This window comes from Anticarsia gemmatalis, chromosome 11 (genome assembly GCF_050436995.1).
Source record: "Anticarsia gemmatalis isolate Benzon Research Colony breed Stoneville strain chromosome 11, ilAntGemm2 primary, whole genome shotgun sequence".
NCBI classification, from domain to species: Eukaryota; Metazoa; Arthropoda; class Insecta; order Lepidoptera; family Erebidae; genus Anticarsia; species Anticarsia gemmatalis.
Genome location: NC_134755.1, coordinates 9,564,476 through 9,702,301, shown reverse-complemented (window position 1 = coordinate 9,702,301; position 137,826 = coordinate 9,564,476). Strand labels below are relative to the sequence as shown.

Here is a 137,826-nt window from a genome sequence, read left to right as displayed (position 1 = left end):
GGGCAACAGGGACGTGAGCGGCTGAAGGACGGAGAGGCCTCGCTGGACGTTAAACTCAGCTCACGCGCCTTTGCTAGGCTCAGGCATCACTGGCCCACTAGCCATCTTACGCTCAGCATCCGTCCTCCGAACAGAGTGGGAGCTATTATTATTATTATTATTATTTTGGGTAAAGGTTTTTTAATCTCAGCTCATGAGCTGGTATAACCTGCATTCACGGGTGTACACCAAGTGAATGCAGGGTGTGTGAGTTTATGTTTGTGTTGTCGTGTGATGTGGTGTGATGTCGTTTTCTTCTATTTGCAGGAACTTTCTGACTATTCTACAGGTGTTTAAGATTGCGGCTTTTTGGATGATTATGTAAGTAGATGGTTTAAGGTCAATAATTTTCAGGCATTGATGGAGGTATTTAGGGATGACGCCAGTGGTAGACACAACTATGGGAACAACATAAACTTTATTTTGTTTCCAGATCCTCGCGACTTCGTCTTTGAGTTCTGCGTATTTACTGATTTTTTCAGTGATGGTCTTCTGGATATTGTGAGTGTTGGGGACTGCTACATCTATCAGGTAAGTGGTTTTTGTTATTTTATCTTGTAGTGTTATATCGGGCCTGTTAAAGTGTATGGTTCTGTCGGTAAGTATTGCTCTGTCGTAGTATAGTTTGTATGATGCATTTTCTAGAACAGTTTCAGGTGTGTATTTGTAGTATGGTGTTTTTGTGTTTTGTATGAGGTTATATTTGAGTGCGAGGTTTTGATGTATGATGTTGACTATTTGGTTGTGTCTGTGTGTGTAGTCTGTTTGTGTGAGTGTTGTGCAAGCTCCTGTTATGTGTTGTATAGTTTCTGGTTGGCTGTGACATCTCCGACATTTATCGTTTGTAACTGTGGGGTCTTTTATTATATATTTCCTATAATTCTTTGTATTTATTATTTGGTCTTGTATGGCTATCATGAAGCCCTCTGTTTCAGGGAAAAGGTTGCCGGTTTGGAGCCATTTATTGGATGCTATAGTGTCTATGTGTGCCTGTTCCAGATCGTGTGGGTGGCGTCCGTGGAGTGCTTTCCTTTTCCAGGTTTCCTGTTTCTGTGTTTGTGGATTTGTATTGTTAGGATCTTGTGTGTCTGAGTGGTCTATTATTATATTATTATTATTATTAAATTTATCAAATAAAATAAAATAATAAAATATTTATATTTTCTTTAACATTTCCTAGTTGTATCTGAAGCGCCTTACGCGCGTGGGTACAAATCTACGCAGAACAAATATTTGAACCAACAGATCTTTGCTTTTAGTCTGAGTATTTGAGGTTCAGACACTACACGTGATTGTGACAGAAAATAAGACATATTACTTTTAGTTTCACTTGTATTGACAACGGGAAATCCTACGTACTTTAAGAAAAATTTCGTATGTGCTGTAATTTTTCAAGAGGAGAGCGATATTAGGAAGTTCAAGAAAAACGGTGTTGGCTAAATAGGTCGATAATATTTGATGATTTGCAATCGAGATGATGGTAGGTTCGTATCCCAACTATTACACTAAAAGATTCACCTGACTAACTAGGTACACCTCACAATTTGACTTAACCTTACCGAATTGCACACAAAGATCACCATAAACCCAACAACCGTAAGACAGCTTCATTATTTAATAACTAAACGAAGGCAATTTAGTATTCGTTGACCTATATAATTAGCCGGAACCCTCAGGCACACTTGGTGTTGGACAAAGCCTCGCGACACCAGCCAAGGGCCCTTGTACTGCGGCTGAAAATGGTTGCCACTTAACCTCTTTCGCAGTAAGCGTCTTATGCTGCCTTCTTAAATAGGTTGCTTTGTAGATGCCGCTTTGATGTTGTGTCAAGGTAAAATTTATATTTGTTTTTTTTTTGACGTTTTTTAATCGGTGGAAATTAAATATATTTTTATTAGGTGGAAGCATTTTCTGAGAGCATGGCACATCCTAATTGGCCAGTGTAGTGGACTCAAGGCCTTACCCCTCCCTCATTCAGGAGGAGACCCTTATCCAGCAGTCGGAAAGTCATAGGTAAACAAGAAAGCATTAGTAATAGTAATAGTATTAAATAATAATACAATCTATACTAATATTATAAAGCTGAAGAGTTTGTTTGTTTGTTTGTTTGTTTGTTTGTTTGAACGCGCTAATCTCAGGAACTACTGGTCCGATTTGAAAAATTCTTTCAGTGTTAGATAGTCCATTTATCGAGGAAGGTTATAGGCTATATATCATCACGCTACTACCAATAGGAGCAGAGTACGGGTGAAAAATGTTACAAAAACGGGGAAAATTTTGACCCATTCTCTCTTATGTGACGCAAGCGAAGTTGCGCGGGTCAGCTAGTTAAGTATAATATTGATGTTTCGGTGCAAATTATACAATTTATTGTTAAAGCTGTGAATGAAATTTATTTACCGAAAATATTTTTGTTAACGTCTCAGTAAAAGGAGGATTCTATTAATAATAGTCACTAAAGTCTATTATATATTCAGCTTTTCTATCTTATACATATAAATGTATTATTTTTGGCTGAGCTGACTCCGAATAGATACAGAGAATGTACCTAGTGTTCTGCCAACTCACATTTGGCTTTCGTCCACTTTACTTAAAAATTATGTACAGTATCATGTTAGTACAGGTACCTACGTAAGTTCGTTTTCTTTAAATTGCACTTCGCTAAGTGTATCGCTATGAATTGAAATCAATGTGTTTTTTGAGCTGTGGTCAGCTTAAACAATTCACTAACAATTTTTGCAAATGTCAATTCGTATATTTCGTATAAACCTTTCACATTTTGAGAAACATTAAAATGATTTAGCTTATTTATTTTCGCGTTTTAGCACTTTGTATCTTAAGTCTTTGTGTCTTAGGTCAAGACTTGATACAAAATTGGTTCTATAGAAAAACCATACCAAATAAGGCCAGTGGCGCTGATCAATAATCCAAGTAGAATTTCCTGACGACTAATTGATAGCAGTACAATATACAATACAATATTGTCAGAAAATCGTCTGTTCCAACTACCGAAGTATCGTTCATCACAGTTTAAAACGAAAGACAAATTACAGCTCTTTAACCAAAGCGGTCAAACCAAAACCTTTCTAAGCAATTAGATGATTAGACTCATTTCTCAAATTGTCTTCCGGTTTTCCATCACGACGTCCAATCAGTCGCCTATATCTTAACGGTGATCTCGACTCAATTTACCCACTTTTTCGGGTAAAATTTTCGCAATTTTCTTGAGACATATTTTCCAAAGTTGTTGAAAAGGTCTGGTGTGCAATGTGCGGAAAAGATAAATGAAATATTACTGAAGGAAAGAAAATCTTTGAGGGAGGAGAAGGCCTGCATGTGAAGTATTTGGAACTGTCAAAAAGTTGTTTTATAAAAATCTATTTATCAACGAGTTGATACGTGATATATAATCAATTTTAGAGCCAGTTTCCCAGTCATAGCTTAGGATTAAATGTCAGATAATTTATCTGCTAAATATAGTGACAACAAATAAAAAAACAACAAATGCATCTATGAAAAAAAACTTTTGATAAGTCTATCTGATAATCTTCTAGTAGTTTTGGATCCGGGGCTTTACACTTACCTATATTTTTTTAGTGAAGGCTTAGTATTACTTTGAAGGGATTAAAAAAAAATTGTCGACATTTTTTATATACGTATCGTGACGTGATAAATTTACCAAGGAAAAGAAAAACGTCTTAGAACAGCCAGAAATCTTACCATCATTATAACTCCACTTAGCAGGTGCTAACATCTGTCACAATATTAATTCAAAGATCGTAACATAACAAGGTGAGTTAGTAAACTTGGCGGTTAGTTCAATTTGTCTAATACTTAGTAACGTGTGTGTGCATGTAGAAACTTTGACATTACCGACCGTGGATGTTTCCGCCGCTGATTCCCGTAGTGCTTTGTTACACCAATCTACGGTGAAACAAGCTCTGAGCTACATTTGTATGTTGCTGTTCTGAATAAGATGTATGTATCTGTGTAGTGGGAAGTAGAGTACTAAGTTAGAGTTTAGATATTGATATGTTTCTTATTGAATTTGTTATGATGTTTGTAGTATTATTATAATTACAAGTAGGCTTTAAATGATGACGTTAAACGTATATTTTAAGCACTGTGAGAGACATACAGATCTTTATTAAAAAAATGGCGGACAGGCTCGGTTTCGTTTGGATGTAGTAGAATTATATCCTGTTGATTCCATTTCCATGGAAATTTTGATTGCATCAATCCCAACCAAAGTATTTCCCGGCAGACATTTTTAAGAAATAATTATCCTTCTTGGTTAAGTTGTTCAAAAGTTATGCGCGTCATATCAGTCATTCATTTTTATTGATATAGATAGATAGATAAAATCCACAGCTACCTTACTAATGTAGTCGTCTCCTATCACGGAAAATGAGCTTAGATTTATCACTTAAATACATGTTTAAGAATTTCCAAAGATATTCTTGTTCATCAAAAAAACAAATCTCATATTCATATCTGTACACAAGTTTTGACGAGCTAGCACAACACAAAACCTCAACAAAAAGTAGATTAACCAGACATCGCAACCCGTCGACAGTGTATTAAATTTTCTATTTTTATTTATAGAATATTAAAGTGTCTACGTGAGTTACTCGAATAGCCTGAAAAGCAAACAAACGTTGAGCATTTTCAAGGACTTTTCTCATGAAATCTGATATGAAATATGCAAAAAGCGTTTCTGGCTACCTTCGCTTGGTACGAGTATATTACACAACTCGACGCGTACTAAGGTGACTTTATTGAATTAAGTTGGTAGCGATTTGTGTTAGTACCTCTGCGATAAACGTTACAACATTTATCGAGGGTTAGTATAGAACTATTTTATTGTATACCTGTAGTTCTTGTTTTAACTACGGTCGGATATGAACGATGTTCTTCTTTATTACATGTAGTTTTGTATTAATTAAATGAATTTGCGAGTTATGATGCTGGTGGTATAGAGGACGTTTTGCTTATCAAAGGGTTTATGTTAGGAACTGGTATCTGGAATTATATAGAATAGAATTTGTAAAGTAAACTAGATAAAACCATTATATTGTCGATGTAAAACGGCAACTCTTTGATCGTTTGCAATCAAAGAGTCATTTGTAAATGTATCACAAACATAAATTATAATGCGACTCATTTCTATTGCTTAATTTATATACAATAAACTAAACAGAAAAAAGACTAAGAATGATGTAAAGCACACGGTATGCCAACAAACCCGTAAAATTACTTTAATTAAATTACACAAATATTTGCATAAACATAAGAAAAACTTTATGTAAGCACATTATCATTCTCAAAGGAAATTCTCAGCACATTTTTTCGTGTATCTAACCGGTCTTTTTAAGCAAAGCGTTTGTAACAAAGTACCTTTTCACGTTTATATTCTAGACACGGATGAGACCTAGGTATGCATTATTAGCCTGGACTCGCTGGTCAGTTTATTATGCATGGTGTGTCTTATAAAGGGGGTTGTACAACGCCGTGTGCGTGACAATTAAGTTTGTTTTATTAAAAAGTAAATTGAGGACTGTTGTGTTGTGTAGATATTTTTATGGTTAAATAAAGCTTAGATATATTGTAATGCTGCTGTGGTTTAAAATTTAAGCTCACAAACATTTATAAATAAAGAATATTATTAGGTATTGGTCTGCTTTTATTCCAATCTGGATTGTTGAAGTCTTTAAGTACCTACCTACCCTTAAGGCGATTCTAAAACTTCGGGCTCATCAGACACTGGTTTTAATAAAGATATCTCATCGATAAAGGCAACTATAGCATTGCAGGGCAAGTTCAGAAAAACCTCATTATTCCATATAAATAGGACAACACTTAACAATGAAATAAATCTTCATCCTTTTCCTAAGCCACAGAAAATCTGCTAACGATCTCAATTGCAACTAAAACAATAAATTAATGGCAATATAATCTCGGCAACAAATTAACGTGCCCCCGGATCTTTCCACTGGATCAAGTGTCGCTTGGGAAAATGAACGATGGCCATCGTTTAAAATATTTTCTCTAATGGTTGCCCATTATATTTATACTTTTAATAATAAATTGCTCAACGGATCCTAACCGCGATGAAAATTTTAAAGGTTATGGTACCTTATTTGTTACCCGACGTTTCGGAAGACTTACTGTCATCAGTCTTGGTTGCGGACGATAGATGAAATTTTCGTTGCATTTAGACAAAAGTCTAGAAGGGGCGGAGTCGCCGCGAATTTATTTACGCGTTACTAAGATACTAGGCGCCAATATATCACTTCTACAAGGTTTGCACGAGTTCAAAATACGCACGAAGGTCAAGCTCTTTTTGGACAGTTCTTTCTAAAAGAATCGCGATGTCGTACGAAAAGATCGCGGCGAATTCGCCTCTTCTATTCAGTGCCTCGATTCTCTACTACTATCGACTACCGACAACCGGCTTGTCATCGAGAAATGTTGTATGAAAATCTGATCAGCGCCTCTGACGGGCGTCGTAGGAACTATTTTAGCAGTACATTCTGAATGTCAAACTTTCGATACTCGACAGTACCGATTGTACAGAATCGCGCTAAAGACCAGTAGCTCAATTCTCTATAACTATCGACTACCGACAACTGGCTTGTTATCGAGAAATTTTGTATGGAAATCTGATCAGCGCTTCTGACAGGCGTCGTAGGAACTATTTTGGCAGTACATTCTGAATGCCAAACTTTCGATAATCGACAGTACCGACTGTACAAAATTGCGCTACAGACTAATTTAGCACTTAAGTATAATGTGTACAAACCGCGTTAGTTACAAAGCTTTAATGTTTCTACTCTGTTGAGATAAATATCCCGTCTGTGATCGCGACGCTTCGGGGAATTGTTCTACTTTTAGGTTTTATTTTATTAGAGGTCTAGACAACCTTGGTAATTATTATTTGTATTAAAAGTTGACAATTGTAAAGGTCTGTAGGTTGGGATACGTGATATTTCGAAGTTTGCCAGCTGTGTTGGTGAAAAATATAATTGTTTGAAATTAAAATAATAATAGCTGACCAATTCCGAAATGTGAAGACTGTTAGGAAAAAAAATAGCTTATGTTTTAATATAGGCCGAATTGATAGGAGAAATAAATATATGGATTTTACTTATTTTTGCGTTGATATTTTTTTTACTAGACATAAATGATATATTATAAGGTAATGCTACTAGGATTAATGAATGAATGCTACTAGATGGCAGCACATTGATTTCTCATAGAAGCAGTGCTACCGATTCATTATTGCTCCATGTTCGCTTTCAAACTTGCATTTGATATGGATAAACTTATCAAAATCACTACCTTTATAAAGCAGAAATAAAAATCAACAAGCGTGTGTCCATATGAGCACATTTTAGCCTAAGGCAGCATATTCATAAGTTGTAATAAACTTGTTAGTTGCATGAGATCCAGTTAATCATATTAAAAGTTTGCGGCCGAGTGGAGACGGTCCGGTACAACTTTGGAACAACTTTCAGAAGCAAACATCGGAGTTTTTAACTAACGCATTTTCATAATTTTATGAGAGAAGTTGTATTTACGAATTTGGATTAAGTTTATTTTTGGTTTTTAGTTTTTAAACACCACTGAAAGGGTTAAAATGTATGTGTAGGTACTTATGTAAATTTCATTTGGTTATACATATAGTCCGGTAACAGAGTGGCGGAGGTATACCAAATTAAGAATTTAGAACGTCATTCACACATAGACTAAGTGGAGAGTAAACTGTTTGCAACGGCTACTTTTTTGAAGATGCTTTAAAATCTTTATTATATTCTGGAAAAATCATGCACTCCAAGAGTTCTTCTAAGTTGCCAGAATACAGCTGTAAAGTAAAACTAAGTGGCGAAAGACAAAACAATATTCTCGCCTTTTATTTTGTTGACTTTTTCGCCTTTCTTATTAAATACAAAATTTATTATTCCATAAATATTCTGTCGATTTTTTATATTGTACGTTTCTTTTCAAAAGTCTCAAATGTATGCACATAATATCGACATCTGAATTCGGCGTGTGATACTGAATGTCTAAAACTTTCTTTTTAAACTATTTTCGGATTCGTATCAGATGCATTATATTTAACAAAAGAAGATCATTTACGTGCGAATATCAGTTTTGTAAGCGAAATGGATTTTAAATTTTAGATTTCTTTTCATAACTTTTAAGGGCAGGTCTGACCAGTGGTGACATTTTTTCTTTTAACACTAACTTCGGCTAGATTTGCAAAGAAACATTCAAAATATTAACTATCTACAACTAGGAAACTTCTCTATCTATTGTGAGAACTATAAAAATAGATTAATTATTATTAATTAAAATTTTGAATTTATTATGGAACTAAAGAAACAACCCTTGAGCTTTTTGGAAGAGAGTTGCCTGTTTTTCTCAGCCATATCATATTTTTTATTTCCAACTCATTATAATCACTACAAAAGTTCAAAGAATTACACATCCTTTAGAAGTACAAAAGCCAGCAAACCAACACTACAAAAGGCGTATAACGATCCAATTATTCATAAGATCTGCATTCAATTATATCCATAATTCAATTCACTTAAGTCGAAAAGGTACAACGACCATTTGTAGATCAAAAGAATGTCATTGGACCGTGAATGGGTTAAGTCATGACTACGGCTAGTCTCATTGAAATTCAGTGAAAAGTGTTCACTTGCGCCACAGAATTGCCTGTCTATCATTTACGTCTAAGAATTCAAAGTAATATCTCGCAAATGTATAATAGAATGTTCTAGAATAATGTTTTAAACATGGAGAAAATAACGTATTTGTATAATAGGATTTTTGTCGGAACTTGATGTGGGAATGACAGAAGGCTCTTTGTATTCACGAGCTGAAATTTTGTTGTATGTAGTTTTAGTAAACCATTATTGTAATGTACGTCCTATGTACCTAAAAAAAACTAGGTAAACTTACATTTTATGTATTTTTTTATACACTGCCTCTGTGGCGCGGTCGGCAGTGTATCGGACTGCTGCTCAGGTCTCATGTTCGATTCCCGGTCGGGCAGGTATTGGTATTTTCTAATCTTATTTATATTTACTGTAGCCCGAAGTTTCGTATCACGTCCGGTAAATAGCAATTGGCTCGCCCCCTATTTAATTACGGGACTTACAATGTTACGGGCGAAACGAGGCTGTATTTCAAATACCTCTGTCTTCACCTTCGGGTATAACAGGCGTGATATTATGTATTTTTGACACATAGTTGTTGAATACAATTTTAAGCCAGCTGAATAAGAGCGAGTTTAAGGTTTTAAGATTGGTTATTATATGAACTGAGACACACAATAAAATGAGTACTAATATTCAAATATTTCACATGTTTATGAAAGCAATATCCAGTAAAATATTCCAAGGTACTTGATTACCAAAGAAAATATTTTCGCAAACATCTCTTTCAAAAATTCTTCGCAGTATTTTTAAAATTCCTCCCACGTGAACTCAAAGGCTTTTATTACATGCCTTCTACAATTTACTCGTCTATTTCATAGTTCGTTATTAGTAAAATACGCTCTCATATGAATTCCTTGCATAATTTGAATTCGGTTGTGACTCGAGTTGACAATTGTGTTCAATTTGCGAGAGTATTGCATCACGATTAATTGATACACTGTTGTATTGGGTTACACTGGAACAAAGGTTGGGCAGCATTGTGTGTGGACAAAAACTTGTTTATTGAAATCAAGTCGATTGTATTCGTTATTTGATTGATTAATGAAATCTGTTGCGAGAACGTCAGTCGCGTTTTTTAAGGCTTTGTCTTCATTTTGAGATCTTGTCATCGTCATTTTAATTAAAGCCTTTTCGTGATGCACCTTCTTTGCCATGATTGATGTGCAGATGGAAAAAATGTCAAGCAATCTCGCTGTGGCGCGACCTCGTCTAATGTTATCAAGTCAGTAATGTGGTAGTTTTGTCTCGGAAACACAGGGTTCTTAAACTAATATTATAGCATCAGTCAATCAATCAACATAAGTACAGGACAATATATAAAAAATCCTACAACAAGACTTTTGTACGAAAACGGCAATCCTTTGCTCTCGTAGCATTAAAACCTATTCACTCGATTTCGCTTGACAAATAAAATCCCAGTACGTGTTGTCTAATAATACAACCCGTGAAATGCAGTGTATTATTATTCAGCTCCTGTATTTAATTAACAGAAGATCTAACAGACGAGTGTAGACAAATTACTGTTTATCCACAGGCTTTGTTCGCAAGCTCTTGCGGTTAACCAAATATGTATGAAGATAACTTTGCCCCTACTTGCACAGGTTAATGCATTTGGCTTAGTATATTTTGAGGAGTTTTAATGCTAAAAGTTGTTGTTCGTGGGAGAATTGAAAGCATTTAAGCAGTGGTTTGTTTTATTTTAAGACAGCCTGAGAGGCTTGTTGTGTTATTACTGCATTTATATGCTATAGACATATATGCTTTCAACCTAATTTATATTAACAAACTAGGTTAGAAAAGTATGTCATGGTAGGTGTGTGTAAAATACTCTTCAAAATATCTCACCAAAAAAAATACAACAAAAAGGCATTGTACCCAAAAACCACGTTCCCGAAAACAAAAAACATTTTCTTAAAAAATCACGCGAACGGTTATTGTTCTTCAAATAACGAAACACAGACACACCCCCGACTTTCGTTGTAGATATTACCGCCATCGCACTCAATCCAATTCATAGTTTCTATGCCATTTGAATAAAAATAGGGCATATATAATCTCCACACGTTCGCACGGTACAGCTTAAATGTGTAAGTAAGGCTCTCGCTACAGTAGCGACATTGTTCTATCAAACCATTGTATTTTCGATGAAATCTACAATTGTTTTGGGAAATTGGAAACGATATTAATTTGTTCTAAAATATTTTGGAGATAGGCTTTGTATGGCTTAGAATACCAATGTTAGAACCCAGTTTTAGGAAACATTTTTTTTAGACTGGATACATTGCTGACCGAACATAGACTATTTGTTAAGTAAATAAACAGTAGTACCAAGTAGCATGTTAACTCCATCGTTCCACGCTAGTGCATGTCAAAGTTCGTTATCCTCTTACTAAAACAGTGCAGCAACTACACAAATCTGGCCGCAGTCTTACAGTGTTTCACGGTGGCTAGTCGCGAGCAAGTCCCTCGCGAGCCAGCGACATCTGCCCAGATTCTATGTGCTCCTCGCTACCCCTTCTGCATATTTCATTGCAACTTCCCTGGCTTTGGGACACGTCACCACGCGCTCTACCCATTTATGCTTTGTTGAATTTATGCTTCACAGATTTTATTCCACCATTTGCTACTAAAACACTCCTCAAACGTAAGCTACATTTTTCCTATGACCTCGTTGAGTTACGCTGAGATTGGAATCTTAAATCGAGCGCGGCCGACCACCTATTTCGAGTTATTTATTCGAGTTCATTTTTTTGCCTACAATCGGTGCTCGGCTACTGGAATATGTTATTGAAAGTAAAAGTTATTACATTAGTTATGGGTCTAATACATTTTCTGCAAGAACGACTTTAAGGTTAGCTTATCGATATTCTGTGAACCAATTTAGTAGGACTCATTCTCTTGATTCCTTATCCCTAATAGCCAATTTGAATTTTTGGTAACAAATTTTCGATCAGATTTTTGCCTTCGCAAAATAAGGTAACCAGAATTACGCTTAACGAAGACCAATTCTGGCTAATGATGGCCGTAAAAATGGGATTAATTTTTAATCTCATTGATATTCTACGCAGTGCGCGGTTGCTAAACAGGGGCTTGTATAGATATCGTAAACAGAATTGGCCGCACTAATTGCCAATTAGGTTGACGGGAATAAAGGTACCATTTGGTCCTTTTAGGGCACGTCGACCACAAGCCGAGATTGTTCTAAGAAAATGGTTAAGTGGATACTGAAAGATGTTTATTTTTAATTAGGAAATGAAAGGAAACCGCTGATATTTTTTTACGAGGGTCTTATCTCTGAGGTAACTGTAATTGTCTGTTTTCTTTGTGATCTTTTCTTTAAGTAGGTCTTGGGTTAGGTACGTTTGTAATTATGTTTTGTGTTGTGTTTACTTTCGATGTGTGCCCATGTCTCATGTAACAACGTAGAGGAAATGTTGCTTAGATTTCGTTCCAGGTATTTTGTAATGAACGTAATTAAATAAGAAGGGAATTATATTTACGAACAATAACATTTAATGTACTTATATTTGCAAAACATGTGAAATATGTTAAGTAACACAAAATGTAGTCAAAGCAACATTCAAAACGATACATAGACCTAAAACATTCCCAAATATTGTTATGGAACGACAATAACAAAGTAAGCCGCACATTTCCCACAAAACATCATCACATTACTCCACAAGTAACATAACAAATAACACAATCTATTTATATTTTGAACGTCACAATCGTCTAACACGATATAAGATTTTTATCCGTATGCCTTTTGAAGGCGGCACTAAACCCATTACGGGACAAAGGAGTTCCGTATAAAAGATAAGACAAGTTAGGGCGGATCGTCATCTGCGACTAATGATAATAGCTCACATAATTCCGGACAAAGGCGAGACGTGCCGAAAACAGACGGCCTCGTCGAGATATTGGTTCAATTCACGATAAGGAATTGTCTCTATTGTGTGTGTGATATTTGGACGAAAGTATGTGCTATAGAGGCTGTGTTGGATACTATATATAAAGTTAAACCATGGTTTAACTGAAGTTAGTTACATAAGTTACATAACATAGACGCAGTTTGTTAAAGTTTTCTTAGGTGTCTGCCCATTGGAATATTTGGTTGGTTTAGAAGTTAATATTCAGTTACTATTTGAAGATTACTCTTTACGTCACTACTTTTATGGTTTTGCATTTAGTAGTATTTTCTGTTTAGTAAAATTAGGATCTGCTGTTCTATATGAATGTCAATCATGAAACTAATTCAAAAACTTGTCAGTAACTATACATTATAATAATAGACATTATAAGGACGAGCAATAATAATAAAGTTAAAAGCTATATAAGTATATAAGTCATTACCTACGTTATATTCAAGCAGTTACATATTGTAATATTCGTACATAGGATATGCATATACCATATAACAAAGTACCTACTGGAATAAATTAATATCGCAATTTTAACAAATTAATACATAAGTGACGGTTGGGGCTTTATATTAATAATGAAACTAAAACAACGCAAAGCTTTATTCAATTAAACAAATAAAATTAAAATCAATATTGTATGACATTTGGAAATTGCTAAAAACAATTTACAAACATATTGCAATTTTGCTAAATTATTATTGCATCACAATTATATAGGGATGATCATTTTACTTTGATAAAAGTATTATACATTTTTTATGATGATGACATGATATACCTATTTTTTTAATTTGATAAAAGTAATCGTTCTTTTTTATTATTTTAGTATCTATATATCATATATCTGAGGTTATGCATATATTATCTTTTAGGCACTGAAATGCATGTGAGTACTAGATAAATCTAAAATAAGTTTTTCCTTTATTAAAGTCTTAAAATCATTTGTCAAGGTTTACCTATTTGACTCACATACAGATTTAAAATGAGTTTTGATTGGCTTCTGCCATAAAAATAACTGCAGTGTAATATCGCGTCGTAGACTGACCCATAACAATATATTTAATTATATCAATGCATTAATTTTATCATCTACAAATATAAACCCATCGCAAAATCAAATGATTAATCAAACATATATCTAATCCATTGATTACATAGCCTTTTCGTACATTCGCCAAAGTACCTTACTCTAAAGAATTCAGTGGCGTATTTCCATAATTTATGTGTATGCATAGCCAATTACTCGCACAAACAATGCTCATGGCAATCGTTACGAACCCCGCTCGGGTTTTGTACTTTTACGTTTTATTAGCTAGTAAAGGGTTAAGCAGACTGGTCAAATGTTATTGTTTTAAAACACAAATAAGTATACCAAGAATTTTAACTTGTCGTTCGGCAGAATAAGAAGAAAATATTTTGTATGGGTGATAATTGCCTTTTGTAAATATTACTTATTTTAAACAAATTTCTTTAAAAATGAACAATTTGAGCAGCCGCTATCAAGAAACGAGAGTTTGATATTTTAAATAGGTACTACAAATAAAATCCCTACAGCGCCCGCTAGAGGCGCTGATCAGATTTTCATACAAAATTTCTCGACAGCTAGTCAGTTGTCGATAGTTGATAGGGATAGAGATTCGTGTTACAGTAATTATCGATAATTTTAACAAAAGACAATCAGTGTAAAAGTTCCTTTACAATACGTTTTTTACAAGACAGGGGTTGCACGTATTCGAATATGTCTTTATGGTTAAACCTTTGATATTTATAAGGTAATAAACGTTATTCCTTTTAATCTTGTGTTTGTATTGTAAAATGTATTCTTTGTTTTATACAGTCGTGTAATAAACTTAAAATGTAAAGTTAAAAGAGATTTTTTTTTATAAAAAGTTAAGCTATTTAAATAAAGTGGCCTTAGTACTGAAATGCACAATAGGTCTTATCCGTGGTGAAAATGTTAAAGGTAAAGGATACCATTTTTATTACCTGACTTTTCGATCAAGTTGCATAGATACTGGTCATGGGCAGACTAAAAAAAAATAGGATAGAACTTGTGATATTTATTCACTTTTCTGATAATAAGCTAAAAAAATATGCAGCATATAATAATAAAAATTGTAAGTGTGATATTTTGATATTTTTTTACATTTAACAAAAATATGAAATCAGAGCTCGTCATCTAAAAAATAACACAACAACAATAACTCAGATACATGTTTTGAACACAGCGCTTCAAATATGCCACCAGGGTCGCAGTACCCTAATAAAAAGGTTAAATAATATTTTGTTGTTACCCAAAAACCCCTTCAACGTTCAAGTTACCCACTCTTGGAGATAAAAAAGTCTCCGGGGCCATTTACGTCAGTCCTGAATTCTGGCGTAGACGGACGGCGGGCAATAAAGCTGAATGTTATCTCGCTAATTTTTTCCTTTGCCTCAAAATCCCGAGACTCGACTACTCTCGCCCGCCAACGATTATGACGCAAGTTAACGAAAACTCGTAGAGGCAAATCGAAATTTCGCCAAGTCACATTTTCATCAACCGAACGAGATGAGATAGAAAAACGATTTCGATAGCTGATCACCTATTACTATGTCACTTACCTATTCGTATAAGCGTCTGCGTCTTAAATTTTTATAGGTATTCATCCATTTTCGTTAGTTTTCAGTGTAAAGGTTTCAACTGTATTGATACGTAATTTAATTTTATTAGAATTCCGAGCCCCTCCTCTTGTGAAAGTTAATCAAGAGGGAACGTGTTTCGTGCAATTTGTAGGCCTATTTGACCCTTCATAACAGTCAACAGGGTCTCTAATGACATTTTCGTTTTAAAAACGAGCGCGGCCGAACTAAATATTTGACGCAAACATGCGCCAAGTGACATTCAAACTAATTGCTGTGAAGATATTAAGTAAGGAACTGTGGTGAATAGTGGTGATACTACTGAAAGTTGGTTTAAATATTATTCTTTATAGCTACAACAAACCAAATATCAAAAAAATTAAAGTGTGCTTTGTATTTTTCACTGAAAGCTATGTAAAACATGCTGCAATTTATTCCATAAAATTAAGTTAACTTTTAACATACATAAGTACAATAATATAATATTCTATTAAAACATTCAATTTCACTCCCATTTATTTTAAATGCATATCGTGTATAACAATTGATTTTAATTAAACTGAATCAAATTTAATATTATAATTAAAATACATACATAAAATCACTCATTTTTCCAATAAGGGTGGGTCAAGACCGTCAAACGTTGCTACGATTTAAACAGACTTCTCTTGTTTCATTCACATCCATATATCCGAGAGTTATGTCATTAGAGTTATAAATAAATGGAAATATTTTAAAATATAACAAAACTGGACACTGTCTAGAGCAAAAGCGATTCTAACATAGATCTAAATAAAGTTAAGCCTAAAATCACTTCGCCGATAAAACGAAACTTTCTGCCGAGTCACTCTCCGTAAGATCCGAAGTTTATACATAGGCCTAGCTCCTATCCTTTGAACTTAAGTCTCGAAGCCCTGAACCTAGGAAATTAGACGTCATATTTATAAAGGTACTGCTTGCCAAGTTAGAGACTTAGAAGTTGAAAGTTAAGTCATTTGTTTTATATTATGTGATACAGTAGCTATTACGATATTGTTCCTTGTATTGAATTGATATTAATGATATTTGCAGTCGATTTATAGTACATGGCTTAAAAATTCCCCCCTTGATTACAATGGTCAAATTTCTAGTTATGAAAATGTATTTATGTCTGTGTGTGTTGAAAGTAACATAATGCATTATCAGAATTACTTCCTAACTACTGAATTGCTTGTTTAGGAAATACCTATATTTCTTATTCAATATATTTAATTTTTATTTTACGCTTTATTTAACAGAATAATGGATAAAAAACAGGTCAGAAATATGAGACTTTAATGTGATACCTTTCAAAATAGCACAAAAAAATTAAAAACGCTTGTAGCTTAAACATTTATCCAAACAAAGAACCTGAATATTTCACAGTGAAACTTAAATCTACAATCACTTATCCTAATCTACAATACAACTTAATCGAAAAACTTAGAGAACTGTATAGATATAACAAGATAAGTGGTACAAAGACTCATATAACTCAGCGGTAGAGACATGTTGAGTCGGACCACTCCGCCCAGTGCGTACACGAACTCGTTCTCTCGAGTCAGCTGGAAGAAGGCTTTCACTTTACGACGCTCGATCTTATCTGGAATAAGATAGGATGTTGATATTCGCAGGTATATAAAGCGATTTAAATAGCTCCTTATTTTACCTAAATGTATAATTTTTCATTAATAGTGGTAGTACCAAAAGACTATTACAAATATGTATCTTACTGCGACATTACCACCGTGAGTAGGTTTTACGGAATGTAGTATACATCTTTTGAATTTCTCTATCTTCTGTTTTAAACAAAATTAAAAACAGACGCTAATGTATGTGCATAGCATGTTGAAAACCTAACCAAACAAAGTTTTTTAAAAACATACACTGCATATTACCAAATCATAAATCTACAATATGCAGCTTCTAATATGAAGCAATTTACAACACTAAAGATACTTACCTAAAGGAAAAGAATGCACAGCATCATGCAACAAAGTCCTGATAGCCGTGACCTGAGTTGACGTCACACTCGAGTAGTAACACGACATGACGACCATCACAGTGTACTTCATACTACGACTAAACAGATACAAAATCGTTGATCTACCGAACTGAAACAAAATAATATACGTAAATAAAATCACATATTTTTACCCATGAAGTTTGGCAGAGACCAAAAGCGTGAATCTCTAGCATTATCGACTATCGACAACCTAGCTATCAAAAACTGTTGTGTGAAAATCTCATCAGCGCCTCTAGCGGGCGTGGAAGGAACTATTTCTGCAGTACATTTTAAATGTCAAATTCTCGATATTCGATAGTAGGCTGTAGAGAATTGCGCTACAGGTCCCTATTTGCTACAATCTCTACAAACTTCTTTTGCTTCATTAACATTCATACATTTTGTCACACACGACTGCCAGTTAAAAGCACAATACACGTGTACGCGTCTTTTTGTGGCGACCTCTCTTTGCCTTTCCGTCCATAAAATACCTACGTATGTAAATCCTTTATTTATTTAGAGAGCATTTTAGTAAAAATCGACAAATTTGCAATTATTTCCACATGTGAGCTAGAATAATTGACCTAAATATTTTCAATATATAGAGTTTGTCATCCAGTACTCTAATTAATTTAAAAATGAATCCGTTCCAACTATTTGTCACATAAATGCGCGAATAAAATATTTTTGTAATACGTTCATATTTTTACTTTTGAATCATAATTTAGCCATTAGTAAATTGCCATTTTCATCGCTATATATCAATCTGTTTGAATAATTGAAATTTTGATATTTTATACATTTTGCTAAAAGATAAAGTGAATTCTCGAATAAAATTAATTTACTGTGCTAAGCAATAATCCATCACTTAGAATTTTTCGTCACGTTTTCAGTATGGAAAACCTGTATATTTTATTTATGCTAATCAGTTGAGGTAAAATAGTTACATCACATTTGTAATAAGGAAATGATAGATAATACTTACTGAATTGCTAGTGGTAACTGTTTGTATAACTTTAACCATCATTTTCAACAACATTGTAGTCGATAATCCAGCAGTCAGCAGTATTATCGTCATCTGCAAAATGATATCATTCCGTTTCATGAGGATAATCCCACATTATTTACGATCAAGCTCCAAGCCAAATGGCTATATTAATACGGGTCATGAAAACACTACTGGAATAAAAATTAATTCACAATACTCTATCGAAGTTGGGACTTCGTATTGCGAATTTAATTTACAAATAATTTATTCGAAAAACTTACTGGTAAACTCATTGCGGAGTTTAGTTGGTCGGCACACTTGTGAAGCAAATCGTAGACCCGGTGCAAAGAAGTAATATCGAGGCGAGCATTGTTCGACAGCGCTTCAACTTTACTCAACTTCCCCCTATAATTACCGGTTCTACCTTCCGCGCTAAACATCTTTGAAACGTGCGCTTTCAGAACACGAAGTCTCAGATAAATATTCCTGAGGAGAACGAAGAACAGTATCTGTTCATAGTCGTGGGTCAACATCATCACGTAGAAGCTGTAAGTAGTGTCGTCGAGAAATAAATAAAGAAAGAAATATAAGAGAGTGTACTCAACGACACTGTATATTAAACAGCCAGACACCCAAAAGAAACAAACATAGCCGGCGTCAATGACCTTTAGGTCCTTACTCAAGTTCAAAGTTTCATCGAACTTGTTAAGATCGCGGAAGAATGTGATCAACTTCTTTTTGCTGGAGAGAAAAGACATCAAGAAGATAAAGAAGTATTCGATTAACAACGTGTATTTGAAGACGAAATGAGCGGCACTTATGGTTTCGGACCTGTACATGTTAAACACAACGAGGGATATCACTGTAAGACTGTAAACGTAACTAAGAATCAGAAGCGGTCTGTTTTTCTGGAGCAGGTAATATCTGTTGATTCCTAATAGAAGCACAGCGTATATTTGACTCGTCACACATCGCAAAGCACAAGCACTCTTCTTAATAACATTTTGTTTAGCAGGTCTCACGGTAACTGGAGTAACTTTGGTCGGCCTTTTCAAGGCACCGACTGGCGTCCAAATCGGCCCGTTCACTGGTATTTTTGTTCTATAAAATTCGTTATACATCATGACTGTGGTAAGGTTGTAAAACGAATGAACCGTAACATTTATAAAATGAAATAATTTCGGTATCATGTTGATGATGTGGAATTGTTTTGATGACATCGATAAAATCTTTCATTAGTATTGATTGTCGTGAACCAAATTGTAGGCACTCGAACAATTTGTAAGGTATTAGTGAGAATTAGAGTTCAATCTTTATGATTGATTGTTGTTTGTTAAACGTTTGATAGATTAGTGCATGAGTAATATCGATACATTATTGAACTAGTATTATGGCTACCTTTCGAAAACAATTTCAGATTAATTGTATTTTTCATGAATAAAACTTCTAAATACATTTTCAGTGACTACTACAAAAAAATCAGTCTAAGTATTCTATTATACAATAACTACTTAACTGGAAAAATACTTATTTGTTTTAGTTTCAACATCAATAAAGCTTTACCTTTCATTTTCCAATTTCAGAATTATAATTGTGCACTTAAATATTCCGAATACACTTCAATAATATTTTACTTGTTTATTTTTCTCTGAAAAAAACTAATCGTATTATTCATACTTAGTTTTTTGTCGTCGATTTATTTTACAAACAAAAAGTTTGAAGATTTGCTTTCGTAACGCTAAGTAAATGTTTTACATTTTGATTTATGACCCAATTTCTTTGAATAGAAAAATAAACATCATCACCTTTGGGAAATGTGACGTCATCAAGAGGATTGTTCTCATCTATCATCACTGGGGGAGTCATAGCTTAATATTACATTATTTATTATAATGATGTAGACCTATTTTTTACTCCACCGAAATTATTTTTCATTTTAGTTTTGTTAGTTGCTTGTGATTCAAAAGTTAATATTTGTATTTCATTGTCGAACAACTTTGAATTTCTAAACGTAGACAAATTCAAAATTATTTAAATTATTTTCGCTGTACAATGAATTACACCAAACTTTACCAGATTCTAATTAAATAAATACAATGAACTCGTTTTCTAAAGAAAAATATTGTGTACGTTTTTTTATTAAACAACGGGGCGAGCGTCATATTTCATGAACGTTAAACAAGCCATGATTGATGGAAGCTATTTTGAGGGAGACCCACACATAGAATAGAGTAACCTTGACACCTGTGACGTCACAATGGCTGAGATTGATCGCCCAGAGGCCAGCAAAGATCTTAAAGAGGTTATATGTTACGCGGCTTTGTTGGGGCTTACAAAGGGATTCGGGATTATGGTCCGTAAGGTGCCGGGACAAAACTATCTCACGACTTGTCCAAAAGCCTTAAATGTGTTATTACTTTAGGCCATACGCCACGTGGAGGGTTAACGTTTAATTTCGCAACAACGTTACTAAGTGGATTACAGTTTTTGTGAGTTTTTCATTTTTATATTGTAGCGCGAAACTCTGTAAATTACTCCAAGCTTTCAATATATTATTATAATCTTGTGGATAGGCATTTATATTCCCGTGGTACGTTCTTGAATGTTATTATTGAAGACAAACCTGTGTAGTAGTACTCCGTTGTGTTTTAATCATATTTTATAGCAAGTTTAATGATTTACTCAGATAAACATAATATGACTTAATTAGGTAAAGATTCAAATTTACCCCAAGTACCACTATCTAAATTTTTCAAGTGACTCTACTACCGAAGCTCTATTCCGAAATTGTATATGCAACCTGCAGTAACCGTATGCGTTTTACACTACATACAATAGGTACTTACAGGATATTGTACCTATATTGTATTGTAATTTGTAACTGTATTATATCGGTAAAATTATGTATTTTCAATAATATATCGTATCATTTCAGACTACCAGCTATTATTTAAACAGTCTGCGAATCCTTCGAACAGTAAACAAAAGTCTATTTACGAAACATACCCACTCCGTTTCACATGAATTATACGTAAGTGTCTAGCTGTATCGATTAATCTCATTATTGTTTCCATACAATATAATATTATCTTTGAATACCTAGAAATAGCAATGCTCTACGTCAATGACCTAAGTTATGGCAACAATAGGCGATCTGAAGGTCGTAAGTTCAAATTCGCGTTGTAGAACATTAAGCTAATGAGATTGAACAGAAAATATACCCGATATTTAAATACATTACAGTTAATTAGTTATATTACACACTAATAATATGTAGTAATTAATATTCTCAGTTTCTAAACAATTTGGTTCCAAAAACAAGTCCTATGGAGCCTATCGTAACTTGAGTGATATCTGAAAAAGTACTTTTTTTTAGTCAGCTGTAACCGATCGCACGTAGTTACTCATGGTGTGCGACTCACTGTGACCTATCTGCGATTATAACTCTTCAATAGATACTATAGTCATCTATATATGTACTATTCTTCACTTCATATAAAATTATTCTAAAAAAGTCACAACGGTATGGTTTTTAGACGTATTTCGAGAATAAAAATATCTACTACGAAACACAACACAATACGGGCCGGTAAAAGCTGTCTTTTACAAAAGAAACGTACGGATACAGTTCATGACAGTGTAGAATTTTCTCACAAAATAATTTTGCAGCCGAGCTCTGCTTTTCGTCAAACCGTCTCCAAATAAGAATGAGAAGGCAAGTTATTCTTCGGTCGAAATACACAATTTTTGCATTAAACTTGAAAAGATTTATCTACCGACGCATTCGTGAACAATAATGGTCAGGAAAAAGCGATTCCTTGTAGCGGAAAGTCTTCGTAGGATGAATAATAAAGGATGTTGAATACATTTAAATATGAATGTAGTTTGTTCGCCGTATCGACGCTAAGTGGTTGACGGACTGACGGTTACCACTTCCATTCGATTTTAGCGAAAAATATTTTATGTGGTTGCTAGAACCGAGACTGTTACTATGAAAGCGAAAGTTTGTGAGAAATCTTGGTTCCTATAAAAGGTTAGGAACAAAACTAATAAGTTAATACGCTTTTAGTTCGGCGAAGAAATTTATATCTTTCTGTAGCACTATCATCAAGTTTTCTCCGATTTTGAGAAAATGAGGGGTGAAAATATAAGTCACAAAAAAGTAGTCTCTCATTGCTTGGCTAACGTCAATTCTTAAAAGACGAGACTCGATTTGCTGGTAATTAAATGAAACATGTTAAATCATAGTTATGTGACATTTAGACGACAAAGTGATAGTAGTTCGATGCGATAATATAGAAAGTTATCAATCTAAATAGCAATATGTTACTTTGAATTTCTTTGATTCTGATATTTTGAAACAACTATTTAAATACACGTAGATTAGAGCAAATAAAGCAACTGTAAATTGTAATAATATTATTACTGATTGCAGGTACTTTAACTTAAGTTTATAATAGTCATCATCATAAAAAAGCGGGTAAGCTAATGAAAGCTAATGCACCTCGAATAAAGTTCGCCAAACCACGACATTACAGAGATTCGTAAAACACAAATGATTTATTAGAACAAAATTTCCTTCCACGAGGAAATTATTATCTTAACGAGCTCTCATTAGCAGTGGTTAGCTTTTGTTTTGCCCGGACTATATTCGCTTTGGATATCTTTTTTGCCTCTTTTCCCCGTGTTTTTCTTAATTAAATAATTACGTTATGCTAATTTTAGTTCGTCCTTCTCAAAATTATTTCCCTTTGTCCAACTTCGTCCACGTAACTTACCAGTGCGCGCATGAATTTAAAAAAGTAGCCCCTTATTAAAATTAGGTTGATGTCAAAACTCCCGGCAGTACTCCATTCTGTCCAATTATATCCCAGGAAAGCTTTCAAAGGTAATTGAAATAATATTCTTTCGGGGTTTTCCTTATTTAACTTTTTGCCAAGCTGCTGTCAAGTAAGCCGTTCTCATCCGCGCATTATCCTGCATTTCCATTTTAAAGCGAAACACGAAGCGGAGATTTAAGTGGGGATTCTATGTAATTCCCTTCAAAAGGTGGCTTGAACACCAGCCGCCATATAAACACATCGTGCCCTTTGTAATTATTATGGTTTTTTCATAGACACCATTAGCTTCCGAGAAAAGATTTTCCTTGTTGCTAACCAAAAAACAAAAAGTGTGTAACGTGCAAATACCAATGGGAAGGGTTTACTGTGCCGAGCACAATTCCTGAAATTCTTTTCGTCTGAAAACGTTGCGTGGTTGTATTTTTTCAGAGAAGCCGGATATTACCTACTATACACAGAAAAAATACTAACATGTTACTAGATATTTTTTGAGTCTGCTTTGCGTATTTCCTTTCGTCATTTTATTTACTGTCGGATCTAGGTCTTACACGACGGCTGCTCAACATTTATACACATAAATATATCTTAAAAAATCTCACTCATATTCTCCGTATTTCTCTAAAAATATATACGTTCAAAATATTAATACACAATGCAAGTTGTCTACAAAATTAGGAAATAACAAGTTTATTCCTAGATTGAATTAAACCTCGATGAAATAAATAAATCAGTTACAAACCATTATTTATCACCTCTAACATTATTATCAGGAGGACACTTGTCTCTCAATGATCTACAACCTTAGCAAAAACCCTCGGGATTTTCACAATTTCTCACCATAACTTTGTCGATACACCATTAAGTTATCTATTACCACATCTCGGCATAAACCATGTGTATTGAGGTCACTTTTTACGAAGCAAGCAGTAAATCAAACTGTCCTGGTTTTATCTAAAAAAATATATATTATCTCGACATGGAAGGAAATAAAGAAAGAATTCTCTCAGCAAATTCAGTTTCTAAGATAAACTCGAGTTTATGGACGGTATATGTCCATTATTTTGTATTTATTACGTATCATTCTCGCAAGGGTGGGTATAAAAGTCCGAGTTTTGTAATTCGTTCGTATGGAGTTAGAATAAACTAGTTTAGTTGTTTTGCTCGAGTTTTAATGAATCTAGGATTTCATTTATGTCCTGAATTAAAACAGTTGGTGAACACAAGTTGGTCTGGTAACAAAAATACGGTTATTGGCTGCTATTCCAAACTTTCAACACTGAAATATTGACGGTTCAAGTAAGCGAGACTTTGTTAATGCTTTTTTCATAGATATATCGCTTGATAAGTCTGAACCTCAGTTTTAAAAGGTTTGTAGATTTGATTTCACTAGCTGTTAACAACAGCAGTTTTGACAAGACCAAGTTATCCCGGTAGTTTTCATAACTTTGACATTCGGTTGCCCACAAAGAAAGAAGTAACTTTAACTAATACACGAAATCTTTAGCAAAACTTAAACAGCATACATTTTCACACAAACATTACTTTTAAAGACCCCCACTTACACCACCGTGTCTCTAGCGTAATAAAGAATTCTTAGAACAAAAAGAAAAGTCTGGGGCAAACTAGATGCGGTGTGAAATGTGCTTCCAAGTTACGTGAATATAGGCCCCGGGGGGGATGTGTCGAGCCTAATTGTCTAGATAACCGCCACTTTTCAAACACTAAGCCTTAAGTCTGAGAATGAGAGAATTCCTTGCGTTCTTGCTAAGTTTTTGTACAGTATTGCTTTATTTTGCGTATAAATTGGGTGCTAGAACGTTGTGGTGGAATTTTAGGCTGCGAGAATAAAAATAACCGTTTTCGTGGAATGTTCTGGGTTTTTAAGACACGCGTGAGCGTTGTAATTATGGTTACTAGGGAGAGGACAATTCTTCTAAATGTATCATTACTTTGGCCAAAAAATATAAATGTATTTCAAGTTTTTAGAGTTGCTATTTTTGTAAAACTTACGAACGAACCAAATGCTATGTTTAGTTTATACTTGTCTTTCTTAATCTCTCGAAATTTTCACGATTACTACAGTAGTGCAATTAACTTTTCTACAGCAGTACTATCGAGTACCGAGGGTTTGACATTTAAAATGTATGATTCTCTACTACTATGCAGCTAAGCTGCAGTACTAACAATCTCAAGTAAGACAGGACCATGACTGTTACAGATATGATCTAAGCATCCTACAGAATAGGTATCTTGAAGTATACTTCTACTTTTTTCATCATAGAATAAACGAAGATAAATAAATTTGAAATTAAACTTTATGTTCAAAGAATATATTTAAAACTGAAAGTGATTCAACCGCATCCCTTCCGACTGATACAAAGCGTTGAGAATATACGAAAATATTTACTTTCAACTTGAAATTCTTCAACTCCGTGACCCTGAACTGTACAGTATCGTGATTAACCCTCCGGGTAATTAATTAAAAACAACGAGCCCGTTTGTTTGTGTAGTTTGTATTCAGAACGCGCTCGAATTAATTACCTTATGCCGTTTCATTGTGTGGGTAATGCTTAGGCGATGTATGTGCTACTATGTTTGTATATCTTGTATATGGTTTGAAGCCTTTTAATTTCGTAAAGGCAGGATGAGTGGGCTGCTTGCGTTATTTTTTATTCATGTTTGGTTGTACTTCAACCAGTTTACTTACTATTTACGGTGATTTTAAATGAAATATTTTATGTCAGACAGATTTGGAAAGAAAGGAATATGATTTCTGAATTTGACTGTCTCAAAAAAACATACAGTCGAATTGAGAACCTCCTACTTTTTTGAAGTCGGTTAATAAAACAGCCTTATTATTGAGGGGTGATGTGGAACTGATACACTATTCATTACTAAAGATTTCAATAGGGGTTACCCGCAGAATTCTCTTATCTACTTTTCAAGGAAAATGTTGGAATCTAAATCTTACATAACATTTACAAAATATTTAATGACGCTTTTAATATCAACATTGGGCTGTTTATTTCATTTGACGATAACATTAGGGAACTAGACTCTGAAATGTTAATACCAACAAGTGTTTAAAGCCCAAGTGATCTATAACAGGTTAAACCACTATTTTACGATACGATATTCCAGTATTTTCCCTCATACTTACATGAACCAAAACACCACACATACTTAAAGGAAATAACATCCCCCTCGAAACAACAATGATTATTTGAGCCGCAACACGTGGCGCTAATCAAACATGGACGTGGTACTTAAGTGGCACTCACGGCTACAATGATCTGCACTTAGACTGCCCACTAATACCTGGACTAACGGGAAAACGTAACAAAACTATTTGTGACAGTCTCCATTAGGGTTTATTAATGCTTGATTTATTGATTAAAATTGACGTTTTGGTAGAAAAATAGATAAGGTTTGATGGCACGTATGATGTTTTGCCACTGATTGATTGTGATTAATTATTAATGACAGGAAATAAGTATCTGCATCTACTAACTGATTGTACATTATGTATGAAAGTATTTATACATAGGTGTAAAACAAACAGTGGTTTTCTTATGACAAATCGAATGTTTAAACTCTACTTATCGCACAATCCCTTTACGCTAAGTTGAGTATAAAATGTTTAAGAAATAATATTGTGTTGCTTAATTCTACACACTAATTAATTTATTTATATCTTAAAGTAAACAATGAGTGCATTGTTTATCATAACATTCAGAGTTTGAATAATACACTCTCTCGACTCTCATGGGAAATTGATTTACCACATCTTGTTAAGGATAGTCACGAGATAGTACTGTTCGCAGATGACACTTCATTATTGTTTAAACTTAAACGACAACAAACCACTCTTGACGACGTGAACATTGCTATCTCAAAGGTGGTACACTGGTTTGATGTTAACAATTTGCTTTTAAACGAGCAAAAAACTAAATGTATAAAATTTGTAACACCTAATGTCAAACCAGTGAAAACAGCAGTAAAGATGAAGGAAGATGTGTTGGACCTTGTGGATAATGCTAAATTTTTAGGCATTACAATAGATTGTAAGTTACAGTGGGGATCTCATATATCACAATTGGCGAATAGACTTAGTTCTGCAGCCTACGCGGTCAGAAAAAATCGTCAACTTACTGACATTGAAACAGCTAGGTTAGTCTACTTCAGTTACTTCCATAGTGTCATGTCTTATGGAATTCTACTCTGGGGTAATGCTGCCGACACCCAAACCATCTTTGTGCTGCAGAAAAGGGCTATTCGTGCAATTTATAATTTAGGAAGTAGACATTCACTAAGGGAAAAATTCCAGGAAATAAATATAATGACAGTGGCAAGTCAATATATTTATGAAAACTTAATTTATGTACATAAAAATATCGCCCTTTTTAAAAAAAAGAGTGACATGCACAATATAAATACACGCAATAAAGACAAATTTGTTATCCCAGTCACTAGGCTCCAAAAAATAAATAAATCCTTCAGAGGTCAGTGTGTGCGATTCTACAATAAAATCCCGAGTGAAATTCAAAATTTAAGTCTCAATAAATTTAAGTTATTAGTTAAAAGTAATTTATGTCGTAAGGGATATTATACTATTAAAGATTATTTAGATGATAACAAAGCTTGGGACTGTGCTGCTTCTACCAAGTCTATTTCAAAATAATGTATTACAATTTGATATTTTGACATTGTTATTAATTATTATGACATTGTTATTAATTTGTTATATTTCATTATTATGACATTGTTATTAATTTGGAAATACTGACATTTAAAAAGAGCAAGCCGTGAGTTTCTTGCCGTTTCTTCTCACGAGCAACAGCTTTTCCGAAACGGTGGTAGATAAAAAAATATTTTGACGATTTCAAATACTTGTTAAAGTTTATGAAATAAAGAATATTTGACTTTGACTTTGACTTTAAAAGAGCACCGAATTCTTTATCGTCATGGAACTTTTATGTTTACCATTCTAAAATATGCATGGTGCAGAGAAACACGTTGTCAGATTACATTGCTATAGATTTATTATAATGTACAACTTTTATACATAAATTATACTACGTGTTAGACCAACTTTGCATTTTGAAGAAAGAAAACTTAAATAAAAGAAAATCATTTCAGATTTAAATGAAGCAAATTATTTCCTCCACCAATTTCTCTACTCATACTAACACAGTGATTTTATTTAACCCATTACTGTCCCATTGCAGGGCAAGGGGATAGGGGATAGGGCAGGGGGAGGGGATCCCAAGCGAGGGGGAGGGATAAAGATTAATCGCCATATTCATAAAAACATATGAAGTTATGATAGGTTTATAATAGTTTTGTTTCTTGAAAAAGAGAAATCATATTAAAGTAGTTTTTTTTTACTAAAATAGGTTTACAGCATTTTTGTGAATAAGGGGGAAATAATATAATTAATTACTATACATAAGTAAGTTTAAATAAAAAAATCCAAAAAGTATTTGTTTGCCCTCCGATGTCAATTTAGGACCCGCCTTAGGGATAGAGATGATAAATATACTAATATTACCTTACTTAGTTCTTAGAAGGAAAGCGCTCCACGTTCCTTAGTATTCGCAGGTATTTCAAATGTAGGAAGAGTGTCTTTGAAGTTAAGTTGTTCTTGGTACAGTTATTTGAGAATAACCTTGAGTTTTATAAACTTTATTGAGATTTATATGAATGCTTAGAATATCTATACTAATATTATAAAGCTGAAGAGTTTGTTTGTTTGTTTGAACGCGCTAATCTCGGGAACTGCTGGTCCGATTTGAAAAGTTCTTTCAGTGTTAGATAGCCCATTTATCGAGGAAGGCTATAGGCTATATATCATCACGCTACGACCAATAGGAGCAGAGTACCAGTGAAAAATGTAACAAAAACGGGGAAAATTATGATTCTCTTATGTGACGCAAGCGAAGTTGCGCGGGTCAGCTAGTTGATTTATAATTTGCTTTTTTTGTGGGAAGTCATATAAGATGTTAAAGATTGGTTTAGGTAAATCATTTACTAATGAAAATGTTAGAAATTTTGTGTTCTCGTATTTTTCTTAGTATTCTGAGGACGTGTATGCTGCTGAGTTCATTTTGTTTCAGAAGAGTGTTTTACAATGGATTCGAAACTAGTTGATTTTTATACATTGATGCAGCTTATTTCTAGGCGATTTAATATGACAGAGTTCAAGCACTAATTGTGTCAACGCGGGCCAGAAATAAAATTAAATCAATACTAAACATTGTAAACTGGAAAGTCTATATTATTAACCTATTTGTTTTGATTTAAGCCCAAAGCACAAAATATATTTAGTTGAAATTTTGCATAGAGATAGTTAAAATCCCCACGTCACTTACATACATTTTTTTCAAAAAATCTGCCCTTAACTTATACGTGAGCCGAGCCGTAGCCTTCTAAAGCAAATAAACTCCCGTATTCAGCACTAAAGCACTACAAACAAAAACAACGATCATCTTCATTATCTATCTAGCACTATTGCGCTTATTCTGGCATACAAGGCTGTTGGCATGCTGCCGAGATAGTCCAACGAGTCGGGTGCATATCAGCACTGCTCGGAGATTTATAAACCCTTTTTAACGTCTGTTCTGCAGTCTGTTTGGCCAAGAGGGAATAAATACTGCTTGAAACCTTTAGGTTGTAGGTAGGAGGAGGTCATTTTTATTCACCGTGTAAGATAAAAGGTATTTTTTGAAATGGATTAATTCGCATATTACTATAAATTGTGATAGTTTAAAAACTATAGATATCTAGTCTATTCAGTAATGCAATGGAAAAGAAATACTTTGAGCAGTGTTTTACTGAAGCTTACCAAAAAGCAAAGTATTTCAGACGCTATAAATAAGAATACAGTTAATTGACAAAAAAAAATCTTGGAAAATACCAAAACAAAACTTAAGGCCTTTCTTACATTAATGGTGAAAACCCATGCCCAGCAGTGGAATAACATAAGATAAAGTATAACTACATATATGTTAGCTCAAAAAATACAAAAACTAAAGACATAGTAGGTCTTGCTATGACATTTTCCTTCGTACAAAATAAAGCCTTAAAGGAAGGCAAAAACAGGATGTCTCAACATATTTATGTTAGGCTTTGAATTCAAACAAAAAGGTATTTCGCAACGCCTAACCGCTTATTACACGGACAATAATGTATGTTATTAATTGTGAACAGAGCTCTTAGGTATAAAACAGACGGATGGGTTAACGATTTGTCGGACGGCAAGATCATTGAAGATATTTTTGGAAATGACACTTCTGAATTCGTACAAAAAACCGGCTACTTGGTTAGCAATCGTATATTTGCTTAAAAAACTGATCAGCTGATATGTAAAAACCAATTTCTTTTAAACCACGTTACTGGTTACGAGTTTCTTTCGAAAAATCTAAAGAGTTAAGCTTAAGATTTAAATGTTATTAGTTAGAAGCAATCCTAAAAACTACTTAATATTCCTGAAAACCTATCTCAAAGTAGTAGTATTGCTACATGACATCTACAAGAATATCTAGAATATTTTCCACCCACGTAAACGACAGCAAGATTGACTTAAAATTGGTAACATGAATGTTCATTCGTTCCGACCGATAGGCGGTCTAGTCGCACATCCGTACTCACCCTTATTTGAAGTCAATCGTAAATCAGTGTGAAATATTGTGGTATACAGTTTATCACGTAATTAAGTCGGGACTGGTTTCACTGTATATCAATGTAAATTGTGTGAAAACGCCCTTTAAATCCTCGGTAAGCCAACAATAAACGTTTAAACGAACGACAATGCAATTAAGGTAATGTAATTGAAACAAGTGATAAATATTTGCGAGCAATTTTTTGTAGGTCATTTCCATATTTAGGTACAAAATTGTGAATATTATTATTCAGCATTTTTTAAACCAAAATGTACAGTGATATGAAAATTGTGTGGGATTAACATTCGCACAAAATTTACAAACTAAGATCAGTTTAGAAAAGCATTCCTACTATAAAAAATCAAACAAACACATTCCTCTAGCAATCGCTATTAACCATCAAAAATATTTTTTTTTTTTTTTTTTTAAGACAACTCCCGCACTAAGAATTGCTCTTGTGTCGCGGGGACTTTTACAAACATACAAACAACGGACACAAAGCACAACCAGACCCGAAACAATTATTTGTGGATCGCACAAATAATTGTCCCATGTGGGAATCGAACCCACGACCTCCCGTTGCAGTGGTATCGGCGTGGCGACCTAAACCACTGCGCCACAGAGGCAGTTATCCAAATTCTATACAAAATTCTATATAATTTTCATTGCCAATCGTATAGACGGCATAAGCAGTATTCAAAACCAAAATTACTTAACAATTTGCTTCAAATTAGTCAGACGCTAAACTTAACCTAACAAGATAATTTTCCAACCATATTTCACAAGTCTTACGAGAGTACCGTCGAAGCTCACGTAAGCATTATTAATTCTCATCGATGCCCTAAAAATGAGTGGCTTGCTTGAGTAAATTCCTGCAGTGGTTCCGCGCGATAAGCCGTTGCTTCCCGAGCTTCCCTCATTTGATTTACCGCCCCTCCCGACAAACAATCTGAGCCCTACTCTTGTGAGAAACACGAATGAGATGAAACTTAGTTTACTTTAAATTGTTTCTGAAGCTATTTTTTTATAAGATCATGTTATATCAGAAGTAACAAGCGTGATCTTATAAAATACCTGTTATACCCGAATATCTAAACATGAGAGTACGAAAGACAAATACGTTTCGCTGTTTATAACGCTAGTCCCATGTAAAAAGGCAAGGATATTGCTATATGACACATGTCACTAAACTCAGGGCTTATATTATGACTATTCCATCAGATCATGACAAGACACTAAAAGCATTTTGCCTAAGACCTGATCAACTATCGTGTTTACTACCAAACACAACACGCGTGGACCAAAAAGATGGATTTTGTAAGCCATTTTCTAGATATTTATTTTATTTCGGAACATAATGTCATTCAATATAATATCGTGGTAACGCAATAGGTAGCGATCACGTTGCCCAAGTACTGTCACTGTACAAGAGTATGAAGCTTCCAAATAATCATACGTTTATTCCGTAATACTAGTAGTTCGCTTGACATAATATACCAGAAAATCAGCAATACAATAGCTGCTCACATTTAATTGACATTTATTCGTTGTACCTACGCCTGACGATCCTGTATACAATACAAAGTAGTATATTATAACAATAATTGCTCTATTCCAAAAGATGTTTCCACAGTATACATTTAGAAAAACAGGTTAATTAGGCCCGATTTTTTTGACTTTACTTATTTTTTTTTTCAAAGAATCTATTTTCATGTTTTTCGCGAATAATGTATTTGTAGAATATTTAATTTATTTATATTAGTATACAAAAAATATTTTTTTTTAAGTTCGTAAAGTCCATTCGTAGTCAAAACAATGTTTGTTCTGAATAATTAACTTCAAACAAAAATGACATGTTCAGCGAAAAAAATTATGAAGTCCGTATTTTAATAACCGGCAGCTTTTTTCATAATATTGGGGTGACTGACCTTGAACACGTGCCTAGTTACGTAACGTTTCTTTTGCAAAATAAACTTTGAATATAAAACTGTGATTCTTCTTAAAGCGACAATTTGTGTGACTGTCGATCAAGAGGTCCTGGGTTGGATACTTGCGTTGAGCAAAGTACTATAGGTATTGTAAGTGAACCTGTAGACAAAAATGGCTCATCCATATTTTTAAACGGAATCAAAATTATTATAAAACAAAGGAATGTTATTGTATTTTGATACATCTCTCTCTACATTTTTAACGGCTGTAAAGTTAATAAAAATGTTTATATAAAACCTCTAATTACAATATCCTTCTTTATTATTATTTTTTCAACCACGTATCATGTGACACTTTTATGACTTGTCATTTTTACTCTTTTATTTTTTGACTTTACACTTTTTTCTTTACATTTTTTTATATTTTTACACATTTTTATATAAAAATATGGAAGAAGAGAGTATATTACTGATTGCTAAGATCCCGGAGGCGAGATCGTGTTGCTTTTGTGTGAATATCCACTGCGGGAAGAAGCTTATAGCTATTTTGGGAATTGTAAGACATCTATCCTAGTTTGATAATTCTGTTTTATCTAGAGCACTATGTCGTTAGCATCGAACAAAAGCGTCGGTTTAGTGCGTCCTTAGGGCTGAAAATCTAGGATGACGGCGTAACTAAATAGTATAAAGTTAAGGCACAACGGGGAGCGTTTTGCAATCTCCTGTCAACTTTAGGGCTATAAAACTTTTGGTTGTTTGCTATTTGTTGCTTTATTTATTGAGCTATTATTATTATCTTATTTTGACTATAACTGCTGAGAAAGAAAACGATAACGTTGTTACCTAGCTAAACTAGAGTATACAGTAGATAGCTTTACAACTGGGCATTGATATCTTTGAGGGACATCACTGACCAAAACGAAGTATGTAGGTTTGACCAAGGCACGCATTTTTTTTCGTAGTCACATGTAGTTGTAGCTTTTCCATACTGTTTAAACTATAGCTCTTCTCAATTAATAATCAGTATATTAAGTACTTTGTTTGACTAATGTCCGGTTTCTGAGACAAATTTAGCGGTAGTATATCTATTCAAACTGTTTTTTCTTTTATGTGAGTTTAAACGGTATTGAATCAACAAACTACCGCTGAATGTACCTCAGAAACCAGGGGTTAGTCAAAACTCTTATAATTCATATTTTTTACGTAAATATTTTACGAAAAACTTTAACCTTTAGTATACAAAGTCAATACATAATTAGCACATGTATTGAATTATTTAAATCCAAAGTTTAATAGCTCTAATTCTAATTATTACCTAATCACCGCTTTTCGCTTACAATTTAGACTAAATGCTTATCCACATGGATAGATCGCCGATCTGATATGCAGTGCGCGTAAAATATTAATTGGATTGTAGCCTGACTAGTTTATACTCGCTCCAGAGTAAATAAATTATAGGTGACCTGATACTGATTTTATGATCGTGTTTGTTCGACTGGCTTGTTTAGGATTTAGTTCATGATTCTGTTGTTAATAATGTTGATTAGAATTTCTATTGTATCCGTAGATTATTTTAGATATTATATTTTTTTACAATTTGGTGTAGGGAAAAGTTTTCGCTCTGAATTATAGGGATAAGATGTTTGTTTTAGGATATGTTTAGTTAATTTGGAGTGTTAATTATAGCTTAAACAATTTTTTTTGCGTGACTTATGATTCTACTAACCGCTATAGCTAAAACATTTTTTTTTGCGTGACCCTTATGATTTTACTAACATTTTCTTGAAGTTTCGGTCACATAGTTGTTAGTACTGAAAAAGTTCTCTCATCGACCAAGGTTCTCAGTTTTGTTCAGTGCTTAAGTCGTATAAAGATAAGACACGAGATGTATGTAACATTATTTCAACAAAATAACTTACTACCTAAATAACATATCAGTTGTGACCTATATGAGAATGTAAAAGAAATAAATTATATAACCCCTTTTTGTCTTTCTAAACTTTACAGTAATTTACGCAACGCTCAAATTATATTCTTCACAAGCATCCACGCTTGTCACTACTAAAAGTTATGACATGAGCAAACTATAAAACTGCACTGATATTTAAGTCTGTAGATTTTTAAAACACACAACTTTTAGTTCTCGAAGTTCAAAAACAATGAACACACGTTCCTGACTTCTCTCATACCGACAAATTGTTTTTAACTTTCTTCAAACATATTTCGGTTTCGAGTGGTTCAAAGGATTTCTATTGAACACGTTGCATTGTTTTCTTTGCTCTCTTTTTATACATACACGAAGTTTTTCTTTATTATTATAAGAATAAGTGAAACTGTAGATGTTTGAAATGTTGCCTTGTTATTTTGACCTCAATTTTTACTGTGGTTTTCTGCAAAGTTCGTTTTATTTTCTACAGTCAGTTTTTTATTGGGTTAGTTGAGAATAGTTGAGATATATTTATGTCCTCGACTTTTTTTGCATGGATATAGGAAAATTAAGTATGATTTAGTTAGTTTTCAGTATATCTATTCATATTTAATCAAAATTTGTTAAACAGTTTAGCCGTGAAGACTCAGACAGACGGTCTGATTTTCGCATTTCCAATAACCGAAGCGCGTCGTGGGCGGGATCCACCCAGGACAAATATTTGTGTGATGATGATTGTTCTGAGCCTGGTTGTAAATTTAGGTGTATAAATATGTAATTAGAGAATATAAGTATGTTTATCAGTTATTTTGTTTCGATAGTACAAGCTCTGCTTAGTTTATTTTTTTTTTTACTAACTAAATGTATCTTTTTTGTTTCAGTTATGTGCGTTCACATGTGCGAATATATTATTAACGAAAGACAGAAAGTACTTATCACCGTCGACGATACTGCTCATAGTGTTATTATCTATATTTATAATAGTTACAGTCTTGTTTGTGGTCACGTCTGTACTGTTGTTACTGGCGGCTTTGGATGTGAGTATATTGATTTTATTTTATTTTTATTACATTAGGTGATTCTAAAGAAATAACACATTGAAACCCTTAAAAGTCATACTATATATTGGTGAGAACCGCATGAGAATTGGTTTAGTAGCTTTTGAGTTGATGGCGAACGGACAGACAGACACAGTGTGTCACTTTGTTTTAGAATACGAGTGTGTTGTTGTATTTTAGCGGTAAAAAGAATACCACTGCTTATTAAACTGTTGACTATCAATAAGAAACACATTATATTAATCCTGTTTAATCATTTATACGATAAAACCTTGCCTGCCTAAAATTTGCGTTTATTGAGGGCATGCTAAGTCCCCAACCCGCATTTGGCCAGCTAGGCCAAAAATATGCGTTCATTTAGGGCATGCAAAGTCCCCAACCCGCATTTGGCCAAAATATGATTAGTATTGCGTAGTATATCCTAAAGAACACCGTAACCTTCTTTCGTAATCTGACTTTGCATTTGACTTATATTCATTCCTTATATCTCTTCTTTATTACAGGAGAATCCAGACCTAATGTCGTACTACATATACCTTAGTCTAGTATACCTGTGTATACAGCTAGTGTTGTCTATAGCAATACCGCTGGCTCTCATCGTAGAGGGAAGGTACCCCGTCACGATAGCGTTGATGTGGATGGTCATAGTACTGATTGTTGGGCTCGGTAAGGCGTTTTAAATTGACTTTGATCTATTGGTAGATGAATTTTAGTAGTTAAGAATGTGAGAAGTAGTTTCATATGCTATTTTGAAAAGGACGTATCTCATACAATAAGATATACTATATGTGCCTTTTTTAAAATTGAATTTGAATTGTAAGTGAACCACATGCGTTCTATGATAATGAGAAATTATATATTATAGATAGAACACATTGGTTTGTGTTATTTTTGAATTTGTATCTTAGATGTATTGTTTCTATTTCGTATATATATATCTCTAAAACTACGCATGTTGTATGCAAAAGAAAATATACGTTCAAGAAAGACAAATTTTCGGCTCGATCCATACATTGTATTACACGAAATATTTAATTTTCCCATTACCGAACTCAATTTTCTACCAAGATTCATATTTTTTGTGAACTTCATTACAAAAACGTCTGATTTATAAGCAAAGTATTACTTTATTCTCAAGGAAGTCTGTTAATAAAACAGGAACATAATAATAGTCATTGTTTATTCTAAAAGAACCTTGAGTTGTTTCTTTCTAACAAAATTCAGAGCGTTTTTATGTTAATTTACCAAGTTTTTTTAACGTGGAAAGTTTTCAAATTGTACGAGACTTACGGGTCGCGCCAAAGCAGTAATAATAATTCTTATATTCAGCTGCAGATATCCAAATTTTGAAACCATCTGAGTAATACTCGATTCTACGAAATCTTACCTTTTAAAATACATTTTACTATTAAAATGCAAGACTTAAATATAATTTCCATCGGTCTTAATACAACCCCTTTTGATCTCAATCTAAAAATGGCTGATCAAAGAGTATTTTAATTAAAAATGTAATCCCCTTTATTGGGTTATAATTTTAATGGCATCATAAAATGTTTTAATGGCTTTTTTGCAGGGTGGACACACTTCATCTCCGTGGTCAGCACTTATAAAAACAGTCTTCTCTCGTAAACGATGGTAAATTAATAAACAACATCGTTTATTTTCTGAATGTTTTGCTTTTTATTTCTGTACGTAATGTTTGGTTAATGGCCGCTATAACTCGTGCGGTAAAAGTTTGCCGATGGTTTTATGATGTCTCGCGCTCTGCAGTGGTGCAAAACGGGCAAGTGTGAGCTACAGGCTAGTTTAATTGAACCGGCAAACGTTTCGTGCACTGGATTCCTTTAATGATTTGATAAGTTTGGTAGTATTTCAATTTCTTCCATTTTGGGGTTGAATACTGGATCAAAATACATATAATACTTTAGGATTGAAATTTGCACCATTAAGTTAGTTTACCAATGGTTTAATTGGAATTGAAACCTCTTACTTATACTGTGAAAATCTTACTATAATTGTAAACCTAAAGTTACACAGTATACCAATTTTGACCAAAAAAAATATTTATCCACTAGCCAAAAAGCTTCCGTGTATTTTACGATAAAAATGCCCGATAACATAACGGTTGGCCACAAACTCAACACTGTCCTTTATAATCACTTAACAAGGCGCTATATACTTACATCTCATACATGTTGTGATAAGATATCGGAGAGGCGTCGGATTCCGCCCTGACAGATACCTTCGTCAAGTGTTTATTGGCCTGAGCTGAGATACGAGCTACCGATGCCCCAAAGTGAAAAAAAGCCTGTATTTGCTTAGGATTTTAGTACCCTTTAGATATATTTTTTGATGAACTGTAGTAGATGTGTCAAAGTGTTACTTGAAGGTTTTGTCAGTGATATAGGTGAAGCATATCGCTATGATAATGAGGTTTTTATGTACTATTTAGGTTTTCTTTTTTTGTAACAGTAGCTGTTTCTATGAATATAGTTAGCTGCTTTCAAAATTAAGTACTAAGTGCAATTTCCATTAAAAATGTGAAAAATAAAATCTTTAAATTACAAGCAATATTCTAGTGCTTTTAAAGATCTGTTAAGTAGTAGTTGTAATTATTCAATGATTTTTAATTTTCAAGTCGTAATAGGAGTTAATATTCCTCGTTTGGAAGGAGACTCTTGCCCAGCAGTGGGACAGTAATAGGTCAAAAAAATAGAAGTAATGTAATCATAACATATAGCTTAGCGATGTTAATGTCATTTAGAATGTGAGCAACGCCCAAAACTATCATCATTTTGAATAGAACAATATGGAGTAGTAAGACAAAAATAAAAATGGCTACTATAACTCCTTGCAAACAAACATCAAAACTATGTTAGTCTTTCTCAGCTCTTACTGCACTCAAATCTTTCTGCAGTCAAATATACAAAGTTCCATCTCATAGAGTTGGAAACAAAAATATGTCACTGTCATCTACTAAAACAAAATCTTGTACCACACGTTAAACCAAAGTCCACTAGCGTGTGTGGATTTTCAAGAATCTCGCGGGAGTTAGCCTCGGGCTTATTACTCTACTGATTAAGGGTGACTTTCCACCAGAGATGTGCTATACAGCTATGCTGCGATGTAATAGCTAAGCTGTGAAATAACCGTTTCTACCAATACTAAGCTATGTAGCGGTGCAAGTAAGATGTGCAATGAAGAGGAGGTCCGCGAGGAAGGCTGGAGCTATGCCATGTATTGATAGAAGGGAAGCGGCGACGGTGGCGCGGTGCGTCACCCAAAGCAGGTATTCATAGCATTTTCATTTAAAAAAAACTTGTCTTAGCTGAATTCGGTTTCACCAGCTATATCTTATATTTTTATATAAAAATGAATAGCCAAATGTGTTGCAAAGTGTTAAACTCAAAACCGGCGGAACCGATTTCACTAGATTTTTTTTATAATATTTCTTAAAGGATGTTTCTTACAGAAAGAGAATAGAAAAATATATATAAAATTAAAGAATTAATTAAGGCGGTAAACTATTAGACGGTACAAAGTTCGCCGGATCAGCTAGTGCAACAATAAATATGATTGGTGGATATCAAACGCATCCATAGCAACGTAGCATAGCGCATCTCTGTTGGACATCCACCCTTATATTCCACTGATTAAAGAGGAACTGTGTTACAGCGAGAGTGTATGGTAAACACTAGGTATTTTATTTTGCTCTTTATCTAGTTAAATGTAACGAGAATGGGATATGTTTTAGAGACGTGTTGGATTGTACTGGATTTTGAGACTGGTTGTAAAAGAATTTGTGGTGTTTGCGAATAGTGAATGGATAGTAATATTTTTGGACTGTGTTTTCGTCTTTATGAGATTCTTTATGATATTGTTTCTGCGTTGCTTATTAGGTACGTTGCGTTGATAATTGGTAGAATGATATGATTAAAAAAAAAGTATTAATAACATATATAAGTTTGGTTTGAGTTATTTGTATGATATACATTATTATTTTAGTGGCTACAATTATGTTCAATCGCTTTAATACTTTTATTGCGCTGTAAAGTTGTAGTCGTCAATTATTGGATTGTTACATACAGCTATTATAATTTTCATTGAAATTGCTACATAAAAATACTAAAGACTTCAATATTAATATTTACTTACTCGTAAATTGATTACCAATACACCAAAAGCTCAAGGAGATAAAAACCTAAGAACGAATTTAAAAAATCTACGATTTCAAATACTGAACTACTTTTTCAGTTATCGTAAGGACCTCTCAATAATATTAACTCGAGTACCTCTCTACAATCGAATCATATTGAAGCACTTTAATTCAATTTGCCAATAAGTTTTTTTTATACAAAAAACTAAATTTCGAAAGATTAAAAAGTCTAATGTAATTTTTCTAAGAGTCCAGTCTAATTTCAAAACATTTGGAATTTATACATTTTAAATTTTCTCATGTTTATAATTTAGTATTTATGACTTTATTTAGATAGAATAATTATTCTTTGTGAGTTGGAATTATAAACTACAGTACGAGTTCTTGGAAAATATATTTTTTATTGCGTATAAATAGAAAACAGCGATGGTCGAATGCTACAAACATTCACCTCCCACGTAATTGTTTAAGGGTCAAACAAAGCTTATATACTACTGATTTTTTGTTATGACGTGTGTATTGAAGCAAATAATCTGAATTTTAGAAAGAGTCGTCTATCGATTATAAACGTAATAATTATATTAAAACATTTGATAGATAAGTTAGTAGGTATTTCGTATTTTAAGGTTTTGTAACAGTTACAAACCTTGGCCAATATCTAGCCACCATGCGTAGATAACTATATATAAATTAAATGGCTTAGAAACTAATTTATTGCCCACATTCCTTGCGTCAATGTGTCTTTCCAAACCGTTTACTTTCGTAATAATATTATCTACACGTCCACTGCTTGTAAGATAACCAAGAACAGTCACAATAAAGAAAATTCTATGTAATAAGTTAGTATTCTAAAATAAATTTTAATTCAGACAAAAAAGTGTGTAAAGAGCATTGTTATTCAATGAGTCGCATTTTCTTGATTTCATGACAATATGAAACTGCAAATTTAGCTTTATATTTTCTCAGTTTTGTATATGAAATAAGTATATTGACCTAAGGCCCATGACCCCTAGCCTTTAATAATAATTAATTAGTTGCCACGTAGCACGTACGTTTTACTTATATCTATGAAATACTCCATTTTTATTTTGAAGAGTTGGCTCCAAATGTAGCGTCGTCCTTGTTGCCCTCGTTACAACATAATATGTCAAGAAAATCATGTAAAGCATAACGATATAACTTTTGACCAAAAAACTATTACAACTTAACAAATTAATATAAAAATACCATTCTTGTTCACGTCTGAAAAATTAATTCAACATTACTTCATGACACCTACTTAATTTACTGCTAAACTCACGGAATTTTAATTTACCGATCCCATACTTGGTAGGGTGATTTATGTACAACATGGAACGTAAATTCGTGCTCCTTAATAATAATTAGGGAAGTTGTTAGCTAAATGAGTTGTCAGTGATATCAGTCCCATTCGGCTTTACGATAACGATCTGTTGGGCTCGCGTGCCGATAAATCCAGGGCTGGCAGCCGAGAAATGTAGGACATTAATTCATTCCACAAAAGAAAATAAACTATCATTTTACTGTTAGTATTAGGAACAATGTTTTTAAAACTGTAAGAATGACACTTGTTACTAGTAGACCGATTTTCTACTGCCAGGACTTATCGAACACTAACATTTAGAGTGTACCTAATTAAAAAATCGCTCCGAAGGTACTTGTATTTTCATACAGCAATGAATAATAACAATAAACATCGTGATGCAACCTTGCATGCCTGAGAGATCTTTAGAACAGTTCTTGAAGGTATGCAAAGTCTCCAAACCGTACTTTACCAACGTGGTGGACTCAAGACCTAATCCCTCCCTCATTACGGGAGGAGACTCTTGCCCAGCAGTGGGACATTAATGAGTTAAATTTATTATATTTATTACAATTTTCATTAGTCAACTAGTTGCCGATTGTCCAGAGTGGTAGACTATTACAGTTAGACTTTGTTGAATACTACAACCTTGAATTTTTCGTGCAAAAACATCAATAGTTTCTTGAAACGCGATAGTTTCGATAGTGATACAGATAAAATGTTAATATGGATAACGCAAAAAAAAAATTAAAAGGACGTACTTAATGCCGTTCTGTTATTATTATTTTAATTCAGTGCTTTAATTTTTAATCTAAAGCTATTTTCTCCAGTGTATTTTGTAGTTTCATAGTATGCAGTCTGCTTACTAATTTCAACTCAGTTTAATTTTGAAGCAATTTTGTACTTACGTATTTTTAGTTTCATCTTTAATATTGCATACAAAATTAGGAAAAATATCATGTTTAATATTATTTAAGCCACGTCTGAAGCAAGTAAAGATTCATATTAAATTTTAAACAAAATCCGGTCTTAGTTGAAATTAATTTGACTATCTTAATACTAGCGTATTCATAAAGAGATTTTAAGTTATTATACTTTTAATAAGACTGCAGGTTTTAGTAGACGAGGCCAGAAGGTGCGAGAGTGAGCTACGAAGTGGACACTAATGAATACTGAGAAACCAGCTTGAAAAGTACGTGAGATATATTGCATCTTATGAGTAAAATCTTGAAGAATAATGGCGCACTTTACTTTAAAATAGAATCTATTACTGTACATTGTGTAACACTACACAGTACTTTGGTCATTTATAAAACCAGCTTTGCTTGGGTAAGATTAGAAAACCAACGTCGCGACATTATTTATATCGCTTTGTGGAGTTTTATTTAAATCCATCGTCGTTTTGGTCGTGATGGAGCGTCATAGTAAACAGACGAGAAATCCTATACTCTTTTACGTGTAACTGTTGATGTTTGGCACTAAAATAGTGTTAGATAGTATTAACTTCAAGGAATCTTGACGTGGGTGAAGTTATGACGGAAATTACTATCTTGAGCGCATATAAATATACATCATATTGTTACACAACACACAAAGTGCACCCAGTCTGTTGACTGGGTGCACTTTGTGTCCGTTTTATGTATGTTTGTAAAAGTCCCCGCGGCGCAAGGCCAATTCTTAGTGCCGGTGTAGTCTTTTTATTACAGAAAAAAAAATAATAATAGATGAAATGACAACTTCATTGAATCTTTCCACGTGGGCGTTCCACATATTAAGTATGCATCATTGACTCTATAGTATGTATTACCCAACTTACGGCAGAGTCTTAATATTATTATGTAATCAATATTACCAATATTTTCCTTCGTATCAACCCTGGATAGCAAATGTGTAGTAACGCGACGTTTATAGTTATTTGTTTTCATTGATATTAATTAAGCAGTATCATCAATGAAATTGAGACATTTGCATGTAGGAAGCAATGGCTGAGTTAGTGAAATTACACATATACCTAACTATCTCTTATTGATATTGGTGATATTAAACCCAGAATTGCTTAGTAACAATAATATAGAAGAATGTGTTTTTGTTGCTCTAGGTGAGACAGTATTAATAGTTGTAGTGAATTTAAGATTCATGGTAGATTTTTCATGTTAGACGCAGGTAGTAATAAAAATATGTGGATAAAAAATGTACTGTATGTGGAACGAGTGGTTGTATCAGTGTTTTAAGTTAGAAGAATGTGCATGTAATACCTACGCATGTCTATAAAATGATAAGTAAGAAAAAAAAGAAAACCTATTGATTACGTATGCCAATAGGCTCGCCCCCTTTTACCTGGGACTAACATTGCAAATAGCAAAACGCGATTACATTTACTCTAATATCTATGTGTAAAAAAAATGGAAACCTATTCCTTTTTTTCCAACCCTTGAGGCATAAACTTTCCATAATAGAGATGCAACATTAATCCATGATTTCTCCTACAAATAATCCTATATTTTACTAAACCATTAAACCGTTCAGTGTACATATTATTTTACGCTCAATACTGAGCGGAAAGCGTAAACTAACATTGTTTGTTAATATGTAACTAAATCATACAGTTAACTGCAAACGTTTACTTTGCACTAATATCCGCTTTATACCGGTTTATGGTGTTTAAGTTACTTCCTGACTCGCTTGTTTGTTGCTATAAAAACTATAATGTTGTTGAAGTACGCTATTTCATTTTATATTATAACTTTGTAGTAAAAAGTGTGTTTGAGTGGAATAGGAGCCTTAGTAGGCAGTGTCCAAAACTTATATAAAGTAGCTAGTAGCAGGAGTAAGGGACTTTTCAGGGTTAAGCATGAATTTGCATAACTGTCTTTTATTTGTCGTGAAATAGAAACATCGCGATGAAACTATGAATACTTCAGGATTTTTCTGTTCCTAAAGGAAATCAAGGTTAATAAGTCCTACAATATTGCTTATTTGGTGGCCTCAAAGACCTGACAATTCTCTCATTCCGGAAGTAGAATCTTGTAGTGTTTTGTTACTACATACTAAATATGGACGTCAGTATGTGATACACACTATTTGTCGCCTACAATCCTTTGTAATAAGGATCTGTATGCGTGAATTTACGAATACAAACGTCTGTTCTTGTCTAACGTCGCGATGCTTTAGCACTTTCAAAGTAGCGCGTCTTCATCGATGCTAAAATTCGCAGTATTTAAAAGGCCTATCTCATAAACTTAACTTAATCTATACAAACAATTAGTAGCTCAGTACACAAGTACCACGCGCTAAGCCGTCAATCCTTCCCCATACTAACACCTGGCTGTCATTGCGTTGAGGCTTGAATGACGAGCTTTGAAGCAGATTATAAACAACACCGCGTGCATTTGTTAACATTGTAATAAGGACTTTGTTTAGAGCGCTTTTACTACTGAGATACAAGATAAGTCATGTTTTAACCGATTGCGTGACGCAAATACAACCGAGTAGTTTCGAGTTTATATATAGAACAACTAGCTGACCCAGCACACGTTGTTTTGCCAGATTTTTTTTTAATGCTGGGATTGACAATCCTTGTCGGTTAAGGGTATGAAAAATAGATGTTAGCCGATTCACAGACCTATTCAATATGCTCACAAAATTTCATGAGAATCTGTCTAGCCGATTTGGAGGAGTACGGGAACAAACGTTGTGACATAGGTAGTTAAAAGAGTTATGTGTCAGAATCAAAATTACATTGTAAATACCTACGTAACATAGTAAATAACCGCAAGTAATGATTTACTATAGCTTGTGAAGTATACGTGAAATATAGATGCAAATTGCAAGCAATTACACCGCATGACGCGTTACTTTTGCAAGAGGAAAATCTATAGTTATCCATCGCTCGAATACGGAAGGACGGGGAAAGAATGAAGGATGAAACCCTGTTACAGAATTTCACTAAGTAGTAGCATTTTTACACTGTTGGGAAAATACTTCTTAACCAGTTTGCATCATATTAGATCGTTGAAATACTATGCTGAAAAACATACATTTGAATTTTACTTAGTAATAGCTACAGATTTTGTCTTTTTCATTCACAGAATTATTTTCAATTTCATTAAAAGTGATAAAACATAGATAAAATAATCCGTTACAGTGTATATAAGCGAGGAAGTTTTCCAAAAGTGAAGTGTACCAAAGTAATCTCAAATACTTGTTTAAGTTGTCGAACAAACAACCTAATAACGTAGATCTTACAATCCTCTTATTTTCTGTTTTACTGTTTAATTCTATATATAATTTAGCTACCCTTATTTATGACGTCATTCAAATCCACCCGGTATTACGGCTTAACATTACTAGTAGACGTATCACTCACATTGTATTGTATTTTACAGTAATTCCGTACAGGTAAGCTTTGAAATGTGGAGCGAAGTTGTATGACTGTTTGCTTGTTTGTTTGTTTGTGTTGATTGAAATTCAAGAGCTTTGGTCACACAATGAGTTTAGATGTCGTAGATGTTGTCTGTCGTTGACAAAATTATGATATGGTTATAAATATTTGATGTACTGGGAATTTTATAACGTACATTTTTTGTAATTAGCTGCTAAGTCTTTCCTGAAACTATAATTAGGTTTATTTTTATTGCATTACGAAAACTAAACAAACGTTTTTATTTTGTAATATCCATGGATTGATTACGCGTGGTAAAAAATATTCTCTCTTTATATCTTGTTTCTTAACTAGCAATAATAAACCCATCAGTAGTGTTTTGCATGTTAGATTAAATTACAGATTAAAATATTTTACGAAACTTGGTTTACATAACTTATTGGATAAATTTAAGAATATACTTTATTTCGGTGTAAATTATTTGTCATTAACCAAATCACGTTTTTGACAGCCTCAAACAGCAATTACAGTAAAATACTAACATAATTACTACTACCACATTCCTAAATCCAACTTCTTGAAACGAAAACCGAGTAAAGTCAGCTCTCTGAACTAGTTTCACCATAAAAGCGTCTACATCAACTCAAAGACGACGTGTGTTTGCGAATAATTAAATTGTGGTGTGTAAACCATGTAAAGGGGAAACGACCACCCCACGAGAAGGGAAAACCCTAAGATTATGTGTAAATTGTCTTTGACGTAATAATGTTATTTCGTTATTAAATTAATTATTGGATCGTGATGATGTGTTTGATGTTATGTGCTTACTAGTTTATTGTTGTCTGTGGATTGTAAACTATTAAAATAGAAGTCTTATTTAATGAATAAAGTGTCCTTAAATTCTTAGTAAAGACATACATATATTATTAATAACAATAGCGCTGGTATTTTCTATTTAATTTTATGAATAACAAAAACTATAAACGTTTAATTTATCATAGGTCTCTAAACGAGCTATTACGTCACAAGAAAGGTTCAAATCAGATCAATCCATTATAAAAGATTAAACTTAGTTTGCTTGTTAAAGTAAAGTTGTTTTACGAAAAATTTAAATTTCCCAAAGATATCGAACATTTTAAAATTTGTTTATCCTTTTATGACAATATTTTGCTAGCAAATAAATATTAAGTTTTTGCACCAAAATTTCATAAAGGTTATGAAATGTTAGTAAACGCATCGAACATTTAACTTCAAAACTAACAGCAGCCTGCGGCGATGTCGCTCGATACATGAACTGACTACAGATTTATTGACTTTCAAGTTCACTACACTCCCGATACAAACTGCTGAACTAGCTAATATTTACACTCTGGATTTTATACGTTGTATAACCTAAGTTGTAAAATACACCGTTATTCCTAAAAGGCCAATTTTAACAGCTTTTGGATTTGTACCGAACAAGCTAACTGCTAGATTAAGGGGACGCCAGATCATATCAAGGAGTGGTGAAATTGGGTATCAATATTTTATTTTATAAGAGCACAATGCATTAGACAGGTAGCCTTATATGGTATGAAGATTCTGGCTGTACTTAGCTTGTCCTTAGAGCTGGTATGACGCTGAAACATAAAAATTACACTAAAGTTGTTTTAGCGTGACCTCTTTCGTACTTGGTGCTTGTGCTATTTTCAGTTCGGTATAAAAAAAACATCAAATTTCTGGCCATAGCAATTTAAAAACAGTTTTAATACCATGATAGAAATCTATAAAACATCGTGATAAGACAGATTCAATAAAATTTGTATTGTAAATGAAAACTTCGAAGACTTAGGCCTATTTTGAATATAGCAAATATTTTACGATCGAACAAAGAAATAATGAGATTCGTTCAAAGAGATTTCGAATTACTTTACATTTTTCTTTCTTTAATAATATTGAAACTTTTATACATGATATTATCGTTTTTCTAGTACAATTCATTTCAGGTATTCGGTATAAAAGGTCGTAAACTTACAAGCTGATAGTATTTTATGAAAGACTATCGTTTAGAATGAATAACTGTGAAATTGCTATGAAGTAGCGATTCTTGCCGAATTTTATCGTAAAATTATAATATTATGATATTGTTTTTTAAGCTTTATAAAAATGGGTGTCGCGCGAGAATAATGGTAATATAATGTGACTGTTAACCACTTTCGCATTGCGTAACTAACCTACGCTAACTAAAATATGATAAATCAAAAAGTCCGTTTGTCTGTATTTTACTGTTTCACTGGAGAACCGTTATACCGGTTAGTGTGGAGTTAGAGATATGTAGCTCGATTCATTTCATTCGAGTCGATTCAAGTCATCGAAAAATTTTGTATGAAAATCTGATCAGCGCCTCTAACGGGTATCGTAGGAACTATTTTGACAGCACATTTTAAATGTCAAACTTTCGGTACGCGTCTGTATCGATTGTAGAGAATCACGTTATTGGATTCAAACATAGACGATGTCTAAACTTTACTTTTAAATGACTGACGAATTAGATAGAAACTGGCCGTCCTGCGTAGCATAGTATAACGTTAAATAATAGCTACAAAATAAACGAGGTCTGCAAGCAAAATGAAATAAAATCAGCATCAACAAATACATTATATCAGACTTCTCTCTATAATTCCCGACAGACGTAAACAGTAAAATCACTATAATTGTTTCAGTTGAAGTACTCGTTTGAATTGAAATCAATCATGAATGATAATTAAGCAATAATCCGTTTTAACTGCATGTTTTAACTCATTGCCGAGTAATCGTTTACACAAACACATTTGCCGGTTCATTGCTTTATTTATTCCGTTTCAATAATAACAAGCCTTTACTACCGCTGACGTGGATGTATAAACAATCACGAACTAAAATATGAATATGTAAGCTGTGATACAATCACTGGTAAATGTATATACTTTTCATCTTAACAATAATGCAGTGACTTATATTTGAACCCAGGATTTCAGACAAACGCTACTTTAAATTTATTATCATAATCGGATCTGCTATCTAAGAAATCGTCCTTATCAGGAGTTTTCGTGTAGGTCTTTTCAAACTTATATTCAAGTATTTTTCAATATTAATCCAGAGTTTAGTAAAGTGCACGGTATATAGCAATAGGTTCGCCCACATAAAACTAAAATTGCAAACGGCAAAACGTGGGCGTATTTTATTCACCTCTGCCTACGCCTTCGGGTATTACAGGCATGATATTTTGTATGCGTGTCATTTTAATAACTAGGGATTATAATTTAAGTCTAAACTAAAAGAAAGACAATAAACAGTAGCAGAACATACGTATTAATTAGGTCGGGGAAAAAGTCTTTTCGCATTATAGTATGTATGAACTTGTAATAAAATCTCTTTGACTTCAAGAATCACAAATGAGTACACGGTTCATTAGGTTTCTTTCAGTGAGCTCGTGAGGTACCCAAATATCGAGCTTTTTTGTGAAGAGAAAAGATTTTATTACAAGTTCATACGATAATGCGAAACCACTTTTTCTGCGACCTAATATTATGTATGCATGTAGTTCTAATAAGTAGGGAATACAGTTTATAAATTAAAATAAAGACAGTAAACAGTAGCAGAACATACGTATTTAATTTTTAACAGTTCATGAACGTGGACAGTATACATTTTTCGAGTACGACCGTCCCAATGTCATACCCTCTTAAGCCGGGAGTTTTAACAAAGGATACCACTTTCCACTACGAATGTATATTTTCACGCATTTATTTAATAAACCGCTTCGTTGGGCTAATGTTACGGGAATAGAATTTCATGGTAAGTTTCATGTCTTATACGTTAGGTGATACAAATGTTAATTAAACGTTTTGTCGTCCTTTTCTGTTAATTTTTGTTACACGTGTTATAATATGTAATAAAGTTATTATTTGAATAGTTAGGAGTAGTTAACCAAAGGTGGGTTTTTAACAATACGCTTTTCACGCAGACGTTTTATATATATAGCATGGTTGCGTCGTAATTTTGCCTTTTAGAAATTCAAGATAGACTTAACAATTTTATTTTACTTTCAATTAATTTTTTTTGCTTGCTATGTATGAAGAAAGGATCCCTGAATGCTCTTTTGGTGCCTGTTTCTGAAATAAATGTTGGAGAAATTTTAAGTCTTTCAAATCGCACTTTGCGTAAAAAAGTAAGTTTTCGCTACCCCAAGCCCAAACGCTGAACTGTAAAATAAAACCTTTGAAAAGACACATTCAGTAACACAGAAATTCGTAAAATATTTTCATTTTAATAAAATATAATCCTTCTTTCGCCTTTTGTCTTCTCATTCTAACGATTCAAGACAAAAAGAGACAGAGATATATTCAATTATTACCACATACGAAGCAGTTAATTTTCAGTAAAGGCTTTACGAGCTCAACGGCAGGCTTAACCAGCTAATTACTGACTGCAGATAATATTATGCATTTCGTAGGTATGCGGTATTATTAGCTAAGGTTATTACGAAAACTGTTAGTATATGGATTTTACGAGCTAACTACTAAAATAGCAGCTGCTGCAAAATATCTATGTATTATTTTTTAATATACCTATGGTTAGTTAGTTTATTAGGTCGGGGAAAAAGTCTTTTCGCATTATAGTATGTATGAACTGTAATAAAATCTTTTCTCTATACAGAAAAGCTCGATATTTGGGTACCTCACGAGCTCACTGAAGGAAACCTAATTAACCGTGTACTCATTTGTGATTCTTGAAGCCAAAGAGATTTTATTACAAATTCATACAAACTATAATGCGAAAAGACTTTTTCCCGGACCTAATATTATTATACCCGTATTTTTACTAACACTTTTCCTCCCAATGAATAAAGCAGTCAGTTTTCAAACCAAAACCCTCAATAAACCAGGTTAATTTCACCTTTAAAACTGCTTACCCACTTAAAATACATCGAATAAACCGAACGAGCTCCGTACAAATTTTATTAGGCTGTAAAATGTTGAATTAAATCAAATAATTTTCGATATAACGCCTACGTAGCGGCCATAAAGTGAGATATGCAGGCAAAGCTGACAAAGATTTAATTTACAAAATATGCAAGCTTTACACGTGTACGCTTTTTCGTAAACGAGGTAGTTTGTAGGCTTTTTGCTGTATTGATTGGTGATTGGAAAATGAAGGTCTGACATTCTTTTGACCTGTAGCGTGTATGCGTATGCGTATTCTCTACAGTCGGTACTTAACGTATCGAGAGTTTGACATTTAAAAAGTACTGTGGAAATAGTTCCTACGGTGTCCACTTGAGGCGCTTATTAGATTTTCATTCAAAGCTTGTCGATAGATGATAGTGACGTAGTTAACGAATCTTTTTGAGGGTTTGTAGAGCTTTGTAGTTCTGTTTGCTTCAGCTTTGCACTTCTTTGTTTCAATATTTGAATGTCAGTTTTCAATGCAGTATTAGTTTTGAAAATAAGTAAAGTTTATTAAGGAGTAATTGAGTGTTATTTTTATGCACTAAAATCACGATGTAAATCATATTTTAAATACTCAGAGCAAACATGAAACAATAATTAAAAAAAAAACACTAAATTGTTTTAACGAAACCGAGCATTCAAATGCAACACAAAACAAATAAACATCGAATTATATATTCGCGGGAACAGAAACGTACTTAAACGTAGCAACATTAATTTGTAACATTACGCATTCACTGTTTACTTAAACATAATTTTGATAAACATACTACGTGATTCAACACAAACTCAAAACTACACCTATTCAAGTGTAGACAACATCGCAAACACAAAGCCTCTAAAATAATTATGAGCGCACAAAGATAAAACAACGACCGACTCGTTTAAGGACCTAAGCATTACACACTATTTTATCCTTCATCCACCGCCCGCGTTTAATTTAAAACTTTGTATGTGGGACTAATCTTGCCTCTCGTGTCAAGGGACCCCTGTCTCCGGATGTCCCATTTCCAGGGTCACTGCATGGATAATGACCACGTTTTAGAATTACAATTTTACACGCACACATGTACACAAGCCGACCACTCGAATTTGACCCCTCACACCCAGGATTTCTATTTGTATTTTGATTTGGAAACTTAAACAAGCGATTGAGCAGACAGCTCACCGATGACTGGGCATTTCACAATTTTAAAGGGCCACGGGTCAGCTTTACTTATTGTCTTCACAGGCGAATTAACGGCAGTGTTTAATCCCCACGGCTAGCGTAATGAACTGGAGGACAATAGCTTTATGATGCTCTAATTTTGTTATGAATTTATTAAGAATATAATGGCCTTGTTGAGGATTTAGGAGCTGACTCTGAACTGGTAAATAGCTGGAGCATTATTTGTTCGGCTAACATTTTCAACTAATTTTGTGCTTAAATAAACACTAATTAGTCTATTGTTTTTAAAACGCCTAAATGAACTACCTAAAATAAAGTTACAAACAAACTGACTCAAACAACACGGAGTCTATAAAACCCTAAGATTATTAAGATCAAGAATCTTTTTGCCTTATAAAGAAAATCAATTCCGGTCGGATAGATCGCAACTGCGCAACTAATAGAAAAAGGCAGATACGTCAAGATGAAATAAAATTTATTACGTTCTATAAGCCCTCGGGGAAACTATTAGTTTGATTTCCACAAAAAGAAAATGGTACCGTTATCAGTGGCGGCGCACTAGGCTTCACTTAGAAAAGTCAGCAGAAATTCTCTGGACAGATAACCTTGTGCTCACCTACGACGGGTACGACTCTATTACTGAGCTATTAAGGGAAAAAGTCCCTTAAATTGAGCCGGGAAAGGAAAATGGGTGACCAAATGGTGCTGTAGAGTCGACTTGAAGGCAGCTGCCGCTGGGAGTTCCATCGTTGCACGGGTAAATGTTTCAATAGCCTATAGTTCCAAATCTGCCTGTCTGCACATTTTGTAAGGCTACGGTATTGAATGTAAAGCGATGCTCAAATTACGTAAAAGTTTTTATTAAATCAAAGGATTCCAATTAAATATCTCCATCTTGAAATTTTTAATAAAGTTTCATGTTTCTAAGAGTTAATTTAAATAATCATTGACCTGATTAAATTCTTTCGCCGAAGGAGGCCAATTATTTCAAACGAGTAAACATTAGGCAATCATATTACTTTGATAAGGCTAATGGAAGTAACATTTCAAAGTAACAATCTTAAGTAAATAGGTTCTGTTTTACTTTGTTGAGAGTAGTCTGAGATCTTTGAGAACTAGCACTTTTAGGGTACCGTTACATTGGCGAGCTATAAACTATATAAAATATATATTTACTTATTAACAAGCTAAATATAAGTACATTGCAATTTACAACCAATTTACAACAGTTGCGAGCTTTGATGTTTACAATTACTCGAAAGAAGAAATAGTAGTTCTTTCAGAGTACGCGGGTTTATTTCATTTTTATTTATATTTTCGAGGCTAATCAACGTGATGATATGCGTGTATATTATTTAACTGATAGTTTGGGATATAACTCTAATTTAATTTTGATAGTACCTATAATTCGTCATGTTTACGTTACAATTTTAAACTTGTTCCTTTCCCATTCAACTTATAACCATACCATTTCAAATTACAGTTTCACAATTCTTAAGCTATAAAATATATTCAAGCCTGTAGTTATCTTTGCTCTAACGGACGAAGTTGAAATATGACAGGAGCTGGACTTTGGCCTAGTTCAGTGTTTGAACAAGACTAGATATTATAATCAGTCTTAAAGTTTTGTAATATTAAAATATTTACTTAGGCTCTCTAACTGACTTCATTATTTTCTTCTAGATATTGTTTTTTTACTAAGAGGATAATGAAAAGAATACTATGAGATGAGTCGCAAAATTCTTTACAGTCAGTGCTATCGAGTATCGAGAGTTTGTCATTATAATTGTATTAAAAAGTAGTTCCGACGGTTCCCGCTAGAGGCGTTAGTCAGTCTATAATTATTTTTTCTCGAAATTAAAGCGGGTAGGTATTGATCAGTATCAAAAGGAAGAGTAAATAAATAAAAAACACTCTGTTGGCTATGCAGTAACCAGGAAATGGAAATTCGTTTTTAAATTGAAAAATGGATTTGTAAAAGGGGTTGAAGATGAAAAAACAGCAATTTTTCGTTATTGAATATTGTATAAACTTCGTACTACAACAACATGGGAAATTTTATTCTTTTATTTTTAATGCTATTATTTATGGCCGACCAGTGCAACTCGGTATCAGTTCCTTTTTTCTGATGGGTTTTTGATCCTGGGTCTTCAAATATGTCCATTACAAAATTTATTTTGTGGTTTTGGCGAAAGTGTGTGAGGCAGATAGTCTTAAACATTCATAATATAATATTAGAATGAACATCACTTTATCTAAATCGACGAAAAAAGAACATAAGAGCACCTAGTAGAATGCTTTTGTGCCCTTACATTCCAGTCTCCTTACAATCAGGCTTTATCGAAGCAAAATAACTTAGAAACCTACCTCAATATCGTACCTCGCCTTACAATATTATGTTCGTAAGTAATAATTTATTAAAGTTATATCGTTTGTTCCCGGTACCGGGAGGGAATGCCGGCAGGTAGCAGCAACGTCGTCATATCTCTTCACTTCTTCATAATAAATACATGAACACGAATTTATATAGGCTTAACTGATTATAACGTGCAAGAGATGGTGTTTAAAACTTGGTTGTTTTTTTATAAATAATATTTATAGTTAAATTAAATTTTTTTTTAAGTACCAAGTGGCTATCTTTGCTACGCCTACCTTTATGGGAAAAAGACTATAATATGATGTATGTATGTATAAATTTCCCTCTAAATGCGATTTAAAACTGTTAAATTCAGCTACTCTTTTAAATGGTTAAGTTCATCAGCATCCATCGTTAAACGATACTTCAAAAAATGTAAATTAATGTATCCTAAACAAATGCGTCTCAAAATGAACGAAAGTGTTTGTCGTGATGAACTGTACCCCATATAATTTGTATGAAACGCAACATAAAACACGAAGGTATAACAAAATAAAAGTTGTAAAGGAGTAAAAGCGTAAACATTATAGCCAGCAGTTTGTGCACATGTCGGAATCGAAAAGCGTGCGTCAACCCATTTAAATATCCCTTTTGTCGGCGATTATACGTTCCAAACAGAATTTTTCAACAAAAAACGTTACAAACCACAGCACACGTCGTGTTTAAACGTATCCGAAACTCTTTCAGCCGATTCTACCCAAGTGATGTTTTAATTATACGGCCCGCCGGTTACACATTTCGGTGTGAATATGTGTTTTATTTCTCCTTGTTTCGCATTAATTACTGAGTTCACGTGTGCCCTCCTACCCGACCCTCCCCTTTCGTGTACAAAAACGAAAAGTTCCCCTCGCATTTTAGTCGGATTTAACAAGCCCCGAAGATATTGGAATTCGACGGAATTCGAATTTCAGGCTACAATCGAAGCGGCGTTTGGCGCAGATAGTTTCTACCTTATAAAAGTAGGATGCTTAAACATGCTTAGGCTACGTTTTTCTTCGAGTGTTTTAGAAAAATAGCAAGACTAAACTATCGTGAGTGGAATGAGGCTTCGATTCGTAAAAGCGACGACCGAACTGTGATAAGAAGGGCTTATAAAGATAAACTTTTGATCTTACTTTGTGATACAGTCGCACGAGATATCGATTTGCAGTTAGTGAGCCAAACTTGATAATATTGGCTTCAGGATTATGTTTTACTAACGATGGGCTTAGTCCAGTTTTCTTGGTTAGCAACAATCTTTGGGTACTGTTTAATGATCTGAATATACGAAGAGCTGTAGGTATTATTTCGTCAGTGTATTTATTATACAAGGTAGCAACGTTACAGAGTCGGTTTTTCGTCCATAAGTGGCTTAATACCCTGTTGCTTTATTATGTATTTAATAAAATCCCTGGGCTTCGGCGGATTGGGTTTACGCTTAAATCATGTAACAATAACATTATTCATTTATTTTCATGGACATTATCGTCATCATGCCATACAACTCTTAACGCTAAATTTTATGAACTATGAACTAAATCTACCAAATAATCATAAGAGAAATTTACTCATGCATGTATCTCACTGTAAGTTGTTTCTAAATACCTAAACATACTATTAATCATACTTTAGAGAGAGCAACATGAAAATAGCTACAAAACCCAAACACATTATACTGCAATCCACCCTTCAAAGGGCCCCGCCCTGTGTTTTACCCTTAGGACTGTTTTTGTGTGGGTCCACGCGTCTGCCCAGTTAATCGTCTGAGCACGCTACTAAGTTAATTTTTAAACGTTTAGATATTTTTGCATTTGTTTTTTGAGAGCATTCTCTACTTAATGAGTGTAATTATAATATGAATTGCTTTCTATCTTTTATAATAGAGAACTATAACAAGGCTTTGGTCAACTCATCCCGCTTGATCTCATCCCGCGGGCTGAGTTGTCCTAGGACAATTTTTGAATCGGACAACTCATCCCGCTGATATATTTTACGATTTGTACAGACTTGAAAAAAAGTGGTTCACGCGCATTAGGGCTAATTCTCAGTGTGGCAACCGACTCGCTAATGAACTATTACTCATTATGGCCACTGCCCCTTTTGGCTTCTTCTGAATAGAGCTACTTCTTAAAATTCGTAATTGATTACGGAAGTAAGTACTACTACTAAGTCTAGTCAACAAGTTTAAAAAAAAATTATGTTTTATTTCTTAATAAGTGTCCCAACATATATAATAGTCCCCGCGACACAAGAGCAATTCTTAGAGCGGGAGTTGTCATTTCGAATCCCACCCGGGACAAATCTTTGTGTGATGAGCACGAGTATTATTTGTTCTGAGCCTGGATGTCAATGTATCTATTTAAGTATGTATTTAGAAGTATATAAGTATGTTTATCAGTCATTTAGTTACCATAATACAAGCTCTGCTTAGTTTGGAATCAAATGACCGTGTGTGGTTATTTACATATTTCAAAAGAAAGGAAATAAAATATATCGATAAATAAGTGAGTAATAATATTCATCAGACATTTTTGAATATACAGCTTATAACACAAAAAGAATTTAATTTAACCTCATCTCCTACTGTAATAAACTTAAGACCACATTTATAGCAACACTTTTGTTCACGAATGTACAAATATTTCAAATAATACAGTACATTTTTACCTTTTCTTTAAAGCGGGATGAGTTGACTAAAGAAAAATAATAAAAATGTTAATGTGGACAACTTATCCCGCGGGATAAGTTTTAAGTGGGATGAAATGACCAAAGCCTCAACAAGAATTCGTCATACAATACACGAGGCTTTAAACTTTTTATCCATTTATCTAATTTCTTACAGCAAAGTACGTGATAATATATGTATATCAATCCAAAATTGCTATTTACGAAAGTCTAAAATATTTCATTCGCTTGGGAATTGAATAACTTTGCATTAAAGTGTAATGTAGCTGCTTCTTATTTTGTTAATTAAACAATTATTCCATAGTAATATTGATCCAATACTCAAATAAAATTGTTTTACAATTTTTACTTTTGAGTACCACGTTTATTCAGATAATTACGTTTATTGTACAACGTTTCACGTTTGTTCACAATAATGAACGTTTAACTGCCCAACTTCACATAAAACAGTCGTTTTTAACGTTGTATGATCCGTTAAAAAAAATGATGACTTGATGAAACATTGTAGGTAAGTACTAATGTTCTACAAGCAAGCAGAGCATCATTTATTATGAGTACATTCCGTTCTTGGAGAAATGCAAAGTTTCGTACTTAGCCAGCGTGGTGGACGAGGCTTAACTCCTTTTTCAACACGTTAAGAGATCCTTGCCCAGTGGTGGAACAGTCACAGGTTAAAAAAAACATAAGTAGTCTGTAGTACAATTTATTCAATCGACAGAACCAAAGCTTTTCACAAAAGTCGGTTACACATAGAACTGCAAAACAGCTCGACCCTAATCTCGTTCTAAGTCGGACCTCGACATCGGCCCAACCCCTTACAAGAACAACAACCGACATAAAACAACGTTAATATTTTAGATAAACACTTCGCCGTGATTCAGTGCCGTGTAAAATAAAAGCCCAATTTCAACGGTTCTCTCGTAAATCAGTACAATCTCAACTGGGGGGCCTTCTGTCATGATTCTGTCGCAACAACAAAAGGTAAGTGTTCCAACAAAAGCTATTGAATGCGGCGACGAAGCGAAACCCCGCGGTGTTAGGGCTGCCATAAGCGACGCGCCATAAAACTAATTGGCTATTACAGAGGATACAGCCAATCCACTTGTCGTAAAGCCGTGATAGAAAGTCATGCGATACTCAGATAACACGCTTGACTTGCATGAATTTCCAAAATGTATGTAGAATTTAGCGTCTAGATATAACTACAGGGGTGGCACAAAGCAAACGACGAGACCCTTTTGATCTCACTTTGTAAACGAAAAGCCAGCGATTCCGGGAATTGGTAATTCAACAAGTAATGTTACTATATTAACATTTGATAACAGCAGACGGCTAGATAAAGTTTATTTCCTCGAAATTTGCCAAATATATGTACTTCAGTCACCCATATAGTATGTTATAAATGAAGCCACGTTATCTTCACAGTCTATTCAAACAAACTTATCTACAACACGGTAGAGTAAACGTACTTATTAATATCTCAATATTCACACGATTTATTGACATTTGAACGTCAAAAGCACAAATAAATATGTTACTATATTAACTACAAACTTGTACATACAGTTTGACTCAGTGAATCTAAAGCTGGGTACTCACACACGGTATTACTCGATAGTATTACTCGAATTCAAGTAAAAATCAATGTGTGGACCGCAAAACTCACAGCTCGAAGGCTCGCATCGAGCCGGCTCGATGGAATTAAATAAAACTAATTTCCTTCGCACTTACTCGAAGCGAGCCGTCGAGCTTGACTCAAGCGTGTGTACGTAACCGCGAGTGGCGCGATTCGAGCGTCAGTCCGCCATTGATGATCGTCGTGATCAGAGTGGCGATCTAACCAATCCTTAACCCAGTACCTCCTTATGTGTTTTTTCTTCTTCCTTTCATTTTCTTTAATTCTTTTATAATTAAGAACTGCGAGACTTGCTAAATACAGCCACCGTTTCCTTTGTAGCACAGACATCCTTTGGCTCGAACGGACCGGTGAATACTGAACGGTGCGCCTCACTCGATAGATAAATGCTGAATGTGTGGACGAAAGCCCATGCCATGGGTTTTACTCGACAGTTTAGCTCGATCGAGTAAAACCCTGTGTGAGTACGGAGCTTAATATTAGTCTTCAGACTAGCGAAGTTTAGTGACAATTTGATACTAGAACTCCATGTAGGAACAGCTTAAATACATACACAGACTTATAGACATACCACTTTTAGATATATAATTTTATTTAAGTAATAACTTAGTTTGTAAACGCGTTATAATGAAACAATCTTCTTACGAAAATTAAATTATCTAGAAAATCTGCAGAGCGGTTTAATAATTTAAAGATAAATACTAACATACAAAAAAAAATATACAAATGAAATAGAGTAAATTCCTTGTTTTAAAGTTGGTTTACGTCGGTCAGCTTATGAAAAAATGTACCTACATATAAGCTACATTGCGTTGTAAACTTATGTAAAACCCTAACGAAATAAAAATCAAGTATTTAGGTCACCCACTTATTAAATTGACGGTTTAACGATACATAATAATGACAGTAATCACACAACATCAAATAAAATAAACTGATTTCAATTACCATTAAAAAATACAGTGAAAACACGAGGAAATTCTTACAAATTTGTTCGATAACTCTATCGGAGGGTGTAAAATAAAGTGCTTAATAAAAAACGTATCGCGTGATCATTACAGTGGCAGCCCTGGAGCAAATCGAGCGTAGATGGTATCGCTCGGCCGGCGAGGTCATTAAAATGAAATTTGCTTGTATATTAGCTTGGTAGCGTTGCTTTCGTTGTCGTGCAGGTATTAGGAGACTGCTTCGTGTTCAGTTCAAAGTGTGATACTCTACTTAGTGACATTTTGTTTTGCTTTTTTACCGTTTGTTATTTTCATTATCTGTCTAAATAAAACCATAATAAGTGTGTTTGTTTTTGCGCAATGATTCTATCATAATTAGTTTTCCAAATGTAGAGTGTAGACCTTTGCAAATATTTATCGCATACAATTGTCTGTGATATTGAAACAAACATTGTAAAGAGGCAAACGATTTCCGGGAAAAAACTTTTACTTCAAAATGGTGTGCAACTAGCAATATAAGATCAAAAAGCAATTATTTTCATCCCTTAGTTACCTAACATAGCTGTTAAAAACTAAATAATCAATTAACACACTCGTTTTCCAACACATTTACAATCCTATATAACACTTTAACTATTCTCAATAGATAGACCAATACTCAAGCAAAAGTAAGCAAAAAATCGGTAAGTGGCAAACTGTGTAGGGAAATTCTCAAGAGTGTTCCCGTTAATGAGAACATTTTCGAGTTTCGCCACTACTCTCACAGTAAAATATACGAGAATTCTACGGAAAGTATCTCAACGGTTATTTGGAAGTATTGATTTGTATCGTAATTAGGTATCTATTTGTGCTGTTACGTAAATGAGGTCTGACATCGCGAAATACTTTGTAGTTTCAAAAAAATCTTTAGTGAAAAAATCATTGTTTTTTGAGAGAGTCGTGCGTTTTTGGTGTTTTGGCACTTTAAGGGTATATTTTAAACTTTGACTAATTCTTTATCTGTTACTATTGTCGTCTTCAGGCCACTTGAAATATTCTTAGGATAGGAAATGGAAACCAAAATGTGTGTAATGCTTATATATACTTAGGTTGGTTTTGGCTGCGAATGATGGTATAAAAATATTATTGAATACCTGTATTATTACTCTGTGGTTCATTTTAGATTTTACACCAAGTCCTTTCAGTGATTATTGAAGCTTAAATTCCTAACATCAATTCAATACAAATGACCCATTTTCGTAGCCGTAACTCATTAATCTTACATACCAAAATATGACAATACAGTTAATCTTTTACCTTAGTTCTTGCCTTGCTAATCGGGTAACAGATGACGTCACCAGAACCCAGATTACAGGGTCTTATCGGTCTCTTACAAGACTTAACAGAGGCCTGGCTCATTTGTACACGTTGCTTGATAGTAAGGCGGTGTTTACAACGGATTAAATCACCGTTGTTGTAAATAAGGACCGTTTTATCTTTAGGCTTTGATAAGAAGTTGCCTTTGATGAGGTTTGGTCGGATTACCTCATATTGTAGGTGTATTTTTGGGTTATTTATAGAAATTAATGTGAGTGTCAGAAGACTGGATGCCGAATTATACATCGTTTGGTAGGCTGAATTATCCATCGGTAAATTTATATAAAGAAAAGGTTTTTTGACATGCTTTATTAGATGGTATTTTAAAATGTAGGACAAAGAGTATCGTAGTCTGCGTATATAATTATTGTGATCCACAGTTTGAACTTTGCTATAGAGGTATGTATAATATGTATTATATTCATTTGGTTATGAATATATTTATTCAATTTAAAAGTCTGTCTGAATGCAACAGGCATAAAACTGAATGAGAGGGCTTGAGAGAGGTGCAGTAAAAAATGGAAGCGTAAAAGTTGAATGCTTCGCGCCTATCCCGCCGTAATTATTTTTATAAAAACCATTCACCTCTATTTTTTATTCATAATAACATACGATACTAAAAATTAAGGCTCGTTTCCCACAGATTCCCAGGTAGGCAGAAAACCATATTTTATAACGCCACTAGTTATGTGTACGATCCTTGAAACCTTATTTTACATTCATACAATATTTAGGTAAACATATATCTTAAAGTTTAGGACACACAAATCACAGTTAGTTGTCGCTATATATTTTCACTACAGAGATTTCTCTCCATCGACATATTCCGTTGAAATATTCCACAAATAAAACTGCGACGGAATATTTAAAATGAAACCCGAAACTTGCAGTTCGTAGTTTAGAGTTTGATACTTTTATTCACACATTTATGTAGATTTTTTTCGTTGCTCTATCCCATTGACGCGGCCACAAAACACGACAGGATTTTCCGCAGGCTTCCGTGGAATATTGAAAAATATTCGCTGTTGTGTGATAAAAGTGAGGGAACATGTTGAGCTATTGGTGTTACTTTTGCTTCGTTTTGATTGGCTTGCAGTTTTGTTCCATGTATTATTTTAGTCGTAGTATTATCTAGATAGAGAAATGGCTTATTATTTTAAGTGACTTATTCAACTCAACAAAATATCAACTTACATTGCCTCCTTAACTTTTTTTTTGTTGAATTTTGCTATTTGAAGATCATTTTAAGACAATTATTTTACTGACCTTTTCCAACTTGTTTGGTCAGTCTAAAGATTTATGCCTGGGTAATACGATTAAAATTTCATTTTCTTCAATGTTATTTATAAACAGTTTTGATAATACTTTACAATAACTGAATTTTGATCCTTAAAACTCCCATAGATATCTATAACACGCTACAAACCACCCTTATTCCAAACCCAACTATCATTTCCTATAATCAACCCTATACTTAAGGTACGTCATTACATCCCTTCAAGCAACACATAAGGAACTCGGGCGCCTTCATTTTCTAACCAAACATGATGGATGAGGTGGCTATCGCATCAAATTATCGGGCCCTGCCTAAACAACGTTACTTCAACCTCACTGCGCCGGGAAACATCGTTACGAGACCCTAAGATCTTGTTGGTACATCTTCAGCAGGGTTTATGTGCATACCCTATATATACTTATATTGAATCTGAGTTTGAGTCCGAATGACGTCAGAAAATGTTGATGCAGCATACATAAAGCTGTCTTCTGCAAACAAAGTCGTTATGTAAACCATTTTATGCAGGATATCTCAACACACAATATAAAAAAAAATTGAATACAGGTATCTTAGGTTCCTATTAGCGCAATTCTCTAGCGCTATCGGCTATCGATAACTGGCTAGCTATCAAGATTTTGTATGAAATCTGATCAGCGCCCCTAGCGGGTGCCGTAAATAATGTACTTTTCCAGTTCATTTTAAATGTCAAAGGCTCGATAGCGATACTAAATAATATCTTGCCTGTAGAAAATTGCGCTAATAGGAATCTAAGATACCTATATTCAAAACTATAAACATTTTTTATATTGTATACTGAGATATCCTGTATAAAATGGTTTACATAAGGACTTTGTTTGCAAAAGACAGCGTTATGTAGCGGCTGTACCGTTACCGTTCCAGTACAGTAAGACTCTAGGCTCATCGCAGATGCCTAGCAAAAATCGGTGGCCTTCTTTTTTTCTGCCAAACAATCTTTATAATAAACTAGCTGACCCGCGCAACTTCGCTTGCGTCACATAAAAGAGAATGGGTCAAATTTTTCCCCGTTATTGTAACATTTTTTACTGCTGCTCTGCTCCTATTGGTCGTAGCGTAATAATATATAGCCTATAGCCTTCCTCGATAAATGGGCTATCTAACACTGAAAGAATTTTTCAAATCGGACCAGTAGTTCCTGAGATTAGCGCGTTCAAACAAACAAACAAACGAACAAACTCTTCAGCTTTATAATATTAGTATAGATGATCAAACAAGAATAACTGTGGGCGTTTGAAGGCTGCAAAAAACAAATCAAAAGATGCTTAACCTAGAGATTCTTGCTCTGGTTAATGTTGTAATATAAAACTAAATAAAAAGTCTGACATAAAAAAAGAACGTAAAGAAAATACATTTGACTATTTCATTTATTAAGGAGCTTTGTTATCATAAACCACACAGATCCCTATTATTAAACATTAATAGCCGAGATATTAAGTAATAAGAAAAAACAATGTCAGCGTAAGAAAATGATATGATATTACAATATTCTGGGCCCGAACTTAATACTCGTTGCTCGACTTGACCCACATAAAATAATAATCTGACAACGTGACTGTTCTAGTTTGTTTACTTGATTACAAAAGGAATATTACCTCGGAAAATATATGAGAAATAACTGATAAAGAAGTTATATTTGTTAAGGTTTCAATCGAATAGAAGGAGCCACAATAACATTATAAGAGATGGGAAAATAATCGTATCGTTTGTTGAATAGGTGGTTGTAGGTTTTCTGCTTTTAGCTGATTGATTTTATGTAGTCGTAATTTAACATTTAAGTTTATTATGAGCTTTTTTAAATAATGTCAGATTACTTTAGGCTGTCGGACCTGGCGCAATGGCTCTATACATAAAAAATATATCGATTGCTTGCAAGAGATATAAAAATAGTTTAACATTCGAATCTTTTCTCTTACGCCTTGCATAATTTCGCGGATCGTTATTTGGCCATTGAGTGTAATATATACGGATATTGTAAACACGAAAGTCTGTGTGCACGCTTCTATTTAAACTCCTAACCGATTTTATGGCATGGAGATAGTTCAAAAGCCGGAATTATCAGTACATTTTTTTCAATACAATACAATCCCCTAGGCGGCTTAGATATGGCGCGAATGTAAGTGGAGCTTGATAGTTTACAGTTTATTACACATATTTACAAATAAACAAATATTATTATAATATAATATGAAACGTACGTAATTCGTAAACCAGAACCAAACATTCCCAATATAACACAAGTGGCAATAATATCACATATCTCGCTTAAACTTCGATCATACTCCAAATGTATATCGCGCAGTGATTGAGATTCCGATGTCAACGAACTTATCTCATAAATACATTGTTTTGACAATTTTCCTTTATATTACTAGCTCTAGCCCGCCACTCTGTCCGCGTGGACCATAGTAATGTCATGTAACGAAAAATACAACGGACAATGGGTAGTATGTACTTCTATAGCCTATATGTTATTCTAATACGTAAGGTACAATACGGACAAGTTTCATCAAATTCCGTTTCATAGTTTTAGCGTGATTGAGTAACAAATATGTAAATTTCGGCATTTATAATAACAGTAAGACACTATATTATGCCTCCGACTTCAACCGGTTGAAAAGATTTGCGGAAATAAAAAGTATTCCAATGTGATAAGCTAAGTTATAAACTATCTGTGTAACTAATTTAACAAAAATCTGTTCAGGAGTTTTGGCGTGATTGAATAACAAACATGTTAACATTCAAATGTTCGTATTTCTATAGATAAGTATATATTTTTGAAAAACAAAAAAAACATCGCAATTTATAACGAGGTTATTATATACAAACCTTTGCTTTCTCGAGATTTTGACTAATGATGTTGTTTTATTCGAAGAGTTACTTGAAACAAATCTCAAGTATCTTATGGATAAGTCGTATTTAAGGAACAACGTATTTTTTTCGTCGAGTGTACAGTTGTTGACATTTATTATTGTATGTTTGCAAAATTGTTATGAACGTTGCGTAACTGATTATGAAAATAAATCTGCTAACTTTTGAAGCTTGTACACATTAAACTAAAATGCACAACGGGTTGTACGCGCCTTCGAAACCAGGATAGACGTAATTCGATCGAAACGTCAGCGGCGGTCCGCGTCAGGCAGTAAATAAGATATTCGTTACCGCACATAAGACCCGTTGTAGATTTAAGTTTTTAATAAATTTGTTTTGAAGTATGGTCGATTGTTGTGGTTGGCTAACAATGCGGGAATTTATGCAGCATTGCGAGAAATTCTGTGTTCAAGAAATACGTGTATGATTTGAAAGTAAAAGGACCTCTTTCAAATTGAACAAAGAGATTCGAATGATCTAATTAAAACCGAGAATTAGAATATAAATTCTTTGAAAAATACCAGAAATTATGATTAAATTCCTCATTCTTCCTAAGAATAAAAGGTAGAATGCATATTAAAGAAACGCTAGTTAATAATATTATTTTAGTCTAGCCTTTTATACCTGAAGGTATAGGCAGAGTTGCGTGCTATATCCCATGTAAAAGAGCCAAGCCCGTTGCCATATATCGGGCATAATACCAAACTTCAGAATACTATTTACATGCCACGGACCGGGAATTCAACCCGAGACCTCATGCTTAGCAGCCGGATACATTACCGGCGTTACAGAGGCATTCTAAATATTGCACAACATTCACATAAACTTCAACAAGTAGATAGATATAGTATACTAAAGATTAAATTTCGCTGTATTTAACACGAGTTACTTTACCGCTTACATAATTAGTAGGCACTCAGGGAAGCCTACCAATGACATAGTCCTCAATCAAGCAAATGCTCATTCAGTTACTCATAATGCGTCCCAGAGCGAACATTCAATATCTCTCCACAACGTCAGCGATATCATTTTATATTAAAGCGTCCTAATTGACGTGAGGTATGACGTCATGGTATGACGTCACTGCTTACTAAGGCTTCGTAATTATGCCTACGTATGGATAAACTTACAGTACCTCTTAGAAGATATAAGTGTCAATTAAGTAACAACAACCACATCCAAACAGGATATAGGATATCGGATAAGCCGTTTAAAAGATAAATGTGGATATCTAATATATAAAATTCTCGCGTCACAGTTTTCGTTACCGTACTCCTCCAAAACGGCTTGACCGATTCTCATGAAACTTTGTGAGCATATTTAGTGGGTCGGACAATCGGCCAACATCTATTTTTCATGCCCCTAAGTGACACTTTTTTTTTATGGCAAAACAACGTTTGATGGGTCAGCTAGTTCATATATAAGATTTAAATACAAAATCATTTATTTTATTAGGCGATCAATAACTATAGAAACCATAATATATAATTGCGTAATAACTCTGTTACTGGTATTCAGCTGCATCCGGTGAAACTGGAAGCAGTGACTAACATATTTGGAAGAAAGGCTAGGTTGATGATCATCATCAAAGACACTCAAATGTCGTAATTGAGGAAGATATGTGTAATTCTACTATAAATAATTATAAAAGACCCATTTGCAAACTACGTTTAATCAACGCTGTATTGTTTGACGTAATTGTTCGCAACATTTCAGATAGCAACAAAAACACGTTACTTTAATAGAAATACCTTACACAGCACTCCAAAAACCACTTTATTGTTCCAACTATAAGGTTTATAATAGATTATGGTATTGTTAGACGACAATAATGGATCATGTTACTACAAAAATGAATATCGGAGATAACCACAGGATCGATCATCAGTCAGATTTTGTTACACAAATCAGTGCTTGTGGAAAAATATCATATACCCGATATTTTCCGAATCATTGGGCTTGTAAGACGAGGATTACATAGAACCTAGACATACATATGAATAGGCTATTACTATGTGGGTTTATTTTTGTTGGAAACATCTTTGAAATGTTTCAGTCCTAGTCCATATTTCCTATCATAACTTTTAAAGGTCAGCCTGCGACCACGGCGAGTGCACTCTGCGCCGAAACGTTGGGCATTTTAAGGTAAAATGCGTGTTCGCATTAATTCCCGTATTCTATTATACATTAACCATATTTCCTACTTTATGGAGTCCTGGGTTATACTCGGATTAATGACTTGATCATAGGAATTTGATTAACAATGCCTTCAAGTAATTGTTGCACATATAGATTTAATCAATCGAGTCGGTAACTATGCTCAAAGTGATGACTCGATCGAGTATAATTGTTTACCAGTGGTGCCTTGAAATGGTTGGTTTACTCACAACTTTGCTCGATCGAGACGTTAGTTATACCCAAAGTGATGATTCGATTAAGAAAAATTCTTAACAATGAGCAACGTACTCATTGGTAGTCAAGTGGTAAGTTTTGCCGTCCATACACTAATGTTTACTAGTGTTCATAAAATCTATCGCGAAATACCGTATTTACCCAACATAAGGTTTTAGTGTTCGAAGGTTCCAAGTCTAGCAATTGTTTAGAAGTTGTATTATACAGCCTGTATTTTTGTATTTAATTTTGCGTGGAAAATAAATTTGTTTTGTAGAGGTACTATGTTTCTAAAAGTCTCAAAGAAATGTAAGGTACTTAGGTGGGCTCGGTAATCTAGATAATTGTTGTACAGCCTATATTTTAATAGTTATTTATGTGTGGGCACGAAAAACACCGAAGAATCTTGTTAACTTTACAGTTACGTGAGGCTATTAAGGTTACAAAATATGGAATAATTTCGTTAATTATCGAATTACTTTTTTTCCCACAAAATTAAGCAAATTATATTCAACTAACTTTTAGTTACTTGAATTTTATGGTAAAAGACAACATTAGTGTTTATACGTATTATTGAAAAGTTATGATAACGTAATTTACTATTTTTTATTCAATTATCGAGTTTAGTTTGGTCTCCAGTGATTCAATGCGAGACAAGACAAATTTCTGGCAAACAACCAAATGCAGCGAGAAAATTAATAAAGAAGTATATTACCAAACACTTTTCAATAATACACGAACTTATAACATCGAAACATCAATTCAAGAGTATAAAACAGTAACGACATACAAACGAGATCAGTTGATCTATTATGTAAATATGCGACAACAACCTCTACTGGTTTATTTGATTTCACCTCTATCCTATCTGAAAGTAAGTGTTTGTAGATTTATCCTTATTTCTATTACGATGTGTGCCAATATTTGTTTTATTTGCGACTGTATTCTTCGGGATTTTAATACGGAAATAGTTTGTTGTTTTATTTTTGTATCGGAAATAAATATATCGGTGAATCGGTGGAACTGTATTTTGAATTAATAATCATTTTTAATTACTGCGACTTCTCTAATGGTGTGGTTGAAAGTATTACTAAAAAATGTTTATGTATAGTATCTGTTATCTGCAAAGTAAGCTATTACTTCGCAACAGATACTATACAGTGAAAATGATGCTAAACAATCTTTGGAACAAAAAGTCATCTGTAAATCAGTTTTGAAAAAAAAAAAACCCTTATCTGTGTTTCTGTTTTGGGTGTCTTTATTCTTTTTTATTCAGGCAATATCTTCTGTATCCGTACAAGTGTTCAGACTTTATTACTTGTTTTTAGTATTTCGTTTTGTTTTAGTCCATTTTTTGCAATATTTATGCATTTATTTATATTATTATTCACAAAGAATAATAGCATAAATGAAACCATTTTCTCTTATTTCTTGCCTTGTTTAAGTTTACCACAGCAGAACTAGGCTTTAAAAGTTTTCTTAATTCTTTTCTAAATTTAGACCAGGATTTTCTGTAACGCGATGGGGTAATCCTGCTATATTCTCAAATAATATAAATCATTCTAAAGATTCGCTTCACACAACTGCAAAAACTACAAGCGTCGTAGCGTAACTATAGTGCTACCGTCAAAGTTTTGCACATTAATTTAAATAATACGAGGGTGTTACAAAATGGCTACGCGAAGTCAAAGTGTTAAACGTTTTGAATTTATTATTAACTTGCGGGCTTCTCGTTTTGCTTCTTTGCTAACTAATTACTTAACATATCATATTCTCTTATGTATTTCAATTTATTACATTTGTTATTTTATTACGAGATCCTTTGAATGCAGAAACAGAGTATTTTTATATTTTCTTTCATATATCTCATGTTGCAGTGTTATTTTACAAAAGTATTTATATTACGTTTTAATTTATGTCGGAAAAATCTGTATTCGGTATAAAACGCCAAAAAGAAATTCAATAAATAGTACCTACTGCGTTTGTTTATTTAATTACTAACAATCTGTGTTTGATAGTTCTCAGTAAAAAATCGAATGAAATTAATAAAGTTTTCCGCTGCTAGCTATAACAACGCGATTTTCACACCAAAGAATTGAAATCTGGATTTAATCAATTTTCGAAATAGAGCACTTACTTATTTGTGTTTCTGTTTTTGGGAGTCCATTTTTCGTATCGAGTTTATATGTTCTATGTCCGTATACAATAGTATTCAAATCATGCCATTACCTTTTTTCTATTGTTCCGTCCTGTTCCATTACAGTCTTTTGCGTTCAGTAGTTTCACAAAGCTTTGTATTTTAGTATTTAAAAATACGTACAGGTAAACCTTTATCTTTAGAAAAAAAAATACATTGATTTTAGTTCCGAATTCGAACTGTAGTTTGGTGAATGATTAAGATTTAGGATATAATTTTTTCATAGTCACGTAACATAATTTAAGGAATAGTTTGATGTTTTTACTAATTTTCTAATAATTAATAAACTTATTGGAAGAATTACTTTTCATAGATAATGAATAAAAATATAACAGGAAAAAAATAAAACGATTTTTCTTAATGTCAAATTTGCTTATGACGAAAAAGTCAGTCTGTTATTAAATAAATGAAACTGTATCATCGAATTCGTATCTAGTCGTAAACAAAATGAATAGTCGACAGGTATTGTTTTTGCTCTCCGAGTCGGCAACGCAAAGGGCTTTATTCTTGGAACTATGCCCAGTATCATGACTGTATCGTTTGCTTAGCCCTAGATAAACTAGTACTCAAACTAGCAAAATATTCTGCAGTACGACAATTTAAAGCCGATTTTACTGACAAACTTTCGGCAAACGCCGGACATCGTTGATGGAAACTCCGCCATACTTTATTAAAAAAATACTTTTACTGCGCAGAACTTGAAGGTAAATAATTTATAGTTCATAATATTTTTTGGCAGATGTATGGGGTATGAAATACAAGCTTGGTTCGCCGTTTAATATAATGTTAGACCCATGTTATCATATGGAATTAACATTAATTATTCTGAATTTACGCCCCCGCCTACACTCCCGGGTATAACAGGCGTAAAAAATATTTGTTACGATCAATAGGTCATTTATAACTATCCGCGCAATAAAGGAAATTGTCAATAGCATTAAAGATACTTACAGTAAATTATGTGTTATAAGTGTAACTGAAAGATATACGCAGATTTAATGTTAAGTCATACTAAAATGTAATAACTTCATAATAAAAAAGAACTAGACACTGTACAGATACTTACAAAAAAAAACAGCTCCACGAATTCAATTACAAACTTCCTACTTTTTATTGTACCCGAGATACAAACATGGAAGTAGAAAATACTACCGAATGGAGAAAATTAAATGGATCTGGTAACTGTAGTGACTACATTGTACAGTACATATCTAGATAAGACTTCGGTGCACCGCTGAGAGATAAGCCGTGGATACGGCGAACGAGGATTGATTCAGAGGTTCAGTAATTAAACGTTAGCGCAAGCTACTTTATTTAGAAAGTATTGTGGATTAGAAAATAGAGGAGGTAAATGTAGGAAATAGCAATGCTGTTTATAATGCTGCAGACGGTGAAGTTCGTAACGGAACATTGGTGGGAAGGTTACAATTTTGGCTCTTAAATAAGACACTATAGAAAGTAAGTATATTTTTTTTTTGTAAGAGCGCCATACTTACGTAATTCGTCAACTCGTGTGTAATTTGAATGAAATAAAAAAGATGTAGAGAATATTGTCGATTCTCTAAAATAATTCAGCATGTGTTTGTTTTACACATTTATGTGTGTTTACCTTATCTACGATAAGTTTCATTCATTAGTCGTTGACCATCGTGATAGCCAAACAGTCCCATGCATTTTTAACACATGTATCTAGGTATCATAAATATAAAATGCCCAGTTTTTAATATTTTTTTATTACCTGCCCAGATAGATTACCTGTAAAATAAATTGTATTAACGTACCTTACCTCAACCATATACTTACTAGTTGAATGCCCCAATACTTAAACAACACTCAGTTTTATCCCACTAAAGCCACTGTAAATAATGGGTCGGTTAAATTTAACAGCGCTATTAACCGTTGTCAGCCGATACCCACGTAACCGCAGCTTGTGTCAAAACAACGTTGGTACCGCTGCTAAATTAAGAGTTTGTTATCTGTGGAGATTGTTTTTCTGATGTTGGCAGTACTGTTTTACTTCGTGTGAAGTTTGTTTCAATACCTTACTTGTAATAGAGCAATAGAAAAAATAGGATTTTTGTTTGTGATCAAGAAAATAATTGAACTTGTTACATACGATTTGTCGAAATTATTTTTGTAATTTACAGCTTTATTTAATTGAGTTGTAAAGCAAGTCAAACAAAGTTTATGCATTCCTAATTAATTTTATTCCATAATATATGAACCTACGTATTTCTTAAGAGTTTCCAAACTTCCAATTATACTAAAATTAGTTCCGTCTACCTTTCCTAAATATGAATCGGTTTGCTTTGATATCGAGTCAACAAGCGGTAATTCAAATCTGGCTTTATGACGTCATTAATATAAATATTACTTTATGAACCGTTTAATAATTTCCTTTAATTTGTAACAAATAATGGCAAGCAATTATAATTTCAAAGAGTTATTTAACCAGAAATTACAATAAAAGAACAACAGTACTTTAATTACGGTTGACGAATTCAGTCTTTAATTTTAACGCGAAACATGAAATGCGAGGTACTTACATTTTTTAAAGGAAATACCTATGATTTTTTGAAAAAAACATCTTAAATCTTTTTCCGATAGCTGTAGGTACATTAATATAATGTTTAGTAAGACTTATTCTTGTCAATGTTATAATGCGTGTATAGAAACATTATGTAGGTGTTACTAGGACATTAATTTTATTATTATTTTATACGTAATACGTTATAATAGCTTTTTTGCAATTTGTTATATTAATATTAAAAGTGTAAGCGGCCAACTAAGCAGTTTTCATATAAAGAATACAAAACGCAACTCACCGTGTGAGCAATAAACATAAAAAAAACAATATCACAAATCATCACTATTTTTATGATTCAATATTTCTAGACTTTGCCGAGTTATTGGAGTTGTAGTTTTATGAGCTACGAAACAAAAGAAAAGGTCACATTGCCCTTACATTCTCACTAGAATAATCTAGAATATTGCTATTACTAAGCCGCAGAATTAAACGATATTATTATGATCAAAAACAATAACTGCGAATTAATCCGAATCAATAACATTTCTGAACGTATTGAAAATGTCACCTGCAATACCAACCTAATGAAAAAAATACGAACATTCATTTCGGATTTGAAATTCATAGACAATATTCGGAGTTTAAAAAGTTCTTCATTGGTTTGCCATGCACGATCATAAAGAGTGCGTATGCAAAATTTGAAATTCGAAGTATTGTAATTCACATTGGTATTTGGCGGGAATGATAATATAATTTGTAACTATTGGTTCTGTCTAGACCTTAATGCATGGAACGTTTGATTAAGCTTTTAGAAATGTAAAGGCAATAGACTCAAAATATGTTAGTTGTAATTTCAAGCCTTCAATTTCGTATTCATATATTCATCGAAAATTATTTTAAGATGTCTTTCAAAATGGTCAGGTGCGTAGTACTCGTAGCATATGACAAGATGGCTGTGTGGATGTGAATTGAGTAAGGAAAGTTTCTACGAAACGTACCAGGTGATATAGGTACTCTGGTCTTCGCTTACCTCTATGGGAAGGTGTGATTTTATGTATTTTCATATGTACATATGTATGCATGTATGTTTTGTATATTATTTTAAATATAATAAAAGGATTAATAAAACAGACATGGAACAGATTTTTAACTTATTTATTCAATGTGTGCACAATTAACGAGTAGCTCAGAATTATTTATACAACTTATACTTAGTTACTCAATATTCAGGTTACATTTCGTTTAGTATGTCTATATGTGCTGATGTCTAAAATAAGCGAACTAAAATCGATGAGTTTGTCTGCCGCTAGATACGGATGATTATTTTGGGCGCCATATTGAAAAGGTCACGGAATAATTAGGTCTTTTAAAATGTCAAAGAAGTGAAAGCAAATATTTTGCTTACGTAAATAAAGTATTACGTCGTACAATTTTATAAATAAAATTTGTATAAAATTAGGTTTATGTTTTATAAATTTAGTTTGACTAGAAACTTACTTTTACAAATTATATTCCTTGAATGTACACACAGTACAAACAACATAATTTTTGTTACAAAAATATTTACTGAACACAGAAAACGTTTAATATATACTAACAAAATTTTACTAACGAATAATCTCATTTTGCTAAAATATGTCTAGTTAATTATAAAACAACATTGTTTTAAAATTAGGCATGCTTATTTAAAAAGATCTGAACCAAATTTTTACCTCGCAACAAAAACTTCATCGTTCTATGCGCTTTTCCGAACATTTTCTTTGTGAAACGATCACTATGAACTAAACTGTCTATTGGGAAATAGGATATCGAACTCGTAATTTCAATAGCCGAGGTATTGAACGTTCAAAATGTTGAACCGAGTTGCAGTAACTTAATACCAAGTCTATTACAACAGGGATCCTTCATCTTTGATGTGAATATAAAAAGTTTAACTCGAATTTCTGGGCTTTAAATACGGATAGCCGTTTTCAATTATATATCTTTAGTAAGAAATAGGACTGTAAAGATTACTCCATCTTATGCAAAATATCAACGATGATAACTAAACCCAGATAAACTTTGGACAAGCGATAGGTTGTTTAGAAATGTTGTTGATCGAAAACAATTCATTTTCGACCATCACGGTATGATTAGATCTAATATCTTAGGAGAATCATATAAAGCTCCGCCTATCAACCTGGCTGTTTAAATATAATATCTTTTAGATAGACTATGTGGTCAATTAAAACTCTTTAATGAACTTCATTAGAACCTATTCAAAGTTGACCTTTCTACATTTGTCCCTTTTCACCCAAACACAGAATAAAATACACTTTATGAATTCATGAAAACGTATATAGCTGACAGTTCTCAAAAGTAAATATTTAAAATATACACCTTTATCCTTACATCTGGGGTACTTATCCTAGAACCTTTATTTCCAGTACATACCTACTTTAATATACATATAAGATAGAAATGCTAATCAGACCATATTTACATAACTGAGAAACAGTTTACGTACATAAATACTTAACTACTGTAACCTGGAAGCACACAGAAATATAGATAGATACATTTTTTATTACAAATCGTTTAATATCTTACAAATGTTTTGTTAATACACGTTTATAAATTAAACTAATTTAGCCATCTTTATACGTGTCTATTGTCATAGCGTAACACTTACAACTGGTTTCACCATCTCACGGGAAAAGCATAAACGGCGAAAGAAAAACTCGCCCCTTATTGCACGGGACTAAAATTATTAATGACGAAACGTGGGTTATTTTCATATACTTTCACCTTCGGGTATAACACGTGTGATATACATGCTTAAAAGTTCTTTAACACAGTTCTTTAAGAAACACAAAGTAATGCACTTGGCTAGCGTAGAGAATTTAACGGTAAGGTTCTTTTACAATAGAGACCAGTGCCTTAAATGACATTTCGTTTCGTGACATTTTTTGTGCTGGCTTTTCTGTAATATTTAGTCTCATTCGTTCATACGAAGAATGATAAAGACAGGAATATTCGGATTGGAAAACCGATGCAAATAAAAGCTAAACGCTATACGTCATGTTAGATATAACCTGACGTATAATAGCTGTCACTTTATCTACCAATTAGTTTAACCGTAAGTGGTGAAACCAGCATTTATTATTCTAATACTGAATTAAATCGGTTTGGAGAAATGTTTACATGGTTTTACTATTTACAATTCTGTGGAGCGTATTGCTAAATTAACAATTATTGTATATGTATTTATTTTATGAAACAAAATTGCAGTATTATGTTAAAATAAAATGCAAATTGTATATAAACAAACCGTAAATTTCGCATAAAATTGGTTTTTAATTCAATCGTAACAGAAAATTGATTTTGTAACTTCATTGTTTTATAAAACGAAATTAATTTTTGAAACAACATAATTTTCAACAGTTTATAATATTATTGAATTAAATTATAATATTTGTAAGCCCGCAATACGCTCCATTGGACACAATTCCTTAATTAATTTATACTTACAAATTATCATTACAAACATTTTACATTTATACATAATTTAATCAAAATTAAATATTTTACATGAGTGTCTTCATCATTAAAAATAAATTAAAATATATAATTTCACGGATTTCATGTTTCATTAATAGTCAAAGTAATAGTTCGTGTTTCATACAAAGTTGTTACAATAGGTATTGTCCATTCCAACTGTTATATTGTTAGACTTGAAACATATGCGGAACTTAATACAAGGCCATTTGTACACAATTAGGCTTTTGGATAAAAAAATGCATTAAAGGCGTATTTCACTGCTTCTGGATAAGTATCAGGTCCCTTATCAAGTGCAACTTTAACAGTTGTTAAAAACTGCTTTCGTACTTTATCTAGCAGTATCGCGATTCTGCACAGTTAGTATTATCGATTAAGTACCGAGAGCGTGACATTTAAGACGTACTGCAAAAATAGTCCCAACATCGCGCTGATAAGATTTTCATACAAAATATCTTTCTAACTAACCGTTGGTTGACAATCGATAGTGGTAGAGAATCGCACTGCAGATCTGATGGGAGATGAGAAGTGATTTGATACTTATTCATAAGCTGTGAAACGGGCCTTAAATGATGCGGTAAAACGAACGAGATAAAAACATAATGCTATCTCGCTCTAACAGAAAATATTCGTAAAATGACAATTCATATTAATACTGTAATATAATCCTCAAACGAGTAAGACGGCAACATAATGCCATCTCGCTCTAACAAAAGAATATTCGTAAAATGACAAACCATATTAATACTGTTATTATATTCCTCAGTAGCGTTTATTGTCACTCAAATGCTTGTTGCTACTTTCTGGTCCACTCGTTGTAGTTGTTCGGATATGTATTGTTTCTAATCAACACTATACACATATATTACAAGGGTTTTGGGTACGTTCACGTGATCGGCGTGCACGAACCGTCTACGCACTTGAGTCCCGGTTCACATGTCCCACTAAAACCGCCGCAGTCTTCGCCTAACGTTCGCGCGCATACTTTACAGCATCTGTGGAAAGAAATTTGATGTTAGAAGGTGTATAATAAATAGGGATTTAATTAAAGCTCTAGAGTAATAGCGAAAAGTTTTAGGAAATGTGGTAGACGTCTGCAGCTTTTTGCTGAAGAAACTTTTTTGGTTTTATGTAGTTCAGGCTGCTTGGTCATTGACGCAGAGTGGCAGAGGGCTGCCCTGCGGTGAGAAAAAACAATTAAATTGATAACCAATACGAGTACACAATCAGTCGTTCAATCTGACCGAAAAAGAAAATTTTATCACGAAAATAATTTGTCAAATAAACCTACAGAAACAAAGAACTATTCCAAAATTATGACCGAAGTAGAAAATGTTATCAACGCAGAGGCGATAACATTTTCTACTTTCGTCAGCTAGAAAGCTGGCGCCGTATGTACTATTTTTGCAGTACGTTTAGAATTTTGACATTCTCGATAATTGCTAGTACCGACTGTAAAAAATCACGCTTAAGAAAGCGTGCGACTGTTTTTGAGACCAGTCGCAAAATCATTGGTATAATATTTAGTTCAAAGTCAAAGGCGCCTTTCAGTACAAACTTGACACTATTTTTTGCCCACATTTCAACATCTGAGAGTTCTAAACGTTTAATTGACCCTTATAATTCTCAAGAGGGAACTTGCGGTCGCTCTTTTAGTCAAGATCTGCCGTGAGTTTCGGGTAAAATAACCTTTTTGCGTTTTCGGAAAGATTTTTTTTACGAAAATGTAGAAGGAAATAACAAAATGTTGGATTTCTTTATTTTGTTTACGCAGCTAAAAGTTCTGCTCGAGGTATAACACGCTCATTTTGGATGGCCTTGCAAGTAACGTAAATTTTTTTTAAATGAACATTTTATATTATCTAAGTTGAACCACACTACATTACGCGTAAGACACTATTAGTTGCCTAGCGAGCGTTTGACATTTCAAATGTCTTGCAACAAATAGTTGTTGCAGAATGCGCTAGGGGCACTGATAAACATAGTGGTAGAAAATCGCATAAAAAATAACATGAAAATTCACCATTGAATATTAGAGCCATATTCAGCTTTTTGAACGACAAGCATAAACATCCAAACACAAAAAAAATGGTTGAATAAAGTTGTCCTAAATAAAAACGGGATCAACAAACTCTCGTTCGTCGCAAGTAAAATAAAAACAATAACCATCGTTTAGGTCAAAGCGCAGAACTTCAAAATTGCTTTTTGATTTTTTGTTTGTATTTATAAATCGTGAAGCCAAACAAGTTTACCGATGGAGTTGGGTAATTGCGTTAGTCGAGTAACTTCCTTATTTTGAAGTTCACGGACAAACTCCTGTCTAAGTGGATCAGTCCCTTGGAGTAAGGAAAGTTTTTCGGTAAAAGCGATGGGTAATTACCTGAAGATAGAGATTTTGCTTCATAGACTAATTTGTTGTAGATATTATATCCTTTTGAGGTTGGCTTGTTTAGTGTTATTGGTTTTGGAACTAATGATGTAGCTGTAAAGGTTTTCGAATGTCAGTTTTAATAGGGAAGTAATGAAAGGTGGATTTACGGTATTCTTACGTGGAAATATACAGAACCAGTACAAATTATAAGTACCTATTGGTTTAAACACGCTAGTCTCGGAAACTTGTACACTGCTATTTTTATATCGGGAACTATCAAAAGTTGCTTTCATTTCTTCGCTTTCAAAGTTACGGTGGTCACAGTGCACAATTTTGATTCAAAGATAATATGTAACACGACAACGTAACGATACTTTTAACTCGGTAAATCCCTTTTTCTTCTTTGAAGACTAAGTCGCGGGTCAATATGTTGAAAAAATAACAACAATGTTTTTCAAATAAACAAAGTTAAAGCACATTTTTACAGGAAACATTTCATGTTACTTTTAATAATTCCTTTTGACCAATCGACGAAAGAAAATTACAAAAATGTACGTAATTCTCGAGACGTTTTTTTATGAGCCTATTTAATTCATAAGGGTTCTTCAAAGATCTTGGGTTTTGCTCGGGTCAAAGGCAATTTTAATTACCTCAAGTTCAGATTGATTTAGTTATAATACAATGTGTCTATTGTTTGTTTCTAAGTGATTTTTAAGCTAAAATTATTTTGTCTTTACTCGGCCTTACAGATTATTTATTTCTCAAATTTTTTTTGTTTTATCTAGATCGATTCAATAGTGCAAATAGTGCATTTGTGAAAACATAAGAAATGGAGCCAGTTTTATATAATTTATATCCTAATGGCAATAGACAATAGGCTCACCCTTATTACATGGGAGTAAGATTGTTGGAGACCATAGACTTTGGTGAATTTTTTGCACCTCTGCCTATGTATTCGGGTATAACAGGCGTGATATTATGTATGTCTAATTATCTAGCTTATCATCATGCGAATAAAAACGGATTGTACGATCTATTTTGTAATTGATTAGAATCCAATTTTATCTAATTATTGAATTTAATTTAGAACGCGAGATACAATAACAAAAAGTAATCAAAGCTGTTATCTACTTCTAAAATAATATTTGGTTAACAACACCGTGTAATCAAATTCAAAGTAAATAGTATCATGTCGAATGTATGAGGCTTCTATAAGATTTAGGGCGTGGTCCTTCTGAACAGCTAGTAACAAAAATGATTCTAATATTGTACTCTAAGATTCTTGTAACTCAACGAATAGCTTGTTTCGGTCTCTTCTTTAGTAAATAGGTCATGTAGACCTATGTCATACCGGGGAAACATATAAAGGAAGAAAATAAAAGCTACAGAAAATCTGTTCTTAGGCATAATATTAGGTCGGGGAAAAAGTCTTTTCGCATTTTAGTATGTACGAACTTGTAATTAAATCTTTTTTCTACACAAAAAAGCTCGATATTTGGGTACTCACTGAAAGAAACCTAATGTACTCATTTGTGATTCTTGAAGCCAAAGAGATTTCATTAAAAGTTCATACACTCATAATGCGAAAAGACTTTTTCCCCGGCCTAATAAATATATTCAATGTTATATAAGTAGCTCTTTAAATAAACTGTTAACAAATGACGACCACAATCAATAATAAAACTGGAAAACTAGAAATAACAAATTAGGTGGGATTACGGAGCTGCAGCTATTCTTGTTGAGCTATTCTCTACAGTCGATACTATCGAGAGTTTGATACTTAGAATAAACTACATAAATAAGCCATGTCAACGGCCTTTGGGCGGCTTTAACAACTTTGACACTAGGTTGACCACTAACCATACGATAGAAAGAAAGACTACAAAAATGGTTCCAACGACGTCCACTAGAGGCGCTTTTCATACAAAGTTCGAATATAGCTAGCCGGTTATCAACAGTACCTCGATTCTCTACTACTATCGACTACCGACAACCAGCTAGCTATCGAAATTTGATATTTAGAATGTACAGCCAAAATGTTTCCTACTACAGATTTTCATACAAAATATCTCGATGACAGGTCGGTTGTCGGTAGTCGATAGTAGTAGAGAATTGAGCTACTGTTGATAGTAGTTAGAAAGAGCCCTTTTATTTGTTATTCAAAAATAAACAAAATAAGTACACGTTTCTAGATGGACGACCAGTAACAACACAGATTCGAGCAGATTAAAACAAAGAGTTCCGTTACACGTTCCTGAAATTACCACTTCTATGAAATGGATCGATTAATATTCTCCTAAAATTTAACACAAACGATAAAACACTCAAACTCGAACATACCGACATCAAAAATGAAAATCGCCTAATAAAACAAAACTTAATTAAAAGCACTTTCCTTATTAGCGTTGTTTCAAACGTTACCATCCACTTCGTAAACTCCTAACATGACTTAGCTAAGGTAACAAGAAGTTATAATGTTTCTACTCGACTACTTAATAAACTCAAATATTTATCGGTTACCTATAAACTTTTAATTAATTTGTTAAAGTACTCGTTAATTTTTGGAAGTAAATTTTAAAGTACTTTTTGGATAAAGGTCAAATTTGATTTCGAATTCGTTAAAATGAGCTTTAAGTGGTTTTTGGTTTATTTTTAGATGTAGGTCAATGTATTAGCCTTTAGGATTTGTTCTGGTGGAAACCTAACCACAATTCGTATTCGGTTTAAATGTTACAGTATTAGACATGTTTTTGATTTTGAGAAATATTTTTCGAATGTGATATAGGCATTTAATTTGATTATTCGTAATCCTTAACCTTTATCGAAAAGACGAATCCAGTGGTTAAACAAGTAAGTTAAGTAGTTAAGTAAGTAAGCCCGGCTCTACTATCAGCCAGAAAGCATGTTACTAACGAAACATTCAATGTTACACTTCTAGTAAATTATGCCAAGAAAACATTGGTTTAAAAAAAAGACAATTGTGATTACAATAGTGCTTAGAGCCGAAAGTAGCAAAAGCTTGGAAAGGCAGCCAGATTAAGTTAAAGGTTCAGTTTATCCAAAAAACGCTTATTATAAAATGATGATAAAGAACTTGAACATTGAATAACATAATACATACTCAATCCTATATAATTGCAAACATTTGGTTCGGAAGCACCCACGGTTCGTAGCAGTAATATTTTAGTACGACGGTGAAAGCCTCTCTCCTCTTACGACGCAGGAAGTGATACTGTTGTCTATTTTAGGATACTCTTATATATACATAAGTGAATAATGTTTTAGTTATTTCGCATATAGTGAATTTTGGAAAGTGGAGCAGAGAAAGCAAGGAGTTTAGTGCTTCACAGTTAGAAAGTTTTGATAGTTATCAATATATATTTTGAGGAGGAAAATGTTGTAGTATTCTGGCATAATGGTTAGTTAAGAGTATATTATTAGCAGTTACATTACATTTGATGAATGATTTTGTCTACGTGTTGAGAATGACCTGAATCATATTAAAACTGTTACACAGACTGGTCACCATTAAAGTTTCTTCAAAAAAGATAGTTATAAAGGTAGAGCTTTATAATGATCGTCCTTGAAGTAACTTGTTCTCGATATACTCATAGATATAGTTCGCATTTGTAGAGATTTACAATCCTGACAAATAACTAACATCTTTAAAACTTAATAATGAGCGATTTAACAAGACTTCTCTACTTTCAAATACACTAGATATAAATATAGTTGGACAACTCACACAAGGTCATTTTTTAATATTATAAAGCTGAAGAGTTTGTTTGTTTGTTTGTTTAAACGCGCTAATCTCAGGAACCACTGGTGCGATTTGAAAAAATATTTCAGTATTAGATAGCCCATTTATCGAGGAAGGCTATAGGCTATATATCATCACGCTACGGCCAACAGGAGCAGAGCAGCAGTAAAAAGTGTTACAAAAACGGGGAAAATTTTGACCCATTCTCTGTTATGTGTCGCAAGCGAAGTTGCGCGGGTCAGGTAGTTCCAAATATAGAGCTTGTACTAAGATAGTTGGTTTAGTGCGGCATGTATAAATTTACACCCAAACTCAGAATATTTACTCATTTTCATCACACAAATATTTGTCATAGTTGGATTGGAGGCCACTAAACGCGGTGCTGTGGTTAACGATGTGAGGTGACTACGTGAACCACTGCGCCAAACGTGCAGTTAAACCGTTACACCTATTATGTTAAAAAGGTGTATTTACACTCTCTACGGTACATGTATTTACATACCCTTTAGTACAGTCTTACTTGCAAATCACATTGTAATAGGCGATCAACTTAAGCAACAAGCAGTACTAATAAAATTATTCCGAAATGACAAATCCCGCCTGTCAACCGCGCGGATTATGGAAATATCCTGGCCGCTCCTTGTAGGCCTACAGTTAGTCTTGCCTTGGACACGATATACATAATATTATAATGTACTCTGTTTTAATGAGATTACAAGACGGGATAAGGAAAATTTAGGTAGCTTAGATATTATTAGAATGTTAAGATGTAAGGGATGTAATTATGTTTTATACTCAAATAGACAGGTAGTGTTTTATTATAAATTGTGGAGTATACTTAAACTTCAAAGATCGTCATACTATTGATCTCAAATTATCTCGGCTTATAACTTGTATTAGTAAACTATTTTCAGATGGCCGATTCCCTACTACTATCGATTATTGACCAACCAGCTAGCTATCGAGAAATGTTGTATGAAACCTGATCAGCGCCTCTAGCGGATGTCGTAAGAACTATTTTTTTATTACATTTCAAATGAAAAATTTTTGATAATCGTTAGTATCGACTGTAGAAATCCGTATGAATTGAAAAAGCCGAAACAAAAATAAATACTTTTAGTTGAATATAGTTCTGATAGTAAATAGATATCAATAAAAGTTGTTTTACTACAAACTCATAAATATTGTATTATTCTTTACGACGTCAAGCAACAAGTTGTCATTGTGTTGACTGTGATCTTTATTACTTTATATGTGCCATGGATAGATGCCAGCACTCTCAGAAGATAAAACCACTCGATAAAATCACTCGATAATATATCACTTGTTCGATAAAACTTGTCATTATTTTAGTACTCGTAAAAGAGCTACAACTTTATTTAGTACGCCTTAAAATGTTAGCTCAAGTTAAATTGTTTCTTTACGTTTCAAAATTGCTGAGTTGAAGATGATAAAATATATTTTAGTGTCGTAATGTTCGGTAATATTTTTCTATTTTACAACGTTTTATAAAAACAATAGGTATAATAGAAAGAAAATATAACTAAACATGAAACAACTCCTAGTTCATTACACAAGTTATAAGATAGTTAATTTATGTTTGGTGCTTCTGATTAACTTTAAGCTTAACTGTAACTTTCATGACATATAAACCAACTTTTTACGTTAAAAAAAGATTTTACCAATGTTTTTGTTAGAGTAGTATAAAGTAGGTGGCGATGAAAGGCTTTGAAAATCACCTAAACTAAGGGCATTTATATTGCCTTCATCGACCCCGAAACCTATAAAACTAATTGAAAGCGACGCAACAATTTCCAATTTGGGACGAACATATTCTAAATATTTCTAAGTCTAGTATCTTTAAAGCACTATTTAATAAAAATCCCACCTGCACGGATCCCACACCACAATCCCCAATCCCGGACACCCGCTAGGCTCCAGCACCTCGCACTCCCTGGGATTGCAGACGCAATCCCACCCCCTCACAGCCCCGACGACCACCACCACCGCTACCATAGCCAGCCAGCTACGCTTGCTCATACTGTCACTCACATTTCACATGGAAAACTCACTACACACTCGCACTGTCCGAAGCACATGGTAGCACATTTATTAGTTCTTTTTTAACAAGTTTTAGTGTTCGTCCGCATTCTGCAACAAACAAAAAATAATTGTTACACAACGCTGAAACATAAATGTTACTTTTAGGATACAGTTTAAGTATAATAAATTATAAATAACGCACTTCAAAGATGACAATTTGTTTTTGTCATAAATCCAAAGATATTTTACATGAAATAAATAACTTAAGGTAGTAGCGTATATGAATTTTGAAGTAGACATTGATTGACCTGCTTTGTACTGCCATTTTTCAAAGCGAAAGTACACCTTACAGTTGTCACAGTAGTCAATCTACACATAACCTAATTTAGTGTTAGAAGTATACAACTGAGATGTTAAGAAAACATAAAAAATACATTTTCAGAAAACAAAAAGAATAACAAGGATTCCTCGCAATTATGCAAGCAAATTATCTCGCAAAGTTTGAAACAAGGAAGAGTACTGTTACCAGTTATGATATCAAAGAGATTAAATAACAGCAAAGCGTAACCTCTGCAAACCGTAACCCTATTCAAGACAATTTAATTTTAAACACAAATACTACGGTTAACTCGCGATTGAATTAACCAAAGTAAATTGACGTACATTTTACAAATTGCTTACTTCACTCTTTCGAACGAGAGCATTTTCTTCCATTTTGTTCAAATCCCTAAATGCTTCCTTGTTCGCGAGTTTTAATCGGGGACTTTTCGTTTTGGAATTAAGAACATTGTTTTATTTGTCTTGAGAAAGATTTTATTTTAAATCATTAAGACGGCTTGTGAAAAAGCCTTAAAAGGTTTGAAAAAGACAATCAGATTATGTCAGGTAACAAATCTGCCGAACAAAATTCTCTTCCTAACTGCATATTCTTCTAGTTTTTATATTACACGTTGCACACTGGTCCGAAACAGTACAAAAAGAGCCTTCGCTATACGCTACCGGTATCGTAACCGGGTAACGTGATTTTTATAGAGTTAGGCTACTCAACTCGTTCTCACTACAGTAACTTAAAATTCTTCACTCTTTGGTCCGATTTTTTATGTCGTAAGATAACTTTATACGATGAATAACTTTGACGTTATTTTCTGATATGTAATGGGTCACTTTACAACGAAAATAAAATGAAAGGAATGAAAGGAAGACCTCGTATAGAAAAACTATCTGACTACTCAATATGGAATCAGACCATCGGAGTCAGGCTAAAGTAGAAAACTATGGGAGAGACCTTTGCCTTGTAGTGGAGCGATACAGGCGTATAATAATAACGTTTAGAGAATCTGTCTAAAGCCATTTTTCTAGAATAACTGACAATTTTAACATTGCACTTTAATAATACAAATACTACATCTACATTAGCAAATAAATCAAATTCCGTACCTAAAACTTCCTCAAATATAAATCGTTGAACATGAATTCAAAACGGCTCCGAGCATTAGAAGCACCAAAGTGAAATGAAACTCACGTATTTAGCTCATAGTTTGTAATATATTACATTCTCGCAACAGAACAACTATTTTGGAACAAGTTGGATCCCAAGAGAAGTGAAGTGTGTACTTATAGTGGGTCAACGGAGACATTTATCCATTAAAATTTAAATCTGTGTAACTGCAAACCACGACTGCAAAATGCAAATTATAGAATACTAGCCTCTGTTCACGACTGCGTCCGCGTGGTTTGTGACTTAGGACAAACTTTCAACCCCTATTTTATCCTTTTGGAGGTAGAATTGATCAAAATCGTCTCTTATCGGATGCCTAGGTCATAACATTTACCTGCATGGCAAATTTCAGCCCGATCAGTCCAGTGGTTTGGGCTGAGCGTTAATAGATCACTATGTCAGTTAGTCGGTCACCTTTGAGTAATAAATATTTTGATTTTGTCTGCATTTTAACTGCTAGTACGTATATGTATGTAGAGGTTGACTTCCGTGCTTTGGACATTACTATACTATAAGCACAATTATAATGTTTTCAGCTAAATATGATGTTGTAGCGATCAAAGAGATTATTTCTTGCGGATTACGGTTACAGGTTGTAGTTTTATATTGGAGTGTTAATTAATTCTGTGACAATGCTGTATACGTGCCCTAAAAACATAACCTCCTGGATAATTAATCATTAAATCATGTATCTGCACATTAATATTCAGTTATCAGATTAATCTGAATATACATATAATTGGAAAGTAGTTGTTGTAGTTAATCATTTTTGTCAAAGGAAATAAAGCCAAAGTTTTAAAAGTTGAGTGTTAAAGATAATATATTTTATAACGAATCCTGTTAATCCTGTTAACCTGCATACGCTTAAATGTCAACTGAAAATAAATTTAATTTTGTTCTTTGAAATTTCGTAATTGGATTATTGTTTCGTAATATTTTATTTACTCGAAGTCCAATTATTAACAATTTTATGTATACATACATAATATCACGACTGCAGTTGTACCCGAAAGTGCAGGCAAAGTAGTATGAAACACACCCACGTTTCGCCCCTAACAATATTAGTCCCAAGTCCCGTTAAAAGAGGGCGTGGTCTATAGGCAATTACCAAGCATGTTACTCCGGGATACAATTGAGAAATATTCTAATTTCAATTAGAAATAGCACTTTGCCCTTAAGATTTGCAGTTACATACACTACCGAACACGACATAGAGGCAATTTATACAAATCATTCTAAAATGAAATGCTCTACAGCTATATGTGTAAAAATGTTCTGTTACCGAGTGTCTGACTGACAGGCAATGCACTGAAGAAACTACTAAACAAAACTAAAATTTGTTATGTTTCTTGGAGAATGTAGGAAATCATTAAGATAGGTCTTTTGGAGATTTCACCCCGAAGTGGTTGAAATTTCAAGCAAGCAAAACCGCGGGCGGATATGTAGTACAGTGTGTTATTACACATATCGTAGGAGCTTAACAACAAGTTTAATTCCACAAACATTGTGAATTAGTTTGTAAGTATCCGCCCAGTCTAGGAAGGACATAGCCGCGAGGGATGCCTAGACGTATTTCTGTCTAGCAACTAACACAAATAGCCACTGTTGACTTTCCTGAGTAGGTCGCTAAGAACCTTTTGTAGAGCCTTAAGGCTTAAATGTTACACGTGTATAACTTTTGATACAAAAAATCTTTTAATATGCAAATATATTTTTTCCTTTATTCAGAGTTTTGTTTTTAGATATTAAAGTTTTAAAAAATTGTATTATTGTTTTAGATATTTTGTACTAGGATTTGGGAGTTTCGATGAGTTTCCGGGGTTATTGAGATTGTCGTACACTCTTATTTTATCTGTGTTCTATACTAACTAGATATTATAAAATCAATCGCACTTTGTCCAACTCGCGAATCGAACCTCAGACCTCCCGATTTGCAACTACACTACCACTCAAAAAACAACCACTCAAAAGAATTATCATGGAGCAAGCTATCAATAAAGTCAGCAGTAAAATATTAATAAAACGCCCCAATTTTTCGCAGCTAAATAAATAAACTTTTAATCTTTTTTATGACTTTTGGGCACACAGACCTTTGCTTACTCTTTGAAGGCAAAAGTCCGTTTCCACCTGCAAATATTTTCACAGCCCACTTTTAGAATCTTTTTTCGGCACATTCGGAGAATTCTTTTATGTTGTGCTCGTTCGTAAAATAGGCCGGAAGTTAGAAAGGTCGTTTGATATTGCTTTGTAAATACAGACACAGGAAAATACAATTATGGGGTAATTAAAGGAGAAAAAAAAAACTATAATTTTCATGGTTGAAAGTCAGAAAAGGTCATTATTGATTTGACCTTCGAGAAGTTTGATTGATGTTGTACTGTCAGTGCATTTTAAGCCCTAACGTCAAGCAAATATACATATTTCGCAATATCAAAAAAACTATCTCTAAAATAGCAGTTTTTACACTACGAAGCAATAAAATGTTGATATACCTGTCAAATAAATTTCACAAAACTGAACAATGAAACCATTTCTAACAAAAAAACACCACCAATACATCAAAGGAAATGACCGAAAGCAATTATTGATCCATACGGAAACGCTCACAACACGGCCAATCGGCTGCCATTGTTTATAATAACACGACTGAAAACTGCAATACTGCACGATAACTTTTAATGTTCGTTCATCAGCGGAGCGATTCTCTACCGACGATGGAAAATTTTTATATGAAAATCTTATCAGCGCCTCTAGCGGACGCGGTAAAAACTAATTTTGCAGTACATTCTAAATGTCAAACTCTCGATACTCAATATAACTCGACTGTAGAGTATCGCGCTACTGTACCACTATCGACAACTAGCTAGTAATCGAGAAATTTTGTATGAGAATGTAATTAACGCCTCTAGCGGACGCCGTAGGAACTATTTTTGCAGAATGTTTTAAAATCAATCTCTCGATACTCGATAGTACCGACTTTGGAAAATCGCACTACAGACGGTTTTTTATTACCGTTTCGGTTTCGATACCACAGAGGTTATTATCAATGCTCGCACCCTCTTTTATCAGAATGGAGCCATTTATCTGAGCCTCGATTCCCTACTTTTCTGTTTTCTTTTTCTGATAAATCGACGGAATTTTTCCACAGAGCTTCTACTGATAGTTTTCCTGAACGTAGAATGTTCGTTTAAATTGAAATGAATGAAAAGATATAGAGGTGTCAATTATGAATGTGCCTTTGTGATGCGAATGCAGTTTTCAACTGAATATTTCATGGCACATTGTATGTTAAAAATAATTGGTAATAGTGGCCGCAAATGTATTAAAATTTCGTGATTTGATTGTAAACAGCCAGATTGCAAACGTTTTGAACCTATAAAATAATATTATATTTCAACAATTTTAGTTTCATAATTATAATTATTTAATCTGTTGTAGTTTGCTGTTGTTAGCAATTCAATTATAGCCTCTAAAAACCGTTACTATAATCAATATCATCATAAAATATCTATTCTATCTACATTTGCGTAAAACGCGTAGGCTTCATTTTGAAATGTTAGGTAACCGTAATATTATTGAAGTACTGATTTCAAGGATATTTCACGGGTCCAGAAGGCTTTCCTTGAAACGTTTGGCGGCAGATGTTCTTCATCGTGACTGTTACTGCTCAACTCTTGTAGTCGTAAAATGTGAATTTATAGTAGAACTATGAGTAAGGATGATTGAATAAGACTTTGATATTAAGGATTCTGTGTTAATATTCCTAGAATAATAGATTTCTGTAAGCTTGTTGTAATAAGATAGTCACATGGGTTTGAAACTTAAATCGCCTATCCTAGCATATATAGTCAACGTATTTTCTGGCATGTGATTATTTACAGATTATGTTTACACATTTTTAAAATGCAAAAGTTATAGTTTGTAAAGAGTCATATACGTGTAAATTGCATTATATATTTTGCCCACATACATAAATCAAAATAAATGGGTAAATTAAAGCGCAACCTTTTATTATTAAAATATTTGTTTGAGGAACAAAACTTACATTTTGACATAATATACAGACTATACCGAAAAACACCAACACTATTGTCAGTGAGTTTTAATGTTAACACACTTTGTTTTAGCTGAGCAAATTATAATGTACTCGTACTGGCAACATCTTTTCATTTATACCACTCGAGACTACCTGCAATTTGACAACACTCATGTTTAACACATAACACAAACAATCCAACTCGTATCTGCGGTTGTAGAACCCGATGCAATGAACCGTCACAGCCTAACCTCATTTAGTTCCCGCTCCGCAATCAATCAGCCAACGCTCTAATAACGTACTGCAGATGCCTTAGTAATTGCTAAGTATTGTGCTTATGCTACCTTAGGAGTGTACTCGCAGTTGATTAGAGGTTACGTAGTATTGTAAAGCCTTCTAACATAGTATTTACAATCTCGTTTTATAAGATATAGCTGACCCGCGCAACTTCACTTGCGTCATATAAGAGAGAATGGGACGAAGTTTACCCGTTTTTGTAACATTTTTACTGCTGCTCTGCTCTTATTGGTTGTAGCGTGATGATATGTAGCTTATAGCCTTTCTCAATAAATGGACTGTCTAACACTAAAATAATTTTTCAAATCGGACCAGTAATTCTTGAGATTAGCGCGTTCAAACAAACAAACAAATAAACAAACTCTTCAGCTTTATAATATTAGTATAGATGTATGTAGCGTATCTTTCAAACCGAAAGTATAAACACTATGTTTTTTAAAGGCTCTTACATACATCAAATCACGCCTTTTTTCCTTAAGGGTGATTAGATTCCAAGAAACGTCGCTTAGTACAACACTTTCAAACTGCAATTGCTCCACTTACTTCCATACCTCTGTCATACAGGGCCGTACCTTCTTAAAGTCATATTAATATTTTTTTCCAAACGTTGTACTGTCGTTTCTTTGCTGGACAAAGATCTTTATCATCCTATCATCCGCCAAATAATTAATTATGGAGGTAATCAGGTATTTTACATTTTTTGGACACATCTAAACTTTTCCATTCTACGTAGCTAAAAAAACTCAGTTGAAATACATTTTCAACAGTAATCTTCTACCAAAAGCTAAATAAACTTAAACCAAACTACTCGACTACTACTACGTCGACTATTACAGCTGTACCACTAAGGTCATTATTAAAGTAATTTAGCAAACCCAATACAATTTACTTAAGAACTTTAAGGTCTTCACATTAGTAGAAACACACAGTAACTAGTGAACGTAGGTGTTATACAATTGCTGATTTTACAAAGGGCTTATGTACCCTGTATTGCGTAAGATTATTTGACATTATGTAATTGTTGCTTACACATCAAAGAACATTAGTGTAAAGCTAATATTACTCGTATTTGTGTAGTTGGGATTCCTTAATGTTAGAATTTAATGTGAAACATTAAAACTTAGTACCTATTACTTGAACACGTGTAAGCGAAAAGCTAGACAAGTATTTACGTCAAGAAAAAATAGATTATCAAGAGAATTACAACCTTAAATATAAACTAAATTGTCTAAGATTGGTTATAAAGCGTAGTGACTTCAAAAATATTTCGAATATTCATGGTTTTATAAGCATTCACGATTGAAAATGAGGTAGTTTTTTTTTATAAAATCAAGGTTGTAGTACTTTGATAAATCAATAAAACTAAAAAATATATAATTGTCCTTTTATTAGCCTTGGAAATATTAAATAACAAAAAAGTCGGCCTTGAGTCTACCATTAGAACTGAATAGTTTCTAGAACAATAAAAAGTAGCAATTTTAAAACCCGAGCACAAAACCTAACAAAACAAACGAATTTGCGAAACTTTCATACAAATGTTTTGGCAGCAGTCTGTGAGAATAAATACAGTGAATTAGCTACATCAGGCAAAGCTCTAATGAGCCTCATCAGATATCTCTAATGAACGTAATTAAAAAAGAAAGCATATTTTTATAAAGAATCTCTTGTGAAAAATTCCTTCATCTTTTCTTAGAGATTTTTAATAACATTCCATGTTTTTAACCTCTTTGATTTTTATGGGTTCTCCGTTATTCGTGTGATAAATTAGACTTCGAATTCTAGATTAGGAAAAGTTCTGTTGAGTTTTTATAATTTTCTGGATATTTTCAATAATAGCTCGAAGTTCAATCAACATATTTAGTTTCATTAACGTACATTTTGCATGAGATGAACTATATCAAAAGCTTCAAAAATGGGTTCATTCATTGCTCTTTTTCTTTTGTATACAAAAATCGACGAAATACATAAATAATCGATGTAGAAAAGGAATTTAGCAAAGTTTATTTTTATTTTATTTAAAACACATTTTAATGAAACATGAAATACCATAGTAAAAGTCTGCGCTGATTATAAACTGGTCATGCAATTTCAAGTACACTTTTTCTTCCCTTTCCAGTCCATAAAATATGAGACCTTTTTAACATCGCACATTCAATTGTACCTACTTAAGAACAGCACCTATATCTAAATTTAAACCACCCAAATAATTAACAAGCAACCTCGCAAGCGTTCGTGTAATAAATAAACAAGTAACTATCATTTTAGCTTCAAGTCCGAGCTCATAAATACGTAAGTCAAAGTCTTAGGTAACGTAATACAGACTGCTAAGTTTAAATTAGACGGGAAGCAAGCAGAGAGTTGCATTACTGTTGCAAATCTACTAAATTATGTGCAATGGGACAGCCACCTGCGGATAATGGTACCGATGTGGTGTAAGTTTCATGTTTTGTGTTACTGTCTGTTTTATTGTATAGTTACATACGCATAATATATCCTGATTTTGTGTATAGTGATCAAAATAAAGGAAATAAAAAAATGGTCACATTATTTTTTTGCAGCAACTCAACCGATTTTCACAATTAATCGTTTATATTTTTTTATGACGTACATGTAACTGAAACTAATTTTAATGACCAATAGAGGGAACTTAACAAAACTTCCAGCATCTTTGCGAAAAAAAACAACAGAAATTTATAAGTGTACTTTTTTCCACATAAGTATATATAATCTGGGAATTCTTGGTAAACTAACATGGCAGTAGTATACACTACCGTTTAGACTACATAAAAAGTAATTATATGCTTAAGTAATACCGGCCCTTAAGTATAACTTAAGAAATCAATATCAATTTTTCTAAAACTATCATCAGTCAACACATCTTCAACCTAGAGATTTCATTTAAGTTAGTAAATCTATTGTCTCCCACACTCAGTCTATCCGAGCATAAACATCACACGATCCATAAGTCAACTCGTAATTTAAGCAATAAAATATCCAACCCGTTTCACTCCGAACACCTCATTATTCCTTCTTTAACCCGGTTTCCCTTCGTACTAAGTACATTTGCCGATTGCGTGTCGGAGCAAAGTTCACGAAAAAGGCGTTTAGAGTTATACATAATATATGTTTGTAAGAGGGGCGATTACGAACCACTATCGACGAAGGAATCGTGTTGCTATCGAGAATTTCGTATGAAAGATTGAACGGCTCGAGAATATTTTGTAAGATTTATTTTTTCAAGCTATTCCATATCATTTTACTAATTTTGTACTTAAAACCTTTGTTAGGCTGTTACGATTTGTAATTTTTATGGTACCGAATTTTTGTTATGACTCTTATTCTTGTTTCACACAAAAGTAAAGATAATAATATAAATAATATAAATATTCTATCGGGTGTAAGTTTCTACGAACGGACTTATAAATATTTGTTACTCTTTTGAATCAAATCAACTGAATTAGTCCCAACGAAATTTTGCACACACATACACAATATCCTGGATTTTCACATAAAACTTTTCAATCCGAAAAATCTTTTCACACTCTCGAAATTCTCCATTTTTTTATAATAAAACGTACACCCCAACCACAAATCTCTTCAATCACGTACTCAGGAACGCTACAGCGCTGTTTGAACAATCAGAGCGTATATTAGCGGTACAAATACTGAGGATTATATGCACAGAAGCGACGCTAGGTGAATAGTAATGGGCGAGTTAAGGAGGTGGCCGACTGTTGTGCACGTTGGGAACTAAGAGGCTTAGAATTAATTTGAGATGTTAGTTTCAATTGACTGTGTTGTGCACTGGGGATGTGCTTCTGCGAATTACGATGGAGTATTATATATTATATAGAGTACGAGTGGATGTATAACAGGTAAATTGTGATATTTCTGTCTACGAGTATATTTCGGAATATTGCATGGGTCTTGCGCAGTGGTGGATGTGACTGCTTATCATCATATCACGAGGTCACAGGTTCGATTATCGGTCGAGACAGAGCTATCGGTATTTTCTTTCTTCTCTATTTATATGTCATTGTCAAAAATGGCCCGGTGATATTTGGCAATTAGCTCATCCTTTGTTTCATGGGACTAACTTTGCAAATTACGAAATGAAGGTGTATCACACACGCTGCCGGCGTGTCATAATAACCTTATTTTTAAAACTACACTTAACTCGTCAAAAGAATGGTAAAGGATAAATTCAGCGATATGTAACAGTTGAGTCAATGATAAAGTGCCTTTAACATCGATAAATCAAACTTTAACTACTCAGCATACACAATTTTTATAACCTTCTGACTCACAAATATAAAAAGAGTTATTGTATATGCATACCAGTATATCATATAAACAAATACACTCCACAATAAGTTCACTTATGCTAATCCCAGGGAGCGTTGACCAGTAGTGCTGTAACATTAAGGTTTAATTACTCGTAACGTGAGCTCTGAAGTGCCACGTCCAAACCACTATGACACATGAGTATGCTACTGTAGTTTTAATAGACTTGGAATAAAATAGAAGTACAATAAAGGTGTGTTGTCAACAGAATATTGTTGGTCGAAAAATTATTTAGATTGTTGTCTAAAATTAATTTCATGTGAAGGGACCTTGCTTTCTGTTAAATGTACAATGCGTTATTTCTAATTATAACTTGACTTTAATGACGATTTACTCTTAATAAGAATTTAACATTTATATAATAGGAACATACCTAACACATTTCATTCTGGAAAAAAGAGTACAAATACTTTTTAAAATTTAATACGCTCAACTTTAATTCAAAACGCAAAATAATGTCATTAGTTTTTTAATTATTTTAAGGGCAGTGGGACAGGTATGGGTTAGAAAATATATGTATATTATAAAATATTCAAACAGAATGAATCGCTATTTCAGAAAAATATTCCGCGATGCAGTTAAAATAGGAGGTGAAAGTTTGTGCGTTAGCATATCAGCGCAAGTCAGCTAGCAAAATATATCGAAATACGAATATTTCTATTGCAAAAGTTTTACCAAAGGAACCGTATCCCCTCTCTAATCTATCACCGCCTTAACACGTAAACTAATGAGCTAGTGTTGTACCAACATCTGCGTATAACTGTGATTAGCAGTTTATGACGTGACATGAATAGTTACGGCTGCTGTGACTTGCGTAATTAACACTGAGGGTACTGTTACAAATGGCTACAAATAACGGTCGCTATAAAAGGGTATATCTGAGAACACGCACTTAAAATATCTTTAGAAAAACCTTTGAAGTCAGAAGCCTAAAAAACGGTAATAATTACGGTGTTGTCAGCGCGAAATTTGTATTATTTGTAGTTTTAATAATTTAGCGTACAGGCAATTTTGTAAAGTATGTTTGATTTATTTTGATGTTGAAATTATTTTGAAAGATATCTAAAAAATAAAAACATGTTTTACAAAAACAAAATTCGTAATGTAGCGCGTAGAACAAAATAATCATCGTTACCTTATCTTAACAACGCAATAAAAGTGAAATATCTTTAATTTCATTATAAAAACAACTCAAATATACTTTACCATTTCAAACTGTACCAAAATCTCTAAAATACCACTAAAAAGCGAGCGATATATCAAAATTTTACTCATAATACAAATAACAGTTATATTTGAGTCCAAACATTAATAATTTGGGGTTAAATTAATATGAATGGGGGCGACGCGACGTTGCGATACCGGCCCGTGTCCCTCTCGTAAATAGTGTTGTTACATGTTGGTACGCGATTAAAACTTTGGACGTACGTGTCCGTAAGCCGGCACAATGTAATCTGGGACCGTACACAAAATTGTTGATATTAAAAATCGGTTTAGTGAGTTTAGTGTTGATAAGTAATTAAGTAAGTAGTAGGTTCCAAATTATTAAAGGTATTATTTGTTATCATTCCATATTATTTTTTATTTTATTTTACTTTATTTGGGAAAATAAAGTAAAATAAAATAAAAAATCATATAATATTACATTATCATAAGTGAAAAACTGTAGTTATTTTAATCTATGTAGTCTTTCATTCATGGCCAGCGTCGAAGATTCGTCGAAGTCTAACGAAAAGAAGCCCCTTGTCCTGCGGTGGCGTGGAATTGAGGTAAATTTATTTTCTTTCAACTTGAAAATAAAACATGTTCGTTGTTACCTATATAACGAATAAAGGCCTTCTCAATGACGTCAACCCTTGTTATATTTATAAAAAATATGTAAGGAAAATATTATAAAAAAGGTTACGTACAACTTCCTTATCAAGTTATCAAATCACGCATGAAAAATAAAAAGCATGCAACGTTACAAAAAGCTGCTATTACGTAACCGTTGTAACCCAATTCGTGACCAAACCGCTAAAGAACTCAAACGTACCGGAAAATAAAAATAAAACAGCCCAAAATATACCGTAAACTTAGTTTTATTTCACTGAATAGGGTTGTGCAGTAACAGCTGTGATTACTACGTTATGACGTGTCGTGAATACGTCTGTTCCAACGTTCCTAGTATTATACTAGGTGTAATTAATACTCGTATTCGTGTTACGAGTACCGCTTGTTTCAACCCTAATTGTTTTAGAAATGTTAGGTTTTTAACATGCAAAGCAATTACAGGAATTGTTGAGGTTAGTTAGTTGCATTTTATTTTTCAGTATGTTATATGTGGTTTATTATTTAGAGTCGAACACTAAAGGTGTTTTTTTTGCGGTTGAAATACATGTGTATAATTCCATTCTTTTGATTCGTAAACTGCACTAGAAATAATACCACTTGGTATACCTGAAAGACTAGGCAAAAGTGTATAAAATATGCCATCGTTGAGCCATTCACAATGTCAGTCCGATGTATTAAAAGATGAGGTTACTATGATCTACTCTTGAAAAGGATAATCATAACTACACTAAAGTACTGCCACTTTAATATGCAATCCCCACATAGATCATACTATAAGCAACCAACACTAATATACGAACGTTAAACTAACAGTGTCAAAACAACAAATATTTCGCTCAATCTATGCAAAGCCCTTTAATTTCGGTCATCGGTTTGCGTTCAACTATTTCACACTAAACTAGTCTTTACAGGCAAAGTAATAAAGACCACAATCACTTGAAACCAACAGTTTATGTTTTGTTTCTTACGTAGTCGGTGTAAATCGACTTAATTTGTAGTGAGTGCTTTTACTCGAGTCTGTTTAAGTAGACCGGTTGCGTCTGCCACGTTCGCTGTAGAAATAAGTAATTATTCTGGGACTTTAGGAACAAATACATTGTAAAATGAGAACCGTAAGAGTGATGTGATGGTGTTAAATGCACGAAATGAAACTGGAAAGACTAAGTACTTTGAATCTAGACTTATGACTTGTTTAACTTTTAATTTCAATCACTGTAAGGTGCAATGTTTGACAAATAAAAACTAAATATTAAATATTTTGAACATAATGTTTAAATCAATTTCCTAATTAGCTAGTTTTCCAAAAAAAACCGCTTGCCTATCCTATGATGATGCACGTAGATCGATTTCAATAACAATATTTTTTTCTTAAATTATTAGTGTTCTTATATTGAGTTCGTAATTTATAATTAATAACACGCCTACTACAGCTGCTTTATATGTTAATCCTTGAAAAGTATATTAATGATTCAACACAAGATTTTCTTTTTCTAGGGAGGCATTAAATGCCGCGAAATTTACATAAAGCTGAAGATTTCGGAGCTAAATTTGTATTCTCGAAGTCGCGCGATATGTTCACATTTACCGTCTCACAGAGCATTAGATGAGACTGATTTTTATTATACCAAGTTGAAGGCGGTGAGAAATGAAAAAGAAGAATAAAGTTAAGATGTTAAAGTGGATCTTATTTTGAATGCAATAAAGCACTTTTTTGAACAGAATAAGACATGGATGCTAAAGTTTTATTTTCTACGATTTAGAATTCGACTTCAAATAACATTTAATTTCACGATAGTTTATTGCATAGATTTATCAGTGACATCTAAAACCACCTTATAAGCTAGTGATACAATTAGTCTAGTTCAGTCAAACTTTAAAGCATTATTGTCTAACATTGTATAAACAATCTTGTAAACAAAATTTATCGAAACAATGTTTGGTTACATTGAAACGATACTATTATCTGTTTAATGGTTTTACCAAATTGCTGATAGGCAAACTTGTTCGAAAATAAATAGGGGCAATTTGTTACCCGACCCTCGCAAAAGGACCTATGAACTTGATCAGACGCCCTTAAAACCTTCGGCGTAGCCTTGAGGGGAAGAGAATAAGGGCAAGAAGACCCTTCGCCTAAAATATTGCTCGAACAAAAAACAGTTTTTGTTTTTCCATCCAAAATCAATCACTGGAAGTTTGTAATGTAAAGCAATTTTGAAGATATCTCCCGTTCTGTAATTAATTTCGTTTTATAATTAAGTTTCGATTTTCTGAGGGGAGTAAAAATTTGTTTGATTAGAACTTTGTAGATTTTGGTACGAAGACTATGCTTAAAATAACTTTTTTATTTCAATACAAGCACAATATCTACGTATTTTCTTTACACTTTTAAAGGGTAAGATATTTTTAATTAATTCCATATAGTACATTCCATATGTACATAAACTCTTGTCTTTTTCATACAGGTACCAAAGACCGCCAAATGCTACGGTCCACATAATATACCATAAAATCCTCGTTCCCTCAGTAATGTAGTAGGCGTGTCGTAAATGCACTGAATGACTATTATTTACTCAGAGTCGACAATTGCCTAACGAATGCAGTCAACTAATGGGCCTCCCCATTAGTTCTTTTACAAACGCTAGCCTGTTTAGAGCTAGATTATACACCTATTCATTGCGTTAGTCATTAAAACTTCAATGCAAAACTTAGAATTATTTGTTACTATTAATACTCTAAATAGCGTTAGTAATTACATATTTTTGTCTTTGAGACTACGGTCAATTTTCACGATGACTTCTCTAGGATTTTGAAAACTATTCAAATTTTGAAATTTCTATACATTATAATATAAGAAGCGAGAGATTTTCCAACATATATGTTTTGTTTATCATCAGCGGAAATAAACAACAACTGTTATTTGTTAATTATTTTCTAAAATCAAACAACAAATTCGAGACAATAATACAGTCTGAAATATTTCAACGATCCATATAAAATTTCCTACAGAAAAGCAAATCACATGACGTAACGTCGACAAAAGTTCATAATGTCGCATTAACGAGCTCTACGTTATGTCGCGCAGTTTCGTTTGCCGCACAATTAATTGCCGCACAGCTGTACCCTGCGACGTTACCTACTTTAGTTATATACTGAGGCGCCCATAGCTAGTTGCGCTCACCAGTCGGTAAACGATCTGTGGGTTAAGCAACCCTTTGCGCGGTCATTCCATAGATGGGTGACCGCATAGGGCACGGCAAAAGTCGGTCCCGGTTGTTATCTACTAAGATAACAGTCGTTAAGCCATGTCAAAGGCCTTCGGGCGGCCTGAACAACTTTGACACTAGGTTGACCACTAACCATACGATAAGAAGAAGAAGAAGAAGAAGTTATTTCAAGTTTTAATAACTTCACCGTGTTTTCGATCAATCTTAATTGTTCAAACAACATTTCCTAAGAACAAGTTTGCCGTTTAGATACTAAATCCGATTACATTGTTTACGAATTAAATTGATTCTGTGTTTGATTAGAGAGTTTTAGACGCTTTTAATATTCAAATTGTTTTCTAAACTGTATTGAACAAAGAGTATTGTAATTGTATTTAGTACAATGGTTAAAGTTATTAAACTGTTCAAGGTCACAGTTTTACTTTTACCAATTTAGATTTGTATTTCGTAGATAAGGCAAGCCAAAGACACAGGTGATAAAAATAAGAATATATTCTTCAGGAACGGACCGTGCTTAATTATTTAGGAGAGCAAAAATATTGACTCATTTACTTAAAGTCAAAGTCCTTAACATTACATCGTAAAAAACACTTCGTAGTAAAACAGCGTAAACGCGTAGTCAATCTGCAATCCGCTACGATCGCGTAGAACTCGTAGCAGTAACGTAGCAACTTCGTAGCCACTTTGTAGTCTACACAACTTATTTAGGTCTCGAAGTAACTGTTACGATTGTCTTACGACTTCTAGCTACAACTGGGACCGATCGTTCAACGGAATTATTAAGGGAGGACACTCTTGCCAATGAACCCAGTTTCTTGTACTATAATGTAATAACACAGTCTTAGCCTGCGGTTCTCTTGAGAGTAAAATAATACACGAACATATTTTGTAAATGTTGAGAGTAATCGATAGTATGTTCGGGTCAATGAACTGAGCTTTTGGGAATTGGTATTTTAGTATGAAAAATCTTCATCGAGAAATTTAATGGATAAAAATAATATTTTATGTTAGTATGTTTTAAATATATTATTTTTAACATAACATTATATTCTCCAAAATTATATGTAAAGTGCTTAATGTACCATGTCTAATATGAAACCTACTCTATGTATGTGTAGATCAAAATCATTCAATAAATAAATGTATAATTACTGCAAGTGTAATAGTGTATTGAAGAACATAATAATATATTATTAAATTAAGAAATGAAACATAAAAATTGCATAGTTTAATATTTTATTGTCAAATTCCAGCAATTACTTCTAAAAAAAGTTAATCAAAACATTAAATAATCGTTACCTATTTTAATATTTCTTATCCTTCAAACGCAAGGTCAAACGCGGTCATTCTAAAGATTTATATTAAACAATTGATATTATTTGGAGATTGAGCAATGGCTGACCGGCCGCAGGGCATTTTGTTTAGTTAATTGAAACAGTGCGTAGATGTAATTGTTCCAATTAATCCTCAATACAAATAACTTTGGCGTGGCGGTCGGTTGAATAATGGCTCTGGCTGGATACACGTTTGAAACATTTTCAATAAATATCATCAGCCTAACCTTTTTCCAAATATATTTTAGTCGGCTGCCAGTCTCACTGTATGCAGCTGAATACCAATATTTACATGGAGCGACTGCCTATCGGACTTTCATAACACAGTTACTTAGGTTATAACACGATACCCTTCGGTAAGTCCGGATGTCAGACTTAAAAGTTAACGACTGTGAAATTTCTTTGAAAATCACAGTCAGAACCCACAATTGAACTAGCCTCCCGAAACATAAAGAAACTCAGTATGTATAATAAATATGATCACCCATCCATTGACCGACCTCGGCAACCGTACCATAACCTGAGAAATCAATCAGCGCAGCTGTTGTTAGCCACGAACTCCTAAACTTAAATACATGTAATTAAATATACCGTTTGATTTATTAACAGTTTTAAAACTAGTTTTAATTGAAGGTTTGCCTTTTAAGTCAGACCTAGGTGAATATTAACGAAGTTTTGTTATTATTAAGCTTGAGAATTATTATATTACTTTAAGAAACTTAAGCAAAAGAAATGTGTCTGCTTAGTTTTACAAAGATAGGATTAACTCATTTACTACAGTTAAGTTACGTTTTTTGTTTAAATATCGAAAACTGTTCCTAATTTCTGAAAAAAAAAAGTCTTTAACCATAGACTGCAATGTGCACAATAAGTTAAAGCATTTTCTATTATTTCATACCTACACTACCTCTCATGTGTGCACTTGAATCGAGCTTGAATAAAAGCATTTAACAAATTTTCATTTCGAAGTTACATATGTCAAAACACTCTGTTCTTGCACAGTTTCCGGTATTTTACAAATAACCTGTATAAAGAAGGTGAAAAGGTTCTGAATCCACTACGCTGAGAAAGACTAAGACTAAGAAATATCAATATTTGTTCTAAATAATTGCTATATACTACAATATCAACTATAACCAACCAGTCAAGCACATATCCTGACCAAATTCAATTGTACAATGTATCACGAAACCACGGCACAATTAACTGCACCTAGTTAGTTGTCACTTGGTCAATGTAACATGTTGGCTTGTCGGCTGACCGACAAATAGACGGGCGTATCCGCAGGATTAACATACATGTACGTAGATATCGCAGGGAGATGGGAGAGCTTAGGGAGAAATACGATTTGGATTTTACTTGTCAAGGGTTAGTTTGTATGTTTACTGAAGTTGGTCATTGGATCGAACCGTCTGTTTAACTAAGGTCTGTCTTTTTTCATAGAGGAATCTTGTGCCTTGTAGTTGCTAAAGTAAAATCTATGCTCATGATGATTTTTCAATCGAAGCATAACTTTATTAAGAGATAATATTTTTTTAGTTAATAGCCTCGAATGTTCAAATGGTTCCTAGAATAAAGTTATTTGACTACATGAAGAGTTTTTTTTAAGTTAAAGAGCAGATTTTTTTATGTCCTTGACAAAGTGGCATATTTTTTTATTTCAAATAATCAATTACAAACAAAACAGATGATTAAGTAAAAGCGAGATACATTAAGATGTAACACAAAATCTAGCCGATGCGATGAATAAAATCGCGCATGGTTATAATCTACTACAATTATTGCACAATGTATTACGAAAACGTATCGAAACATAAAACTGAATAAGCCACAAGCTTATATGATCAAACCAAAATAAACAACCAGCCTAATTAAAAAACGGGGTTTTGCAAATGGAATAAAAAAGACTTCAAAAACAAAACCTCGCTGTAATACACAACTGACTCACTTTTCACAACTTTCAGGCGTGAAGCAACTGAACACTTGCTCGCCTTTTACGTGAAACAGAATATTTATATCTGCGTTCGTTTTATTTAGGCACTAAAATGTTCAACAAATGTACGAAACATTTACTAAACTTTTTTTCGAAACGTACAAAAGTAGAAAAGTTTAGAAAATTCAACTCTGTAATGAACTTTTTAACTTTGATAATATCACGTGATACGACGTGTTGGCATCTATTTCGATACTTTACGCACATACTCACATGTTTATATTAAGATTGTCGAGACTCGTAATAAAGTAAATTTTCGACTTTGTATTGCAGCGTTGAAGCGATGAAATGTACTGAAATTAAAATTGAAGGTTTGGTTTCGAGTTTTTTGAAATAAAAAACTATTATTCTTTTGGTAAATAAATTATGGGTTTATTCATGTTTTTGGTAATCTATCGAATTCAAGAGTTCTATTCAATCCTTTATAGTTGGATTATCAAGGTCGCAACAGTAAAACACTAGTTAGGTTAGTGATATATAATATAATAATATATTACTAACCTAATAGGGAGTAAATGGTAAATAACGTAAAAAACGTACTATATAGGTTAAAAATAGGCCGTAGGAAGCTCTTACAGCTAAAGATTCATTAACCTAAACACCTACTTAAGTGAAAACCAACTGCCAAATAGTTTTATTACTACCCAACTGTAGGTAATTTTTCCGAACAAAGTTTAATAGTCAGAGAATTAGGACGCTTGCTTATTATCTCTCATTCCCTAAGGCCACTCGCAAATTGACATGAAAGAAAAGCAAGTAAATATATACCTAAGGAAGTTTTTGTTCGGGCTTACGAGGAAAAAATCGTGGGTCTGTTCTAACAGGAATATTCGTTACAATATTGTGCTATTGTGAGCGTTTAGCTTGAGGAAGACATTGTGTGTAATTATGTCAAGCTGTCTATTTGGTATGTGAAAGTCAATGTTTTCAAAATAAGTATGACTATAATGTACTACTGTACATATAATACCCGTTAATTTTTTACTAGGTATTGTAAAGAAAAAGAGATAATCCGATATTTATTCGAACTCATTCTGAAGTTCATAGCTTTAACCCTCCTCAGACAGGGGTTTATAATAAGATTTTAATTGAATCCGAATTGACTCAATTTTATTAGACATTGTGTATGACATTTTTATATCCTATTTTATTAGAAGACCTGTATCAACCGACCTGAATCAACAAAAAATAAGTATGTAGCATTGCATTGGGACGATAAGAAAGTAACATCCCACAATATAATAAATCAGCTGCGGTTACAAAATCTTAAAATAAGTTCAATATAAAACAAAAGCAATTGCCGAACCTTACTAGATCGTAACACAGAATAACAAAACCACTTTAATCTTTGCTCAAACTCACATCTAAGAAGTAAGTATAAGTATAATGTACGTTTTGTTTGAACAAACTCAAATATAATTCACCTGTGCTCAAGAACTGGGGCGTGTTTAACTTATAAACCTGTTTACGAACAGATTTTAACTTGTTTCTCTTACGAATATACGATATTTTGAAGATTTAAAGGACGCTTTAACTGAATTCTGACTTTGTGAATTGTAGATCCGTTCTCGTATATATTTTTGTTTGAGATATTCTTGTTTCATATTATAATTTTATGATATTTAGGACTAGTTTAACGGCTTAAAGATAATGTCAAATAATCTAATAATGTGAGATGAATAAAAAACATGCCCTTTTATGCTGTTTTTTTTTTCAAATTATTAAGCTGGCCGGAAATAATATATGAATATAAATTTCTTGAAAATATAAAATCCTTATATTTTCAAGAGATTTACTCAAGTTGGCGGGCTCTCAATAGTGTTTATACTTTATTGTACTTCTCAAATAGGAAACAACATAATAACCTCGCTAAAAATTATAGAAATACTCTTTATTCAATCAGCAAAACATCTAAACAGAAAACAATAAACAAAAGCCCTACAAAATCCGTAACACTCATAATAATAACATATTAAGCGGTTCTATGACACCCGAGTGACATGCGAAATGTGCCTATAAACCATTTATAACATTTTATATGAGGCTGTATCGCTCGCTATTGCTACAAGCTGTAAAAGTGCTTGATAGCCCTTAAATTTGTCAATTGACTTGTCTTCGTAATGCGTTGTAAAGGCTATATTCTAGTCGTAGAGATTCTTAGGACTTTTATTACATTAGTTCTTAACATCTTAGTATATAGGAGACGTCTACTGTGATTTTTGTTTTGTCGAAATATTTTTTTCACAAAATGATTTTGCAATAAAACATTGAAATATATAGATTTTGATTTGCACTTTTCACAAAAAATTGAAAAATGCTAGTGAAACATTTCATGTTGGGATATAAAAACTGTATATCGTGAAACACCTCTCTCACATGTATGGCAGCGTAGTTCAATATTACAAAATGTTAACATTTCAAACACAAGTAAAATAAAAAACAATAGTCTAATAAAAGTACAATAACAGTCTTTTTCAGGGCATTTCTGACACACCCATAATAATCACTGTTTCTACATATTATAAAAACAAAGTGAACTCGAAGCATCTGTCTGTATGTGGGCGATAAACTCGAAATCAACTAAGCGTATTTGCATGCGGTTTCACCAATAGGTAAATAGAAACTCGAGAAAAGTTTTAGTGCATACTACAATATACACATTGTTATGGTTAACCGGGAGTTATCCGGGCTATAGTATATTTATATAAGTATCTACGCAAAAGCTATATCGTTCGGTTTTTAATAGAATTCACACACCAGAGGGTAAACTTTATTTACAGTATAAAATATTGCTGCTACATGATTGGATTGAACCTTGTTTTTCGTTTGTTTACTTATGTCAGAGGTTTTCTATTCGGGCTTTTTTCATAGACTTTTTACAATTTATGTGTTCGAGGTTGGAATATTTTAAACCCCATGTGAGTCTATATAATGTTTGCATAAAGCCTTTTTTGGAATTATAACGTGTTCGCGATCAGTTATTGCTATTGAGTTGCAGTAATATTCTAATTTTAATCATCATAATCATTATTATACCCTATTTTTCTATTCACGCTAGTCACCCATTTTGTGCCAATCTTCCAGAAAGGCGATTTCTTAATATCAATAAATTTTGTATCATAATAGCGCTTCAGGTCTTGCAACAAATTTTATTTCCAATAACAGTATATTTTTTCACTTTTACAGTACACAGTAACACTCATTCTTCGAAACAAAATTTCCTGATCGAACAATTTTTTAACTTCACTGAATTGTATTTTCATATTTAGTAGATACTGCCTGCCATTCTTGTAGTATGAAATAAATACTCAGAAAGACGTGAATTTCCATCGAATATTCAATTTACGTTGCATTACTGTAGGCCCCCCTGGAACAAAACGTAATAAGGAATTCTATGAACTTAAAAATCAATCGTATTGATTTTGGCACTCCTAAACCGCTATCGATTCAAGTCGATAAAAACCAAAAAGTATGATATTAAATTCACTTTGTTTAAAAATCTGGTTAGCGCCTCTCCCGGACGTCGCAGAAACTATTGTAGCCTTACATTTTAAACGTCAAACATTCAATAATTGACAGTACCGACTGTAGAGAATCGCGCTACAGGACAACATAGGATCCATTTACCTCTAAACCAAGTCGTTCACTAAAAATAAGCCAATCAGACTGAAATAATACAATTTTGTTTGCTCATTCAATGTTCGTGTACAGAACACGAAATCAAATAGACAATAGCTAATTAGATTCCGAGTGAATTTAATTACAAATATCATTATAAATGCAAGCGGCGTACTGTCGTTATAGATTTTATGCGAGAGAATGGAATTAGTGTTATTGAGACGTACTTTGTACGCTGATTACACAATCAAGTCTGTCTTGTATTCTGCTTTGATAATTGTCTTTGTTTTGTTAAGGTTTGTCTTCAAGGTACCTTGGTTTGAATATCACATATACACTCAGTACTTTCGTATCGACAGTTTGATACCTAACTTGAGTAAAATAGTTCATCAGGAATATGCTAGAGGCGCCGATCAGTTTTTCATACAACATTCTCCATTCTCGATAGCTAGTTGTTTGTTGTGAAAAATGGCCAATTATATTCTGTTTAGTCCATTAACAAAGCTTACGTAACCACAGTTTAGAAAAAAGAAATGTCTTAAATTACAAGATAAAAGAAGCAGCATACGGAACCATATCTGTTGAGGACAAACGGCAATATACTCAGCCTAACTCTATTAAATGGGAACGTGAGTTAAAGTCGATCGTGATAATTATTGTCTATAAGTCATTGTATCCTGTCTGTCAGTATCTTCTATTATAGTAACAATGGTAGTAAAAGCCACAAACAAAAATAAATAAATTGCCCGTTATGAAAATTAAACATATACAGTTTACATATTTGTCGGTGAAATAAAAAAATGTTGTTATGCGGCAAAAATGCAGCCTGTGGTTGAATAACGCTTTGTTTGTTTCACATTGTATCCGTAAATTATATAAATTTGTACAAGCTTTTTACCACATATATGAATTTCTCTAAAAATACTAGGCTGTGTTCGACCGATCGTTCCTGGGGATGTTATTCGATTTTGTTCCCTGATATATTATGTGTAATGTGTATCCTTGCTAAAGTTCACCGCAATTGGTTATATTTATTAAGCGCTACAGACTGATAGAAAGAGTTACTGTTGCTTTTCTAATGTAAAAAGAATCGAACAAATTCATCCTGCGTATAGATTACATCTGCGTTGTTCAATTACCAGTAGCAAAACACACACTTTACGAGAAGGTAGAAGACAATTCAAACACTGAAAACAAAATCGACACTATAGTATCAAAACTTAGTAATCGCACTACACAACATCACAAGACGTACGAAGATAATCACTTATTAATTAAACAGTACAGAGTTCCCGTTAGTGTTAAGTTGCCAGTCACCTTCCTGGTTCGACCGTCATTACCTTTAACGACAGCTCAGGTGACTCCAAGGTCTATAACTACCTCCAATATTACATTATTCAAGTACCTACCATAAGCCGTGAGTAACACGAAATCTACCAAGATTTTAGCACTTTGATCCTTGCCAAATATCTTAAAATACATTACGAATAAGATAACTAATTTACAAACGGCAAAGAGCTTTTATATTGTAATATTATTAAAACTTAATTAGCGAAAAGTTCTGAGAAATGGTTTTAGACGCCGTATTCTGGTTCTAAGAAGTTCAGTAAGTAGAAAGAGGGATAATACTGGAAAAGCCGTGTGAAAATATACCCTTGAATTAACACTATTCTGATGTCGTCAATCGTAGATGAGCTCAAATGGAAATGTATCATTACGGATATACGGGTGAATGCTTACAATACGAGGAAGTATGTAGGAGTTAATATTTTTTATAAGAATTTCTAAAGACATAATATTTATGTTCACAGATAGGCAATTTCTTACTTCTATCGACTATATTCTATCGACTATAAGCTTTGGACAACTTTTGATTTATAGACTGATCACTGCATATGGAGCATTTTGAAGTAGGTACTAACTTTAGAAATTAGTACTTCAATAGCGCGATTCTCTACAGACGCTACTATCTAGAAAGGAAAGTTTGCCATTTGAAATGTACTGCCATAATAGTTTTTACGACGCCCGCTAGAGGCGCTGATTAGATTGTCATACAATTTTTTTCGGTAACTAGCTGGTTGTCGGCAGTAGTAGAGTAACATGGTTTAGTAAATTGTCTTAACCACTAGATTAATTTCGACTGAATGACTTAAGCTACAAACACATAGTAACACAAGAACATCTAGAGGGTTAATTTTCTACCAGATACGAATATGCCATTGACAAAATCGTAGGCCAAAGCCCAATGTCTTCATTAAATTAAACGATCGGGCAAAGCTTATACGATAACACTCTAATAGTACATTCACAATAACTGTCTTCTTCCGTCCATTTATCTGATACGATCTCTCACTATAGTCCGACAACTTAGTAGAGTCTTGTATGCAAGGTTGGCGAATGGCGGGGGTGTATAAAATTAAGAATTTTGTATCTAATTCATAGACAAACTAGCGCAATGACGCAGTAGGTTTTATGTCTACATTTATGGACATAAATTAAAATCTCAATTAAACATCATACATACGTAATATTTATCACACCTGCTATAACCAAAGATGAGCATAGTTTTTAACAGTCGCCCGTTTGGCCATTAACAATCTAAGCCAAAATTAATAGGAAGCATTTTACCATTATTGAGAAATATTCTAACAATACTTCGCCCTACCATAGGGGTACCATCAAAATCGAACTCGAGGCCTCACGATAGAGCTTTACGATGAACTCAGCAGTAGTATACACTACCGGCCACGCCACAGAAGCAGCGAAGTCAAAAGTCAATCTCAATTAATATATTCTAGACAAAACGTGCACCCAAGCCTCTATACTAAGTTGTCAAACTATATCCTCTCATATATGGAATGTATCCTATTCACTAAGAATGTCTTAGTGCGATGCTTAATCTGCAATAACTGGGGCAATTAACCCAATATTGCTAGTATGAAGTGCCTATATAAGTTTAGCGCTAGACACTTATGATCTGTTAATGAAGTTGTGTAGAATGTTCTGTGTATAGATTTGCTTTTGGGAATTTGAATAGAATATTCTGGAAGGATAAAGATTTTACTACTAATTTCTCTGCTGTTTCATAATTATTTATTTGAGGTACTATACTTTCTTTTAATCACTAGAAAGGTAGAAAATTAATTGCTTTGTCACCACTGTGCAAGAATCTTTTAAAGGAACGAGGGAAGGCATAACCCCGAATTTAAGAGTATGTAACGTTAAGATTTTTATTCTTTTTAACATATCTAATGAATACCTATTAAATTACAATTACGATTTTTTTTAAGAGTCTCTCTGAATTTAACCACTCTGTGACAATAACATTGCGATTCCGATTTAGATGGCTATGGTGATGGCTTCCGATAATAATATAAACAATTCACTTTTAAAATATTAAACTTCTGGAAAATATTATCTAAAATCACGAACCAATAAAACAAAACCGTTCTTCGAGTATCATCTATCGTATCTACACGATGACGTCACACAAGAATGGTCTGGAATATTCCAATTTATTATCCGATCCCTGGACGTGACTGAATGGTGCTTTTGTCTAAAACTGAGAAAAGCTTATGTCAAATTGTTCTGTATTGTTTCTGCGACAAGGAAAAATGGATCGATAGACGATGGTGAATTGAATACCTCGTAATTAATAACTGCTAAGTACTTATGAAATGAGAGAAGTGATAACAGGGTGCTTTAGGTATTCGACTTGGTTAAAACCACGGGTTTTATGACAACTGACACTCGCTTTAACGGTTTAAAAAAACTAAATTGCATAAAATTCATTGAATAATTCTTGAAAATGTGTAGTCTGTGGGTCAGTGTTATGAGCTCAATGCAAGTTAGGCACTTTTTTAAGAAAAAAATACCTGACAGGATTGATTGATCTAAATATAAGTAAGTATTTCCTAATTTTTCGTCTTACAGGCAATCCTGTTTAGATAAAAAATAAACGAATGTTATAAGAGATAGTTACCAAATAACCTTAAGTTCTTCACAAGTGGATACAAAACCACTTCGTAGAAAAACTAATAGCGTCATGTACCTATTGGTTTCCTGGACATTGATTCAGCTAACGTTTTTATTTCTAAGAACAACAAAATAAATTGGAGCTTATCAATTAAATCGGAAGGCATTTCCTTGAAATTTTAAATCTGTAATATGTTGGAATCGTTTGAAGCGCAGTTTACGCAGTGCTAGGTCCGCTACCAAAGTTCTCTAAACCATTTATCTTCAACCTTTTTCAGAAAAGTCATAAAATTGATATCTGTCACAGCATATGTATAAGAAAAGTTTATACCTATCCTTTGTAGCTGTTTTTTACCATTCTGACGGAACATGGCAGCAGTTGATGTTGCATGGTAGAGCATGGTAGAAAAATGCTTCAAGCCTAGTTTTCAGTAAAGATAAGAAGAAACGCGAAAGACAATCAATAGTAAAAAAGCAAGTCTGAGAGGATGTAAATTTGTTACTCTTTAAAGCAATAACTGCGGGACGAATTTGGTACGCAGATAATTTATAACCTGAATTAACACAAATTTTACTTGTTACTCCGGTATTTTTTCATAGGAGCAGAAGCTAATATGTAAAACAACCAATATAATTATTGGAAACCGAGCTTTTCCGAATTCCAGTACACGGAATTCAGCAATTGGTGGTAGCTGTAACCGAATCGCTGTTTCAATGTAGTGTGGTGAGTTTCCCGGAACAATTTGTGGAGCAAGAAACCTGAGTGGGGGCAAGACCCTTGAATTTAACGCGACTACATTAGGCTACGTCATCGTTAGCTAGATTAATCCCTTGTACGCTGAGAAAAAACTTGGATCCTTTTTTCGCAAGGTTACTGACTTACGTAAATGTATTGTGAAGGAAAATGTTCTTAGATTACTTGTAAAGCGAAAATTCGCCAACATTCTTTTTTTATTTATCAGTTTTTTTATCATCAATGAAATCACAATGTTTCCATATGTGTGAAATGCTTCACGGTGAAAATGTTCCAATGATGTTTTCCAAAAACTACGTGGCACTTTAAACAGCACAATAGAATTTTGAAACTTTCTGCTAACAAGACATTGAGAATACTTGCAAAGATAATGTTTTTTAGTTTCGGATGAAATACATTTGAATAAATATTTTCTAGCAATACTTACATATTCCACCTAAATATGATAATCGGAATAAGCAACAGTACATCTTTTTACAACTCAGTACTTTAATTAATTCACTCTAGTATCCAAAGAGCCTTTTGAAACACTTTCACATATCACCCAAACTAAAATATTAAACCACTTACTTAAACTACACCAAGTCACAACGAAACCGCGGATTCAGCGGTTACCTCATTACCGCACGCGTTTACGTTACGTCGGCATAGATAAGTCCTCCAGCCGCTGTCAGAAACGCAACTCACACTCTATTGTTGCTTACGGCCTACGCGATTAACTCGCTTGATTTATTATTAAACGCGCTTTTGTTGACCTTTATGGGTGGTGAATGTACAAAATATTTAGGCAGGCTTTTAGTGCGTGACGTTGGCCTACTTTTGTAACGAAAAGTTTAACGTTAACGGTATAGCTATTTAGATTGTGGAAACAAATAAAATAATTCGTCGAAATTAATAGTCATTATTTCAGAATATATTGTAGGAGTCACGTTATTTAATTTATTAGCTAGTATTATATACACATAAGCATGTTCACAGTATTATATAGTACATTTAGGTTTGACATTATTGGTGATTTTACACTCTGTGAGACTCCGTTTATTGCAGCTATAAGTTATGATAAAATAAAATGAAAATAGTACGTTTTTTTCTGCGTTAACCAAATTATAACCAAATCCAAAAAAACTATCTGACACATATTATTATAATTATATTTTAGCCGTTTGGAATCGAACCCCATCCTATACCACAGCAAAAGAGCATCGTTACTAAGAAATTACATAAGCGATATTAAACTCACTGAGATGAAAAGTTGTTTAAAATTTTTCTTTGTTTCGAAGTTACTAAGTGCTCAATTTTCTAGAAAGTTCAAACCTTTTGTAAGTTACGTAATAAAAAAGTAAACGTAGTTCTTTTTCGCTTGTTTAACTGACTCTGAAAATAGGTTTTTCGAGTTTGACAAATTGTGTGATGGATTGATGTACCAAATATTATTCAAGCTTTCTTAGAAATTTTCGTAGAAAAGTAAGAGATTTTTTTAGTATTTCCGGCGGGTAGTAACAGGGCTATGAGTAAATTGGTCAATAATATTACTAATGCGATGTCTAACTACATATTAACATACCTTTCCAGTAGCTCGATTCTCTACTACTATCGACTACCGACAAACGACCTGCCATCGAGAAATTTTGTATGAAAATCTGATCAGCGCCTCTGACGGGTGTTGTAGGAAACATTTTGGCAGTACATTCTTAATGTCAAAATTTCGATAGCTAGCCGGTTGTCCGTAATCGATAGTGGTAGAGAATTGAGGTACAGTACTTACTCTCTTAATATCTCCAATGCGTTTGAAATGTCACTTTATATTCTTCGTAAAATCAAAAACCACATTTCTAGTTTTTTTTTTCTTTCTACTATCGATGTGTAGACCTTTTTTAAGACTGACAATAAAATTGCTCCTGTGTCGGGGGGGCTTTACAAACATACAAACAACGGTACGACGCGACGCACTGGTCTAATCGAATCTAATCTATCTATCCGACCGATTTCGACCATGGCGACCACTTCAACTCCTAATTAAGTCGGCGCTGATGCGCACGCAGATGGCTTATATAGCCAATTTTATTAGAAAATTCACGTGTGCATTGCGGACATGTGAGTTTTCCACGCATTGGTAGTGACGTGGCCACCACATTTTTGTTTAAATCACAGAAACATTTAAATCAAGAACTACTCTACTTGTGTAGAAGTAACATTTTGAAACGTAAAATTAGTCATAATAATCATGTTTCATGTCATCACATAATATTGCCACGCCGCTCGTTACTTGCTAAGTGCATTACTTAATAAACGACTGTTTGCCTAGTTAATTAACTCGCACGTGATGTAGGCACGGAACTTATAGATTAATTGTTTTAGATAAATAAACACCATTTCTGTTAATATTGTTAGCATAGTTAATAGTTCCTTATTATTGCGTATATACATAGGTAGTTAATTGACTCATAGTTTAACCCCCAAAAAGGAGTACGGATGCGATTAGCAAAAGTAATGAGTTCTTCCTCCTTTATTCTTTCTTGAAACTTTAAAAAAACGTATAGAAAATTTGCGTAGAATTTCTTACGGCATCAACTATATTGAAAAAGTTGTTAAGATGACCTACTTAGAAGTATATAAAATTGTTTATCAGTTATTTGGTTACCATAGTACAAGCTCTGCTTAATTTGGAATCAAATGATCGTATGTAAGTTGTCCAATGATATCTATTATTATTATTTTACTCCTGATTAACTAACGTTACTGTTCAAAGTCTTTTTACAGCTATTCCATATACCCAAAACATATTGAATCCATTCCACTAGTAACACGTAGTAATAATTCAAACGCGTCAACATTCAGATAAAGGTTTTAGCGGCTTAAATTCGGCGCCCGATCAAAACGAGTCGCATGGGTCCGAACCAATCGGCTTTACCCGTGTATTTTCGGATTTTGTTACTATCCAACAATTTATTGTAAAATTCCGAATGTGCTATAGGAATTCATGCTATTAATAGACGCGTAGGAATAAAATGTTAACCCATGATTGGCCTCACTGCAGGGGTTTCCTTCCTGGTAGATAAAATAATTTAGTGAATTCATACAATAGTAAATAATGAAGATTATTTTTAAACAAGCCAGACTACTTGTTTAGCCAGCCAAAAATACGAGTGTATGTATTCATAAAATTAACTAGAATTTTAGAAATAAATTAGCAAAGTTTAATAACACATTGCTTTATAATGATTCTTTGACTTTTCAGACAAGAAAACCCAGTCCCTAACAAATTAAATTACTTAACAAACGCGGAAATTCGTAGCGAAAAGATCCGTAAAAACCTGTAAGTAGAAAATAAAGCAAAAAGCAACATTTAAAAATATAATCCTCCATTTTTCCATTTACGACCTTGTACCGCTGACATTTTACAGCGAAACGTCAAAAAACACGAAAAAGGTTGCGACCATGAACGTCAAGTTGACAAAAACTTCAACCCTTTCTGTTGACAGTGGCGGGGAAAGTCGGGGGTAATTGTAGGATTGGGATGTATTCGGTGTCCCGCCGACATTAAATTAGAATCATTACTACCGTGCCCTGTGACCTTTCTTGACACCGTGGTGTTTTCATTTAAGGTGCATACAGATTTGCGACATCGCGTCCCGTATAGTATTTACAATCGCCTTTGTTTCAAACTGATTAGCTGCTTAAGCACTGATCAATATATAACATGAAACAGACGCAAAATGTTTGCGATCTGATCCATCATGAAGTTTCTATGTTTTGCTTTGAAACTAATATCTGTGCTTCTCATTTGACATGTCAAGCGCTGCACTATTATGTACATACGTAATATAATAGTGGTGCAAACGGTTTAAAATCAGTTCAGTTTTGTGCGTGCACATGTAGTAACAAAATGAACGCCGTCATTCTTGCGGCTTATTTTCAGCACAATTGCGACATTTTTGCGGCATATTTGCGGCATGTCTGCTATTGTGAAAACACCCTTAAACAATGTTTTATGTAACGGAATCAGCGACAGCTTTCTCTTGCTTGTGTAAGTTATTGTTATAGCTGTTGTTATTTTCTTACAATTAAGCCGTTCATTAATCAAGATATTTTTGGACGTGATTACTTTAGGGTTAATTGTTGTAGCGTGGGGTTTCCGGTTGCCATTTATTTTGTTTAGCATAATAACATTTTAATGCCTGTGAAAAGAGTTTTATTCTTGCTAATTTATTAAGAAATTGTTCAATATTTTTGACTAAAAATGAAAATATTGTCTCTAAAGAATTGTTTTTACTGAGTACAATTTATGAAGAAGAATAGTAAGTAAGTGTCACAATTTTTAACAAAGCTTTTGAATTTTAAATACGCAAAATATTTTCATCAGAATATTTAGCAAGATAATCTCATTTATATTTTTATAATGAACTCAAAACACGAGACACGACTTTCAAAACAGTTACTCAATATACAATTTTGAATAATAATATAATAATAAATTCAAAAACGTGATTTGAAATTTTCAAGGTACAGTTTCACCCTTATCTGTATTCCATGAAGCCGTTAAATAACCGTCACGTTCGCGATTCGAAAAGGTTCCCATAAATAGAGATGTGCCATAGTAACCCATATCGAGAGCGGTGGCGGGTTACTTTCTGCCGATGACAGTTACATTTATCGATGTTAACTCTAGTGACAGGTAAGTCTTGACACTTGATATTATTTTTGGCCAGTAATGTTATATTTGTGTGCTCTTTTTTCGCTGTTATAGGTTTCGGAGGAGGAGAGGTATCGGATTGCAGTATCTTTATTTGGTTCGTTTAGTTACATTTATTTACAAAATAGAGTTAAAATGTCATGTTTAATTGTTTAAAATATAAACACTATTGATTGTTTTGTTTTTAGTTTTTGAAAACTTACCTCTCTTTATAATTTAATCTTGGACTGATAGCAGATAAAAATATAAAGGAGACGAATTATAAAATGATTTTACTAACACTAAATCCTACCTTTGTTTCTAACTACTCCTGTTGTTTTGGCATTTGCACCTACGTTATTACAAAATACGACAAACGTAGTTTTATACCGTTATAGCCCAAACAGCTGTTGCAATAGTAATCGTAAACTAACCCAAACACATAACTACACAACCCAAGCCAAATATTATCGGGAAGCCGTTATAAGCCGTTATTTCGTCCTGTACACAGCGTTCGTTATTTAGCAAGTCACAAAACTCAATTGAGCTGCAGAACAGTTTGCTTAGTGTTAGACGACCAGCGGCCCCGGCTTCAAGCTCAAGTTAACAGCTAAGTTATTTTAAGCGCGTTGACTAGGCCACGAAATTATTCACGGTGGCTTAACAGGCGGGTCTATCAAAATTATACTTTGTTGAATAGTCTAGTTCGATATAGAACAGTAGCTTACGCTTGGGTTAAAACGCTCAATTTGCGCTTCAGAAGCATTTTATTTGTTTTATAGACGCGGCCGCGTGATGTACAAAGATGCGAAAGACATTATTGCTCACACAATTGCAGTAAAAACTGTTCTTTGATGAAGATAACTAGTCTTATCTACTTTTTGATATAACTCCAAAAAGATCCTATAATTATGTAGTTTATATTTTGTCTATTTTTCTTAAAATAGAGCTTAAATATATGTGTGCCATTTTCACTACTGCTAGATGAATATGATAAAGCTCAAAAAGTGGAATACAAACAATCTTTCTATACATTTGCTGTTATTTTATCTACCAACTAAGAAATCAGACGCTTATCTATTAGTCGTGTAGTAATCCTCAATTTTTTCAGAGAGGCACTTTGTCATATCAACAAGGTTTCACTTTTATCAAAAGATGTTGTTATGCAATTAAATCAAGAACAACATTACATAATTACTTGATAAAGGAAGTCCTTTTAGTTTCGAATAACAATGGACCGATCAGTTTCAAAGAGAAGTAGGTACTTGAAGCTGATCCTGAAACAATGTGGCACTGCTATCTAAATCAATAGTCTACCTACGCAGTTATTTGTTACATAGGAATGAGGAGACGATGTTTGATAGAGGCAATGGGGAAATACTTTAAAGGTGAGTAAAATTCTATTAATATAAAAAAATATTTTGTAGCCCTACTACTTATTTTATCGATTTACTAGCTGACGCGCGCAACTTCGCTTGCGTCACATAAGAGAGAATGGGTCAAAATTTTCCCCGTTTTTGTAACATTTTTCGTTGCCACTCCACTCCTATTAGTCGTAGCGTGATGAAATATAGCCTATAGCCTTCCTCTATAAATGGACTATCTAACGCTGAAAGAATTTTTCAAATCGGACCAGTAGTTCCTGAGATTAGCGCTTTCAAACAAACAAACAAACAAACAAATAATCAAACAAACAAACTCTTCAGCTTTATAATATTAGTATAGATTAGATTTGCTTAGCTGAACACTGTATAAAATACGAACTACTGGAGAATACGACGAATTTTTTTGAAAAGCCATTTTATAATATGCATGAGTGTTAATGAAGGAACGAGTGTTAATTTGTAACTTAAGGGAAAAAGGATATTTTTTTGTTTTGAATTATAATCCTTAGTCTTAGAAATATCTTACATGACTCAAAGATATAGGGTGTAGAAATTTAAACGTCTGTGATATTATTATATAAATGATTGGCTAAAATTTGTGTCATGTTAATCTCTAAAAGAGCCTTTTAACATGCCTACTAGTAGTAATAAATAAAACATACCAATTTGCAAACTCAGCAATTATTCAATTTGATAAAACTTTCAGCGCGTAATGACTATGTTTGAATTATTGAATACGAGAGACGTAGAGCTTGTTAATGTAATGTAATAAATATGAAATGTAATAAGCTTGTGACGGACCTGAGAGGTCACGTTTGTTATTCAATTCGGAATATTCAGGTCGAAATTTGCAGAGATTTAGGTGTCTAATGTGTGGAATAAACAAGTAATATTCGAAAAACTAATGATTTAGTTTTAAAGAAGTATCACATTCACTAAATATTTTCCAAGATACGTATTATAATAAACACTTACTTTATTGAAGTTACATCTAAGTTCTTTATAAGCATAGACGTATTAATTTATTATTTATTTATTCAGAAGATTTTTAGTCATAAATTCCTTAAAAAAAACTTAGTATGGATCCAGATTTGTAATTTCAAAAAACCTCACACAATATTATATCCACCATAACAATGTTAATATTATCGTTACGTAATCTCTAACATATTTTCTTTTCCTCAAACCGCTGCCGTGTTTCTAACCTTATCAACATACATCGACCTACTTTCCCCTTATCAATATTTACCTCAAGCACACGAGTATTAAACAAAACCTTTAAAAGCCGTACTCAATATATATTAAGACAGAACGTACGAACGGCCTGTTTCCTTTTTCATCAGCCGGCACAAAATAAAGCTGTATACAAATCAGATTACATTTCGAGTTCGTTAAACTTTCAACGGACGAGGTGCGGCCCTGATTGGAATTCTGTCTATAAAGCACACCCCTAACTCGTTTGGTAGCATTTTTAGGGTTCCCTGTGATCTGAGAGACCTTTTGTAATTCTGACGGGAATTGATGTTTGAGTAGTGAATGACGTTTGACTATCGGACGTCCTAGATTGTAGGCCGATTGACGTGTTCTTCTATAGTTTGTACGAAAGAATGTGATGTCTATAGAAACTATAATAGAAACGTATGTACATTGTATTTATATTGACGTATTATAATTCACGTTCCATTGTTATAATTGTATTTTACTTATCTCTGAGCATCATTCTCGAAGATCTTTGACAGTCGTTAACAGTAGTCAGAAGCTTGAAAGTCTGACAACCAGTCTTACCGACGGGTGTCGTGTTATATACCAGGTAACTGGTTTGTGGAGGTCAGATAGACAGTCGCTCCATGTAAAACACTAGTATCCAGCTGCATCCGGTGACACTGGAAACCGACTCCAACATAGTTTGGAAAAAAGGTCTATCTTTGAGCATCTGAATATGACAACAAGATGTAGGCGAAAAGTGCACGTGATAAAAATGTTACAACGACGGCGTCTTTCCTTTTAGTTAAACGACCTCCTCTCCTATCTAGGCTACTACTAGGCCTACTAGGCTCATTTATCTAAGTTTATCACATTATCTTATATACATCACCTTAGTTCATATATTGCACCCGTGGTCCAACCAAGTGCTCTTTTCTAGCGACATACTTATTGAAATAGTGAAAAAATCTATTAACTCTACAAATAACAAATGCTTTTATAATACTCCTTTTTATACTGGCATTTAGTCCATTATAATGGTATTATAAAGTTAATAGCCGCTTTGTTCACCTTTTTTATTCGTGCAGTTTTTGTTCTAACTTTTACCTACAGGATTAATGAGGTTTAGAAAAAATGCAAATACACGTTTTAAGCTAAATACTTATTGCAAAAGTAATAATTTAAATGAAACGTGGTTTGGACTATAAATTACGTTTTTGAGGCCGGTCATTTTCTGCGGGTCATGTGACTTGACCGCAAAAATTAGTTACCTCCGACCTTAAATTTAAACTTCTGATGAAATATAGTATTTAAATTACATTACATTTATAATGTTTTGTGGAATTTTCAAACAAAAAGCTGCATAAAAACTTAAGGCATATTTCTAAAGCGTAAAATAAAAAATGAAAATCACGTCTTAGAATGGAGAAGAGCGATTACAGGTTAGGTTATTAATTTTTATACATTATAATATACTGCGTTTAATTGGTAGACCAGAAAATTCTATAAAAAATAGTCCCTAGCGTAGTTCTCAAAAATCTTTAACCGACAAACTTACCGAGTTTGAAAAAGTTGCTCAAGAAAAAGTGACAAATAAAGCAAATCTTAAAAAGTTTGTATAAAAAATATAGTTTGATGGAAACCGCAAATGACTTGGAAACTTTTGTCTTTACTTAAACATAGAACAAAAACGTTGCTCAGATTGAAGTCAAGTATATATATTCTAATATTTAATATGTGTATTTTTACTATTTTATCGTATGGTTAATAATCAACCTAGTGTCAAAATTGTTTAAGCCGCCCGAAAAGCTATGGCATAACGATTTATCTTAGTAGACAACAACCGGAACCTTATTTTTACGTGCCCTCCGAAGCAAAGAAACGCCTAGAGTTAAATACCATTATGCGGTCACCCATCTATGTAATGACCGCGCAAAGGGTTGCTTAACCCACTGATCGTTTATTGAATGGTGAGGAGAGCAACTGGCTATGAGGGCAAGTCAAACAAGAACCCACAAACTTCTCTGTACAAAGATATTTTTAGACATTCAATCTCTCGTGATCAAGAACTTATGTTTTATTTCATTGTTCGTAGGAGTGATTTATTAATCATGAATGTACTTAGTTTGTTAGTTTCTCACTTTGTTTCAACCACATGGGCTAAAAGGAAGAGAAATTCCGTAGAAACTTTGCTGAAATCAATCAAGAATAGGTCAGATGAAAGTGTTTTACTACCAAACTTGTTTTAGGTATGTGTCTGGAGATTGGTATCACATTTTTGGTGTGAAACTATTATTTTGACCTTTGAAACAAGGTGAGAGAGTAAAACTTATCACTACACAAAGTGACTTTGTTGCCGTCTTATATTCTTTTGAAACCACACTTTAAGATAGATATTCTTTTGTTTTATATTTGCCACTTCGTAATTGTAGATGAGAATGTGTTTGTTTACTCTTCTATTACTGTAAAACCGTTAATTCGATTCGTGTAAAACATGGCGAAGCAATAAATTATAAGATACCGTAAAATGATGATTATTTTTAGTTACTTATCCCTACCTTAACTTGGCATTAGAAAATGCAGACGTCGCCAATTATACAAACAACAGTCGTTAACACGACAGAAGAAGAAGAATAACACCTACCACGTAAAATCTGGTAACTTGTACCTCGAATCTCTACTACTAACGACTACCGACAACCGACCTGTCATCGAAAAATTTTGTATAAAAATCGGTTCAGCGCCTCTGACGGGTGTCGTATGAAATACTTTGGCAGTACATTCTAAATGTCAAAATTTCGATTCTCGACAATACCGATACAGAAACGCGCTATTGATATAAATGTTTTAAACGTAATCAATACATATAATAACTATCACAAAACACAAACTGATTTTAAGTATAAATATCAAAATGAGAACTCGATATAAAACCACGCATTAGTAATGAGTTGTTATTAAATTACGCTTGCCAGTCGACTAATTTAATAAAAACTGTGGGTGGTTAATTATGATATAAAATGAGTGATTTATTTCAATACTGTTATTTACTCAACATATTAATAACTACATAACGCGCGCGGCTCCACCCGCGTCTAATTGGGATAAATTAAATACAGAGTTTCGGGGGCTAGTTTAAAACAAAAATATTTATCTGCCTCCGCCTTAAATTTCTTCAAATTTAACTCGGCAGTTTAGTTTTCGAAAAACTAGGCAATTTAAGTATTGATATGTAATAAGCAACTAGACTCTTATTTGTTCATATATTATTAAGTATGACTGTATTGCTTAAGTAAAACTAATAATAAAATGGTAATGCAGCATCAAATGACGCATTATCTCGAAAACAAACAAACTAATATCTTATTATACCTTACTACACACTTAAATGATATGTTTTATCGTAGGTAAAACAAAAAAATATTTAAGAGCACTAAATTTTGTATTTCATGTTTCATTTCAATATTATTTTAACAAAATAATTAAGAATATTTGTTCCACATATTATGTACGGAACCGGACGCTACGTGAGCGGTATCACACGAGCCTTATTTACAAAACAATTGGACGGACACAGTCGAGAATTTAATTAACAGTTACATTTTATGTGTGTGATAAATAATGAATAAGTTTAATATTAATGATGGGGTTTGTGACACAATTAGTACTGTCATGGCGGCAGTTTTATTTTTACTTGTTAGCGCTATCCTTTTACTGGTTTATAATTGAGAATTAGTGACTGCAGAAAATTAAATATTTTTAAATATCCTTGGCTTTGTTGTAGTAAATCAAAATATAGTTATTATAATTTGTAGTATCTGTTCCTCGTTGTCTGTTCCATACTTATCACCAACTACAATATATAAACAATAGGACATAAAGTATGGAATGTTACCACCTTGTATGGTTTAATTTAATTGTGTGTGTTACTCAAGCTCTACTAATACAAAATTATTAAGTTTATTGTAGAAATGTTTTCTATAAAATGACTTGCCATATACTTGAGTCACAACTTGGGCATTAACCTACCCTTAAACAATTACAAACAAAAAAACTGCCAAATACTTTACCTACTCTCAGCATACCACAGAAAAAGAAATCGTGCCATACAATTCCATGATTATAGGTCATAAAACAAAAGAAATAACGCATTAACCTTTACCTTTGAACTCATGTTAGTTATCGCACACATAAAGTAAAGAAATATAATAGATTTAGTTAAATAATGAGCTCAAAATCTCGATAAGTATATAGAGCCTGTTTTAATAAACGTATAAAAGTCCACTTTTGAGAAAGACTTGATTTAGTTTGAGATACATTTTGGGCATGAGTTAATGAAAACGGGCCTACGTCTAGTGTTTCTAAAGATTAACATCTTAACACAATGCAACGAACCCATATATTTATACTGAACATTAAATCTTAAACAAAAGAAAATGTCTTTAAAATCCTTTACCATTATTTTAAGACGAAAATTTCACGTTTAAAATATTTTTAATAATAAATTGTGTGTAGTAAAAAGCTAATGGGTTTCGTTTAATAATCGGTTTTTACGTCAAAATGTCTCGTGTCATATTTTTATGTGAAGATATCAAATAAAAATCATATTGCAATGTACTAAATAAGTAAGTAGTAAAATGTATATTTGCTACGAAGTAGCTGACATGTTGCTACGAATGCTACGATAGCGTAGGTGATATCGGATCTGCTACGCAGGATGGCTTCGACAAAAGAAAGCGTAATAAAATTCATTTCTTTTTGGTTTAATTGAACTTTTTTGGTCTTCACTTCTTAATATAGAATCTTAACAAATAAATCCGAACCACTGAGAGTGTTTTAGTTCTTTACTTAACCAACTTAACCAGAAACTTAGTTACGTTTTAAGTTCATTAACGTCTTAAATAATAAATGATCGCTCGTAACACAAAACTAGCCTATTTCTGTTCTCCAAATAGTTCCTTAACTCAAATGAAAGTTTTAAGTGAAACTAGTTTCAGTTTGATAGCTTGTGTGTTACGTCATTAACGGAGTTACTATTTATGTACCAAACATTTCACAAAAACGTGGTTATTTTATTAAAAAAATCTATTCGTGGTAATGTGGTAATGAATAATTAATGTGTGTAAAATGCCTAGGGTCTTTTTACTTGTAAAAAATAGTAAAATTGTGCCATGTAATATAATCGTTTTAAAGATAACAGTAACATTGTCAAAATTACAAATATAGTCACAATTTTTAAAACAATGCACAATGTCCCTAACTCACACTTGGACAGCGTTATGTATCTCAATGATCCAGTAGCGTGACATCAATATATTTTATTTTCCAATACACGTAATCATTACACTGTAACAACAAGTAAAATGGCAATAAACTAACCTCCCTATTACTGGAGACTGGAAACATATTTGACAACATGTGGGAGTCAGAAAACTATGCTTATACCTTCGGGGAAACAAGCAGCAGTGGGCGAGCCTTATACCGACCTCTACGGTGCTACTGACATTTTTGTAACAGAATATCCGAAGATACCTAAATCCAAAGGTCTTTGAACAGAACATATAGGGAGCCTATGATTTGATTTGTAACCACTTTTTTGTTGTAAGGTCACGCCTGTACTAAAAGTATAAATATTTAAACAGATAATATGAGGAGCTTTTGATTTGTCTAGTAACATAACGTAAGTAAATATCTTTGTTATAAGATCAATAAAATAAATAATAATCAGTGAAGTTCAGTATGCAGCATACCGAACTGCAATTCCAGAGTGACCAATGACAAAGCATTTAAAGCCAAACCAATTTTACCTGATTGTGAAATATTAAAATATCTGCCTTTGTGAGAATCAAAGCCATATTTTTTTGTAAATTGAACCACTTTGTTAAATATAGAACCGTCAATTCTCCCACCGAGACAGGCTTATTCCCTCTTTATCATCTAAATACCCTCTAAAAATTAACAGCAAGTAAAACAAAATGTTATCTTTATTTTGGTGCGGTTAAAAACGGCTACAACACGCCCTCTGCCGGCCGTTGAATATTTCAAATATGCCAAATACGTAATTTGGAAAAGCGGGATGTTGGCAACCTTTCATGTTAATATTAAAATATGCAAATGTTGGCATTACCATCTGCCGCCCTTCTGCATGTAAATGCATCTGTATTAAACGTGTATTGAAAGGATGCTGTTATTTTACAATGTGCTCTGATTTTTGATTCAATAAAGTGTGTTGCGTCATCGCTGTACGAGAGAACGTAGCAAAATAGACCTCCTTTGCGCCGCGTTGCCTGGTTATACTCTGCGCGTTGTATGGACGGTAATGAGCTGGAATTATTGGCTGGTGGTAATATGACTTCAAAAAGTGATTCGTCTCATTGAAAAAAATATGTTTTCCAGGGTAAATCTTTCTTTGATGAATAATTTTCATGTTTGCCTTGTAGCCGATACTCTATACAGTAATGTTGAAAATAACATATTAGCTTGAGGAACGTGTCGTTTTATGCATAATTGCCTAGGCGTAATGATTTCTTACACAAAATAATGACTCAACAATTAACAAATTTAATTGCAGAAAAGATATAGCCGTGTAAATTGAATATTCGAGTCTTAATTCAGAATTCCTTTAATATTTCATACAATTATTTGGTATTATAACGGCGATTACACATTCATGGCATGCAAAACAGCATAGGGGAGGCACTCAACCAAATGAGGATATAATTCAATTTGCACGTCAAAATCATTTCACATCTCTTTCCCTCGGCGCTTGGATCAAATATATTTTCAGTAATGTAATGAAGGTATATCTGAGTAAGTATGCTTAGCGTGAAATGGGGAACGGTTCTTGAATTTACGAAGAATTCATTGTCATTTTTGCTGTCAAAATATAATTACGAATTGAATAACCTTGGAATATAAATTTATCGAAGGATGTAATGATAAAGCGGTCTGATGTTCGTTTTCTACGACAAGTAGCAAAAGTAGAGTGAAAAATCCTTTACTATTTCTGAATAAAACGTACATACATCAATAGAACAGAATGTGTTTAATTAAAGCCCCTAGTATTTCAATTTTTTTTTACATGACTCTAGTTTTGGTACATTATTATTTTGGTGACCAAAAATCTCGAAAAACATACAATTAAAAAGTAATTAACTCACCTTTATTAGCCATTTACACACAATGCAGTACTAATAAGTGGATTGATTTTTAAAAGAAAACAAAATTACACATCAAAATGTTATGGACAGTAGTCTGCTAGAACTTTAACAAATCAATATTACCACTTAAACCGGGCTTAAAACTATTACATCATGACGTCACTAAGTGGCCATTATAATTGTATCTGTATTCCGCTTACAGTAATGCAATCAAGGCGGGTAATCCAATATTACCAATATATTACCTCGCGGCTGTCGGCTAGTTAAATGTATTATTATCATTATAGGCCTCAATCAAGCCAATAAGAGCCCGCGTTACTTGTAACCAGATTAGTTACGTGTGGGCAAGTATATTTACTATTTTATAGAGATTTACTATGTCTATGTCTATGTCTATGTCTTTGTGAAACTATGAGATTCTATTAATATAATAGAACAGTACCGCGATTCTGTACATCTATCGAGTATCGACTATCGACTCGTTATCGAAAAATTTTGTATGAAAAATTGATCAGCGCCCCCAGCGGATTTTTGCAAGTACTATGTTCTTCAATGGCGCCATTTTCCATCAAACATTAAAATAAAATAAAATTAAATATTTTTTTTTTGCTGGAGCGCACTTATCTGCAATTCGAAATTCGAATTTCGAAATAAAATAATAATTCTTTCCATTTTTAATTTTCATAAATTATTTAAATATTCTATATTAGATAATTTTAGGAAGACGAGGCCAACAAGGCTGAAAAGGTATTGTCTCCTTTGCCTGCTTCAACGAAGAAAAAAAAAGACGCTGATTCTTTTTTTGTGTTGATAATGTTTCGTTGAACAACATTAACTATGATATTTTTATATTATTGATTTATTTTTACTAATACCGTTTAAAGTAGACTATAATTATTATTTATGAGATATTATACCTTTCATGATTATTTTTTATCCACTATATAATATATTTAAAATTAGTTTATACACAATTATTACCAATAAAATTTTATTTAAAGAACAAATTTTCAGAACGAATCTTTTTCTCACTTTAAATGTCAAGTTTTCGATACTCGATAGCTCGCGATTCTCTGCCGGATTGCTGCCAGTTTCCTAACGAGTAGCTCGATAGGAATGTATGGTATTCGATAGCGTGACGTTAGTATCGAATGTACAGAATCGAGGTACAGTAGCGAAAATTTAAAAAATAGGTAAGTGAACGAGTGAGTATTTTACCTAATGCTATAACAGTTGAACAAATTATAACGTAAGTTTATAGTAATACAGATAATAACAAGAGTGAATAATTCTTAAGTTTAAAAATTAGTTTAATTGCCGTAATTTACATTACGGCAATTAAACTAATATTGTAGTATACATTCTTATTTGTTATTGTGTAGGTGCGGATAAAGATTTTTACTTCAAACAACGCAAATGTGAACGAAAAATATTATATGATATAATTTTATCCAAATTTATACACTTATTTCTATTAATTTTCCCATTACTATTTGATACTCTAATAGAAAAACTATTCCTAGTTAGGTTAGACGCATAAATGAAAAGCGTTTTAGATAGTTGACGTTAGATAAACAAGCTATGTTTAATTAAATTCTGAGTAAACTCGACGTGCAACGACGTGCAATGATGTGAAATGAGTTTGTACATTAATCGTTAGGAGATCACTACAAACTATTTATAAAAATAAATCGTATTATTAAAGGTGAAGGTATAATTTTAAGTGAACATCAATATTAAGTAATGGCTTTTGTAGATAGCCAACACCATGTCTCACTGCTAGGTATAACTCTTTATGAAGTAAGAGAATAGCAAAGCCTTGAGTCCACTAATCTAACCATGCCAGTCGGGACTTTACATTCCTTTAATTACCGTCTAAATACTTTATTATCAGACATACGTTTTTTCCTTACGATATTTTCCTTAACTGATAAAAATACCAAGAAAAAAATCTTTTCCATTATCAATTTTTAAAGACATTGGCTAGGTTTAGAACCTTAGCTCAGCTAACACCAAAGATCAAATGCCAAGAAAGCGAATGCTTAATTGTACTTAACTATCATTGCTATGTATTACGCTAATATTAGTCTAACTCAGCTCAATAATTTCAAGTATATGTTATCAAATCACATTTCAAGTACTGCCTCAGTGTTTGAAACTGGAAAATACATTTCGTTGGAATTCAAGATCAATACGCGTCATACTCGCGCGCTGTTATGAATTAGATTATTCAAATAACTTTGTTATTTCATCTACTGTGACTTTTGAGTTGATTTCACTGGGAATATACAGTTTTAAGTTATCATATTAAAGTACAGATATAATGTTAATATGTCACCGATTATGCATAATTAACCGGCTTAAAAAAGGAGAAAGTATAATGGTTTTTTCCTAGCCTCGATCGGGTCCAAAAAGATCATCAAATTATTATTTTATTAATGAAATATTTTTATTTTTAATAAAACATTCATTTAGTATCGTTTTACGTAAAATTATCAAAAACCATATTGCACTTTAAACAAAAATGTTAAATGATTCACTCAAACTAAGAACTAACACGTATCTACAATCACAATTTACGATAGCAAACTCAGGCACTGTTTCACTACCTCTAAATATCTATATCAGATGAAATTGTGACAGTGGTTTTCATTTCTAGCTAACGGTCACTTTATTTAAAAAATAGGTTACTTGACACATATTCATATAAACTGTGAAACTGGCTCTAAGAACACTATTCCACGCAGCATACTAATACAACTTAACATCAAATTGGTAGTACCACAATGCTTAACGCAATCGTAGCAGCACTATCCATTAGCCGAAGATTTCAGCGATCAGAAAACCGAACAAGTAATCACTTTTAAAACCCATTCAGTCGATTAGTTTTCCACGATTTCATCACACTTTCACATTATGCCTATTTTTGACTAAAGCTTTATAGTACCTACATCGAAAATTGACTTGGAAACAGTGAAACAAAAATGACAAATTCTTAACACTTTTCAGCATCATTGATTTTCACATTTCACACGCAACAATGAAATATGAACTTTACATAACAATAAAAACGTTCGTAACGGGAGTTCGAGACGTGACTTAAACACATCGTCGAGTAATTTGAACTTTACAAATGTATGCTCTATAAAATACAATTTTGTATGTCGCTAGAATATTAATTTGAGAAAAAAAGTACAGTCACTAGCAAAAAGTAGCATACATACACATCTTCAAAGCTATTGTTAAGACGGAAAACGGCAATCTAATTGTCGTCTTAAATTGCCTGTGACTGTCAAATTATTTTTAAGCCAACGAACTGCGATATTAAGAACAATCTTCAAAGTATATTCGCCATTTTGATGGGGTCTGTATGCATCCGAAATAATAGTAATTCAAAAAAACTATACCCATATACTATACTATTGTATACCCGCCTTTCTGATGCGTCTGTATTCATCAAAATGACGGGTATACTTTAGTAGTCTTCTATAATTAATGACAATTATTTCTTATATTTTATAGACAACAATGTGATTGGAAATATGACAGGCATACCTATTTCTGCTCGTGACTGTACAACTCGGAATATATTCTTTATTTTCGTAATATTCATACTTATTTGTCGGCGTAGCATTGTCTGTTGGTACCATGTTTGAGTGTGAAGACTTTTCAATGTGTTCCATTTGTGGAATATAGACATGTATGTACATATATAATATAAGGCATGAGTTTAAGGTAGAGAGAAGCTAAATATTACATAGAGTATGGTTATGTATTATTCACCATCAGATTCTATAGTAGTACAGTCGCAAACGTATAATTTTAGTGAGCTTAGGACCATGAATCAGTAATACGTAAATGGTTGGTATTTCTATTTAGTGCAGATTCTTCCTGCATATTATATTTATATACTCTTAATTTTAAAGAATTTCATTAAAATATCTGTAGAAATGATTCCTCGCGTATAGTTGGCTCTTACAAAAATTTTGTAATTACTAACTTAAGCATTTGAAAGAAACTTAGTCGTTTACTTATTAAAAGCAGGTAATAAAATATCGAGTCTTTCTATTACAATCTAATATTCGTATGGGCGCTCTAATAAAAGTCTAATTTGAACGAAGAACTACCAGTTTCATAATAGCATAGACGCCAGACAATAAAAGAACTGTCTCCAATAAATATAGATTGTATAATAATAATATACAATACCTACTGTCCCAAACAATTGGAAGATATGCCTATTTTTACTTTCAAACAAGAAACTCACAGAAGTGACAATCGTAACCTATTTCCAAACATCAAATAAAAAGAAACGCGAAGTAGAATAAAAGAAAAATATGAAATTTCACGATTATGTTCCCAAGAGAGGCGAATATTTGAAATTTGAATATACAACAAAAAGAATAGATTGGAATATTTGTGTGTATTTTATTGTCAATAAATAAAATGTTGGGAGTTTTTCTATTTGGGCAACATTACTAAGTCACTCCCGTGCCGGGGGAAATGTAAATATTATTGGATTCGTTCTATTCGATAGCGCACCGGATTTGAAGAAAATCTGTTTTCGTGACACCGACGGCGTAAGACAGATGTCCAGACGCACAACACGGTAAATGGACTTTTACTAAACGATTTATTTTATTAAAATTTACTCTAAGATTTCTGATGTTCTAAAAAATATACTTAAACCTAAAATATTGCTACAAAGCGCTGTTTTTTTTAGTTTTTCGCAAATATTTAGTTTTTTTTTTAATTTTATTTCATATTTTTAGAAGAGTTTTATTTACCTAAAATAGGGTCTAAGTAATAATTACGTATCTCAGACATTATTCAGCACCACCACAAATTCAAGCACGTTCTTGCAAAGCATATAAATATCTAAGATCATGTGGATTATTTTGAATAAACTGAAATTTATTTTTAATACTGAATAAAGTAAGTCAAAAACTCAGTATTTCATTTATATATTCAGGCACAACACTCACAAGATAAACGTTTATATGTACTGCAACACGTCATCGTCCCTGGACACAAGGTTTACGGGCGGAAAGGATCCCTGCATTATTTACGAGAGCTTTAAACCCCACCTACCAACTTATAACTGTATACACACTCACTTAAACGACGAAACACCGACCAAACCACGTACAAAACATTTAATTTTTTACAAAACTTTTAATATAATAATTATTTATAAGCAAAATTATTTAAACAATTTTCTCATCAATTATTCAAACGAAATAAATTCAAGAAAATTACCTTTGTAAAGTTCAATACATCCGTAGTTCACAACAGGGTCGGCTCACAAAACAAACAGCACTCGGTTATATAATGAACGGTCGAACTAACACGTCAGGCTCGTAAATTTCCGGAGCAGCACGACCGCCCCCCACGGCGCAACGGAGGATACTGAACACACGTCAACGTCAACGCCGGCAAGCTCGCGAAGACCGGTGTGAAATGCGCAAGTCACGCGGAGCTTAACTTATCTACCTACTTTTGAAATTCAAATTGTCATTTACTCGGTCTTATTATACATACAGTATACACGCAAAGTGGGGACCGCCGTTTGGTGAGCAAAATTTCCGCTATGCGGGTCTACGTGTTTTCAACATTCGACCTCAGAATATCTACAGTGAGGTTACTTTAATAAATCAGTCGGAATTTTCATTGTTACTTTTTAGGTAGGAATATTTGAAAGTAACGCTACGTATTCGCATTTCACGAACGAGTGGACCTTTTTTTTCGTAGCTCGTAGAGGCTTCGTAGCGCCGTAACCGCATAGCAATTTCTCGTAGTAATGTTGTAGTGGCGGCGCCATAACTTTTTAGTATTTGTCGAATATGAGACTGTTGAGTTTTTTTTACTTCATACTAAAGTGTGTGTAGTTTTGTTTTCTTTCATATTGTATTATGAACACTTGACACTATATATTATGAAGTAAACAGGTGTCCATACACGTTTTTCGAAAATCGTTTCGCACGTGGATCTCGTGGAGTTTATACATTTACGACAAACACCAGTTACCTTGAATTTGGGATAACATTTTTAAATTCCGGCTTATTTAAAATTGCTTCATATTACAAAGCAAATTACGAGAATAAGGTAATTATCTTTTGTACATTTCCAATACTTCCCGGAATCCACTTCCTCAATAAAGACTGAGAAAAAATACCCTGATCACTTTTGACTTTCAAAAAAACTTATAAAAGCAAAGAGCGTTTTCATCAGATCTTGACACATTGTGACGTCATCATTGTCGACTGCACAATGGAAACGATAGAAAATTGATGCTAATTAATTTGTTAAAGTTTATTGTATTATTGTGTGGAATTGTGACGCGAATAATAATAATGATTTGGTATGCCAGTTTTAATTTATTAAACACGAAATAACAGTTGGCGTGCAGCAAGGGGTGTGCAAGGCGATTGGGTATTAGATTTTTTTTAATGATACTGATTGTGTTACGTCTGTTTTTGTGTTTAAATTTCCTAAAAATAAGCACTACGGAATGAGATAACTATGTGCCTGTGATTAGTGTAATATAATATAATTTATAATAAAAGATAAAAATATAATCTTGTTCATAAAATTTAATGTCGCATTGCACTGAAAACCAATAAAAAAGGACGTAAATTATTTTGGGTCAGCGAATATAATAAAGTATTTTAAGATGCATTGAAGCATGAAAAATCACTATTTTAAAATAATTTAAAGCAAAACAACAGCGTCGTTTTTCAGTTATTTCCTAGTAAGTGCATGAACATGACTGAAGTCGATGAAGTGAAGTAGAAAGCAACTGAAATTGAAGGGAGCCTTAATAATACGACTTCAGGTTAAGAAAGTAATGGAATTTTATTCCTGGAATGCGTCTCTATCGTCATGATTTCAACTTTTTGCTGTTATTTAAAGTCTTTACAATTTTTCTGTTTTATAAAGTGCTATAAAAGTTAAAGGAGGAAGATTTGACCAATAAAAGACACAAAGGGTCAGTTTTACAGATTAAATTCATACATATATGTTTTTAAGGTTCCTTCATGGTTTTGGAGGAGACTCTTGCCCGTTGCCCACCAGTGGGACAGTGTTATTAGTCTGAAGCGCGATTATAGACAGCCTTCTAGCTATCGAGAAATCTTGTATCAATATCTGTCCAGCGCTTCTAGTGAGTGCCGTAGGAACTATATTTGCCGTACATTTTAATGTCAAACTGTCGATACTCGTACCGATTGTAAAGAATCGAGCTACTGATACATAAAGTAATACAAAATACATAAAAATAGTCTATTGATATGCACCTAAATTTTCATTAAATTTATTATGCAAGCCAAGAGCACAGTTGAGTTGAATGCATAATTATATGGCCATTGACCCTTATTGTGATCGAGGTCAAATTGTCTGCTGACCCGATAAAATACATTAACAAATTGATATCGTGCTGTATTAAAATTTTCATTAAATTGCTGATTATTTTGCGCTTAAACAAAATCATTTTTTATCACACTGCAGTTAAGCTTCAGTTTCTTTTATCTTATGTTAGTTATTATATAGAACATCATTAAACTTCAAATAAATTAGATGTATTTTACGTGAAATCTAAACATCTTTCGTATCTTTGTAAAATTAACAAAACTGTACATCTTCAGTAATTTTGTACTTCGAACTCACCGAAGTCGTATTTTCCAGCCAATAAAATAAAAGGCGACGATTTTCACCACTAGCTGACAGTACTAATATAATTGAAACGAGAAACATCCCAACAAATTCATTGCATTAAATCAAGGAGGAAAAGGCGTTAGCCCCACCGTCCATTATCGATTTTCTTCTTCGTGCAACTTCCATCAAATATAAAGAAAACACGCCTGAAAAGTCCACGGAAAACGTATTTCGTAGATAATTTAATTTTCTTCCCGATATTAAGGCGTCGCTACATTGAGGGTATTAGCCAGTTCGGACAAAATTGGGCAACTTCGCCAACATCTTTTTCTCAAATAAGTTATTCTATTTTGTTCATGAAAAAGGTTTGTATTTATTTATCGCTTCAACGAAAATTGGAATGGATTTACTATCACATTTGAAGAAGATTGTCTTGAGAACGGAGGCAAGATTGAGTTTTATACAGTGAACTAATAAGTCGGGCGTTGAATAGCTTCTGAGTGTGCTCGAGGCTTTACAAGGAGTCGGGTTCCTAGTTTTTGCAATGCTTCTACGTCGTCAGAGGGAACAAGAAAACTTACTTACGGTGCCTTTTCACTGGAAACTTATTAAAAATATTTCATTTACTCTCCTCGATGTACATAAAACTTTTCTAAACATTTTTCTTTTTTGCTAAAAAGAGAAGGTTAAAATTTTAACGTTTATTTAGGTTTTAGAAAATTCATTGGAATAGAAATTAAAAGGAATTCCTACAACGGTTTTGAAAGCAGGTCACTTCTAAACAACATTGCTCTACCATTCCTTACTCAAGGTACCTACGTTGTATAAAATTGATCTTGGTTCTTTTCAGACCCTTCTATTATTAAGTGTATTGAAGTCGTGTTTTAGTCTGACTGGAAGCTGAATATCAGTTTCGCACAAAGCGCCTGTTCTTCTTACGTAAAGTAATACTGCTAAAAGGCTGTGTATTTGGATATATAGCAAAAATATTGAAAGTACGTTGCTTTTTGTTTTCCAGGAAATTTCAATTTATTTATGAATTTATTAACTTGATTATAGGACATTAGTATTTTTTCACATGCTCTCATAATCCCTTTTATAATAAGCCTATCATTATTAAGTTAATAAGTTATGAAAACTAGCCGATAGTCGAACACCCAGCGAATATTTTGATTTACAAAACCAAATTACTTCATCAATCAGCGCAGTTTCTCTTGCCACTCCATACTTTCTTAGAATCCATTATCATATTTCGCTAAAATGTAAATACACGTATTTAACCTTTCTCAAAATGGATTCGCTAAAGCCTTTCATTTACAATACACATAACACTATTTCTTACACGTGTACATGACCATAGCTATGTCGATAAATGAAAATGAAACCTCGAAAGCAATGTCCAATATTTTTCCCCGAGATAAGCAAGCAATAACAGCATTTTGTTTATGTTGACGGCGGCTTGAGCCCCGCGGGATCGTTGGATCTCCAAAGCCCTACTGGCTTACAAGACCTATCGAGTAGACCACCAAAAAAACTTGACCTCTCACACCCTATACATTTTCAACTACGTCCAAATATTTTCACAGGTCAACTTTACCTGGTAAAAGCTATGCCCAAGAGAGAATCTCGTGTGAGATATGATAGACTGTTTCGCCCAATTTTACCTTTTGTTGTAAGATTTTAATTAGGCTCTAGTTTCTGTTAGATAAACTATGAAATAGAGGTAATTTTATATAGTGTAGCAAATTTATGTGCGAAAAGGGTTCGCGAATATGTCTAATATAACAGATTGGAGTTGTGTGAGGTAATATGACCTGGATTTTACAAAGACCATAATTTTTATTACAAGGTTATAAACATTTTAAATGGGCTATTTATTAAATTGTCATTATTATTATTTTACAATTACATTATCCCGCTAAATAAAATGTTATCCAAAACGAAAAAACAGGATTTTCGGCGTTCTGATTTCATATAATTACATATTTTCACTTTTTATATATTTTAGGTACACACCTTTTAAAGTTCTAGAGCGAGTTACTCCACATTCAAACCTTTTTGTCATAATATTACGTACCTGACCTCTCCGGTACGAACATGTAAGATTAATTTGTACAACTTCTGTTTCATAATAAAGCCTTCCCAAACCTCTTATCAGCTCTAAGACCCTCTGAAACATGAATTTCAATTTCTATATTGCTTTTCTGCCTACGCCATTTATGTCTAGTAATGGAAATCCGACCTCTAAAAGGTAACAAGGGGTAAAATATGTTTTTAGGGGACATCGCCACCCCTAGTATATTACATTAGTTTATAAGCTACGAAATGGGCCCCCTATAAGGTTTATTTTGTTAAGGTATATGGGTATTTGAATCATCGCATTTGGGTGTACAAAATACGTAAATTGATATAGATACTGCCGATAATATAATTTATGGATAAAAAATGGAAACATATGATTTATTTTGGTGTTTGGCCAACTCACACCCAGTCTACTGGTTATAAACTAACTAGAGCTTGCGCTTCTGCGTATTAATAACTTTTAAGAAACTAAGAATTACTCTTTTTTCCCATATAGTTAGGTTGAGACAAAAGAACGCCACTTGGTACGATACGAACATACCTTACTTCATTCACTTGTACACATTTTATCATACAGGCTCCCCGGTTAACTGCGATATAATAGAGATAATTTCACTTCTGTATTTGGAATAAATTTGTGGGCCTAAATAAGGTAGAAGTTTGCACGAAAAATCGTATATCCTGATTTATTAACTTGAAAAAAGCGCGGTAAAGTCACGAACGAAAGCTAGTTAGGGAACGAAATAGAAAAATAATGATACGTAATCGGCTTGGAAGTAATTTGTTTGGCGAATTGTGTCGTATATAATATGACAAGGATCTGGATAAAGTAAATATGTATAGAAAATATTAGCTTTATTTTTCAGATAATAAATAATGGATTAGGTTTTCTTACATAATGTTGTTTGTTTACTAATGCCTTGTTAGATCCTACAAGCCTAAGGTATACATTTTATACCTAAACTCACAGAATAAAGACTGTTTTTATTGTATCTCAAAAACTGATACACATAATAATATGTACATAACTTAAATAAGTGTCATTGACCACCGGGGTGGTAGACGCCGCTGTGACTACCACCACCTATTTAACAAGCGCAAAGAGGCCAGATGGGAATAAGTAAAATTTACATCCATACTTAATACGGATAATTACAAACCGTACATATTATTATGTACATACAAATATCACGCCTGTCGTATTAGAAAGTTTAGGCAAAGGTGTTTGAAATGCACCCATGTATTGTGAAGTTAGTTCCATGTTATCACAGGGGACAAGCCCATAGTCATTTACCGGTCACGTTTAGCAAATTCCAAAATAAATTATAAAAAACAGCACTTTGCTCGACCTGGAAATCGAACCAGTGATCTAGTGATCAGCAGTCAGATACACTACCGACCGCGCCACAGCGGCAGCCCTAGTCGTGATTATAACGCAAATATTATTCAAGAAAGTCGTGGAAACATTGTGATAGTGGCGAAATGTCCACAAAAAAATACAAACATGAAGTCAAAAATATCTTATATATTGTATGTACTACCTACATTATAATAATCAGCATGTTCTGCCTTTACATTGTTATATTGTGAGCTTATTTGCCCGTCGGTTCTGTGATAAGCTGTCGGAACGCATAAAGGTTCGAAGGACGGCCGTGCCGTAATTATTTCTGCATTATTGCATTCTTTGAGCTCACTATGTGATATATTATTGCCTGCATCGAGCTTAATTATTTTGTAAATATGGTCGTTAAATATTCGTGTATTAAAAGTTATAAAAACAAAAGGATTTAAATATTTAAATAACGGCTTTTTCAAAGTATCATACATTTCATTTGGGTATGAGGTTTTTTTTATTTGTTATTACAGTCACGTTGTTGTTACTTATAGTAGTCGTAGTTCTAAGAGATTAGCTTCATTAAATTAACTAGCCAAAAATAACATCACATAATTATTAAGCTATAGATACTATAACTTATAGTTTAAGGGCCATAAATATTCGAATCAACAGCTAAAACATTTAACTCTATATACGTAGACATAGAATTACATCTCATAAAACATTCACAAATTAAATATGCAAAAACAAAACTGACCTTCGCAGCAATCGCATTAACAGACCTCATCCAATCTTAAAATAGACATCATATTTTTGTGAACATTTGTCGCGTAATCACATCTAAAATTGCATCACCGTCCAAACTAATCCGTGGCGGCGCAAATTGGACTCATTTCCTTTGGGAGGGCACGGGAGGTTGTTTTTTGAAGGAGCTTGTACCAACATTGGCAATTTCCTGGCCAACACTGATGGCTCCACCGCAAGGTGAACAATATCCGCTCGGACATTTTAAGACGTGACTTGTCAAACTTATTAGTTGTGTTATGGACAATACTCTCGATCTCCGTTTCCAAATTGAGCTATTTCACGTTTTCAGTCAATACTGTTTTAGTGGAACGCAAGACTATGGTCAGTGAGGTGATTATCTACTACTATCGTCTATCGATAGCCGGCTAGCAAATGAAAATTTTTGTTTGAAAATCTAATCAGAGCTTCCACGGGGCGCCCTTGGAACTATATTTGCAGTACATTTTAAATGTCAAACCCTCGATAGTCGACAGTACAGACTGCATATAATTGCGCTGCAGTAAGCTGGAGTGGGTGATTGAATATTTGGACACGAAAAAGAATTATTGCACAGTTATATCAAAAGTTCGCAATGATTTTGGTCATCGTATATACAATAACCAAAATCATTTACCTAATAATAAGCTCCAAAAACCAATCAATAACTGTTTCCATGTTACTTACTAAAAAAAATCTCTCAAAGATTTTTCTAGAATAACAAAGTAAGACTAAAAAACATTCTTCCGCAGGCATCTAGTGGAGGTATTGGAAAATGGTAACAATTTCCTGGCGGGCCTGATGTATGCCACTCATGCGGTGAAGACAATATCCGCTGGTACGACGTAGACTTAAAAACATGGCTGATACGTAACACTAC

General features: G+C 33.3%; 3 protein-coding genes across 3 annotated transcripts; 1 reads left to right on the top strand and 2 right to left on the bottom strand.

The window, feature by feature from the left end:
• Positions 1-16,764: 16,764 nt before the first annotated feature.
• Positions 16,765-19,448, bottom strand: LOC142976818 (uncharacterized). The gene is made up of 4 exons (XM_076120387.1): positions 18,609-19,448; positions 18,325-18,417; positions 17,298-17,448; positions 16,765-16,937 (listed from the first exon to the last, which is right to left on the bottom strand). Exons 1-4 carry the CDS (start codon positions 19,446-19,448, stop codon positions 16,765-16,767), a joined length of 1,257 nt encoding a protein of 418 aa, XP_075976502.1.
• Positions 19,449-33,150: 13,702 nt separating this feature from the next.
• LOC142976400 (uncharacterized) lies at positions 33,151-37,411 on the top strand. The gene is made up of 4 exons (XM_076119733.1): positions 33,151-33,313; positions 35,566-35,721; positions 36,246-36,408; positions 37,316-37,411. The coding sequence occupies exons 1-4, from the start codon at positions 33,206-33,208 to the stop codon at positions 37,369-37,371; spliced, it is 483 nt and encodes a 160-aa protein (XP_075975848.1). The 5' UTR covers positions 33,151-33,205; the 3' UTR covers positions 37,372-37,411.
• Positions 37,412-73,198: 35,787 nt separating this feature from the next.
• Positions 73,199-130,491, bottom strand: cmpy (crimpy). Its single transcript, XM_076120273.1, has 3 exons — positions 130,352-130,491; positions 83,612-83,874; positions 73,199-76,587 (listed from the first exon to the last, which is right to left on the bottom strand). Exons 2-3 carry the CDS (start codon positions 83,761-83,763, stop codon positions 76,479-76,481), a joined length of 261 nt encoding a protein of 86 aa, XP_075976388.1. The 5' UTR covers positions 83,764-83,874; positions 130,352-130,491; the 3' UTR covers positions 73,199-76,478.
• Between the last annotated feature and the right edge of the window lie 7,335 nt (positions 130,492-137,826).

What these genes read in the sequence shown, in the direction of transcription:
- LOC142976818 (XM_076120387.1), bottom strand. Translation starts at nt 19,448, where the DNA reads ATGTATAACGAATTTTATAGAACAAAAATACCAGTGAACGGGCCGATT. An exon ending in ACTCCGCAATGAGTTTACCA is followed by an intron (nt 18,418 to 18,608) that starts GTAAGTTTTTCG and finishes ATCATTTTGCAG; the next exon opens with ATGACGATAATACTGCTGAC. An exon ending in CAGTTACCACTAGCAATTCA is followed by an intron (nt 17,449 to 18,324) that starts GTAAGTATTATC and finishes ATTTTGTTTCAG; the next exon opens with TTCGGTAGATCAACGATTTT.
- cmpy (XM_076120273.1), bottom strand. Translation starts at nt 83,763, where the DNA reads ATGAGCAAGCGTAGCTGGCTGGCTATGGTAGCGGTGGTGGTGGTCGTC. An exon ending in GTGGTGTGGGATCCGTGCAG is followed by an intron (nt 76,588 to 83,611) that starts GTGGGATTTTTA and finishes TTCTTTCCACAG; the next exon opens with ATGCTGTAAAGTATGCGCGC.
- LOC142976400 (XM_076119733.1), top strand. Translation starts at nt 33,206, where the DNA reads ATGGAAGAAGAGAGTATATTACTGATTGCTAAGATCCCGGAGGCGAGA. An exon ending in TGTTACTGGCGGCTTTGGAT is followed by an intron (nt 35,722 to 36,245) that starts GTGAGTATATTG and finishes TCTTTATTACAG; the next exon opens with GAGAATCCAGACCTAATGTC. An exon ending in AGTACTGATTGTTGGGCTCG is followed by an intron (nt 36,409 to 37,315) that starts GTAAGGCGTTTT and finishes GCTTTTTTGCAG; the next exon opens with GGTGGACACACTTCATCTCC.